Source organism: Odocoileus virginianus, chromosome 1, assembly GCF_023699985.2.
Source record: "Odocoileus virginianus isolate 20LAN1187 ecotype Illinois chromosome 1, Ovbor_1.2, whole genome shotgun sequence".
Classification (NCBI taxonomy): domain Eukaryota; kingdom Metazoa; phylum Chordata; class Mammalia; order Artiodactyla; family Cervidae; genus Odocoileus; species Odocoileus virginianus.
This window is the reverse complement of record NC_069674.1, coordinates 91,908,439-92,031,449: the sequence shown is the minus strand read 5'-3', so window position 1 is coordinate 92,031,449 and position 123,011 is coordinate 91,908,439. Positions and strand designations below refer to the sequence as shown.

General features: G+C 36.3%; 1 protein-coding gene and 1 pseudogene across 1 annotated transcript; both read right to left on the bottom strand.

The window, feature by feature from the left end:
* Nucleotides 1-14,000: 14,000 nt before the first annotated feature.
* LOC139037439 (GTP-binding nuclear protein Ran-like) lies at nucleotides 14,001-14,816 on the bottom strand (annotated as a pseudogene).
* Nucleotides 14,817-44,165: 29,349 nt separating this feature from the next.
* Nucleotides 44,166-116,656, bottom strand: VWDE (von Willebrand factor D and EGF domains). Its single transcript, XM_070477205.1, is given in 37 exon segments — nucleotides 44,166-44,966; nucleotides 47,982-47,995; nucleotides 47,997-48,075; nucleotides 48,952-48,988; nucleotides 48,990-49,048; nucleotides 49,153-49,221; nucleotides 49,224-49,258; nucleotides 54,290-54,363; nucleotides 54,365-54,375; nucleotides 55,608-55,703; nucleotides 56,505-56,534; nucleotides 56,537-56,599; nucleotides 57,615-57,724; nucleotides 57,787-57,886; nucleotides 63,417-63,551; nucleotides 68,315-68,368; nucleotides 69,598-69,739; nucleotides 69,742-69,777; nucleotides 70,954-71,204; nucleotides 76,064-76,178; nucleotides 77,831-77,935; nucleotides 78,060-78,149; nucleotides 78,152-78,229; nucleotides 83,274-83,410; nucleotides 85,943-86,104; nucleotides 86,107-86,183; nucleotides 86,185-86,515; nucleotides 89,005-89,089; nucleotides 89,091-89,148; nucleotides 90,532-90,605; nucleotides 90,852-91,069; nucleotides 93,785-93,932; nucleotides 94,461-94,552; nucleotides 95,379-95,621; nucleotides 106,964-107,012; nucleotides 107,802-107,986; nucleotides 116,399-116,656. Coding segments are annotated over 37 exon segments (3,816 nt in total). The 5' UTR covers nucleotides 116,430-116,656; the 3' UTR covers nucleotides 44,166-44,823.
* Nucleotides 116,657-123,011: the final 6,355 nt, after the last annotated feature.

Here is a 123,011-nt window from a genome sequence, read left to right as displayed (position 1 = left end):
AAATCCTGACAAAAGTTTTCATGGAACTTGACAAGCTAACACTTAAGACTCAGATGGAAGAATAAACAGTCAAGACTAGACAAGAAATGGAGAAGGAAATGGCAACCCACTCCAGTATTCTTGCCTGGAGAATCCCAGGGACGGGGGAGCCTGGTGGGCTGCCGTCTCTGGAGTCACACAGAATTGGACACGACTGAAGCGACTTAGCAGCAGCAGCAGGAGCCAAGAAATTTTTGAAAAATAAGCAAAAAGTGTGAGCTTGCTACACAAGCTTTCAGATTATACTTTAAAACTATAGAAATCAAAACAGCCTATTATTGACCCAGACTTGGAAAAATTGGTTTTAGGAAACCAATACAGGTTCATAAAAGTCCTTTAGCTCAAAGTCCCTTACCTACTGGTAGATAAAGACATATTATCTAATAAATAATGTCACAGTGGTTTAGTGTTCATTTGGGGGAAAGAAGTTAAAAGTCGTGCCTCACATTGTTCACCAAAATAAATCCAGAGAGATTAATGTTCTAGATCAGGGATCAGAAAAGTTAATCCATAGACCGGCTGCTAGTTGTTGTAAATAAAGTTTTATTAGAACAAACCCTTGCCCGTATCTTCATGAATTGTCTTTCACACACAGCATAGTTCATTGTGATGCAACAAGGACCATTTGAACTACAAATCCTAAAATATTTACTCTTTGGCCTTTTAAGACAAATTTGTCTGATCCCTGATTTAGACATTAAAGAATTACCATAAAGGTGATTTTTTTCCTTTTTTTTTTTTTTAGGGAATAGAAAAATAGGATTCTGGCTTTTGGGTTTATTACTAGTAGTCAAATTAGTTATGGTAAGCTAACTGCTATGTCAAATAATCCCAGTAAATCAGTAATTTTCAATAAAATGAAGGTTTACTTCTCACTTTATGTTCAAGTCCTAAACAGGTTGTTGTTCTGTTTCTAGCAGTCTCTTAGGAGTCTAGAATCCTAAGGCAGTGAAGACCTGCTCTAGATCCTGGAGTGTCAGGAAGCATGTAACAGGAGGCTTCCTGTGTGCTGTTTTGGATCTGTCTGGACACCTTTGGCCCTTATTAATTCCTGAATATTCAGAAATTAAGAGCAGAGGCAACCCTTTCCCAGGGCTGTGGAATCCAGGCATTTCCTTTGTTAGTTTCTCATGGTGATAAGTACCCTCTTCTCTCTTTAACAGGGATCACCTTGTGTTTTGTAAGTCTGGGATTTTAATCTTTATCTTTGCTGAGATAGCTACCTTGTAAAACAGTATATATGCCCACACCATGTTGATTAAAACACCTTTGCTCCATCAGAGCTTGGGTCCCCATGTCTGTCTGTCTTTCTCTCTCTCTCTCTTTCTCTCTCTCTCTCTCTTTCTGGCTGATTCCCTGGAGCACGAAAGCCGGCTGCGTAACCCAGGGAATATTAGCCTCTTTCCTTCTTTCATTTGGTTATCGTCGACTCCAGACCACCAGGTTCCAGTCCAATAAAGGACCAACACTGGAGCGGAGCAGAATTTTACCACCCTAAAATAGGTCTCTTTAGCATATTGTTTTAAACTAGTTATTTTCTGAGAAACAGCAGACATGAGAGGGGCTCTGAAAACTAAACATGAATTGCTCTTTTTAAAAAAACATTGATTTACATTTTTAAGAGAAATTTCCATTTTTAAGAGGGTCTCCCTCTGTGTGCCTGAAAGAAGATGATGAAACTTCTAGAAACTCTTGTCCCAGAAGAAGGCAATGACTTAAATCGGGAAAAAAAAAAAAAAAAAACTTAACCTGTTTACTATATTTTTCCTGGTAACCTTCCATTGGTGATTCTCTCTACACTCAACTTCATTTTTTGTCTTTCATTGAGGATGGCATTTAAGGTGAAGGCTGTGGCCATTTTGCAGAGTTACTCAGTTTTCTTCATCTCTCCTTTGTATACATGTTACTAAATTTTGTTTGATTTTCTCCTGTTAATCTGTCTCATGTCAGTTTAATTTCTTAGATCAGCCAGAAAAACTGTTAAGTATAAATTGGCACTTGCCGAGGGCACTTGCCTGGAGAAGGGAAATGGCAACCCATTCCAGTACTCTTGCCTAGAAAATTCCATGGGTGGAGGAGCCGCTCTGGTGGGCTACTGTCCATGGGGCCACAAAGAGTCCGACACGACTGAGCGACTTCACTCACTCACTCACTCACGGGCCCTTGCCATCTACCTCCACAATGATTAAATCATGTGCTGCTGCAGCTGCTGACTTTCCACAACCCCTGAAAGGAGTTCAGAGTGGAGAGCAGAAATGAGGCACTCTGCTTGGGAAAGGGGTGCGGTGGGGACTGACAACAGGTCTTTAGATAGTTAGATTTTTTTTTTTTTTCCAGGAGCTAATTTATGAGCCTAATTCTTATATTGCCCCAATATATAGAAAAGTACTAAACTCCTTTTCATGGTGAAAACTGTTTGTCATTACTTGTAAAGCTTCATGAGACTAGCAGAAATCTGGAAAAATACATGCTTGATTGCATGTATTCCCCCATCACCAGAATCTGATTCTATACTGACCTTCCCCCTTGCTTCTCTGGAGCAGCTTCTCAGAGCTATCCGAGGTGCTGTCTCCCAGGCTTTAGTCCTCGTTATGCACCCAGTAAAACTTAACTCACAACCTGCGCGTTACGTTTTATTGATTTGGGGGCTGGGTGGTTTGTTTTTGTTTTTTGGCTGTACTGATCTGTGTTTTGTGTGGGCTTTTCTCTAGTTACAGCAAGCGGGAGACACTCTGGAGTTGGGGTAAGCAGGCTTCTCATTGCAGTGGCTTCTCCTGCTGCAAAACACAGACTCCAAAGCTTGCAGGCTCAGTGGCTGCGCCACACGGGCTTAGCTGCTCCTTGGCATGTGGGATCTTCCCAGACCAGGGATCAAACTTGCATATCCTGCATTGGCAGGTGGATTCCCTGAACCACCAGGAAAGCCTACATTGTATACTTTTTAAGTCGAGAGAACCTAGATGGGTAGAGGAAAATTTCTTCCTCCTCAACTTTATTATGAAGTGAAGTGAAAGTCACTCAGTCACGTCCGATTCTTTGTGACCCCATGGACTGTACAGTCCATGAAATTCTCTAGGCCAGAATACTGGAGTGGGTAGCCTTTCCCTTCTCTAGAGGATATTCCCAACCCTTCAGATATCTTTCTCTGGTACAATTCTGAGTCCTACTGTGTGACTATCTTTCTTGTTTTAATTATACAATTGATGCTATTTAATTACAGGAAAAAGAAGAACTATATACACTTAATTTTATAATCACTAATGATTACTTTGAGAGCAAATTAAAAGGTACCATATAGACAATCTATATTATCTTTGCAATAGAGATATTTAATATGTCTCTTAAACTTAGGTTCTACATTTTCATTTTAATCAGTGCAATATAGAACATAAAGCATACCTGTTATAAAATCTATTTTCTAAATGAAGACAGTTTAATGTTTCATTTTCCATAGTAGTGAATTGCATGGAGCAAAAATATTTCTAGATAACTTAAGATTATGGAAATTAACTTGATACTGTTTAGCCAATCTTTATATGAAGTATGCTTGCTGAAACAAATATGTCATTTATGAATTATATACAAACAGCGTAATGTAGGTGAATCGTGCTGACACAGTAGAAGTGATTATAGTACTTGGATTTATGTATGCTCAAAGAACAGAGCAGCTAAAGTACTAATAAATTAGCTGCCCTTTGTGTCAATGGCTTCCTATGCATTAGTCATCTATCTACTGGGACTCATGATTCTAATGGCATATTTCCTAACAGAAATAATGTCACTCTCCTCTGTTGGAGATGTCTTGTTGCCTCAGAATATCCACTCTCCTCTTTTACAGAGCTCTGAGTTTTAGGTCGGTCCCTTGTTGACAAGTGAGGCTTCCCCAATGTCTCAGTCCATAAAGAATATGCCTGCAATACAAAAAACACAAGAGATGTGGATTCGATCCCTGGGTAGGGAAGATCCCCTGGAGGAGGAGATAACAACCCACTCCAGTAATCTTGACTGGAAAATCCCATGGACAGAGGAACCTGGCAGGTTACAGTCCATAAAGCTGCAAAGAGATGGACATGACTGAGCATACAAGCTTGCATTTGCCAACAAGTAGAAAGAATACTGCCTTTATCAGCCTGCCTTGTGGCTCGACGTGTCATATGACTAAATCTAGGTCAATAATATGTAAGTGGAAGCACTGTATATGAGAGATTCACGAGTAGTTTTTGAAGGAAAAGTTCCTCTTTTCTACTGCATGGAACCCAGACTAAATGACAGGAGCTCTTTCAGATTATGAAGTAACCGTGAATTAGAAATCAACACTGAAGGTGATGAACTAGAGATAAAGACTTGCTCGAACAAACACACACTGAGAGAATTTGTTGCCGATAGGAACTGCCTTGCAAGAAATGTTCAAATGATTTCTTCAAAGAGAAGGTACGGGCCAAAAACTTGGATCTACATAAAGAAAGGAAGAACTTTAGAAATGGATAGATCCTTCATTTGGGGCTTCCCTGGTAGCTCAGATGGTAAAGAATCTGTCTGCAATGCAGGAGACCTGGGTTCGATCCCTGGGTCAAGAAGATTCTCTGAAGAAGGACATGGCAACCCACTCCAGTATTCTTGCCTGCAGAATCCGATGGATTGATAAGCCTGATGGGTTACATTCCATGGGGTTGCAAAGAGTAGGACAAGACTGAGTGAGTAACACACACAAGAGAAGGAAAGGTCACTGAAGACCGTGCTGAGTTGGGAGTATCCCTTGGGAATTCACTTGTGAATCCCCACACCCAGGCCCATTATGTCACAGACCTTCTGTAAGGGTTTTGCAAGAAGTGAACACCAATACCTGGAATAAGAAATCTTAGGACTCACAGTTAAGGAACCTGCCAGAGGGAGATCATCTTCAAAGCAGTGCACTTTTTCATCATTTCCTACTCTACCTTTAGCATAACTTCATTGGAAAAGGAAAATGGTGAGTTATACAAGTGAATACTTTTAAATCAGGAAATACGCAAGTAAAAAAACCAAAAACTAAAGCTAGAGTTATCACTCCTTCTTCTCTTCATCCTTTTCCTCTAACTGTCCTTTACACCATAGCCCCCACTTTAAACAAAGCCTGTGAAAATGGTACACAGTAGGTCTCTTGAACTTTATGCAATTGTCATTGTTCCCTCTATGAAATAAAATTCATATTTTATGGCAAGACAAGAAAACTACACATAAAAAATTCTCTCTGCCCTTTGGCCTCTTCTCTCCTACTCTGCATCATGTGCATTATGCATCAACCAAACTTCCTCATCAGCAGAAATGTCTGCCCACCAAAAAGAGCAACATTCTCCTAACACCATCAAGACAATTCCTTAAAAGATAACATTTCTTCTTGATCTTATGAGGGGCCAAGATGATGCTTAGCTCAGATCAGGATTGTGTAAATTGTCAATACAACATTTAATGTAGGGCCCTCTGCCTCAAACGGAGAAGGCAATGGCAACCCACTCCAGTACTCTTGCCTGGAGAATCCCAGGGATGGCAGAGCCTGGTGGGCTGCCGTCTATGGGGTCACACAGAGTCAGACATGACTGAAGCGACTTAGCAGCAGCAGCCTCTGCCTCAAAAAGTTATTTAACTGTGCCTTAACTTCTAATGGGTATAAGCTTCTCAGAGCTTTCTGAGATGCTACCCGAGTTATAATCTTCAATTTGTCTCAAAGTTTTCTGTTTCTTTCTTCAATTGACTGATTAATTTGTTATTGACACTACTGACCCTCAGCCACAGATTCTATCTGTGCTAGCCTTCTCCTAACCAATAATTTCCACGATATCACAGTTTGGTGGAGAAATCGTATTGTTTAAAAATTATACAGTCATTAAATTTAAATCTACCAATGTATAGAGAAACACTGTCCTGTTCCACTGTTCACAAACATATCACACTTTGGGAAATTGGGTTAGGGTATCGGGCTGGTTGTTAGAAGCCCAGAGGTCTAGGACTTACTCTGCCCCCTCAAGGAGCTGTGCTTTTGGAAAGTATGTGTGCATGCGTGCTTCAGATGGGTCCAACTCTGTGACACTATGGACTAGCCTGCCAGTATCCCCTATCTATGGGGATTCTCAGTGGGTTCCCAAGATCAGGGGATCTTCCCAACCCAGGGATCGAACCTGCGTCTCTTACATCTCATGCATTTGCCTGTGGGTTCTTTACCACTAGCACTACCTGGGAAGCCCAAATAAGCTGGTAAACATAGGTAAATGTTTCCCTGAGCTCCGTGAGCCATTCTAGCAAATTACTAAATTCAGGGAAGCAGTCATGGGAACCAGTTTAAAGCCCATGAGTCAGAAGTACAGATCACGACCTGGATTTCAATTGGTGTCTAAAGTAGGGGTGGTCTTACAGGACTGAGCCCAAACCTGTGGGATCTGACCTATTGTTACCAAATTAGACAGCCCCTCTCTTAGAGTCCTAGCTGAACTGAAGCTCTCTGGCTTGGTCAGAGAGTTCTAATCTCCTCAGGTTCATATTGTCAATAATAAAACTGAGTTTGATGCAAGCAAGGCAGGCTTTTATTCAATGATCAGAGAATAGAGAAGAGGAGCTCATGCTCTTAAAAACACCTTCTCCTGAAGGGATGAAAGTGGGTGACTTTTAAGCAGTAAGTGGCAGACAGGTAATCAGGGCTCTAGGGAAAGTGTGGGGATTTCCAGGGGCAGCTGTAGGCAACCAGAGCTTTTGTAGTCTTCCAGGCTCCAGGCATTACTGTAGAGAAATCAGGGCTGGTTGAGGGTGGTTTACCATCGTATATCTCTGAAAGCACTCCTCTCTCAAAGACAAGTGCAAAGCATCTCTGCCAAACACCAGGGACATTTGAAATGAACACAGAGATGAATCAGAGCGTGTCGTTCAGCTCTTAGGGGTATGGAGACAGAAAGAAAATAAATCAAGGCAAGGGATGTGGTGACAAAAAACAAACAAAAAAAACAAAAAGCAACCCACAGATCTGTGGCCTGGGCTGCATAGAACAGGTGATACTATCTCCAGGTGCTACTAGCTCTATTTCTCTCTTCACGAGAAATGGTGTTGGGAAGCAAAGCATGCACTGCTTACTTTGCATCTCTCAACTACTTTGTCTCTACCCTGTATCTCTGGAAGGAAGCAAGATGGCCTTTCACCTAGAAGGCTTGCTAAAAGCTGGGTGAGCCCTATTTCTGCTATGCTACTTTCCACTATCCAAAGTGGATAATGGCCAGTAATTCACAAGAGACAATCCTAGGAAAAATGAGCTAATTTTACAAAGCTGAAATGTGAACTCTCAGATACTGAATATTAAAAAAGCCAACGCTTTCTGCAGGAGCTATTCAGCAGCACTCCAGGGGACACTTGATTTGTCTGAATAATAATAAACTATAGTGATAATAGCCAAGTGCACCTCACAGGAGTACTAAGCTTTAATGACTCAATATTTGTGGAACCCTTTGAGCACCTCCAAAGTTATGTAAGCACAAATGAATAGGTAGGGACACCATATACCACTGTTATTTCTACACTAAATCTCTCTTGGTAATTTCCTATCTTATAACGTCTTGTAAGGTAGGTACTGTATGAGACTAATACATGAACAAAATTATGGAAGAAATAAAGTATAAAATAATATATAGTAGTGATTTCCAACGAAATAATTATAATTTCATATTAGTGAAAGAGAATGGAGTCATTAATAGCATCTCTAAAAAGTTATTCCTAGGTTGTAAAATAGAAAAATGAAAATCTGGAATAGACCCTTAAGATTTAAATGTCTGAAAAGAGTCTGAAGAAACACTTGGCTATTTTTTTCTTAGGAAGGAGACACCTAAGATTTTAGTTGTTTTTTTTCCACACTGAAGAAATTATAATGATGTTCTCTCTGTTTATTTCCTAGTAGAAACTGTACACATTATTTTCATACATCTGTCTTTCCATCTTCTCCTCCATCACCAGCATAATTTATGCAACATGATAGTACTTTTAATATTCCTAGTTTAAAAAATATATCTTCACAGTCCTATTATCTTCATCATATTCTCCAAAATGCACCATTGTGATTTTGATATTGTCCCTAACTTGCACTGAGGTAGCTATGCACAAAATGCATTGACCCAAACAGTCTCTTCAATAAATTTTCCTCTAATACCAGATCTCCACCAACAAAAGACTCATTTCTTCCAGTGAGTATTGTCTATAAAAACTCCTCTGAGAGAACGCTGTGGAAGAGAGTACCTTGCCTTTTCCCTTTCACCTAGCTGACGTCACATTCTTTAAGACCCAGGGTGTTTCCAGGGGTGAGGAGGAAAGGAAAAAAGAGTAAGGTTACTTACTCTCCTCTTTGAGGAGAGTAATTCTGAGTAGGACAACACTGCACCAGGTTTTGAACATGTTCCTCATCCCGAGAGAGGGAAGAAGGGACGAAGAGAGGTAGGAGGACCTTAATACAAAACCCACATGCTTTGTGTTCTGTCCAGGACCAGACGTGATAGCCTGCAAGCATTGGTCATAGGATTATTTTCCATTCACTGAGTGTTCTTGTCAATGTTCTGCCTTTTCTTTACAACACTGATGTTTTGTATACAGTTAGTATTTCTACAACCTAATACCCTGTTGAACCTCCTAAATTTTGTCATTCCAGTAGTACTTTTTTAAGATAGCCACTCTCTTATTTATTTATGTATGCATTTATTTATTGGCCTGTGCCGGGTCTTAGTCACGGCACTCAGGATCTTCTATCTTTGCTGTGGCATGTGGAATCTTCTTAAATTACGTGTAGGATGGTATTAGATGCAGAATGTGGGAGTTTTAGTTGGAGCATGTGAACTTTTAGTTGCAGCCTGTGAATTCAGTGGCAGCATGTGGGATCTAGTTCCCTGACCAGGGACTGAATCTGGACTCCCTACATTGGGGGCACAGTCATAGCCCCTGGACCACCAGGGAAGTCCCAGTCCAGTAGTACTGGAATGAACACAACTCTTAGAGTTGGACAAGAGGGGTGTCTACTCCAGCAAATGCAGAAGCTGCTGTTTTCCATGTCACAGCCCATAGGACCAAGGGTATGTGACCACCCAGAGATAGTGTTCCACCTTCTAAACCACACCATGGTACCTGGGACTCTGGATTGTCTGTTCTACAATCCCTGAGCCCATTCTTCATCCCTATGGGAGCTCTTTCCTGAAGTCTCTCTTCCTGTTGACCTGCTTACAGTGGACGTCTTCCTCTCTAGACCCTAGGGGTAGAGAGACAGCTGTTAGCAGAGATGTCTATGGATCCTAGTTGTGAGGGTGCCTTGTGGGCATTGGAGACCCCTCAAGTGTGCAGTGATACTGGGGTGGGAAGAACCAAGGAGGAAAACTGGGTGGTGGAGTGGGGAGAACTGGAGGCAGGGGACGTGCCGTCATCACATCCAGTTGTAGAACACAGAAAGTTCTGAAAAGTCTCAATTAAAACCTTGCCTCAGACTCAGACTTCTTCCAAGAGTTTTTAAAAAGAGTCTTGGAGGTAGGATCTGAGCTCATCATGTGGGCAGAATATTCCAAGAATATATCTGATAGCATGGGCTTCTCAGGTGGCGCCAGTGGTAAAGAACCCACCTGACAATGCAGGAGATACAAGAGATGCGGTTTTGATCCCTGGGTCAGAAGGGTACAGCAATCCACTTCAGTTTAGAACTCCATGCACAGAGGAGCCTGGCAGGCTACAATCCATAGGGTAGCAAAGAGTCTGACACGACTGAAGTGACTTAGCATGCAAGCAGCAGCTGGCATAAGGAGAAAACATATTACTTTTTCTTTTCTTTTTTCTCCCTTCCTGCCTTCCTTCCTCTTTTTCTTTTCTTCCAGACAAAGGGAAGCTTCTCTTTTGAGAAGGGATGGAGACGCAAGCCCCTGCTTTACAATATGGGCTCTCCCTGACATGGTGCTGCAGGGATCCTTTACAGGGGTCTTGTCAGCAGGGTGATGCCATCCAACCATCTCATCCTCTCATCCCTTCTCCTCCTGCGCTCAATCTTTCCCAGCATCAGGGTCTTTTCTAATGGGTCGACACCTTGCATCAGGTGGCCAAAGTATTGGAGCTTCAGCTTCAGTCCTTCCAGAGAACACTCAGGGTTGATTTCCTTGAGGACTGACTGGTGTGATCGCCTTGTTAGCAGGGAGGGGCGGAGTTCCTGCAGATTGGCCCGGGCTGCTATTGGCTGCCGAGGCTCCCGGCAGCGCAGGCGCAGCACCTCTGAGCACCGCCCACCGTGGCCATCTTGAACTGAGGTGTCAGGGGTCGCCATTGCGCTCTGAGAACTCTGATGTGAAGTGCTGGGTGCGAGGCCTCTGCACACGGCTTCCTGTGAGCAAATGAAACCAGACTAAGCCAACAGGAAAAGAGAAAAAGGTTAGAGTTTATTTTCTCACTCACGTTCTATTTTTATTTTCTAGGTATTATTAATGGGCTTTCCTAGTGACAAATCCCCCTTCTGCCTTTTGCCCTGCTCCTCATTCTTGCGGGGCACTGAGGGGCACAGGTTGTTTTCTGTAAGTGCTTCCTGTTGAGTGTAGACGTTGTCATCACCCCAGTGGAGCGGCGCGACTTTCCCCCAGCTGCCTTTAGATATGTGTGATGGTCCCGAGGCCTCAGCCAGAGCTTTCTGTATCCCTGAGCGACCACTTTTTTGTCTTAACCTTTTGGAGACAAAGGACATCAGACAATTTAAGATACATGGCCCAAATAATAACAGAATAATGGTCATATGTCATATTTTCCTTAAAGTGAAGGTATCTAGGTCTTTTACCTGTAGGCAAGTGTCCCCTGACATTGAGACTCACTGCTGTGGCCTGAATATCCCTGGTCACACTTGGGTTTTGTTCTGGAAGAGAAGCTTCAGGTCGGAGAGAGGTTCACATGCATACTCAAGGGGAGCCTGTTGCCCCAGGTTGTTTTTCTGGAGGCTGGGGCTCAGGAGCCTCTTCCCTTGAGTGTGATGACCCCGCAGAGTGATCCCCTGCAACTTTAGGACAGAGTGGGTGCTTAGGATCTCCAAGTGGGGGCTTCCTGCCTGGTATCACTGTGCCAGTAGAAAAAGACTGAGTGATTCAAAAGCAAACGAAAGTTCTGTGCTTTGATTAGAGAATGGAGAGGTGCAAGCTTGAGCTCTGGAGGACAAGCTTTCCTGAGAGACCCGCAGTCCAGCTGCTTCATATTGTTCCCTTCAGCAGGGACAGGGCCGGTGTTCTGGGGGGCCTGTGGAGTTGTGCTGCTCACTTCCAGGCTGCCTGTCTTCATCATGCTGTTTGTCAAGCAATAAAACTAATTTTGAAATTGTGCTATTAATTTTCCTGTTCCTTTACCCCATGAAAAAAGTTTGTTGTAAAGCTATATCTGTTTTTTAACAAAAGTAGAAAATATTTTATTTAACAGTTTGTAATTTTGTTTTTTGTATCTTTAATGTTTGGACAAGCTGGATCTAATTATGTAACAGAGTCCTCACCACTTTCCAGGGTACAGTTTTTTGTATAGGATTGAGAGGAAATTAGGGGGCTTTGCCGGTGGAACTAATGGTAAAGAACCTACTTGTCAGTGCAGGAGACATAAGAGAGGCAGGTTCGATCCTTAGATTGGGAAGATCCCCTGGAGATGAGCATGGCAACCCACTCCAGTATTCTTGCTTGGAGAATCCAATGGACAGAGGAACCTGGGAGGCTACAGTCCATGAGCTTGCAGAGTCAGACACGACTGAAGCGACTTAGGAGCAGCAGCAGCAGAGAAGAAATTACTGGTTTAGATGAGTAGTTTTATAACCAGACACCAAGCAATGAGCATAATGTAGTCAGTCTCTATGCTAATCAAAATATAAAATATTTTCATGCTATATATGAAAAGGGGAGAGAGAATGGAGAAATCTAATGCATACCATGATGTATTCTTTTTCTTTCTTTTACTGGGAATGGGGGAACAGAAAACCACATTTTATTAAAGAGGTTTTCATTTGTTATGTAAATTACAACAGTGATCTATGACCACTATAAGGCTGGCTAGCTTGCTCCCTAGTATTTGGTGATTTAATACAAGTCTAGGCCTAGGGACATGAAAAAGAAGTAATGAGGATTCCAGAGCTGCACTAGTAGTTTGAAGAGAAGCCCCACCCAGCAGCTACGATGTTTTCTCAAAGTAGGGGGTGCGTGCATGCTCAGTCATGTCCAATTCTTTGTGACGCGATGGACTGTAGCTCACAAGTCTCCTCTGTCTATGGAATTTTCCATGCAAGAATACTGAAGTGGGTTGCCATTTTCTACTCTAGGGGATCTTCCCAACCCAAGGATCAAACCTGCACCTCTTGAATCTCCTGCATTGGCAGGCGAATTCTTTATCACTGCACCACTGCCACATATAGCCAAATGGCTCTCTTTTCCTTATAGTTAGCAAAGCACTCATCTATGCATAAAATGAAAAGCTGATTAAATTTCTAATAAGAGCACCTATATAAGTGACTACTATGGAGAAATCATTATATAGTACATTAAGAAGTTATTGTGGAACTTTCTCTAAGCAATAGAATGGAATAACTTTGGAAATAACACTTTACTTTGTATGTAGAAGGAAGTTAAAAGCTTCAGCCAGTGCTCTGTAATTAAATAGTGTTGGTGCCAGATTCCTAATAGAAGGAGCTTTCTGCTATAATCACTCCCAAATGGCTAATCCATCATTATTAATACAAATGCCAAAGATGAAAATTGATATTGTGTACAGATTGTATTTCTGTTAAACTAATGTAAACTTCCCTTTGTTCAATATCTCTAGATTCCTGGTTTGCTACATTATTGCTAAATTGTTTAGCTGGAATTCACTGACTAGTACTAAGCAAATATTCTGCAAACTTAAGGAAAACTATATACAAAGGGTTAACTGGTAGTTATGATCTTTTGTTCTTAATTAAAGGACTTGTCACTAGTCAATGAAGGGACCACCAAATTAGACATTTTAGTTGGAGAACAACATTGCAGCAGAAACTTCCATTCAACCTAAAAATGTGTTTGCTTTAGATCTTTGACTAGTGTCACACTGCCACTTCTCAATATTTGACGAAGCAAATAAATAAATGGAGTAGATGGTTCTGTATAACTTGGCAGGAGGTAGATTCAGTTTTTTACAACATGAACAATCAAAAGGAAGCTTAATGTTATTATTATGGAAAATAATATTAGCATTTAAACTTTAAATATTAACATTTAAACTTTAAAGAAAAATATGCTTTATATTTTGAAGGTAATATTTCTATTTGGTCTGTGCAGCAAGACAGAAAAATTGATTGTTCGAGGAGCAAAGATATCAACCCTATATTGATTTCAGTTGTTTGGAAGTGAGAATTTTTTTTTTTTTAATTGAGATGTAATTTACCCAAAATAAAGTGCTCATATTGTGAAGATACAGTTGATATAGTTTTATACATTGACTCACTCATGTAACCACTACCCTAATCAAGATACAAAACATTGTAGTCTTCCTTGAAGATTCCCTTCTGTCCCTAACCAGACAGAACTCTCCCCCCTACACACACCACCATCCTGATTTCACCACCATTTTAGTTTCTTTTTGAACTTCCTGTAAATAGGCTGATACATCACATACTCTTGTGTCTGGCTCAACATTAAGTTTGTTAGATTCATATAGGTTATTGGGTGTATCAGTAATAAGTTGTTTTTCATTGAACTCGGTAGGTCAAAGATTGGAAAAGGTATATATTTTCCCAAAGCTAATACCAGGAAAAGTTCTATTTGCTCTACACCTTCCCCTGTTGTCTTTTGATATTTTTTAATTTACCTATTTTGGTGGATATGGAGTGGTTTTAATTTGTAGTCCTCTGAAAACTAAATTTTTTTTTTTAGATATTTGAAATACAACTTTATTCTGATTCTAAATGAAAAGGAATGGGAATGACAGTAACAAGATTCCACCTCTCAATATTGTCATGTGACTATAGCAGTCTTATATTTGAAACTCAAGGAGGAAACAACTGTGTTCCAAAACACCTAAATATGCAGGTCCAAAAAATGAAGGTTTTTTTTTTTTTTTTTTTAAACTGCCACATTCACTCCAAAGCCCATCCATCTCCTTCCGCATCCAAAGATTAAGCACATGTTCTGCTTAGCTATATACTAAAGTGGCAAACACGCTGCACCACTGACATCACAGGACAGTTGCCTATAAAACTAGACTTCTGACGCTGGGCCCCAGCTTCACTTTCTCACAGGTCATCATCTTCATCCGGGAGAGCAGTTGTCTGAGCAACCTCTAAATCATGCTTGTACTGTGCTGCCAAGGCTGGGTCCATGACCACCTGTGGTGGAGCAAGAGCAGGCATGGCGACAAAACTCCAAGTTAGGGTCTCCAGTCAATTTTCTAGCAAGCCAGAGGAAGGGCTTTTCAAAGTTGTAGTTACTTTTGGCAGAAATGTCATAGTACTGAAGATTCTTCTTTCGGTGGAAGACAATTGACTTTGCCTTAACCTTTCTGTCCTTAATATCCACTTTGTTGCCACACAACACAGTTGGGATGTTCTCTCACACACGTACCAGATCTCTATGCCAGTTAGGCACATTCTTGTAAGTAACTCTTGATGTTACGTCAAACATTATAATGGCACACTGAGCTTGTATATAATAGCCATCTCTCAGTCCACCAAATTTCTCTTGACCAGCTGTATCCCATACATTGAACTTAATAGGTCCTCTGTTGGTATGGAACACAAGAGGATGGACCTCCACACCCAAGGTAGCTACATACATCTCAAATTCACCAGGCAGATGATGCTTCACAAATGTAGTTTTTCCAGTACCACCATCACCAACCAAAGCAAGTTTGAACTGAACTTGGGGTTCTCCTTGGGCAGCCGTCGTGATGTTATGCAGCTCGCATCCCGGCGCCCTCACGGCCTCTGCGGCAGGGGAGAGAGGAGAACTCTCCGCCCAGAGGACTCGGTAAACTGCCTGGACCCCCCACCGCTGCCTAGACTCCCCAACACCCACCCCAGCCCCACGGCCCCTGCCCTGGCCCCACTACCTTCTGAAAACTAATTTTTTGAGGATCTTTATATTTATTGGCCACTTTGATATTCTCTCTTTGATATTCTCTCTTTGATATGACCTCTTTCTCATTTAATAGGAATTCTTCATATGTTCTGGATATGAGCTTGTTGATACCTATATATTGAGGTTATTTTCTCTCAGTTTTGCCTTATTTTTCATTCTCTTAATAATTTGTTTTAGTGAACCGAAGTTCTTAATTTTAACAAATCTCGTTATTTTTATACTACAATGATATATTTTGCTTTGTTTTCACGTAGAGGCTTGTTTGTTTCAGCTTTCACATTTTAGTCTGAGATCAATATTGGCGTAATTTTGTATGTGATTTAAAATACAGCTCCAGGTTCTTTTAAATTTAAATATGCATTATTGAGAAGATTGTCATATGAAATTGTAGTAGAGACACATGAAAGAATCAGGTATAGACATAGTATTTCCTTTGGATGAGATTGAATCTCAAAAAACAACAACAAAAGAAAAAGGTAAAAGGGACATTCTGAGAAATGTCTCTCTATTTGATATTAGGGACATTTTAGGTTTGGATTAAGAGAGAAATTCTGTAAAAGAGATACTAATATTATAAAATAAAAATATTTATTTAAAGATGTATTCAGATTTCCAGTTTCAACTCTGACATGTAAGGAAATTAGAAGTTGTCATTCTTACCCTTATAAGAAAAATGATGGGGAAAAAACCTGAAAATCAATGACTTATCTTGGGCTTATCAAAGAATTGAGGTTACAGGGCAAAATGAAAATCGAAAGTGTTAGTTGCAGTCGTGTGTGGATCTGTGACCCCATGGACTATAGCCTGTCAGGCTCCTCTGTCCATGGAATTTCCCATGGGGTGAATTTCCTTCTTCAGGGGATTTTCCCAACACAGGGATGGAAACTGGCAAACCACTGACCAAAATCTGGAGAGACAGGCAAACATAAAACGTCATAGATAAGATAAAGTTTCATGGGACAGAAGCTGCTGTAGCTGCAAGCTGGTAGAAACACTTAAATGTCACTTTTGATGAATTGTGGGAGGCAGACCTAGTGTGAAAAGGAGAAACTTCTGAAGGCCACAGATTTAGAGAAGATCTCCCACACTTTTTTGGAGGGGTTAAAAGAGCTTCTTGATGAGGGTGCAAAATGAGAGTGAAAAAGTTGGCTTAAAACTCAATGTTTAAAAAACTAAGATCATGGCATCCAGTCCCATCACTTCATGGCAAATAAAAGGACAAAAAGTGGAAGCAGTAACAGATTTTATTTTCTAGGGCTCAAAAATCACTGCAGAAGGTAACTGCAGCCCTGAAATGCTCCTTGAAAGGAAAGCTACACCAAACCTAGACAGCACATCAAAAAACAGACATCACTTTGCTGACAAAGGTCCAGATAGTCAAGGGGAAAGTCACTCAGTCGTGTCTGATTCTTTGCAACCCCATGGACTATCCAGTTCATGGATTTCTCCAGGCCATAATATGGAGTGGGTAGCCGTTCCCTTATCCAGGGAATCTTCCTAACCCAGGGACTGAATCCAGTTCTCCTGCATTTTAGGTGGGTTCTTTACCACCCGAGCCACCAGGGAAGGCCGGATAATGAACGCTGTGGTTTTACCAGCAGTCATGTGCAGATGTGAGAGTCGGACCATAAGGAAGGCTGCGTGCTGAAGAACTGATGCTTTCATATTACAGTGCTGGAGAAGACTCTTGAGAGTCCCTTGAACTGCGAGGAGATCAAACCAATCAACCCTGAAGGAAATCAACCCTGAATACTCATTGGAAGGACTGATGCTGAAGGTCCAGTGCTTTAGCTTCTTGGTGCGAAGAGCCAACTCACTGGAAAAGACTGATGCTGGGAAAGATTGAAAGCCAAAAGAGAAGTGGTGGCAGAAGATGAGATGGCTAGATAGCATCACTGAATCTCGGTGTACATGCATCTGAGCAAATTCTGGGAGATAGTGAAGGACAGGGGAGCCTGGCATGCTGCAGTCCGCAGGGTCGCAAAGAGTTGGACACGACTTAGTGTGACAACAGTCTCTATACTCACTGATCTTGTCTTCTCCTCTGTTCGGTGTGCTGTTAAAATTATTCAATAAGTTGTTAGTCTCAGATACTATATTTTGCTGTTCTGTTGTCCTAAAATGTCCATTAAGATAATTTTATAGACTTTAAAGTTCTAAAAAAAAATCATTTTTCATTCATTTCCTCATTATTTTCTATTATCTTTACTATATTAATCATAGTAATTTTCAAGTCCTTCTCTGCAACTCCATTTCCTTTATCATTACTGGGTTTGAACCTACATCTTGAATATCAGCAACTACCTGTTGTTTTTTGCTTGTTTAGTAATTTATAATTGTATATTAAACATTTGAATTATTTTATGTGTGAGTTTATGATTGTATATATTCCTCTAGATTTTGTCATATTTTGCTCTGGCAAGGAGTAAATTACCAGCCCCTACTTTGAATGGCTTAATTTAAGAACTTATAGTCCTGGTCTATGCTAGTTATCCTTTTACTCCTAGCTTTTTGTCCTTAATTGCAAGGCTGACCTTTTGAGATGAAAAACCCTGTTTGGAAAAAATTTCTATTCTAATAGGCCCAAAATCCAGTTTGCGAAGCTTCTAAAATCTCTACTCAAACTTTTAGTATCCCAACCGCTATTCTCTGCTAGATCTCCCAGTGTTTCATAATAAACATGCAAACTTTATGAGTTGGCCAAAGACCAGAGGGAAAATTTTTTTTAAACTTTTTATTTTGTACTGGGGTATAGATGATTAATGAACAATGTTGTAATAGTTTCAGATGAACAGCGAAGGTACTTGGCCATACATATATATGTATCTGTTCTCCCCCAAACCCCCATCCCATCCAGGCTGCCACATAACGCTGAGCAGGGTTCCATGTGCTATATTGTAGGTCCTTGTTGCTATCCATTTTAAATGTAGCAGTGTGTACATGCCCATTTCAAGCTCTCTAACTATCCCTTGCCCCTACACTTCCCCCTAGCAACAATAGGCTCATTCTTGAAGTCTGTGAGTCTGTTTTTGTTTTTTAAGTTCATTTGCATCGTTTCTTTTTAGAGTCCACACATAAGGGATATCATATGATATTTCTCCTCCTGTCTGACTTACCTCACTCAACATGACACTCTCTAGGTCCATCCATGTTGTTGCAATAGCATTATTTCATTCTTTTCAATGACTCAGTAATGTTCCATTGTATATATGTACCACATTTTCTTTATCCATTCCTCTTTCAGTGAATATTTAGATTGCTTCCATGTCTTAGCTATTGTAGACAGTACTGCAGTGAACATTGGGGTGCATGTATCTTTTTGGATCATGTTTTTCTCCAGATATATACCCAGGAATGGGACTGCAGGGTCATATGGTAGGTCTGTTTTTATTTAAGGAACCTCTATACTGTTCTCAATAGTGTCTATACCAATTTACATTCCCACCAACACTGTAGGAGTGTTCCCTTCCCAGAGGGAAATTTTAATGCATATTTTTGGCCTCCTTGTGTTGGTCTTCTTCTCTTTAGTACTCTGATCCTCTAATCCCAACCGGTTATGTAACCCAGAACTCTCATCTTTGTTTTCTCCACCCAGTGAAACAGCACTCTTTGACTGTGTTCTACTTTCCTGGCTAACAGTTTGGAAAAAGCCAATGAGTGTAGGGCGCACCTCATCCTCCTCTTTTCTCTCAAGGATCATAAATAGCCCTGAGTGGTAGCTTTTCAATGCTTACAAATTTTTTTATATATATAAAAATTTCCAGTTTTATTGTATTCATGATAGGAGTTTAAATTTGTTCTTAGTTACTCCATAGTAGCCAGAACTAGTCATTAAAATTTGAAAATGAATCTCCTACAAGAAAAAGTTTATTTTAATATGTATTTTCAATCAGATAATGCATTTTAGGTATTTTTGAATTTTTTGTGTTTTAGTCTATGACCTTTATCCTCCTAAAAACTGTAAAATGAAATAGAGAACAGGAACTCAAATTTTCAATAACAATGCAGAGTGTTTGTTTCCTTTGAAATATAAAACAATTACAAAAAAATGTCATTTTAAAACTAAGTCTTCTTATGAAAGATTAATTTTATGTGCTGAATACTTGGCCCCAGACCACTGAAGTTCTTGAGAAGATAAATGGCTGTTTGAGCTAGTCAGCAGCCTAGGAGGAAAATAATAAAGTAATACATTCAAACTGGGTAATTTGAGGAGTGTTTAAAAAATGACTGTTTTTGAAAAGCATGTGGATAAAGTATAGGGAAACCACAAGAAGTTATACTGCACCTGAGACTAGTGAATCATGGAACTAACACCACCCTTAGGACAGAAGGAATAAAAAGACTAAAAGGGATATTTCGAGAGAAATTCCTCAATAGGAGCTGAGGTCTTTAGTCAAGGGGCTTGCCAACACATTTCGCTCCACAAGAACGAAGCCAGGAAGAAAACGTACATTCAGATCTCATTTTCCTCCCTTCCCCTAAACTTCTCCTGGGCTTACCCAACTGAATAGAATGTCAGAGGACAAGGGAGCTTGTTAATGTAATCCACACAAGTCCAATATTTCAGAATGTGGAGTAGGGCGGGGATAAGTAAGGAGTGTCTCTAGTTGAGCAAACAGACTGTCCAGCACAGCAATGACAGTGTTTTCCCCCTTAACAGTAATTCCAGCTTGGATTTATTTTTCTTCTCAAATGAGATAATAATTTACAGCACACATGTGTAATATTTGTTACATCTCAGTTAAGTAATTAAAATGGAGTTTAATTTGGGACTATAGTAGCTAATTATTTAAGAATTTATTAGTTACCAACTGAACTAAACTGTTTTATAAACTGAAATTGAGAATTGCTATTTATCCTATTTCAACTTTCTAGCTGATTTGAAGTTGTGAAAATAGTTAAATGTTCTTTCTCCTTACTTTTGCCTCTCTTTACTTTTCCCTTTTATTAAAATCTCAGAGATTTGAGGCCTGAGCCCAGTGGGTCTCTTCCGTTATAATCTACTCAGAGTCTTAATACCTCAGGAAAAGACTTCCTATCCTAGGAGGTCACTTAAGATAGAGAGTTACTTTCACAGTACAAGTAATCTGTATAGAATATTTTGTACCTAAGAAAAAGATTTCACAGGAGGACAAATCCTTATACCCAAGGAACCCATTTTAGTGGAGTTTAAATTGTTCTCCAAGGTGATCATAATTTGTATTGAGACATCATGTTACCAAACAAATCACTCTGTGGTTCTTTTGATTATATGGAAAGTTCCAGGTTTTTTTTTGTAGTCTTCAACACTTCTCAGTTTGTGATATCTGCCTTTAAATAAGGAAAGAGTATTCTATTCAACTTCAGAATCATCAAGGCCATAGCCATTATCAAATGGAATCTATTAATTAATACAGTTACTTTGTTTTCTTATATTAATTTCTTTAAAATTACAGTCTATTAAGAGTAAATGCCGCCTGTTTAATAGGCTCTGAACTGATTTCTTGTATAGATTTAAGTAAAATAAGTCACTTTAAAGAGAATTATTACGTTAATAATAGTATAGACAGCATGAACATATATGGCAAACCTTATTAAGGTGATAATGAATGACTAAGGTTTCAGGGAAATGAACAGGGTCTTTGTTCTTGTTCACTGTTGAATTCACAAGTCTTTGAACAATCAACATATATTTCTGTAACTGAATCATTTATTGGAATTTAAGACAGAGTAGCAAGTAGGAATATCCTTGGAGAAATACCCTCAAACTATATCATATAGACTAATCTATATTTTTTCTATCCAAGAGATTGATCCTACTGTTAAGAATGTATTGCTTATCTTCAAATTCTGTCTCACTATATAATTAAAAATATTTTTGAAATATAACAAATTTGAAATTTGAACTATTGCTAGGGGCTTTTTAATATCCATTAAAGTTTAATAAGTAATGTCTTACTTAACTGTTTATCAGAGTAACAAAATACGAATTACTTTATGTTAAGAATAATGACTTTATAGATTATTTTGATCATTTACAATGTAAATCATTACAGATTTCCATTACATCTAAGCTTTTATTACTAAACCACAAAAACTAGCAGGCTATTTGACTACAAAATTGAATTTTATTTCTTATAGTCATAAAAAGATATGAGAATTAACTGTGTGAGAGTGCCTTAATTAGGCATCAAAACATGTTTAAATTAGGAAGACAAAAGCCTTTATAGGTCATTAAAGAGCAACGAATTAAAAAAAAAAAGCAACGAATTTTCAGGGCTTTATACAAATTTATCTATTAGTTAAAGGATTTTTTTAAAAAGAAAAAAACAAATGGCCAAATGTAACCTATCCTGTAAATATGTATTTTACTGAGGATGCTGTCAATGGAAGGATGATTAAAACAAACCTGTCTTTCCTTTCATTCCCTGTTTGATACAGCTAACATTTCATCAGTGGTTTGATGAATTGAACTCTTTCTAGTAAAAGATACTAAATATGAGATATTTCTTGGAGCATTCATGAGAAATTAACTTTTGATTGTGTCAGACTATTTAGATTTTTACCATGGTTGATTCCGACAGCATTGCTAAGTCAGACTTTTGACTTATATAGTGTATGTAATATAATCTAATATATTTAATAGTTACAGTAAAAGACTTGACCCAAAAGAAACCTCATACACATTAGCATTCATTTCCCATTCTTCACTCCCCTTGACCCATGGCAACCACTAATCTACTTTCTGGTAATTTGGATTTTTTTCTATTCTGGACATTTCATGTAAACAGAATTATTCAGTATGTGTCTGTAAATGACTTATTTTACTGAGAATAGTATTTCAAGGTTCATTCATGTACTTTATTCCTCTTAGAGCTGAATAATATTCCATTTTATGCATATATTACATTTTGTTTATTCATTTATTTATACACAGTCAGATTGTTTCTATTGTATTTTTCAAGTTAATAATGCTGCTGTGAATATTTGAGTACAGTTTTTTATATGAACATATATTTTCAGTTCTTTTGAATCTACTGAAAATTGGAGTAGCTGGGTAATGTAACTCTAGGTTTACTTTTTTTGAAAACAATGAAGCCATTTCCAAAGCATCCACCATTTTACATCCCCTTCAGCAATTTATGAAGATTCCTGTATTTCCACATTATCACTGACACTTGTTACTGATCACCCTTTTGAATACATTATGGTAAGTGTAAAGTGGTATCTCCTTGTGGTTTTGACTTTGTATTTCCCTAGTAACTAGTGATATTGATTATCATTTCATGTCCTCCTTGGCTGTTGGTATATCATCTTTGGAAAGATATCTCTTTTGATCTTGTGTCTACATTTTAATTGGGTCATTTACCTTTTAATCGTTGTGTTGTAAGGTATTTTTAAGATGTATTTTGGATACTAGTCTCTTATCAGAGATGTTCAATACAAATATTCTCTCCCTGTAATTTGATTTTAACTATAGAAGAACTGTTAAAAAGTTAGCGTTGGGTGATGAGTTGGGAGAGATGAGGAAGGAAGAAGGAAAAGTAATTATGACCTTACTGGAGTAATTCAAGAGAGAGGTGATGAGGCAGTAGTGATAGAAATGGAGAGGAAACGGGAAATTTAAAGAGTTATTTTTCTATATGATTTGATAATAACATAAAATAGATTTAAAAAGCTGGCTTTGTTGTTTGCTTCCTAGCTGAATGATCATGGTGCTTATGGTGTTTGGAGAAAATAAGTTGTACTCACAATTATTATTTTAAAAATGGCTCATAGATATTACCTTTTGTTCAAATTTGCTCAAATACTGAAGTTTTTGGGACATTTTAGAAGAAAAAAGTTCTGAAGGACCTATGAGCAAATTTTAATGAAAACTATGCTTCTGGGAATTTTGAAAGAAAAGTATATGTAACACCTATGTTCACCTCTGACTAGCTGTGTGATCTTGGGCAATTAAATATCTTTGGAAATCAGTTCTCTCATCTGTGAAATTGGATATTTCTCCCATATGGCACTAGAAAAAGAAAATAACGTGGTAGTTAATAGCATGATTTTTGAACTCAAGCTTATGCCAGCTATGATCTGTTTTAACTTTGGGAAATTAATAACTTACTGTACTTCAGTATCACCTGGAAAAATGGAAATAGTGTTTAACATCAAAGTGATGTTATGAAGATTGAAATTACAAATTAAACTCAGTCTGGTATATGATAAATATAATTCCTGATGAATATTAGCTGTTATTGTAAATGTTATATAAAATAAGTAGAGTACTGATTTTATAGTAATAAATACATGCTTGGTGCTATCCTTAAATAACCATTATTACTAGATGTCAGAGAAAGAAAAATTGAGAGGTTAGGGATGAACATGGATTCTAGTTTGATAAAGATCATGCTGTCATTTGCTACTAAAGAAAAGTAGCATGCCAAAAGGAAAATAAAGACAATATTTGAGCATATTAATTCAAATAACTTGGTAAAATGTCCAGTGGACAACTGATCATATTCATTGAAGGTACAATTAAGAGTTGAACTTTATGACCACTTTAAATCTTTCCAAATTAGAAGATTTTGTCATTCTAGGCTTTAGTTGGAGAGAAGGCTAATGTAATGGGAAAATACAGTATGTATGATCCTTGGTTCACTTGGAAGCAGAGGATGAGAGGAGAGAAACACTAAAAAAGAAGGTCAAGGTAAACTGATCGTAAAAGTGTTACGAGGAAGTAGGGAAAAGGGTCTTTTGTTTGAACCTTTAGTCATCCATTCTGGATTTATAAGTGAAGGAGTGTGTGTCCAAGGAAGTTAACTGTAATAATTATGTTATGAATTCAAAGCAGTTATTTGCCTTTATAACTTTTCTAGTTTTGGGGGCTTCCCTGGTGGCTCCACAGTAAAGAATCCACCTGCCAAGGAGGAGACGTGGGTTTGATCCCTGGATCGGGAATATCCCCTGGAGAAGGAAATGGCAGCCCATTCCAATATTCTTGCCTGGGGAATCCCATGGACAGAAGAGCCTGGCAGGCTACAGTCCATGGGATTGCAGAGAGTTGGACCCAACTTAGCAACTAAACAACAACAAGATTTTTGTAATAGGGAAGAGAAATATACTTAAAGTAATTACATTAGTCAGGGTCCTGGTAGACACACATGTGGATTCAAGTTTGACAGTGAAGGAGAGTTTAGCAAAATATCTCTTTAGAATGGTGAGAGCATAGTTTAGAAAAATCAAGGTGGGGGTATGCTGTGCCTGTGCAACTGACAACCAGCGTGCCTTTACTAGCCATAGATTGAAAGAGGCAGGGGAGGTAGCAATGATCAGATCCTGGAGAAAGACGTTTGTAGAGAAGGTGATGTGTCAGCTGACCACAGACAACCAGAGGTGATGTCACATGGGGGAATATGGAAGAATGAATATTTTCACACTAACCCCCGCCCTGCCTCCAGCTCTCTCTCATCTGCTGGCTTTGTCTCACTGTCTGAGGCCAAAGCCTGTGGGCAAGGAAATTGATGCCTACTAGATTCAGCTCCCTGAGACACAGAGAAAGATTGAGAAGGTATCTAGAGTGCGAGCAAAACTTGAATAGCTAAAATAAATTCTTGCCTCACACAGGAGAAAATCAGTTCAATGTGTTCAAGTATAAAATAGTGGTTTAAATGAGGTTTCAAATTATGCTTAATTTACTTTACCATACAACTCTGATGTGTCCCACAACTGAAAAATAAATTCATGGGAAGATTTAATCAGAAATAAGAAAATTACTTTAGAAAAAAAATCAATCTTCCTAATGGCTACATAATAAGCCAACAGACTTTAAAGTGTGGCTGCATAATCAACTTGCTGTGATTGTCCAAGCCCTGCCGGACAGGGCAATATGAGTGCTGTGAAGTGGAATGAAAGGATATGGTGAAACAGAGTTTCTCAATTGATTTTAATAACCTTTGAAGTTAAAAATAGATGTTCTTTAACAAATAAACTTCTCAATGTTCAGTGAAAGACTTATTACACTGTAGCTTTTCAGACAAATTCTGGTATTAAAGAAAAGTGGATTTGTATACACAACTTATCTCATTTCTATTGTACAGTATCCATAACCCATTTTTTAATTTTAAAAATCATATTTCATAATGATAATGGATGATCATCATATAATCAGGTAAAGTAATAAGAATAACAATTAAATTTCTATAAATTTTGATTGAATTTAGAAATATTTTTTCCTTAGTATCTTAAAATCACTTTTACCAATCTAGCATCACACTTTTCAGTTTTTTCCTTAACAGTGTGATAACTGATTGTGCATGGTTTATTGCTGATTGACAGTTACCACTGGAGATGATGAAGCAGGAAGAGATACCCAACAGAACCATCTAAATTTCAGACATATTTTTCCCTGTGCCTATCACTAGCACCAACCTTATCACTTTATGATAATCATGTCCCATTACTCTTCCCAGGATGGTGACTTTCTCTTGCCTGCTTGTGATTTGGTACCAGGAATCCAGAACGTCCAGGTGGCAACCAAAGCTGTAGATTTAATAGCAAACCCTTGCTATGTCCCTTGATAGAAGCATTCCATCTCATACCCCTTCCCAAGCCAGTATCTGTAATCCAGTGGAGGCTAAAGTTGTGGGAGAGTCGAGCAAACATTCCCCAAGTGGGTTAGTAGGCGTGATGATGAGGGAGCCTATCCTTATGCCCATACCTTGGCCCCAACCCTGTGTATTAAGCTTTTGAGAAAATATCACCACACAGTGGCTTTTACCTTAAAGTATATACTGAATCTTGGGAATTCCCTGGTGGTCCAGTGAATCCATGCTTTCACTTAAGACTCCACTTAAGACTCCATGCTTTCACTTCTGAGGGACCCAGGTTTGATCCCTGGTTGGGGAACTAAGATCCCACAAGCCATGTAGCTTGAAATTAAATTAGTATATATTGAATCTTGAAGAACAGTATCCCAACTTCCAGCCACTCAGAGTGATTGGGCATCCAGGCTGAAGATTCAAGTTGTGCATTTAAGAGGCCATTAAAAATGTTCCTATCTTGGACGCTTTTATGTGATAAGGTATTTAGTAGGACCAGTGGGGTCCATGGTCTTATGCTGTCTACTGTACCTCCTATGTCACAAAAAGGATCCTAAGTATCAGTTACAGCTCAACCCTGTAACTATTACTAACAGTCTTTGAAGAATTGTCATTTTCCACTTCCTTCCATGTGCAGCTATATGGATACTTATCATGGATCCCTCTGGGCAGACTGGGGGAATATCTCCTGTACATGCTGTGGTGTTACAGAGTCCTACATTAATGTTACCCACTATCCCTTTCAATTGGGAATGATAAATGGCTTAGGTCTAGAAACTGAGTAATGGATCAACAAGTTTTCCATCGTTGCAGCTGACATCAGCCTTCTTGACACATGCTCTTGACATTTTTGGGTTATGTACCAATAAATCAAGAAGTGCTATTACTAGTTGCTCCTCAATCTTGCTCCTAGAACTACCATCATATATAAGCCCTACTTCTGATCATCAGCATGTACATTTATTTGCCAGAGGAATTTTTCTGGCTCCTTCACTTTGCCCATGCAGACTGGAATGCAAGTTATCTAATGCTTGTCTGTCAGTTCCCCATAACATTCTTCAAACAATGACTACAGTAGTGGGAATTTGTAGATAAATACCACTGCCCCTTGGGCTTCCCTGGTGGTATAATGGTAAAGAATCCATCTGAGGTGCAGGAGATGCAGAAGTTGTGGGATTGATCCCTGAGTCGGGAAGATCCCCTGGAGAAGGGCATGGCAACCCTCTCCAGTATTCTTGCCTAGAGAATCCCACTGCAGGTTACAGTCCATAGGGTCACAAAGAGGCAGACATGACTGAGTGCACACTCACCCACCACAGCCCTCTCAGATTCTCTTTTCCTTTTTTCTTCTCTTTCTCTCTTTTTTCTTGGTGGCAGCATGCAAGGTCTTAGCTCCCCAGCAAGGGATGGAACCCAAAATGCCTGCAGTGGAAACACAGAGTCTTAACCACTAGACTGCCAGGAAAATTTCTCATATTTTCAGAGTAAGTTTGAACTGTGAATCCACTCTGTTAGATCAGGCTCCAGGTGACTGCAGTAGTAAATTTCTTAGTTAACTTTTCTTCACTGTCTCATTTTTTCTCTAGCATAAAGGTGCTCCTTGGTTCACCTTCCAGTAGACTGCTTGCACTCAAATCCTTGTTTTAGAGTCTACTTGGGTTGAGGAGAAGTGAAATTAAATGCCAACAGGGTCCCATTGCTGGTGACAGATAGTGCCTGGGATTCTGTAGCGTCACCAAGACCTTTATTTGTGGTGAATTGGGATGACATTCAGGTGCAAAGTGATGCATGGGCTTATATAATATTACTAGCACTTGAGAGATATGAGATATGTTATTATAAAGATTGTGGGGTTTGTTGGTTGGTGTTAATTGCCATTAAGTTATGGAAGGAAGAAAATGACAGCCTTATATCATCCAATTCTTAAAGCAGTGCATAGTGGAGCAACTCGAAAGTGTTTAAAAGAACTTCACCTCCTGTAAATCTGTTGTGTGTCATTTCTTTCCATCTTGGTACTGAAAGAGCTCTAAAAAAATACCAGTGGACAACCACACTAAAACTTAACAGTTGTGATGATGATATGCACAAGCCAGAATAATGTGACAGAAAAGATTCCATGTCAGTCACTATGGCTAGGACAACACTCTTCACTACATCACCCGTTATGAAGATGTAAAACAATCGTTTCCTCTCCTGATGTAGTGTGAGCTGTGTACACAGAAAAACTTTTTGCTGCTTCTTTTTGCAATTGTCTACTCTAGGGTACTTTAGAACCTAGAAACAGCTTTTAGTTTTTCTCATTGATAAATAACACTTTGTATCTAAAAATGGTTGGTATTTGTATTTTGTCCCTCTAAGAAATATTTCCCAGTCCCAGGAAAAACAGAATTCTTATAAAGTGATTTGTAGTTTGACCTCAGAGTCTTTGTGACAAAAATCCTACATGCTTGTCAGATTTTAGTATGATGACAATAAGCCAACAATTTGCACTGGGTAACTAAGAATCCTGCCTCTTTTAAAAACCTATAACAGCATTTGAATGAGTAAAAGTTAATATGAGAATCACTTATATTTTTTCTTGTAAAGATTACAGCTATTTTCTAGAAGTTATATAATATGTTTTCTAAAAAAAAAAGAATGTGATACTCTTAAAGATTAGCATTGATTTATCATTATAACCAAGTGCTTATTAAAAAGTACTAATTTAAAAAATCTTGTGTCAGTTTTAGTTCAAGTATAGTTAAAATGCTCTGCTGATTCCTTCGTGAATCCACCTTACATTTTCTGATCATCTCCTGTATACTAGGCTAATGATTAAATAGAGTGTGACAACACAGACGTTGGAAATAATGCACAAGGCTCTAGAAATGCAGATACTCAAGCTATCTGGAGGAGTAGTAAATAACTATTAAGAAAATAAAACTTGAGCCCAAATTAAAAGGACCATAAAAGTTGGTCAGTGGTTTTTCAGTAGTTCAGCTGCAAGTATTAATAGTTCATCCTGAGAGGATGGAGGAAGAGATAAACCTTGAAAGAGGACACCCTGACTGTTTGGACAAGATCTGAAGGAGGGCATACTATGTCAGAGTGCCTGGGCTATTGGAGAGTCTTCATTATTCTCCTTTTCATACCTTGTACAGTTCTGCCTGCCATGTCAGGAGTCTGGGCATTAGCCTTCCACAAGTTTCTAGGGCTTACCTAAAGATGTTTCATTCCGCCTATGTATGGATATTGAAATGTGGGCAAACAGCTTCCGCAAATTCTTGACTTTGATCCCAATGATTTCCTTATGATAACTGGCCTGAGAAATTCTTTCCTACCACTCCATTTTTTGGGCTGTTTGCTAATAAAACCTAGCTTCTCTTCTACCCAAGACATAATTTTGCCAACAGTTTTTCCCCCTCAAATGAAAATGGGTGAGAAATATATCATGTATGATAGACACATTGTTCCTTTTGGTTTTATTCTCTTTTGAGTGGTTTAGTAAATATATACATTGACTCCATTGTTTTGATTTAACTTAAAGCTATTTTGTAATTAGCATTTTAGTTAATTGGTTTTAAAAATGATATTAAAAGATTAGGTTTTAGTTTTTTGTCTTCCCTTCCATGAATAATTATAAATGTTAAATAATTATAATGTTATAAATATTATATAGTTGATATTTACATATGGTATTCTACATTTATAATTAAATATAATTCAAGAGAAACTTATCCTTCTGCAGTAATATTCAATGGAAACAAAAATGTGAAAATAAAGCTATTCATATATTTCAAAACTAAATAGCAGTCACATTACAATTTTTAACATGAAGATGCTACTTTGAAATGTAAAACTTAGCTGATTAGCAAAACGCAAGAGAACTTTTAAAGCTTAATAAAAAAAGTCAACAAAAGCTCTTTTCAAATTAGAAAGCAAAGTGCAGATTAAAAGGAAAAAAATCAGAAGTTTCTGAAGAATTTTCTAGGACTTTGAAACTTAACTCATCAGATGGGACTTAAAAATACAGAACTTTGTATTAGAAGGAAATTTTTTTTCCCCCTGTAAATGGAAGGAACATCTGGGCAAACTCAGACAAAAACAGAATGCCACAATCAGCTTATAATACAAGCCAATTCAAATGGAAAGAGACGATTCTCAAAAAAGAAAAGCCATTTTGAGAATAAAGGAACATACTCAAAACCTACAATTTATTCTTAATGATGTTTCATTTTTCATTTGCTGTATAGCAGCCTTCTACCCAAGGGGCAAAGATTGACAGGCTATTCCTTAGTCCCTTAATTTTAGCTGTCCCCTAACTATGACTCTGGGGCTGGAACGCACAAACAGAACAATAAATCAAAGGAACAAAGAACCTTTAAAACTATAAGGCAGAGGGGAGAAGGAAAGTATGCTGAAAAATTCCCTTTACATGCACCCTTAATAATTGATAAAAAGTATCTAGTTTGCTGAGTCTAGTTATACATTTTTCAAGACAGATACATTTGTTCATTGTTTTCCCTGTCTAACATTCAGCAACACAGTGCTGTTTCACATTTCCTCTTTTGTATTTTACTCTTATCAAGTTATATAAAATTGGAATATGTTGGGTTTGGTTTTATAAGTATTCATATTTGCCAAGTCCTCAGCACTTCAAGACAAACAATGTACATCTTGTAGGTTTGAAGCAAACTTTCATTTAAATATCTTTTATAAAGAGATACACTGACACTTTCCTCTTGAATTTAGGATTTCTCTTCAGATAAATGTCACACTCTCTGAGACAAGCTTTGTTTGCCACTTCCAAAACATGAACACCAGTGCTTTCTAGACTCTTGAATTGTTATAGACCAGATCTCGTTAGACATTTTTCTGATTTAAATGTTTTCTAATTTAGTAGTTTAGCTGTGTTTTTATATGTGCTGATATAGGCAATTTCCTTTATACAGATAATAAAGTATTGTAGACCTAATAACTGCTGCTGCTACTGCTGCTCTGTTGCTTCAGTCATGTCCAACTCTGTGACCCCATACACGGCAGCCCACCAGGCTCCCCCACCCCTGGGATTCTTCAGGCAAGAACACTGGAGTGGGTTGCCATTTCCTTCTCCAATGCATGAAAGTGAAAAGTGAAAGGGAAATCGCTCAGTCATGTCTGACTCTTAGCGACCCCATGGACTGCAGCCCACCAGGCTCCTCTGTCCATGGGATTTTCCAGGCAAGAGGACTGGAGTGGGGTGCCATTGTCTTCTCTGACCTAATAACTAGGTGCACACGTATCAAGACAAGCTGTTGTCATCCTAGTGTTCATTATTATTTTATTTCTGTCATTGTAGGATGGTTAAAAAGCACAGTTAGGTCAGATGGAATGCTCAAGAATAAGCTGTGAATGGTTGTTGATCTTTGGAAGCTCAAAAATCATTAGAGGTGCTTTGTAATGACCAAATTGACCTAGTTATTCACTGTTTCAAAAACCTTTGTTCAAGACTTTGACAGATTAACATTAGTAAAATGATCATTGGATAGAACTGGGGAGTCTTGGTTAAAATTTCCTGCTACTAGCTCAAAGTAGGGGTGTTGAAAATGAGAAAAGATACTCTGGAAATTATATACACACGCTTCCACTGAACTTTGCAGTGTGGACTATGGCAGTACCCATTCTCAAGTTTATTATAAATTTAGCTGGTTAGGGAATAATTTTAAAATATAAATGGGGTGAAGTTTTGTGCCAATGCAGTGATTTTTGTGTACAGTATGTAAGTAGTTTCTTTAATTTTAAGAATTGTTATTTTTAAATTTATAAGTTAACTCACAATCTCTCTACCTTATGTATGTCATAATGTTGTAGTAGTTGCTTGTAAATAAGTAATAAAATATATGGAAAAGTAGCAAAGCATTTTTATGATTATCATCTGTCTTTTATTCAGATGGGAAAAAAAATCATGTTAGCTCATAAATTTACTTTTTGGCAGTTTTTAGTTTTTCCTTTTCTGAAAGCTTTACATCACATTATACTAAATCTCTAAACATTTTTTTTTTCTTTCTTGTAATCAGATTCTCCATCTTCATTCAGCAATTCCCATTCTGTTACCAGATGTGATATATCTAAAGAGAATTGCTCTGCTTCTCTTCTTTAGATTGGAAAAGGATTTGCTTATTTATCTTTAACATTCTTGAAGCAATTTCACATAAAATACTCAGTGATGATGGGCATGGTAATATTTAGATGATGCAAAATGATTTGTTTTTCTTGGTTATTTTGGAATGGTCATGATTCAGAAGAAAGCAGTTCAGTATTTGTTTAAGAAAAAATACCTTTTGTGCCTTTCATATACCAAGAATAAATCCCAGCTTCATAACAAAGTAAAATGTGAACTCTCTTAAAATGAAAGTGTTATGATAACACAGGGAGACAAGGGAGGACTAAGTACCTGACATCTCCTGAACTTAGGCTGCTACTGAAGGCTCCCCTGGTCCTGGCTCCACCAGAAACTACAGGGAAGAAACCTAGGTGGGACACTGTAAAGATCAGACGCCTGGCACAGAGTCAGGCACAGAAAGGCTAGCCACCAGCACTTACGGGTTAAACAGCAGATTAGACAAAACTTAAAAGATGACTAGTGATTCAGAGATAGATCTGCAAAATTACCCAGCAGCACAGAGAAGCAAGGATTTGGAAAATAGGAAAGATTAGTTAATTGACATTTAGACTGGAATGGACAAGTGCTTTATATTCCTAATGGGTATCCTACAGGAAGGAATACAAGTAATGGTGGTGGTGGCTGGCAGTATTAAGGAGAGGATAATAAAAGTGATCATTATTCAATAACAGTAAAACACATACATAGTATCAATTAATCAATTACGTGCAAAGTACTGTTCACAGCACTTGACTTTCATTAAGTTAATGCTTGTAACAACCTTATGAGTAGGTATTGGATGAATCCATAGGTACAATAAATATAATACTTATTGAGCAGTATAAATTAAAAATAAAATGACATTTAGACACCTTGTAGTCAAACTACAGAACAACTAAAAAAAGAATAGGATAAGAACCAGAATAAAACAGAGTAACAACAATTAGGTTGATAAGATAAATTTTAGAAACAGTAAAATAATAGTGTATAGAAAGAAAATAACCATAAAACTAGAATTAAGTATCCAGCACAACTATTTTCAAGTAAGAGGGAATCATAATAATACTTTAACATAAAAATAGAATATTTACCATCAATAGAAATTTACTAAAGGAACTTCAAAATGAATATACTTTGGGAGAAAAAAGTTGACTCCAAAATGAAGGTTAAGAGCCAAGAAAGAATGGAAAGCAAATTAGTAAACATTTAGCTAAATTTAACCAAATGTTGTCTTTATAAATAATAGTTACAATTTCTAAATTAGTGTATAAAGGAAGATAAAATTAAATAATAGCATGTAACTTGGAAAGAGACTGACAGGAATTAAACTGTTGAAAAAAAGTTATATTTTTTGAAATGAGAGTTAAGAATGACTTATATTTTGTTTTTCAACTGCAGATTTTAAAGGCAGTAATCATAAATATCAAAATATATATTATGCCCAAGCCAGTTAAAGGGAAAAGAGGAAGCAAAAACCGAACGAATATAGCATCTCAATCAATCCAAAAGAAAGTAGGAAGAGAGAAAAAATAGCAAAAGTGGAACACCTAGGTGAAACCAAAATGATAAGAAATAAGTCAAAATATTTGTAATTCATGATACACAATTTCTCCAATTAAAAGGCGAAATGACTAGTAGTTTCAAAAAAAGAAAAAAAATCAGCCTTGCATTGAATTCCAGAGGCACACATAAAACTTAGGGCTAGAGAAGCATTGAAAGTACAGTAGAACAAGATTAGCCAGGTAAATATATTTTTTTCAGGAAAATTTAAATAAAGATGAGTAGCTTTCAAAATAAATTTTAAGTAACCTTTAATAACCGTTAAGTAAAAAGCATAGGGATAAATAAGTCACAACATATAGTGATTTACCAAGAGTTCTGTGTCAACTATTGTTGTCTATGTAAAAGTATCAACTTGTTTAAGCTACATTTAAATCCAACAGGTAGGCGTTATTTATATTTCCATTTTTTTTTTAGAGAGGAAATGAAGGGATGGAAGTTAAATAATTTGCTTCAGATCACAGTTTATAAGGAATGAGATTAGGGTTCAAATGCAAAAGCCAGTTTGTCCCCAGAGTCCATCCACTTAACCACTATGTTATGCCACCTGAGAAAAGGCTTAGTATACTAGAAACTTATAGGCATCTAATTTAATGGCCTCAAGTATATAAAGGGAAATCTGATAAAATTACAAGGAGAACTAAGACAATACAAAAAAGGGAAAAAAGATTTCAATACCTTTCTAAATTATAGAAGATTAAGCAGATAATAAATTCACAAGATGAAGAATTGAAAAAGCTTAAAGTTTGAATTTAACAGAATTAATAAACTTTTTGCTCTATATCAAAACTTTATAAAGGTAAGGATAAACATTTGTTTTCTAACAAGTTATTCCAAAAAGTGGTGGCTCAGAAAAACATGATTTTCTTGTATCACATTACCTGTGGGTCAGGAATTCAGGTATGGTTTAAGTGCTTTGGCTCCTGGTGTCTTTTGAGGTTTCAGTCAGGATGATGGTGTCATCTCAAAGCTTGACCTGGGGATGATCTACTCAAAAATCACTCTTGTGGTTTTTATCAAGATTCAGTTCCTCCTGGGTTGCTGGACTGAGGCCTCAGCTCTTCCTGGGTTGGCTGGAGGCCTCCCTCAGTTCATTGCTATCTAGGTTTTCTTATGGGCAACCTGGTAGCATGGTAACTGGCTTTTCTTAGAGATGAAGAGAGGGAAAATGAGGAGAGTGGAAGGAGAGAGAGAGAAGGGGAAGAGGATATGGTAGGGAGAGAAGTTAGGTATCTTATAACCTAATTTTAGAAGTGACAGTCATTCCTTCTGTCATATTCTGTTGGTTAGAAATGAATCACTAAGCCCAGCATACCCTCAAAAGAAGGGGATTACATATAGGTATTAATATCAGGAAGTGGTGGTCATTGGGGATCATCTTGGAGGTTGCCTAATAGGGTGCTAGTGGTAAAGAACCCAGATGCCAGTGCAGGAGACATAAGAAATGCAAGTTCAGTCCCTGAGTTGGGAAGATCCCCTGCAGGAGGGCATGGCAGCCCACTCCAGAATTCTTGCCTGGAGAATCCTATGTATAGAGGAGCCTGACAGGCTATAGTCCATGGAGTCTCAAAGAGTTGGACATGACCGAAGCGACTTAGATGCATGTACAACACAGGTTATGAACACAAAATACAGGACAATAATTTGGAGGGGGGAGAAGCAAGAATATAAAAGGAGAACAGAAATAGGTCTGACTGTTTTGTCATTGGCATCTTTCTGAATTGAATGATTGAGTTGTAGGTGTCCATTTTGGTATTCTTTATAACTTCGGAGATACAGTGCCATTTTCTTTTGTATATATCAAATATCACGTTTTTTCAGAAAGATAGTGGTCATTTTCTGAAACAAACAAACAAAAGCTGTACCTAGTCAAGACTGACCCTTGATATGTTCAGATTCTACTAAAAATTAGCCATTGCTTTTTATCTGATTTATGTCTCAAAGAAAGTTTACTTCATTCTTCTGTATTTCAGGTTTTATATATGGTACATTTTAATTTGTCTTTTAAGTGTTCATTCATTCATTTTAAAGTATAGTTAATTCAGTCTTTTAAAGGCTCCAAAATTTTCACATGAAAGACACCGAAACAAACTTATAAGTAGAAAATATACTTTGTGGATATTTGGTCCCATGAATTTAAGCACATGTAAGCTTTTTACTTGAATTATTCAGGTAGTAAACTCAAGTCTTTGCTATAAATGTGATCTCTAAATGTTAGAACTATTACAAACAAAAGAACTTCATTCAATCATTTTTATATGGAGGTTTTTTTTTTTTTTTGCCCCCCCCCCCTTGCCTGGTATTATCAGTTTGATAACAAAAATCAAGCTAATAACATTAGCTTATGACTGATTAGCTGTCCAGTTTGGCCTCAGCTGAAAATTCTGAGCAATTAATTTTAATCTTATGATAATACTCATAGGACTGTAAGCCATTCTCTTTAATTCTAAATGCATATGCAACAATGAGTTAGGAAAATTTTTTACTCTGAAAAAAGTACCACAACTGAAATTTTCTGAAATAACATATTAAATTTTTAATTAATTTTAATTGCCCCTTTTCAGTTAAGATAAACTGTGCAGTAGTTCTTTAATTTTCAATTCATATTATTCTGAATGTTTCTTACTTGGTATTTCAAGAGAGCTGTATTGTTTGAAGCTAATTGAAGATTCTGCAAATGTATACATTACAAAATTAAGATTACTATAAAAATTCTAAGCAGATGGTACAAATATATATGAGAAGTAATAAGTAATATCTGTATAAGTCACTCCTCAGCTCCTAATCATACTTTCTTAAGGTAACCAATTAAAAAAAATTTATATGTCTTCATAGAAATTTTATTAAAAACATGTGCATGCAAACACACATTTTAAAATGAGTATAGTAGGATTGTCTAAAAGTTTGCCGTTTCATATTTTTCATTTAATATAACATAGCCGTCTTTCAAAGATGTAAGATTAAGCTCTGCATTACTTACTGTTTCATATGGTCTATAGAAATTTCATAGCTGAATATATAATAACTGTTTTTCTATTGATGGTCACTTGAAGTATTATTCTTAAGTAACCGTATATGCAAGACAGAGGTTATTATTTAAAAATTTTATGTACTCTCTTAATTGGCTGTAACTGTCAAGATTTCCACTGACAGGTCCCATATCATAGCACTGCTCTTAAAAGTGGATGTGATAATTCTTTAAATTTGGATCTCAATGAGATGTTACAAATCTTGATTTTAATTTTCATTTGTTAATTTATAATTACATGTTAGCTAAAGTATTCATAACAGTATGTCAATTTTAAGTCAAATGAACAGCTTAAAAATAGTTTGTCTTAAATATTTTCTCTTTTTAGCATTAAAAATTATAATATGGTAGTGTTAGAATGTATACTCTTCTTTTGACACTTTTGTGAATTATGATAAAGAATTTGCTTTTTGAAAAATAATGAGTAGCATCTTAATTAATTGCAATGTGGCTTTTACAAAGAGCTTGAGGCCTAATTAGTTAAAAATCTCACATACGTATTTTCAGCACGAGAGTTCTGTCAGAAGTTACAAACTGCTTATCCATCATGGTTTCAACCGTGGTTGTCAGTTTAGTTTTCTCTGAGGGATGGGGAATGAAACAGCTCTCTTTGTAGTCAGTTGTCTCACTAGGTTAGTTTAGTGCTTAGTAATATAGACTGGCAGAGCCTGTTATCAACCTGCCTGAATGGGTTAATGAAGGAATTTTCTGTTTCTGTGGAAACTCAATAGATACTGGTTTGGAAGACTATCATGATGTTCAAAACAATTAGAAACAGGACATTTCTCTTAATCATTTGGTTTAACAGTGACTGGAAGGTAAGGTCATCTCAGCAGAGCTGACAGGTAGTACAGTCTGGGATCCTTGTTTTCTCATTTCAGGAGAAAAACACCTCAGTGCATCTCTTGGCAGCCCCCTCCTTTTCAGTGTGAATCTAAGATTGGAAACATTCTAGAATATATTACGCTTTAGGACTTTGTCATTACCCGTAAACTGCCTTCTGTCAGCTTTAACCCATTGCCCTTCTTGATTCCAATCATATGGCTCTAGAAAAATCCCACTTTTGCTCTGCAGAGCCAAACCCACAGCCGTATGCCAACCCTCAAAATGAGCAATTCAAGTTTTATTTCTGGTAAGGTCAATTTCCATTTCCTACAGCTGTTTCTTCTTTTCTGGGGAGAAAAAGAAAACTAAAATATTTTTCAGAATATTTTTCTATCACTCATATGAAACATGATATGTATGCTATGAGAAGTTGCCCCAGTTTTTTTTCTTTCTTTTTTTTTTTTTTTACCAAGTTCTGCTACTGCTTTGTGGTTTTTTCTTGGTTTGAACCATTGTACCCTTCTTTGCAGGCCACTGTGTAAAAATGAAGGGGTCAGACTATCCATAGCATTTCTGATGCTTAATTTATTTCACTTGTAATGCTGCAGGCAGGGTGTATTGATGATGACATTACACTGAAAATGACTTGAATCTTTAATATGGGGAGATAGGTTTCAGGTCAGCTCCAAAGGAAGAATTGACTACTGTCACAAAAAAGAATTTGAAAAAAAGTCCTGTTTATTTCTGGAGTCCTCAGGAATTTCAAGTCATCAGTGAGAATGCATCAGCAGAAGACACTGTTACGGCAACAAAGGGGGTCAGAGTAGGGGGATGAAGCACCTTGCAGCTGCCATCTCCATAAACTAACATAGTGGGTATCACCAAGATCATCCTTAGAAAAGAATGGCAGGTCTTGATGGCTAAAAACATAACCTGGAGCCATGGAAACACAAACCCTAAGAATTTCTTTGATTCATAATCAGAGCCCTCAACCAAGAGAGAACATCTCAGCTCAGGCAGAATTGATCCAAAGCAGTAAAGAAAATACAGATAAAGATCCTGAGATCTTAGAATGAGAATCTAAACTAGATCCTAACAGTATCTCTTGGTCACATTAGCAAGGACCACAGTTATTTGGTGAGCCAGATTTACATTTGATATCAGAATCAGTGAGATATACATATATATACACACACACTATATGATCTACTTATCTTTCTATCTATCTGGGTGAATTGGGAAATAAAGCGGAATTATTTTCACTATACTGTTTGTGTCCAGTAAGTCTTAATACTTTTCTCAAGTTTCTAGTCTCTCAAGTCAAAGATTTTCCAGGTATTGTCATATGTAAGACATATAGCTGGGGGGAACCTACTTACTTCAGATAAAATTATAGTGCCAAGAAGGAGTATATTCAGGAAACCATCATCCTTTACAAAGCCTTTTTTTCTCTCAGGGTGTACCACGTATGGGACTTGTGATTATTTGTCAGTAATAGGAGAAAAAATTATAACTTTGAAATATCTGAAAGTACTGGCCATTTTCATTGCTAGACTTTTCCAAGTTCAGTGTACGTATGAAAAACAAAGGTTTTCTGCTTACCCTAATAAATTCTCACAGCAATTTAAATCTCATATAGATTGTCAGTAAATCTTCAAATGCAATTCATCCCTTGCTGGCACAATGGGAATTGTTAACTGCAGTCAGCCAAGTGGCTGAAATTATTGATTAATCACCAGGTGTAACAAATGTCTAGGTCACAAGAAAGACCAATGCTGTGTTAGCAAAGAAATTTATTTTTGAAAGATGTCATGTCTGCATTAAATGTTTAATATGCTGTCTTACCCAGTGGTCGTTTTGCATTGCGTGTTACCTAGGAACTGAGGATCTAGCACCATCTGCAGGTGAAACTGCTAATTCCCTCTGGCAGTTACAGCATTTTTAAAAGATTGACAGCTAAGGTTGTTTTCACATTGATGGACAAGACTGTCCTCAATTTTAAATAACTGTATGCCAGAGTTGATTGAAAATTTACATTCACTTATTTTATCTTGCTTTTGACTAACATATTGTTTAATCAGTGCTTTTTAAAAGTAAACTGTTTAGTCAGGAACAAGAAAAACCAATATACAATAATCATTGGAAAACCTAAAACGCAAATAGAGGAGTCTGTCATCTTTTCCTCAGCTTAGTGGTCCCACTAATTCATTTTTAGCAACAAAAAATATATAATAGCACTCATATATTGGGCATTTATTAGATGACATTGTGAAAAATTATTTATAATTATCTCATTTTAAATTAAAAATTATGCAGCTGATCTCTGAAATGAGAATTATTTGTCCCTATCTTACAGATGAAGGAATTAAATATAGAAGCTCTTTGTGCAAGTCCACATAACTGGGAAAAGGTGGCATGAAGATTTGGGGTTGAATTAAGAGCCAGGTCTCCCCAACTCTAGAGGGTCAAAGAAAGGTTAAGAATATTTGATAATTCAAATATTTCATTTAAATGTTAACATGAATAAACACAAAATAGCCAAGCATATTAAACAAGGTTTAAGATCAGAATTCTTTTTTGGAAGATGACATAAACACTGAAATTTACACATGCTGAAGTACTTTTGCTTAAATTTTCAAACACTCATTATCTTCAAAATATTTTCCAATGGATTTTGGATAAAAGATTTTTGAAGTTAATAGATGTGAAAATATAACCAAGAAATAAGAAAAACTTAAATTACTTCTGCATAAATTTATCAAATTACTTGCTTTTCAAAATTCACATTATATTTCTAAAACATTACTTCCATTTGCATGAGTCATTAGCTTTCATAAAGAGTGCTTTTATATAAAATCTGTAAGCCATAAACCATAGCATTTCTTCATTATTAGCCTATACGGGTCCATTAAATCTATTATAAATGCATAGTCTACTGATTAATATTTTAATTGCAGCTTGAGAGTCTTGGTGTGGATCTAGAGAATGTTTATGAAGATTTTAAAATCTTGGCTTAGATATTTCAGGATAAATCCTTGAGCTATTATAACTTTTTAACTATAAAAAATATACATTGAAGATCAGCTTAGTAACATTCCTGATAAAATTGCAATACTGTACACTGAGCAAAGGAGGCAGAAGCAGATGTAAAAATTACAGCTATTTCATATGACAGCTTCTATAAGAATTTTTATTCTAGTTATTAACTTTAAAAAATTATTCACTTTCATCTAAAGTACTTTTGTCTTTCTAGCACTTATTTTCACAACAGATTACAAAGTTTAACCACATACAAATTATTAAAGGTTTATTTTGCATTTGTACTTCTATACTTTTGGTAATAAAATAAGACATAGTAAAACACGTTATAGTCTCTTAAATGATTCTTTAAAACTACCTTTCAGCAAAGATGAAATGATAAAATCTCTTTAATTCTGACATTGAATGCTATTTACTTAAAAAGATTCTTATCAAAGTTAGGCAATAATTTTATTCTAACATTGTCTTACTTTGTCTTATAATTTTAGACATGGCCTAGGAATGCTTAGTCTTTACATTTAAAACCACAAAATGAGTTTGTAAACTTACATGATTTAAAATAGGCATGTTCAAATTAAAATGTTTTTTGAAAAAGATAATGAAAAGTTTTAGGTCAAATATAATAAAGAAAAAGAAGTGTTATAACTCTAGTTAATGTATAATTATTTGCATCTCTGAAATAGAGCTTTCAGTTGTTTGTATATTCCTTGTTGACATTCCCAGTTCTTTAACAGTCATGTCAATCTAATTTTCTTTTATGAAGTATTCAAATCTCTTTTGATATTTATAGGTGGATTTGATTTTGTGACAGTTTCTCTCGTTTCTGCATCAAAATAGGTCATGGTACTGAAAAGAATGGATGAATAGAAGACCTTTTCACAGAAACACAGTGACCAAGTCTTTTAAAACTCCAAATTGCATTATTTCTTCCCCTGCTCTCCAGAAATGGTACACATCAGAGCAGCAGAAAGAGTAGAGATGAAAAATACAGACCAAACTAAACATGATTTTTTATCACTGGAAAGTAATAGCTTTATCCCCAGAACTTTCAGTATGTCCCGTGTGAGCTCACTTTTGTCCCCTTGGCATCACTGTCACTTCCTCCTGAGGCTAGGAGCTACATTTTCCAGAACCCCTTCTCTGTGTGGTTCTGGGTCATAGTTCACCAAAGAAAAGAGCCTTCCAGAGAGCTAGAAGCTGGACATGAATAGAAAGCCATTATTTTTGTCAAAGGTGTTTGCTGCTAGATGGTTGGAATTAAAGTGACATCTTCGTTCTCAGTTTCTCTGACCTTCAGCAGCTGCTTTCCTGACCTCTTCCCTAGCCTCCCCCACGCCCACCAGGGCTCTTGCAACAGTCCTGAGAGTTCCTAATTTTGCATTAACACTTTATATCTGGATATGTCAGATGCCTTCTGTGAGCTGCCTGGTCCCAGATGATAAAGACACTATCACAGTAAAGACAGGGAAAATATTCAGTTTATTAAATATTGTGACTCAGAAACATCATTTCAATATGTTAATAACAAATCACATGTCAAAGTAAAATTTTGATTATCTGGATTTCTCCTTTCCTTTTCTCTAACAATGACAACTAAGACCAGTCTGTATTTATTAGTTTCTTCGGTCTTTAAAAGAGCTTTAAAAATGATGTTCAAATAAACTTCAAGTATTAATAGTTAACTTCAACTTCTTTTGATTAAAAATGTCTATTCTTGTACTTGATATTACTCAATGGTGTTTGACCTGCAGTAGAAAGGGGGAAATCAAGTTTCAAAGAATATTAGAAAACTAGGTAATTCTGACTCATTATTTGCTACCTTCTTCCTCCTGACATAAAGCACTAGAGACTAAGAACTGCTGTCACAAAATTGAGATCTAATCAAGATCATATTTAAATGTCAAAAACACTTGTGACTTAATGGAGCTTGCATATAATTGTATATGATTCCATCTTGGTAAAGGGTTATATTCAAGAAATACCCATGCTCAGTAAAACCAAATAAATATTTTTATATTCTCCAGGAAAAGACTTCTGACATTCAGGTATTGCAATATTTCCTCTCAAGTCTCTTTGTCCATCCTTTTCTTTCTCCACCTCTATTCAGTGTAACCACCAACAAACTTACATAGTGTTTTCTACATACCAGGCACTGTTCTAGGTACTTCACATATTTTAACATATTTAATCCTATGACAACCCCATATAAGCTCCATATTACAGATGAAAACAATTAAGGCTCAGGGTAGGGTTTAATACCTTGCCCAAGGTCACAGAGCAAACAAGTGGCAGGGATGTAGGAAGTACACTTGGCAGTTAGGCATCAGGTTATGAAATCTCTCAAAGCTGTTCATCAAACTACCCTCTTTAGCACCACCCTTCCCCTTTTCCTCTTTCTCCATGTCTTCTTTCTAGCCAGTAACTCTTTGTCTCTTTCACTGAAATTCTAGCAATCCATAAGAGCTTGGGAGAGCAGGTTACAGTAGAGCAGGACATGTGGTCCTTGAGCTAACTCTTCTTGTTTCATTTGCCCATGACCTCATGTTTTTTCTTTCCTTAATGTGGTTCCAGATGGATCTAAGAAATATAAATGGGGATGATGATCTGCTAGTTATCATATGAGGAAGGATTCTGATAGTAAAGAAATACATAAAAATAGAACAGAGAGAAGTAGTTTAGTATGTCAAAGTGGACTTGAAAGCTTTTGCGGTCATAGGATTTTCTGTGCCATACAAAAATCTCAAATAAAGTATATTCAGACTGCCTTCAAATCCAGGAAACTCAAACTTTTATATTAAAATATTTATTTTTTTCAATAATAGCTGATCAGATAGTTACTCAGTAACTTTTGTTTTCTGGTTTTCAAACCATAATACTATTATGATCTTGTTTTTCTCAAAACGGAGATCGTATCCTTCCATGAAGAACAGAAGTGCTAGAAGAAAGATATGTATACATATCCACTTTGCCACCAAGCCAGTCTGATTCAGTATCTTCAGGAATAAAATTCCTTATCATTTTTCAAAATATAATATACTCCAGAGTACTTGGATATTCAAGACCCTTGGGTTTTTTAAAGTCCTAAAAAGCATATAATTGCTTTTTAAAAGGAAATCTAATAGATCATAGCTCAGTTGATAGAGAATCTGCTTGTAGTGCAGGAGACCCGGGTTCGACCCCTGGGTCTGGAAGATACCCTGGGGAAGGAAATGGCAACCCACTCCAGTATTCTTGCTTGGAGAATCCCTTGGACAGAGGAGCCCGGCAGGCTATAGTCTATGGGGTCATAAGAGTCGGATACAACTTAGCGACTAAACCAATAGATTAAGAAATTTTTGGAGAGTTCTGCTGTAATTTTTCTTTTTTTTTTTTTTCGGTGATTGAGTAGGAATCAGGACTGAAAAAATATCTTGGCTGGTGATATTTAGAAATTTAAGATTGGAGGCCTAAAAAATTCAGTATCATTTTACAAGTGTTGATACAATCACAGAAACTTTCAAAATAGATGTTTACATAGCACTGGCTTATAATTTATGTAGGGGGGAGGCAACTTCAGAAACTGCAAGAAAGTCTTATTGCTTTCTTGATTTTCAAAATACAAAGAAATTAAAAAAAATACAAAGAAATCCTAATTCTAATGATATAAAGAGTTTTTAAAATTGTTTTCCCTGAAATGGCTTTTTGGCAACCTACTCCGGTTATTCTTGCCTGGAAAATCCCATGGACAGAGGAACCTGGCAGGCTACAGTCCACCGAGTCACAAAGAGTAGGACATAACTGAACATACATCAGCTAAATGAAGAGAGCTGCTTCCCAGGTGGTGCCAGTTACTAGTACAGAACCTGCCTACCAGTGCAGAGGACACAAGAGATGTGAGTTGCATCCCTGAGTAGATGTGAGTTGCATCCCTGAGTTGGGAAGATCTCCTGGAGGAGGGCATGGTGACCCACTCCAGTATTCTTGCCTCAGAAATCTCGTGGACAGAGGAGCCTGGCAGGCTACAGTCCAAATGTTTACAAAGATCAGGACAGGACTGAAGCGACTTAGCATGCATGTACGCAAATGAAGAGAGAGAACTATTATCAAGGAAAGGAGCAAGGATACTCAAGGCTTCAGTGGCATATGATCCACTGAACATGTTTAGAAACATGCCTTCCCCATCAGTGAAGTAGTGATTCACTGATGTCAAGGTGGTAAAATTTTTTTAAAGGGTGAAGGTGGTCTTTTTAGCTAGTATTTGACCAAATACAAATTATTGGTGTCTTAAATCTACATTGTGAGATATTTGCTCTCTTTCAGCTCTGGTGTCATGAAATATTATATAATGTTTGATGGTTGTTATCTACATGCTGAAATTCCATAAGCACACATGAAAATTCTAAGTAACAAGATAACCATATAATGACACAAGAATGATATGATTTCTAGTTTTAGAGGAAAATAATAAAATCTTGTATATTTTCTATTTTAGAAGTAAAAGAACAAAAAGCATTAACAAATATGTATAAATTACTGTTTCTATCAACTGAAAATCCCAGTTGATGGCAGGTGTCAATATTTAATAAATTCTTTGTTTAAAGTGTAAAATACCTTTATTTTCTTTTCACATTTGACCCCAGAATACTCAGTGCAGCAAGAACATATGTTGGGGAGTACACATCTGCCTCCATAAAGACACTTTTGATTGCAAATTGCTGTAATACACAAGTTTTTACAGTTACTGTCTTGACACAGATGCTTCAGACAGTTTCAAAGGCCTGAAGCCATTCAGCAACTTGGCTATAACACAGACATAAGAATCATTGAATGACCAATTGCACTACTATATTTCTGCACCCAGTGTGCAAACACCCACATATGCAGACATCAAAAGACCAAACACCCCCAAACTGAACACCACAGTTTCACTATTTCATAAAGATACCAATATTATTAAAGCAAACATTTTCATTGGCTATATTTTAAGGTATTTAAAACATATCTTTTTGTTTTCTTTAGAGAGGAGATTTAAATCAGTAACATAGCATTCATAATTTGCTTTTTATTTTTTTTTCCTTTTAAAAAAACCATTTCTTTTTTGGCTGATGCTATGCATGTGCTTTCTCTAGTTGCTGTGAATGAGGGCTACTCTTTTTTGAGGTGCATGGGCTTAGTTCCTCCGAGTATGTGGGATCTTCCCAGACCAGGGATTGAACCTGTGTCCACTACACTGGCAGGAAGATTCTTTTTTTTTTTTTTCTATGTACAATAGATAAAAGTTTTATTAGACTGCAGAGTGTTGTTTCATGGAAATTAAGATGAACATGTTTCACACAAGGTATTTTGCCATGAAGTGAAGTGAAGTCGCTCAGTCATGTCTGACTCTTTGCAACCCCATGGACTGTAGCCTACCAGGCTCCTCGGTCCATGGGATTTTCCAAGCAAGAGTACTGGAGTGGGTTGCCATTTCCTTCTCCATCATAATTTACTTTTTAATAAAACTTTTTTAGCAAAAATTTAAAAGGGGCAACTCAGTACTGACCAACATATGGAAAAACAGACAATTTTATTTACTACTAATGGAAGTTTAATGTGAAACAATTCTGTTGGAAGCTTCCTAAAGATACGCATATTATCTGTACTAGAAATTTCTTCTTTAAAATCTCTCCCTATGCAGTTTTAAAATACCTTATATCTATTTCAATATCTATTTATCTTTTGTCCTTTTTTTTCTTCCTCATTTACCTACCTAACCACCTATAGAGAAAAATTTTTATCGTAGTAACAGTTTGTAAATAAGAGAAATGTTCAACATGAGAGGAAAGGTCAAGTGAATTACAGTATTTATATTATGGAACTTGATATAGCATTTTAAAATTATGTTTCTAAGGATACCAAAACACTTTTGAGTAATACTGACTAAATATAGGCATAATGTAAAATTATATACAGTAGTTATTTTTCATGGGAGAAATATCTGTTTCAATAGCTCATATTTGAAGCTTGCATATGTAAGAATAATACTCCCTTTAGTATAAATGCAACATTGAAAGGTATGTTTTTATCTGAGCTGTTGTGTACAGCAGGACAAGGTTCCGCAGCTAACTAAACACGGTTCATATCACAGACATCATAGATTTGAATATTCATTACAACAATTTTTCCAGAAGATGGCAGTAAAACAACTTGTATAAATAACATCATCAATATTTAGACAAGTTTCCAGACAGAAAGAAGTAAAGCATTTTTGAGGAAGGGAACTTTTAAAATCTCACACAAAGTTGCTACAAGGTGCAATAACAGGGTGCACATCTTCAGACTGTGCTCAGAGTACCTGAGTTCACAATCACTGGAGCATATTTCCACATTAATGTGCTTTTAGCGTCTCATCATTCTCTCTCATAGTCCACACAACCCCTCTCCAGAATGAGTAGGCCAAATCGAAGTTGAGTGTTCCTTTTTATAGCATTTTATCACATCTAACTTTCAATGTGAATTACTGATTTTTGAGCACATATTTCTTACATAAGTATTAGCACTTAATGAATTCTTTGAAAATATTTTACTAGAATGAGAAGTGAGTAGTGATTAATAATAAAATAAACTCTAAGAGTCATAAAAATTATATGCAGAATCTCTGACAAATGGAAATGAGTTGGTTCAAGCATACTGAAAAGCAGAGCAGGTATTTCTAGTAAAAAAGTACAGTCATTTTACAATTGTATAATTTCAGTTTATAATACATTTGCATTACCAGTTTTGATATTATGTAGGTATTGAACATTTGAAAGTACTTTGAGGAGATTCTCTGTTTTTCCCATTAAGTCAATCTTTGTTAATATTTTAAGAGGTTAAGTTTACATAAATTTCAAAATTGCATAAAATTTGATTTTTGTCTATAGCATGAGATCCCATATATGTAAAACTTTATGACTAAAAGTGGAAATAGCTAACATGAGAAAATCAAGGCATAAACTAGTTCTGGGTGATGGAATTTGGAGAAATTTATTTTTAAAATTTTTTTTCACATTTTCTCTGATTTCCATGATAAATATATATCTACCCTGTAATACAGAAAAATGTTTAAACTATATATTAAAACCTTCTTTGTCTAATTCCCCCATGGAGGAAAGCAGTCAAAAGTTACAAACTTCTAGTTAAATAAGTACTGGGGATGAAATGTACAACACGATAAATATAATTAACACCACTGTACATTATATACAAAAGCTTATAAGACAGTAAAAGTTCTCATCACAAGGGAAGGATACTTTTTTAAAAAATTCTTTAATGTTAGACCTATATGAGATGAATATTCACTAAACATTGTGGTAATCATTTCATAATGTATGTAAGTAAAATCATTATGTTGTACACCTTATACAGTGCAGAATGTCAATTATATTGCAAGAAAACTGGAAGAAAAAGAAAAAAGATCTTTTAAAATGAAAAAAAAACGTCTTAAGTCCACCTAAGAGGAATTCACTGACACTCCACAGACTGTACTTTGGATCTTTCTAAGTTACACAAAGCATTAATATAATATACAGTACATTCTTTTAAAAATAGGTATAGAAATGGATAAGACATCCCTCCATTTCTAAAACTTTAATGGATCAGTATACTGGGATTTATTTTTCTGTATATATTTCTCTTAAAGCTATACTTTATTTAATAATTACAATAGATTCAAATTCAGAGCAGAGTAGAAAGTGAGTTCTGTGGCTTACGTATTTGACACTGCTCCTGCCCATGTGGTAGGACAATGGCATATGCTGGGAGCGATACATTCACCACCATTTTTACACTTCTGAAAGCAGACTGCTACAAATAGGAATATATATAAGTTTAAAACTTGATTTACTAGTCAAATCCTACCATAAGTGATAACAATTTTCATTAAAGAAAAAAGAGAAACAGTTAAAAAATCAATGATTAAAGAATTTTTCCCCTTAACTTTTTCCCATTGTTAGACTTTTATGGAAAAAATGAAACATTTGAACAAGAACTGCCATCATCTCAAAAGCTAGATTGAAAGCAATAAAACTACTCAGGAGGTTCTGAACTGGTCTGAAACAGGGCCAAGAAATCAGTAATTTTTTAAAACTTCCCTGACTCCTACTTATAACTGAGACCAGGACTTAAATACATGTCATTTATCCTGGCAGCTGTATTAGATAAACTGGAAAATACAGGATAACCTGTACCTCTGCTAAGTAGAAAGAAAGAGTTCAGAGGAATTGGCATTTTACTCTATTTTAAAAAGATATATTATTTTTTTTAATTAAAATTATGTGATCTATTTCGACATAAGGCAGAGGAGTTTGATGTTGACATTCTAAGAGACATTTATGGAAAACAGTTTTAAAGGTGAAACATTGATGCAACTGATGCTAATTGAGAATTTCCTAGGAAAGCTCATACATATTTTGTAAGGAAATTAGGACCTTTTTGATTTAGAAGTTTAGGCAAGTCCAGTAATAAACCAATGGAAGGAGGATTGCTTTCACAGGGAAATGGAAGAAGAGTGAAATAAAAAGATAAATTCTAAAAAAAAAATAAAGATAAATTCTAAAGTAGAACTAAATAAGAAAAAGTAAAAGCAAGGAAACAAAAAACAAGGAACACGCTGTTTGTCTGAAGTCCTGCTTTATGTTCCCATGTAGACTTTAGCATTTTAAGGGTATTTATTTCCCTTATGTGTGTTGCACTGTTTCCCTGTCCAGCCAGAAGGACAAAGAGCAAAGGTTTGGTCCCACACACTTTCCTCCATTAATGCACATGGGAACACAGATACCTGGAGATAAAGGGATGAAATTTTAGTCCTTAAATATTAATAGTTTTGCTGTTTAATATGTTTGCTTTACCTGTAGCTGGCAAGCATATTTAGTAGTGTCTTACTTTTTTGGCATCTCATACCAGTGTATCCTTCAGGACAGGCGCACACATTATTTCTCATGCAGTGACCACATTCTTACAGGGAGGCTGGCAGAGAGCTGAAAGAACACTAGGCAGCAATCTGTGACTATCATATATTCAATTATTATATATCATATGTTGCATTATGTATGTGTGATATATGGGGACATAAGGCAGAGAAATGAGCTAGTAAAATATAAGATCACAACTGCAAGTTGTTAAAACCATCATTTCTAAACCATAAAATACAATGCTTATAGCCATAAATTGCTAGTGGGTTAGCATATTTTGAAATATATTGGTGAAGTGTTTATAACCAATGGAGCCTTCAGTATGATAGTGCAAATATTATGAATCTAATCTTATGTTTCACCAAACTCTGAAGTAAAGAGTGAAATGACCTGGGAAAAAAACAAGAAAATAAGTCAAAACCAAGCTTAAAATAAGACCTGTTCCTGTGGAAGTTAGAAAAATCGGTCATGTTTAGAAAAAACTTTAAAGTTACTTTTGGGTACCTACTGAGGTCATAGAGACAGAGCTTTTTATATGTGACTTGTTCCTGTCAGGGCCTGGGAAAAAGTCTTTTTTAACAATAAATCTTTGGCTTTTTCAAGAATATTTATTAGATAATCCTGAATACAGTGTACTAGTAACTTCTGTGTATATGGTTCTGTTCCATGGAGTTCAGAAGTTGATGTTTGTATCTTTTATGACAGGAGTTTTCTTGCTTCATATTTCTTCTTGATGTGACAATTAAATGCAGTTATTTAAAAATAGTAATACAAAAGCAAACTTGCCTATAAATTTTTAAATTTAATTTTCCTTGAGTGATGATTAAGTGGAATTTAGTTTTTGTTGTAAAAGTGAATATCCAATTATTTTGTTTTGGCAATAAGGTATTTGTGGACAGATTCCCCTTTTGAAAATTTCCAAACACTAAGAAAAATTCCACTGATTTAAAATAGATTTATAGGTGAAAATAATGTAACACTTTTGGTATAAAAACAATATTAACTGAAAGATTTTAGCAAATGAATAATATCCATTATTTTAGACTGGGCCTTTTCTGGTTAATAATTGAGTTTCCTTCCTCTGGTATTTTTATTGGTAATTTTTATAATGGAGAAGTGATCTTAAGTTTTCTGCTTTCTAATTCTTACACTGGAGAAGGAAATGGCAACCCACTCCAATATTCTTGCCTGGAGAGTCCCATGGACAGAGGAGCCTGGTGGGCTACAGTCGGTGGGGTCACAAAGAGTCAGACACGACTGAGCGACTGAACAACAACAATCCTTATTCAATTTAAGATTATTTCTATTAACTAGGAGAAGATGTATTCTTTCATTACAAAAACATCACAAGAAATACCTGTGGTTAGGAATTTAACACTTGAAAAAAAGACCTTTTTATAATGGCTAGTTAGTCTTGTTACAATCAATACTCATATACTGTATAAAACTTGAGTGTAGAGATGAATACTACATCTATACAAAAAAAGTATATATAATTAAAGTAATACAGAGAAATGGCATAAAATGTGGACTTTGTTGTGCCACCCCTAATACCGTTTTAAGAAAAGGAAGTTTAGGAGAATACCCAGTCATGTATATATTTGTGAGATTCTCCAGGTCTCAGAGGGATCTTCCATCAGACTCCAAAATGAGCGAAGTAATCTGGCCTTACTTTGTATATGGAAAGAGCTCATGGCATTTAAGGGATGAAGGAAATTGGAAGATACATTTAACCATCTCTAGCCTCACATTTTAGGCTTCTCTTGTAACTCAGTCGGAAAAGAGTCTGCCTGCAGTGCAGGAGACCTGGGTTCAAGTCCTGGGTCAGGAAGATCCCCTGAAGAAGGAAATGGTAACCCACTCCAATATTCTTGCCTGGAGAATCCCATGGAGCCTGGCAAGCTACAATCTATGGGGTCGCAAGAGTTGGACACGACTGAGCGACTAAGCACACACACACAGCCTCACATTTTTTTTTTTTTCCATTTATTTTTATTAGTTGGAGGCTAATTACTTTACATCATTACAGTAGTTTTTGTCATACATTGAAATGAATTAGCCATGGATTTACATGTATTCCCCATCCCGGTCCCCTCTCCCACCTCCCTCTCCACCCGATCCCTCTGCGTCTTCCCAGTGCACCAGGCCCGAGCACTTGTCTCATGCACCCAACTTGGGCTGGTGATCTGTTTCACCCTAGATAATATACATGTTTTGGTGCTGTTCTCTTGAAACATCCCACCCTCGCCTTCTCACAGAGTCCACAAGTCTGTCCTATACATATGAGTCTCTTTTTCTGTTTTGCATATAGGGTTATCGTTACCATCTTTCTAAAGTCCATATATATGTGTTAGTATCCTGTAATGGTCTTTATCTTTCTGGCTTACTTCACTCTGTATAATGGGCTCCAGTTTCATCCATCTCATTAGAACTGATTCAAATGAATTCTTTTTAATGGCTGAGTAATATTCCATGGTGTATATGTACCACAGCTTCCTCATCCATTCGTCTGCTGATGGGCATCTGGGTTGCTTCCATGTCCTGGCAATTATAAACAGTGCTGCGATGAACATTGGGGTGCACATGTCTCTTTCAGATCTGGTTTCCTTGGTGTGTATGCCCAGAAGTGGGATTGCTGGGTCATATGGCAGTTCTATTTCCAGCTTTTTAAGAAATCTCCACACTGTTTTCCATAGTGGCTGTACTAATTTGCATTCCCACCAACAGTGTAAGAGGGTTCCCTTTTCTCCACACCCTCTCCAGCATTTATTGCTTGTAGACTTTTGGATAGCAGCCATCCTGACTGACGTATAATGGTACCTCATTGTGGTTTTGATTTGCATTTCTCTGATAATGAGTGATGTTGAGCATCTTTTCATGTGTTTTTTTGCCATCTGTATGTCTTCCTTGGAGAAATGTCTGTTGAGTTCTTTGGCCCATTTTTTGATTGGGTCATGTATTTTTCTGGAGTTGAGCTGGAGGAGTTGCTTGTATATTTTTGAGATTAATCCTTTGTCTGTTGCTTCGTTTGCTATTATTTTCTCCCAATCTGAGGGCTGTCTTTTCACCTTGCTTATAGTTTCCTTTGTTGTGCAAAAGCTTTTAAGTTTCATTAGGTCCCATTTGTTTATTTTGCTTTTATTTCTAAAATTCTGGGATGTGGGTCATAGAGGATCCTGGTGTGATTTATGTCGGAGAGTGTTTTGCCTATGTTCTCCTCTAGGAGTTTTATAGTTTCTGGTCTTACATTTAGATCTTTAATCCATTTTGAGTTTATTTTTGTGTATGGTGTTAGAAAGTGTTCTAGTTTCATTCTTTTACAGGTGGTTGACCAGTTTTCCCAGCACCACTTGTTAAAGAGGTTATCTTTTTTCCATTGTATATCCTTGCCTCCTTTGTCGAAGATAAGGTGACCATAGGTTCGTGGATTTATCTCTGGGCTTTCTATTCTGTTCCATTGATCTATATTTCTGTCTTTGTGCCAGTACCATACTGTCTTGATGACTGTGACAGCCTCACATTTTAAGTCTTGCTTATTAATAGTTAACCTTTCATGTTTTCAGCGCAGTGTCTCTCTCTCTCTTTTGAAATCTGTAGAATATGCAGTATATGCTCCTTATACTTAATTTTAACCATATTCTGCCTAATTTATTCAATGGCTTTCAATATGTATACCATCTTCCCTTCCCTCTATTTGGGCTTACAAGGGATGTGACCTAATAAAGATCATTTTTTTTCCTGCACTTTCTATAACATGTCTTATAACAATAATACCATTACTTAATGCCAAGTGCTGACTGTACTTGTAGGCGGTCTACTGTAGTCTGATTCACACTTGACAGCACCTGTCTAGCTCAAACTTGAAAGTAAAGAGGTCTGAGGCCTGAAGACTATAAATTTGTCATATCCATGCCACTAGGACATTGTAAAGAGTGATAACTCCAAAAATTTTAACATGACATGTATTCATTAGATAATTTTTAGTTCAATTTAGTAAGTTAGAGGGTCCCTGCTTTACCTAGTTATATAGTTGACATATACATTTTAGAGAAGAAATTTTCTTACTAAATCTTACACCTATTGCAAATAGCATTAGAAGCATAGCTTTTTATTTTCTTTCTCACATTCTCCTTCTACCTAAAACTCTTAAACATGCATTTAGTCTCCTAATTTTCAAGATCTGCCTTAATCTAGTTTTTGCATTCCGTGTTCATACCCTAGCTCCTTAACAGAAATCTGAATTAGAAAAACTCATTTTGTATGCTTAATGTATCTAGTATTAGAGTGGTTTCTTCTCCATCTCAATGTCAGTCTTAGAATCCTAACCTACCTCTAAGTAAAAACAAAACAAAACAAAAACAAAACAGGATTGTAGGTCAAACTGTAACATGACAAAGAAAGTATGTATTTTAGGAATTAAATTATCACATCTTATACTAAAAATCCACTCTATATTTGTATAAGCTCAAAAATACTAAGATGCAGAAAACAGATTTAAAATTTCATTTATTGACATTATTTCATGCCTATGTGCTCAACTTCAGGTCATGCCCATTATTCTGAAAAAAACAAAAACAGCTTATAGCATTAACTCTATGAGTGAAAGTGTTAAAGTCATAGGCCATAAATGGGGGAAATGGTGCATCTTTATGTCTCATATTACTGGGTACACTGCTGTGTGTAGCTGGCCCTTCATAAGCGTTTAATGAAACTAAAGTCAAGAGAGATCATGAGATAAAATTAGTGCTAGACATTAGATTGACTGTAAATAAAACATTTTTGCTGAGAAGGCAACAAAAATGACACCATTTCACACAAAAGACTGCAAGAGAGCTTTGCCTATTTGTTTCACACCTTGGTCCTACAAATGTGCCAAGGTTGTGAGCCTCACCTAAATTGAATAAGTACACATTTTACACAATAATTCATATATTTCTATGAACTGGTAATTTGGTGACCACAACTGCAATGTCACAAGAAATAGAGAAAATAAATAACATCTTCTCCTTTGAAAATTGTCTTATGTTTGTTTACTCAGAGCTCTGTTTGTGTCTGACTTTTCCTTTGCCTTTTTATTTATAAAGAAAGAATAATTGCCATTCTAACACTGTGTACCAAAGAATCCATTTGGACAGATGCAAGTGTTTGGCTTATTACAGGAACCACCATTGAGGCAGATGGGGGTCACATAAAGCTGGCAAACAGCAGGAGGGAGAACGACCATGAAAGTTTTATTATTTAAAAATGGAAGCTGCCCTGAAGTACAGAATGGTACATAATGAAATATTTTATTTTTACTGCCACTTAAACCCATAGCCTATAGTTAATTAGACTTTTCCAAACATAAGAGGAGAGGAATAACCAGATAATAGCTTTGAAAGTTTATTCATTAACAAATATTACCAAGCTATGAATGTGGAAGCTATTATTAGAATTCAGAATGACCTTGGTAAGCATTGTTGGTAGAACAATTGGAAGTTAGGAGAAAGCAATTCAACAGCACAAACAGGATAGTCTGTAATCTGCTCAAATACATTCAGTCGTGACTTTAAGTCATCTTCCCAATTTAAATAGGAACACTGCACTCAAGTCCTAGCACACTCGAGAACATGCTTTGTTTTTGCTTCTTCCCGTTGTTCCACGTTGAAAGTCACCCCAAATTCCATTTTTAACCCCGATTTTGCCAGTTCTACAAAGTTTACACAATTTTATTCTTAACTGCACCTGTCAGAATGAACTTCTCTTTCCTCTATTTCCAAAAAGCTAAACATTTATTATGTTACTTGTTACTCAACTTGTGTCACAGTACTTTTTATAATTATAACCTATATCTCCTTCACTAATGATAAGCTTCTTGTAACTGGGGAAAAAACAAATTGATCTTTATTTCCCTTTGCATGATGCTTCACACATAGTTGTCAAGCTATAAACACTGAATTAAATTTACATTGAGAAGAGTCATTCAATCACAATGTATTAAACATAGATAATGGCAAACATATTAAGCCTGATACTGTGATTAATAAATAGAATAACATTATGATGTCCAGTTAACTCAGAATTGCTTGAATATTTGATGAAACAGAATGTCTGCATTGTGATGAAAAATAAACTTCAAAGATACCTGAATATGCAACACAAATATGTTTCTCTCCACCATAAGGCAAGAGTATGAGGGAAAAATAAAAGCCAAAAAAGAAATTGGTTTGGGTTGGATAAGAGTAAAGCTGAAATACATTTTGTGGTTGAATACAAAGATAATGAATGAAGATGAGAGAGAGGGTTTTAAACATCTATCTGAAATAAAAACTCTACACCAGTCTCATCTGATTAGTTTTATGTTTTGCAAGTCCTTATCCTTAAACCACTGATGCACCTTAGATTTCTTTCAACTGACATATTTATTGAAAATATTTCTGATTGTACCTGTGCTACAGGTAGGTCCATACCAGCCAGGTTTATACTCACAGACGTCTGGTTTAAGACACTGGCCTCCATTTTCACAGTACTTATTACAGACAACTAAGATCATAGGATAAATTAAAAGAAAGGTGCATTAGACTCAGTACTGGTCATCTTATTGGCTATAACTTAGTTGCTCATAACTGCCAATCACATTGTCTAATAAGATTAAAGAGAAAGGTAAAAACCAACTTATTTTTTGGCTTTAAATAGTTTGCAGTTTTCATATTTAGTTATCTTTATTGTTTGCTGCTGTTAATAGAGATGGGGAAAGTAGAAAATCACTGGGGTGAATAGTAATCAAGAGTTGACTGTGAAAATTGTTACTAATGAAAGTAATCATAGACATAGATTAAATGAGATTTGTTTATAAGCTAACAAATTAGAGGGGCTTTCCAGGTGGCTCAAGTGGTAAAGAACCCAACCACCAATGCAGGGGATGCAAGAGACATGCATTCAGTCCCTGAGCTGGTAAGATCCCCTGGAGAAGGAAATGGAAACCTACTCCAATATTCTTGCCTGGAGAATCCCACAGACAGAGGAGCCTGGCGGGCTACAGATCATGGGGTTGCAAAGAGTCGGACGTGACTGAGTGACTGTGAACACACAAGTTAGAATTCTTGTTATCTCAAAGTAATGGTCATGGATAAAGTCCAGAAAAGAGTTGTTTCTAAGAACAAGCTTCTTTATCTTATTACTGGCACCCAGTGTTCCCAGTGGTATGCAGAATGGTAATCATCATAGCAAATCATGAAGGCATATATTTTGCTGAGGGTTTGGGTTTATCTCAGTTAGGATTAGAGCAATCAACTCTTCAAGGAGCAACTTCATTATAGTAGACTGCAAGAGAGCTTTGCTTACTTGTTTCACAGCTTATTCCTACAAAACCACAGGACACATGCAGAGGTTTCCAGCTAAGCAGGCTCCACCATGGTGACAACATGGTTTACAGTCTTCTGAAGACACAGATTGTGTTAAATCAGCTCCTAATTTGGAAAAAGCCAGTTTATGTTTACAAAGTACAAGCACAAGAAAACCTTCTGCTGTGAGCAGTTTACAGGAAACTTGGTTCTAGTTTAGCATGAAATCTAGTTCTGTGGGATTGAGTATGAGGTCACACTCTGTAGACACCTATAAATCATCAAATGTTTTGGTTTATAAAACTTCTGGTTAACTGGATGGAAATACACAATCTAAAGTTTCTTCTGAAAAATGAGACTTGGAGTTACACATTCTTTCCCTACAAAGAGAACACTTCTATATTTCTATAATTATTTTCATGTGCTATTCATAGTGTTTCTGTTAGTTCACTCTGTGTTTACTGTAATTTGTTAATTTGTGCCTTGCCTTGCCATGAAAACACTTAATATGGCTCTCAGTTTACTAATATTTATATATGTACAATCCACTAAGATGTATTCTTTAAAAAAATAGCAAATTAAAAAAAAATAAATTTTTTTCTTTAAAGTATTATCCATTTTAGGAATGCCATTTCCTAAACTCTCCATTTAAGATTTCAACCAAGCCAATGAAATTATATGGCTATAAACATGTTTTTCAAAATGATTTTTTAGGTTTTGTTTTACTACCTGATACCTTCTAATTATTTGGTAATAGCAGTTCCCTGGACCCATGTTTGAGAAATTATTCAATAGGCAGATATTCTTTGATTGAAGCTAAAATATTTATTGGGATATGGTTCCATATAACTAAATATCACAAAAAGTTTCTGCAGATACTTCTACCAAAGATGTATGAGCTATTGCTTTTTGGTGCTCTGATTTGGCAAATTTAAATTTTTTAATCTTCAATAAATTATTTTTAATAAACATTAACAAAACTTAGACTCCCTCACCAGCATTAAAACGTATATATTAATATGTACACAGTAAAACTGAATTACCTTTAAAACATTTTAAAAAGACTGCATTATTTTGGTTTTATTATTTGAGTTTTAATTTGAATTATCACCTTCATCATAGGTTGCTCCACCATGTCCTATGGGATATTCATAAATGTTAGGCTTAATACATTTCCCGTGGTTTTTGCAGTCAGGATGTCATATAGCTTAAAAAATAAAGCTTGTGGCTTAGAAATATTAATTATCAATTAAATTCATTATGCAAACTAATAAGAGCTATACTTAACAGTTTGGCAGTTAGAACCGGTGTAACTAGGTTTATATTTGCATATGTTTGGGGCAACACACTCTCTGTTTCTTCCACAAGGATTTTTACAAATCGCTGGAAAAATCAAGGCAAAAAGACTGATTTGTAGATACAGTGTATACCCATTATCTATAGATTTAATTATATAATAAAAGTAAAATTCTCAGAAATTGAAAAATTTGAAATTGCTGTTAAACGATAATGACTGCATACATTCACAGAATTATTTTTTCCCTTATATTTGTTTTTCTACCAGAATGACTGAGGCAAATGATTAATAGGGTAAGCAAAACATACCATATGAGGAAATTAGTCCCATAGAAAATCTGCTGTTGGACATGGCTGCAAACCATAAAAGGGATTACAGTCTTTCAGAGAGCAATTTAGTTACTAATTGGCTAAATGCTGGTGAATGGCAGGGAGAATCAGAATGTCAAAGAGCAAAATGCCAGGAACACATCATAAGCTTATTCTATGTTCTTATTTCTTAAGCTTCTCTAACAACCCATTTAACACTTTCTGAAGTAACTGAAATGATTGAGGTTGTTTTATTTGCTAATAATAATGAGTTTTATATCATAAACATGTAAGAATTGAAGGTTATTAACATTATTCCTACAGAAAAAAGAAGAAAATGAAGTTCCTCAAGGTAACTCAGAACAAAGGAACACTCTTAACAGCTCTGTTGCTTAAGTTGGTCTCAAACAAATCAAAAACAAACAAAACTAATATGAACACTAAAAAGTAGCTTCTAAGCCAGAAATTTGATTTGTATCAAACTATGCTGATGATTGAGAAAAGAAATAAACGATCCTTTGAAAATTAAAGTGATGCCTAACTTGTTTTATCCTTAAGAGTTGGAGGAATTACAGAGAAACTTAATTTATACAAATAAATATGCAGGATTAGTCATTTAAAGGCTAAATACCTTCTGTGAGCTGAACAGAACCCAGACCACATGTTATTCATACCATATCTTGCTGCTTACTGCCAGGAATGTCAGTTAGCCCTGTAAGGTTGTGCTTTCTTTTCTGTATAACGGGAAAAATAATACCTAGTACATGGAGTCCTTGTGGATTATATGACATAATTGAAATGAAATATTTCCAAAGGCCCTAGAACAAGTAGGTACTTAACACATATATTTGTAATTTATTATATAGTCATAATGTTTTTTAATATCAACATTATTAAAAAATTGAGAAACACTTGTGTTAATTTTTTTGAAATGTGAAGAGAATATACCCAAATAATAAATAAAATGAAGTTAGTGAACTAAATGGAGTAAACAAAATTTAATATATAGAAAGGTGTATCTTTTTAAGCACTTAAAAGTGAACTTGATACTTTTCTTTGTGACATTCGAAGAGTTATCACACTACCTCTGCAATTGGTAACATCTCCGTAATATCCAAAGGGGCAGCGTCCACACTGGAAGTGACCATCTGTGGTTGGCACACGGGAAACACCAAGAAGGCAAGGGGATTCAGCACAACGTGATCTTTTGTTCAATCCAGGCTTTTCTGGCAAAACAGTGATGGCTCTAGTAAGTGATGATGTAAACTCATCCTTATACTGTGTGTAACCTTGGGCAGACCTGTTAGTTTGAGTATACTCTTCTGTCTCTGTTTGGATGAGACTCTGGTAAGATCCTTTATTTCACCATGAGAACTGTTCAGGTTAATGCTTAAAGAACTATGGTTGTTTGTAGGAAATGCCAACTCCTCCAGACCGAGGTTTGTACTAGGAGTATGATCCCTATGTTCAAAATCTGATATCTGATGGGAAATAGCCTTATTTGAATGATCAATTGGGGTTGTAACTGGTTTTAATGAGAAGTGTGAGATGTGGTTGGTTGCAGCCAAGAACATTTTCGTAGTTGCAGGACTGTGGATTGAGCTCGCACCAAGTAGTGAATGTTCTGTTGACAGTTGCTGCAAATTTATGGCTAAACAACCAAAAAAGAAAAAGACATGTTAGTCACAGTCAGCAGAACATTAATTAATGTTCTGCTGCACCTACAGGGGGCTTCCCTGGTGGCTCAGACAGTAAAGACTCTGCCTGCAGTGCGGGGGACTTGGGTTCAACCCCTGGGTGGGGACGATCCCCTGGGGAACAGAATGGCTACCCACTCCAATATTTTTGCCTAGAGAGTTCCCAGGACAGAGGAGCCTGGCCTGCTATAGTCCATGGGGATGCAAAGGGTTGGACACGACTGAGTGACTAACACTTTCTGTGGTATTTAACATTAGGTAATTCATTCCTTCATTTGAAGTCTGTTACGTGTACATCAGTCATTATAAGAGAAATGTAAATCAGAACTACAGTGAGATAGCACCTGACGCCAGTCAGAATGGCCATCATCAAAAAGTCTACAAACAGTAAGTGCTGGAGAGGGTGTAGAGAAACGGGAACGCGCTTGCATTGCTGGTGGGAACGTAAACATGCAGCCACTATGGAAGACAGTATCAGGACTCCTTAAAAAGCTGGGAAATAAAACCAGTGACCCAGCAATCCCACTCCTAGGCATATGCCCTGAGGAAATCAAAACTGAAAAAGACATATGTACCCCCATGTTCACTATAGCACTGTTTACAATAGCTAGAACATGGAAGCAACCTAGATGCCCAACAACAGATGAATGGATAAAGAAGCTGTGTTACATATATACAATGGAATACTACTCAATGATGAAAAGGAATGCATTTGAATCTGTTCTAATGAGGGGGACGAAACTAGTGCCTATTATACAGAGTGAAGTAAGTCAAAAAAAGAAATATAAATATCATATACTGACACATATGTGTGGAATCTGAAGAGATGGCACTGATGAATTTATTTTCAGGGCAGCAATGGATAAGTAGACATAGAGAACAGACTTATGGACCTGGTGGGAGGAGAGGAGTGAGAAGAGGAGGTGTATGGAGAGTAACATAGAAATTTACTATACCATGTGTAAAACAGATAGCCAATGGGAGTTTGCTCTATGACTCAGGGAACCCAAACGGGGCTCTGCGACAGGCTGAAGGGTGGGGTGGGGAGGGAGATGGGAGGGAGGCCTTGGAGGGAGGGGACATGGGTGTAGCTGTGGCTGATTCTTGTTGAGGTAAGACAGAAAGCCACAAAATTCTGTAAAGCAATTATGCTTCAATTAAAAAAATATTTTTAAAGTCTATTACATGTATAAATGCTATTCTAGGAGTCTTGCAGCATTAAAAAGTCAACACATGATTACTGCCCTCTGAGAACTTGTAATATATTTAAATACACAAGATAACACAGAATATAAAGCAGTATAGAAATATTTGTATAAAATTTTATTTCTGCATTAAAAGACAATATAGATAAGGTAGGCCATAGAGATAGAAAAGATAATTTCAAGTACACATTATGTAAAGGATCAGTGGCCAGAATAAACCCTTACAAAACAACAAAAAGTCAAAGAAAAACTATAAAGAGATAAACAACAGAAAAGCAAATTTCAATGATGATTTGAAAAAAATAATTTGATAACTTTTGGCAAGCTTTATCCAGAAATAAACAATGGAAAGATAAAACTAGACAACTCTGTATATATGAAAATAATTTTAAATTATATAATAATACATATAATTTTAAACTAAGAATTTGAAATCTCAATGAGTTTTTACAAAATATAAATGATTAAATTAACTGAAGAAGAACTAGATGACAGAAAAATTACATTGAAAGAAGTAGAAAAACAATCTAAAACAACCTCCTAAAATGATGTCAGGACAGCTGATCTAATGGAAAAATACTTTTACCAAATTTCAAGGAAAGACTTTTTTGCAAAACTGTTGCAACATGCACAAAGAGATGAAACATCAACATTTTATCAGAGTGGCATAATCTTATAGCCAGCATTATTTTTGAAAATACACAAGTTTAAAATGAAATAGTATTTTTTTATTTAAGATAAATCAAGTGCAGCTGTGTAATATATTATCATATCAGGGTGAAATAGACTTGTATCTCAACTAACATAATTGTATTAAGTGAAAAAATTAATATGATGTTAAAAAGTAATTTGATACATCCATTTTTTGTTAAAAAAGCAGTCCAAAAGGGCTTCCCTGGTGGCTCAGTGATAATCAGCCTGCCAATGCAGGAAACATGGGTTCGATCCCTGTTCCGCGAAGATCCCACATGCCATGGAGCAACGAACCCCATACACCACAAATATTGACCCTGTGCTCTAAAGCCCACAAACCACAACTACTGAGTCCACATGCCACAACTACTGAAGCCTGCTTGCCCTAGAGACTGTGCTCCGCATCAAGAGAAGACACTGCAATGAGAAGCCTGGGCACTGTAACTAGAGAGTAGCCTCTGCTCTCTACAACTAGAGAAAAGCCCTCACAGCAACAAAGACCCAGCACAGCTAAAAATAAAGAAAAATTATTAAAACATTCTGAAAAAGTTAATCCAAGGAAACATTAACAGAAATTGTAGCACATAGTTAGTGATGATGAAAAAGCATTTGATAACATGTAAAACCCACTCCTGACTTAAAACCAAAGAGAATTCTGAGAGAGCAACCAGTAAAAGGAAAATTCTAGCAGAAACCTGTAGTGATATCATACTCAGTGGCAAAATATGAAATTCATACTAAAACCATTAAGAAGCAAAACCATTAAGAAACATTCCTGCACACTTTGCACTGGAAGTCCCAGTCACTACAATCAGAACATAAATTTGATAGCTGGAACAAGGCTGTTAGATCGCTCATTTCAAGTTTTGCCTCTCTAATTTAAGAACTGTGTAAACATATTGCTTAACCCATCAGTGCCTCTGTTTACTCATTTGTAAAATGGAAATGTGTTACTATATATAGCTGTTATGAGAATAGGAAGAAATAATGTATTAAAAATATTTGCTTAGTGTTGGTATATCATAAATATAGACTAAACCTTAGTTACTATAAAAAAGTAAATAGAGATAAACTCACCATTTGCAAAAATATGTTTTAACAACAAAATCAAGACAAGAATAAACCATAGAAGAGTGTAAATAGAGCATTAAATAAGGCAACTGGGTGCATGAATAACTTTAAAATTAGATTTCCTATATTGCAATAATCAACAATACCTTGCAAAATGAACAAATGCAGTGATATCTTGGAAGATAAACAGCTGACATCACAGTATGCAAAGGCATAAAAAAAGGTAATTAGAAACATGCAGGAATAATAGAGTGTTACTGAATAAAACGAGTTATAAAGAAAGCACTGTGAAGAAGAAAAGGTCTTACGAAACAGTTTAACATTTGAGTAGGGCTTGAGTAGATGATGAACAGGAATTTATAGAATATAAGTTTGGAATGATCCCTTCCAACCCTATGTTTCTCTGAAATCACCTTAAATAATTATATAATTTGTTTCTAATACAATATGATTCATTTATCTAGAATATTAACCACAGAATTCAAAAGATTAGCAAGAAAAAGGATAATCTGTAAAATGCATTATATAATCTTAGATGAACTTTTTGAAAATAAAAATTCCTGAGGGGTAAATAGGGGAATCTTCTGAAAACAAATGAGAGCTAATACTTGTCATTAGAGTTTAACTAAAATAATTTCTTAATAAAGGCATTCCCATTTGTTGGTTTCACATTCCTATCTCTGATTGGCATTTTTACCATCTTCTTCCTTACACTGTTGTCAGACCTTGTGAGAACAACAGTATGTGCAGTAAATTCATTTTAAATGCATTTTTCAACTATAAATGTATACATGAAAAACAGATCAGAGTTAAGCTTATAAAAACAAAGCACTGTGAATAAGAACATATAAAGATGTCATGTGCATTGAACTCCTTGCAAATTAGATCAGAGAACTAGCTTAAACATCACCTCTTCAGCAGATGCTTCTCTCAGGGACTGAATTGTGTTCCCCAAAATTCATTTGTGGAAGCCCTAATCCTGTGGCTGTATTTGGAGATACTTTTAAGGAGGTGAATAAAGTTAAATGAGGTCATAAGAGTAAGGCACTAATCCTATAGGACTGATGTCCTTAGAAGAGAAGGAGGCACACGAAGAGTGCACCTGTAAGGTTACAGTGAGAAGGCAGCCATCTGCAAACCAAGCAGAGAAGCCAGAAACCAACCCTGCTGGCAACTTCATCTCAAACTTCCAGTTACCAGGACTGTCAGAAAACAAATTTCTGCTGTTTAAGTCACCCCGTCTGTGGTATTCTGTTAATGACAGCGGAGCTAACAGATGTTCCTGTGGTTACACTCACCCACTCAATGTCAGCCGCCTGTATTCTTTCCTAGAACTTTGTTCTTCACACTTATGTGTCTCTTTCCCCCACTAGTTAGGAACTTCAAGAATAAGAGCTGCACTTTATTTGCTTTTATAGTTATTGATTTTTGTGCCTACCACAAACTAAGTAAACAGCAACCAACAATAAAAAATCAAGTTTGTGTTAACAAGCACCTTCCTAAAATACACAAATGCCTCTGATGGAAAACTTATCAGTCACTCATGTGTAATGGGGTTTGGTTCAATGTGCTTTCTTCTTAAATTCTGCTTAATAAAGGTCTTACTGAGAATGTGAGCCACTGTTTGGAAATGACAAATGTTATCACTTTAGTGCACAGAGTAGTAGGCTCAGAATTTGGGACCAGGTATTGACGTGAGTAGCTGAACTAGTAGGGACTTCCTCTCACCATCCAGTAATGTGTTCTTCAAATCTGAAGAGCTATTATCTTCAGTGCTAGACAGGCACGCCCCGGTTTGAAGTACAAGGTGACATCATGTCATTATGTTTTTAATCAAAAAACATCATTTGCTTAATACTACCAAGGACACTGACTTTTTATAATTTACTTTTATTGTTTTAATTTTTAAAGGTTGATATCCACCAATTTTTTGTCTTCTTTTCTCCAAATGTTATCCCTGAAAAAATTTCATCTGTGACTGGTGACACTAAGAGCTATATCTTTCACATTATCCTTCCTCCTGAGCTCCTCTTGGATATTCCAGTCACCTCAGCCTCTTATGTATCCAGACTGAAGTCATCATCTTTTCTCTTTGAAACTGTTTCTTCTTCCTTACATTTTATGTGTCTTAGTCAGCTCAAGCTCCCATAACGAAATATCATAGGGTGATTTAAACAACAGGAGTTTATCTTCTAACCATTTAGGAGCCTAGGAAGTCCAAGATCTAGGTACAGACCCATTTGTTTCCTGGTGAGAGAGCTTTCTTCCTGGGTCCCGAACAGCTGCATTTTCCTGGTGTCCTCATCCGGCAGAGAGAAGCAGAGCAAGACCTCTGGTGTCTCCTCTTAGGACACTGATCCTGTTGGATCAGGGCTTCTCCTTTATGACCTCACTTGCCCTAACTACTTCCTTACTCCAAATACACCCATACTGGGTGTCTGAGGTTCAGTGAATGCATTTTGGGAGGAAATAATTCAATCCAGAGCAATGTAAATGTCAATTCTGCTCACTCAATTTGCTTAAACCAAGCACTGTAACTCTCTCCATCACCATGTTAATCCCAATTACTGACCAAGTACTATCAACTTGCTTCTTTTTTACTGAAGTATAGCTAATTTTGATGAGACGGCTGGATGGCATCACCAATGCAATGGACATGAACTTGGGCAAACTTTGGGAGATGGTGAGGGGCAGGGAGGCCTGGCATGCTGCAGTCCATGGGGTCGCAAAGAGACGGACACACTGGGCAACTGAACAAAAACAACAATAGTTAATTTACAATATTGTGTTAGTTTCCAATATTGTGTTAGTTTCAGGTGTGCAGCATAGTGATTCAGTATTTTTGCAGATTATACTCCATTATAAGCTACTGTAAGACAATGGGTATGATTCCTTGGGCCATGCAGTATACTTTGTTGCTTGTCTATTTTACATATAGTAGTTTGTATCTGTTAATCCCACACTGCTAATTTGTCCCTCCTCACGTCCCTCTTCCCTTTGGTAACCACAAGCTTGTTTTCCGTGTCTGTGAGTCTGCAGAAATAGACTCAAATTTCTTCTATAGTGTCTCTTTCATCCTAGTCTTAGGTCAGAATTCTTCATGCCTTTCCTGTGTGCATGCTAAGTCGCTTCGGTCATGTCCGACTTTTTGTGACCCTGTGGACTGAAGCCTGCCATGCTCCTCTGTCCATGGGATTCTCCAAGCAAGAATACTGGAGTGGGTTGCCATTTCCTCCTCCAGGGGATCTTCCCGACCCAGGGATCAAACCTAGGTCTCCTACATCTCCTGCATTGGCAGGCGGGTTCTTTACCACTAGCGCCACCTGGGAAGCCCTATGTTTGTAATATTGTCTTAACTCTTCTACCCATCTTCACACTTGCAGTAACTGATCTGTAACTCCTTACCTGTAACTGATCTGTCCTCCATAGTGCTTTTAAGTAGAGTTTCTCCGATGTAAACCTTATCATACTTCTCATTGTCAGTGGTCTGTCGACCAGATACCCCTGCTTTTTGTAGCAGGCCCCTTTACCCTCTGTTCCAAGCACACTGAGTTATTCACAGTGCCCAAGGTGTGCTGTATTGTTACATGCCTCTGTACCTCTGCTCATGCTGTTCCCTCTGCCTAGAATGTCTCTCTCTTTCTTGATCAAAAACATCAGATTCAGCTGCAGTGATAATTTCCTTTAAAAACTTTTCATTATCCCTCAAGGTAGGCATGATTCCCTGTAGTGTTCCTACTATTCTCTCTAGACACTTTTATTGAAAGATAAAGATCATACTGAACTATGTAATTACATTTCCTACTACTACACTCAAACCTACTAGGTCAAATGCATCTAGCTTAGTGCATGATACTGAGTGAATGCGTGAGTACAAGAGAGAATGGAACTGAGTGATCTGAATTAATTAAATGCAGCCAAAAAAAAAAAAAAAAATCATGCTAGAAGATAGGGACTTTTACCATGACATGTTTTTCCATCACCATAAAATCCTTTTGGACATGAATGGCAATGATAGGAACCAAAGGTATTGAGGCACTCTGTTCCTGGAAAGCAAGGCCTTGATTCACATTCATCAACATCTTCCTCGCAATTTTTGCCTAAATAAAATATACATTGAGAATTCAAAGTGTTTACTTTGAAAAACATTATATGTCAAATCAAGGATTGATTTATTTTACTCTTTATGTCCTGGTAACTCCCACAAAGCTGTCATATACAAAAGGGAAGGAAGTGTACTGTTTTAAAAATTTACTGTGTACTTACATATAAGCTTATTAATTAGATTTTATTTAACATTAAGCAAGATCCTTCAAGTATATAAGCTTTACCCTGTAAATAAAACTTAAGGCCATTAATATTTCAAGGCAAAAAATTACCATATTATAGCAGTAATTTGTTCTTTGTTAAAAAATACTCAATGATCTTTTAAAGAAGTTATTAGGATAGCTGCTTGCTTAGCTTACAGGACAACTTATTCAGTCCAGTTATAGCATTGGCTATAAAAATCCATTGAAATTTTACAGTGTGCTAGTAAAGTCAGTCTTCAGTACAATTTTTGAGCGGAAGTGTTGCTCTTTGAAATGTTTAACAACTTATTTGAATGAATATGTTCATAATCATTAATGATGGTAACCCCTATTATAGTAAAATTCATGAAAAAATCAACATGTGAATTCTTTCAAAAGTAGTGTGTAGCATGGCAAAATAACCCCAATAATAAAACTGTTATTTTAGAATGCTGAAAAAAATTAGAAGACACCTAAATGTCCTGCTAAGTTCTAGTAAAATGTTAAAAACAGATGGCTTCAAGGAAAAATATCAGCTCAATAACTGTACCTTTACATATATATTTTTTAATATTTATATCCATTTTCATAAAAAATATTAGTATGATTTTTTTTTTAAGCCTTGGGAAATTAAAGTTGTTAGTCATATTTATCTGGAGTTTCTGGAATCAGACATTTTAGAATATTAATGAGTTAACAGATATTCTAACATTTCAATTTGATTTCAGCTCTTACATCATGATATTTTTCTTAAGTAAATGAATTATCAATAAAATTCTTAATCATAATTTTTATATTTTCATGGGAAATTTCTTTATTATTCTATTCTCTATTATTCTATTCTATATTCTATTTTTTATTATTCTATATTATTCTATTATATCTATTATTCGATATTTTAACAGTAATACATTTAAATATGTTTATACCTGCCAAATATAGATAGAAATGTTTAGAAACCTGCAAAATACAATATAGGTATAGAATATTGCCAAACTATGGAAGTGAACAAAAATTTAAGAGTATATGTAAGCAATGCACAGTTAAAAAGGATGACAGATAGCAAATGTGTTTGTGATGAATTCTACTAGAATTTTAAAGGGTGTATTAAAACCTTTTAAGACCGTACATTTGTTTGAGTAATGTGTAGATTACTAATGTGTAGTAATGTGTGGATCTATGGAAAGCCAAAGATCTTTAGTTTCTAATTTGTTCACATCTGAATTTCATTCATGAGGAAACAAAATTTACCTTTGAGCTCAGGTGGACAATCACAAGAATAACTGTAAACTGCCGGGGTCCAGCCTCGGCAGGATCCAGGGGTACCCTCAGGATGAACGGCGTCAGCGAGAGAAGACACGTGAGACCAGCCTTGATAGGGCCAAGTCTGTGTTTTACTTTTTGACAACAGTTCTTATACCCTCACTCAGAACGTTTCCAAGGTACAAGATGCTTACTCATGCTTACACAGGATTAGTATTACATCAGTTTGTTTTTTAGGAAGAGCAAGATGTTTTCTGCTTTCTAATTCTATAGTAAATCTTAGCACATTATCTTCTGGCCTTGGGGCCCATTAACATTTTATGCAGGTCAGGTGAATGTAAACTTATTTTCCGCTTCTGTGGTGACCTTAACTGAAAGGTGGCAGTCTCATAGGGCAACAGTACAGAGTAGAAGTATATCCTTGTTAACACAAAAATTAATCCTTCTGCAGAAGTTGTCAGTTGAGTTTATCTAAGAAGTTTACCCCACACTGACTCTGCGACTTCGGTGAGGCAGCCCCTCTCTAGCACTCCTGGCTAATAATTAACAACCGTTTCATTGTTACCACACTAGGGCTAAGCTCTTTATTTTTCTAGATCTGTAACTATATTAACAATGGTTTCCACAGCACAACCCTAGCACATTAAAAGCAAAAACACAGCAAGCAAATGTCAACCCAATAACCACCATTAGAGTAATTTTTTTAATGTTTTCTAATAGGACTCCTTCACCCCCCAAAAAGGCTCTATGTCTGTCAGGGCCTTTATATGATCAGGTTGTTTATGCTATTTTATGATTAGGGTACTATAAGCAATCATGCATATTAGTACCAAGGGCATAAATACATTTGCCAAACAAACTAAAATACCAGCAAAGGAGTTTAAATTAAAACACTCCTTTCACCCTGGATAATCTCATAAAATACCACCACCTGGGAAACTTATTGATTAAAGTTCTAAATTGATTCTTGTTTGGGAAGAGATCGGGGAAGGCCTTCTGCCTGTGTCACAGAAATTAGTAGTCTACTGAAGCAAGCATCAGAAAGACAGATAACATCTTTAAGGTGAGCGCCGGGGGCAGCTTTTCGGAATCCCTGAAAACTTGATCTGCCTTGCCTGTCAGGTTTTCTCCTCGTGACTTTGTCATGGGAGGGATCTCGTGAGCTGGCCTTTTCGAAATCCCCGAAAACCTGATCCGCCTTGCTTGTCAGGTTTTCTCCCTCATGACCTTGTCATGGGTAGGATCTCGTGTGTTGGCTCCCGGCAGTAAACCTCTAATGCATCTGCCAAGACCACAGGGGCTCACCTGGCCTTCAGTGATATTCTTTTCACAAAGATCTCCATGAAGACCAGGCAGGCAGACACATAGCTATGCTCCACTTCCTGGCGGAAATTTCCTATCAGACACACACATGGTCCCCCATTCAAGCAATCACAAGACGTCACAGTCACCTGCAAAATAAACAAAAAGTAAAGACTTTATTTTGCTGTAAAATAGCTTCAGTTTATGTTGCAGAAATCATGATAGGCATGTATCTGTATGTGCTAATAGGACCAGATCACACATTTAGCAAAATAATATGTATACATTTAATGTAAAATAGTATTTTAAAAGATAATTGAATAAGACAACTATGCCCAAACTCAAAAACATAGCCAAAATATAAATGCTAGGGATACATTTTTAAAATGTCACAAGATGATCAATTTCTATTATGTAAGCAGAACAACTGAAAAAAAAATCTTAAAGTGGAAAGCAGTTAGTCACCTGACTTATGCCAAGATCTAGAGAGGAAATAGTCACATGAATTATTTGGTTAACATGACATAGTACATAACTGTCCTCCATACCATTACTTCTGTGTGAGTGTATCCCAAGTTTCATGTGACTATAGGGCACAAAAATAAGTAAAAGAAAATACAATTTGCAGTTTTAACTAGCTACTTCAGATCTCATATTCATAACCTTTTTCATTGAAATATAGTTGATTTACAATATTATGTTAGTTTTGGGTATACAGCTGAGTGATTATAATCCTGATTTCTAATTCAGCATCTAATATTCCTTCACTTGAAAGAAAAGGACATAATTAGCAATCTTAGGTTTACCACAGATCTTTCGCAAAGGTGGACAAGAATGCATTTTTATTCTTACAGTTCAGTGCAGAAGAAAATGCTCTGCTGCTGCTAAGTCACTCCAGTTGTGTCCGACTCTGTGCGATCCCATAGACGGCAGCCCATGAGGCTCCCCCGTCCCTGGGATTCTCCAGGCAAGAACACTGGAGTGGGTTGCCATTTCGTCTCCAATGCATGAAAGTGAAAAGTGAAAATGAAGTCACTCAGTCGTGTCTGACTCTTAGCAACCCCATGGACTGCAGCCTACCAGGCTCCTCCGTCTACGGGATTTTCCAGGCAAGATTACTGGAGTGGGTCGCCAGTGCCTTCTCCGAAAATGCTCTAGGAATTTGTTTAGATCCATAAAATTGAGGCTTTCTCTAAGGTTTTAAATTTGCCAAAAAATATTTAACATTTTGGCAGTTAAATTTTCCATGAAATGTTGAACAATTTCTATTTTAAATTTAAAGTAGCTATTAAAACTTTATTAATTTATGCAATTATAAATACTACCTCAATCATGACTCTAGTTTCAGTACTGCAGTCATCATTAACATGCAGGGTAAATTGCTGGGGGATTTTTAAATTTGTTTTCCACATAAGAAGTCCTGCAGAGGAGATATTTGCTCCTCTGGGGCCAGAGTCCAAGAAAAAATGAATGTCAGAGCCTTTTGGATCAAAAGCTGTGAACTGGTACACAAAGTTCTCCCCATTAAACGTCTGTAATTTATCTTGCGGAATTTGAATCACTGGGGGTTGATTTTCTGTAATAGAGAAAACATTTAACTTTTGAACCTGAAAGAAAAGTGTGATGCAGAGTGCTCCCAGTGATCCATTTTGATGATATCTGAACTCTTAAAATTTCTATTACCTACTTTCACTAAATCTGTAAAGGATTTCAAATAAATTTGATTCCATTCTTAGAAAATGTAAAACTGACAGGTACAAGAATTCAAGCTTTTCTAGAAGAGTGTCTGTGATAGTGGTTTCAGTCTGTCTACCCTCTTATGCCCTCTATCAGCACCTACTGTCTTACTTGGGTTTCTCTTACCTTGGACATGCTGACAGACAGACAGAAACAACAATCACAGACAACTAGCCAATCTGATCACAGGACCACAGACTTATCTAATTCAGTGAAACTAAGCCATGCCGTGTGGGGCCGGCCACCCAAGACGGATGGGTCATGGCGGAGAGGTCTGACAGAATGTGGTCCACTGGAGAAGGAAATGGCAAACCACTTCAGTATTCTTGCCTTGAGAACCCCATGAACAGTATGAAAAGGCAAAAAGATAGGATACTGAAAGAGGAACGCCCCAGGTCAGTAGGTGCCCAATATGCTACTGGAGATCAGTGGAGAAATAACTCCAGAAAGAATGAAGGGACGGAGCCAAAGCAAAAATAACACCCAGCTGTGGATGTGACTGGTGACAGAGGCAAGGTGCAATGCTGTAAAGAGCAATATTGCATAGCAACCTGGAATGTTAGGTCCATGCATCCAGGCACATTGGAAGTAGTCAAACAGGAGATGGCAAGAGTGAATGTCGACTTTCTAGGAATCAGCGAACTAAGATGGACTGGAATGGCTGATGAGCATTATATCTACTACTGTGGGCAGGAATCCGTTAGAAGAAATGGAGTAGCCATCATAGTCAACAAAAAAGTCTGAAATGCAATATTTGGATGCAGTCTCAAAAACAACAGAATGATCTCTGTTTGTTTCCAAGACAACCCATTCAATATCACGGTAACCGAAGTCTATGCCCCAACCAGTAACGCCAAAAAAGCTGATGTTGAACGGTTCTATGAAGACCTATAAGAGATGTCCTTTTCATTATGGGGGCTGGAATGCAAAAGTAGGAAGTCAAATTTGGCCTTGGAGTACAGAATGAAGCAGGGCAAAGGCTAGTAGAGTTCTGCCAAGAGAATGCACTGGTCATAGCAAACACCCTCTTCCAACAACACAAGAGAAGACTCTACACATGGACATCACCAGATGGTCAAACTGAAATCAGATTGATTATATTCTGTGCAGCCAAAGATGGAGAAGCTCTATACAGTCTGCAAAAACAAGACCGGGAGCTGACTGTGACTCAGGTCATGAACTCCTTATTGCCAAATTCAGACTGAAATTGAAGAAAGTGGAGAAAACCACTACACCATTCAGGTATGACCTAAATCAAATCCCTTATGAGTATACAGTGGAGGTGAGAAATAGATTTAAGGGACTAGATCTGATAGAGTACCTGATGAACTATGGATGGAGGTTCGTGACATTGTACAGGAGACAGGGATCAAGACCATCCCCAAGAAAAGGAAGTGCAAAAAAGCAAAATGGCTGTCTGAGGAGGCCTTTACAAATAGCTGTGAAAAGAAGAGAAGTGAAAAGCAAAGGAGAAGAGGAAAGATATTCCCATTTGAATGCAGAGTTCCAAAGAATAGCAAGGAGAGATAAGAAAGCCTTCCTCAGTGATCAATGCAAAGAAATAGAGGAAGGCAACAGAATGGGAAAGTCTAGAGATCTCTTCAAGATAATTAGAGATAACAAGGGAACATTTCATGCAAGATGGGCTCAAAATAGGACAGAAACAGTAAGGACCTAATAGAAGCAGAAGATATTAAGAAGAGGTGGCAAGAATACACAGAACTGTACAAAAAAGATCTTCACAACCCAGATAATCACGATGGTGTGATCACTCACCTAGAGCCAGACATCCTGGAATGTGAAGTCAAGTGGGCCTTAGTAAGCATCACTATGACCAAAGCTAGTGGAAGTGATGGAATTCCAGTTGAGCTACTTCAAATCCTAAAAGATGATGATGTGAAAGCGCTGCACTCAATATGTCAGCAAATTTGGAAAACTCAGCAGTCGCCACAGGACTGGAAAAGGTCAGTTTTCATTCCAATCCCCAAAAAAGGCAATGCCAAAGAATAATCAAACTACCACACAATTACACTCATCTCACACACTAGTAAAGTAATGCTCAAAATTCTCCAAGCCAGGCTTCAGCAATACGTGAACCGTGAACTTCCAGATGTTCAAGCTGGTTTTAGAAAAGGCAGAGGAACCAGAAATCAAATTGCCAACATCTGCTGGATCATCAAAAAAGCAAGAGAGTTCCAGAAAAGCATCTATTTCTGCTTTATTGACTATGCCAAAGCCTTTGACTGTGTGGATCACAATAAACTGTAGAAAATTCTGAAAGAGATGGAAATACCAGACCACCTGACCTGCCTCTTGAGAAATCCGTATGCAGGTCAGGAAGCAACAGTTAGAAATGGACATGGAACAATAGACTGGTTCCAAATAGGAAAAGGAGTACGTCAAGGCTGTATATTATCACCCTGCTTATTTAACTTATATGCAGAGTACATCATGAGAAACGCTGGGCTGGAAGATGCACAAGATGGAGTCAAGATTGCTGGGAGAAAGATCAATAACCTCAAATATGCAGATGACACCACCCTTATGGCAGAAAGTGAAGAAGACCTAAAGAGCCTCTTGATGAAAGTGAAAGAGGAAGATGAAAAAGTTGGCTTAAAACTCAACATTCAGAAAACTAAGATCATGGCATCTGGTCCCATCGCTTCATGGCAAATGGATGGGGAACAGTGGAAACAGTGAGAGACTTTATTTTTTGGGGCTCCAAAATCACTGCAGATGGTGACTACAGCCATGAAATTAAGATGCTTGCTCCTTGGAAGTAAAGTTATGACCAACCTAGACAGCATATTAAAAAGCAGAGACATTATTTTACCAACAAAGGTCTATCTAGTCAAAGCTACGTTTTTTCCAGTAATCATGTATGGATGTGAGAGTTGGACTATAAAGAAAGCTGAGCACCGAAGAATTGATGCTTTTGAACCGTGGTTTTGGAAAAGACTCTTGAGAGTCCCTTGGACTGCAAGGAGATCCATCCAGTCCATCCTAAAGGAGATCAGTCCTGGGTGTTCATTGGAAGGACTGATGCTGAAGCTGAAACTCCAATACCAGTACTTTGGCCACATGATGTGAAGCGCTGACTCATTGGAAAAGACCCTGATGCTGAGAAAGATTGAGGGCAGGAGGAGAAGGGGACGACAGAGGATGAGATGGTTGGATGGCATCACTGGTTCAATGGACATGAGTTTGAGTGGACTCTGGGAGTTGGTGATGGACAGGGAGGCCTGGTGTGCTGTGGTTCATGGGGTCACAAAGATTTGGACACGACTGACTGACTGAACTGAACTGAACTGATGAGAGTGTAAAAGCACTTTGATTATAGCATAAATTACATAAATACATTTGCATTGCCCAGATAAGATGCTCTCCTCTTTGGCCTGAAATCTTCTCTGTGTTGACTGTCTCACTTCTTGCTCTTTCAGTACTTCTTCTTCTCTGTCTATTCTTTTCAGCTTTACTTTGTCCCTCACATCTCCTTTTCTTTTTCTCCCTCACCACCGGTAATGGACTGTTTGTTTGACTCCCCTGAGCTTTCCTCTCTCTACCTCCTCCCCAATTATAATAATTGGGAGGCATTTAGTCATACCAATTCTCAGCTCCTCAGAGGTCCTTCTAGTGTCCAGGCTCCCACACTGGAATGAAAACTACTAAGGGAACATGGCTATGTTGTGGACAGTGTTCCCTTTATGGTCATGAAGTGATTTAAAACATCTCTTTGTATTGTCAGAGTAAGAAAGCTTCCTTCCTTGCCAACTGACTTAACAGAACACTCCTTTTTATTTTACTGGACACACTATGCTTGCATTGAAAATGCACTGATGAAAGCAACTTTAGTTTTGACTGCCATTCTGCCCCTATATGTCCTTATAACATTCACTGATTTTAATTTCTCCACCTTTCAATATGGGGATCTTGGAACAGATAATTCAAGGCCCCTTAGATCTTTGAACATTGTGAGTTTATGATAAATCAGTCATACCAAAGCCATTATAAACACACCAATTCAGAAGTTACATTGTGTTTCTCTTGTTTCTTGCACTAAATTCTTCCCCACATTTCCATTGTCTTCCCATAATATCATGAGTCTTGCACCTGAGCAATGACTCATCTGACATATGGTCTAACACAGCAATGAAATTTGCACATTCAGTAACGTACATGGTGACATTACAAAGCACTATGTAAATATAAGGCTTTACGATTCCTTAGATAAAATTACATGGGACCAGGGAGTAATTATATCTTCTTGTATCTTGCGATGCCTGGCCTTATGAAAAAGGAGAATGTGAGGAACATTCTCTCTCACCTATGTGGAATCATACATGGCTATATTTAAAGAAGTAAAGAAATTATATGGTACATGACTATAATTTGGGTAGTTTTTTAGGTGGAACAAGCATCCAGAAATCATCCATACCCAATATAATGCTCAGAATGTCACAGAGTAATAGGGTGGGTTTGTGTTCTTTATCACATATTAAAATAAAAATCCCATATCTATTGTACTACAATCATAGAGATTATATATAATGAAAACATTTCATCTTATATTTTCTTAGAGCAAAATAAATTATGCAATTAAGTAAAAATCCTAAATTACACAGTGTTTATCTTAAAAAACATTTATGTAACACGATTTTAAATTGTTTTTAAATATTTGGATTAAAAAGAATAACTTACTTTCTAAAAATGACCATGTAAATTTTGAAATTTTCGGTCTACAAATTGAACAAGGGCTGGTAGGATTTTTATCCCCTTCAATGTAGCAGAGTCCATTGATAATGCAAACATTTTCCTAATGGAGGTTTTTTAAAAAGGAAAACACCAATCAAGATACAGCTAGTTAGTGTTTAGGAAAAAAAAATACACAATACATAAAAAGATAGCAGCATATATGTTGATGATTCCAACATGCATTTTTAAAGTTTGTGTTGATTAGCAGACATTTTTTTTTCACTTTAGAAAACATTTTTTTTTTGTATATTCTGATCAAAATACATGTTAGAAAACAATTTCCTCTTTGTGTTAATGGAACTGATCAATATGAAAGGAATAAGAAAATACATATAATTGTACCTCTGTGCACAATTATAATTTATAAATAACATGGAATCAAAAGCATGGCTTTTCTTTCTGTCTTTTTACAGCTAAACTCACGCAGGAGGTGTTTTATTTACAAAGAAATTAAAACAGACTCTTTCCCCCTGCATATCTAAGAATCAGATTGGTTTACAGCTATCCTCCCTTCCTCCAGGAGCCCACTAGTCCTTTGAACATGGCAAGACTAATCCAGATCCGTGGCATAGTCATCCATACTTAATAATGGATACTAGTACATAAAATAATGGAGAGATCTGCTGACATACAAAGAAATAATCGTAAATGTACAAATCATTTTTGACTTGGGAAGAAGATCAAATTTTGTCCACGATATATTATAAACTTTGCTCATTCTACCAAATCTCTTTGACATCATTTGGAACACTGCACAAAAATGAGGACAAAATAGCCACAAGAGGTTAAAACAATTGTGAATAACAACATTTGGAAAGTAATTATTTCAGGACATGTGGAAATGTAATATTTGGAGGGAAAGAAAATCAAACAGCTTCTCAAAAACAGAAATTTCTTATTGATGTGATCTGATTGTTAATCTCAAGGAAAAAAAATTAAAAATCTGAGGAAAGGGAGGCAGAGGATGAGATGGTTAGATAGCATCACCAACTCAATGGACATGAATTTGAGCAAACTCTGGGAGATAGTGAAGGACAGGGAAGCCTGGAGTGCTGCAGTCTATGGGGGCACAAAGAGTTGGACATGACTTAGTGACTGAACAACAGATACATAAAAACTATTTTATATGCTTCTTAGTTCTGAAGAGCCAAGTGATATTACACGCATGGTATCACTTAAATCAGCAACTTACATAGAAAAGAAACCTGTTGCTAAGCCTGGTGGACTGGATATAGGTTAAGAAGGATATGGGTGAGAAGATTCAGCCCAGGCGGTGCTGTTCTCTTATCCCTCAAGTGGTAGATATTTGCATGGTTCAATGAGCTTGGTGGCCACAAGAAACTCCCTTTGAAAGTGTTATCCTCACATTTTACAAATTCTTATCCAAATGCATGTCATTTGCCACAAAGAAGATTAAGTAACCATAAGGCAGTATTTTATTGGAAAATCACTATTACTACTTTAAAAATGTATGTAGGAAAGAAAATCCAACCTGAACCTCTTGTTTTGATGTTTCAGGAGTAAAACAACCTGTCACTTCAAATTTTTTGAGGCAGAAAGGAACAATTTTGATTTAATCTTGCACAAACTTGAAGAAGGCTTTTCTCTATTAGTATTTGTGATATGAAAGTGAAAACCTACATTAATATTCCAGCGGCACAGGAAATGAAAAACCTATGATGCAAATGTGAAAATAATGGAAAAGTTACATACCTTTATAGTACACAAGTCTTTTTCATAGAGACCAGAGACTTGACAAGCTCCATCATATATGATCATTATTTTGGGATTACTGAACCTATAACCATCATTAGATACCTGCAAGATATATGTAGTTCTAGAATCAAATAATTTGTTCTAAGTGTATTTTTATAAATTCATTATGAAATTTAAATATATACATATTTTATTTATAAATATGAGGATATCTTTTCTTTTTTACCTTTATTTGCCTCTTTATGATTGGTTTCTCACCCATCACATCTATGGTAATAGACTGCTGAACATCAGCAGGCAACTGCTGACAATCTGTTGACAATCAACAGTCCTGCTGTTTTGATAAACAATGTATGTGTAGAGGGCTTCTTCAAGGAACCATTTACCACTATTATACTGAAAGCATAATGAAAAATCAATTAACCTCTGTTAGATCATGGAAATGCTTTGCCACTGACTTACATATAACCAAAATATAAATTTTACAATACATGCCTTGTATAATGGAATACATAATGAAGAAATAAAAGTGACACTGACAGTTTTATTCAGAATATGTATGCATCCTAATTTGATATAAGTTGCTTTTAATGAGTCACACACTTCTTGTGGGTTCAAATCAAATAACTTACCAACATGAGCCATAAATAATGGATCCCAAGTAATGACTTTTGTAGCAAGAAGAAACATATTTGACTATGTAGTTCACACATAGCAGACTAGTTTTCTACTCAGAAAATCCTTCACTTCTCTTGATCCCACCTTCTACTTGAAACTGCCCTTTCTGCCTCTATATACATGGTTTTCAAAGGGCTTCTCATTTTCTTACATGACCCACCCCCCTTGACTACATCTAACTGGTCCATAGGTGGACCAAAGCTATGCCAATGCTTCAGTTATTTCAGATGTTTTAACTTCATACCGTAGAGGATGTTGAGCCAGCCTGAAGGCTTGAGTTACAAGATAAAAAGCTATGGAGCTGTTGATGGCCATGTTTATCACTACGTGGAGAAAAGTAATACCTAGCAAAAGGGAAAAATGAAGCTCATAAACAGAGAAAATAGCAGGATCATGACAGATACACACACACATACAAATGCAGACAAACTGAGTCTTCATGGTATTTAAGTCCCAAGTTAAAAAAAATTTTTTTTCTTGAGAATTTAGCATTCAGGTTCCTATTGTGATTTTGTGAAAAATGCATTTTCCTCATAATAAATATGATTTTTGCTCAAGCTAGTTCAATTGAATTTATGTAACTTAAAACTAAATAAATTCTACAAATCAGCAAACTAAGATGGATTGGAATGGGTGAATTTAACTCAGATGAGCATTATATCTACTGTGGGCAGGAATCCATCAGAAGAAATGGAGTAGCCATCATGGTCAACAAAAGAGTCCAAAATGCAGGACTTGGATGCAATCTCAAAAATGACAGAATGATCTCTGTTTCCGAGGCAAACCATTCAATATCACGGTAATCCCAAGTCTATGCCCCAACCAGTAACGCTGAAGAAGCTAAAGTTGAAGCTAAAGTAGGTTCTATGAAGACCTACAAGACCTTCTAGAACTAACACCCAAAAGAGATGTCCTTTTCATTATAGGGGACTGGAATGCAAAAGTAGGAAGTCAAGAAACACCTGGAGTAACAGGCAAATTTGGCCTTGGAGTACAGAATGAAGCAGGGCAAAGGCTAATAGAATTCTGCCAAGAGAATGCACTGGTCATAGCAAACACCCTCTTCCAACAATGCAAGAGAAGACTCTACACATGGACGTCACCAGATGGTCAACACCGAAATCAGATTGATTATATTCTTTGCAGCCAAAGATAGAGAAGTTCTATACAATCAGCAAAAACAAGACTGGGAGCTGCCTGTGGCTCAGATCATGAATTCCTTATTGCCAAATTCAGACTGAAATTGAAGAAAGTGGAGAAAACCACTACACCATTCAGGTATGACCTAAATCAAATCCCTTATGACTATACAGTAGAAGTGAGAAATAGATTTAAGGGACTAGATCTGATAGAGTGCCTGATGAACTATGGATGGAGGTTCGTGACATTGTACAGGAGACAGGAATCAAGACCATCCCCAAGAAAAAGAAATGCAAAAAAAGCAAAATGGCTGTCTGAGGAGGCCTTACAAATAGCTATGAGAAGAAGAGAAGATGGGCTCAATAAAGGACAGAAATGGTAGGGACCTAACAGAAGCAGAAGATATTGAGAAGAGGTGGCAAGAATACACAGAAGAACTGTACAAAAAAGATCTTCACGACCCAGATAATCATGATAGTGTGAATCACTCTAGACATCCTGAAATGTAAAGTCAAGTGGGCCTTAGAAAGCATAACTACGAATAAAGCTACTGGATGTGATGGAATTCCAGTTGAGCTACTTCAAATCCTGGAAGATGATGCTATGAAAGTGCTGCACTCAGTATGCCGGCAAATTTGGAAAACTCAGCAGTGGCCACAGGACTGGAAAAGGTCAGTTTTCATCCCAATCCCAAAGAAAGGCAATGCCAAAACTAAATAAATTCTAACAAATTCACCCCATTTAATAACTCAATGTCATATCATATTTAAACTTTAAATACTATTTTTCAGTATTTAAATGCATTGGTGTCTAAAGAAGTAAAGCAAGAATTATTATCTGGCTACATAATGACACAGAAAAAAGATATATTTTGTTACCAAAATTTAGGTTCAGATATTTTTAAAGTATATGCCTTGGAATGTTTTTAATGGCTCAGAAATAGGAGTTTACTGATGTTTCAGTATTACAGGTCAACAGGAAAAAGAAGGCAAGAACACACTAGTCTATGGCTCGCAGAAGCTGTGTTGCTGAAAGAGTGAGCCCCATAACACGTCTCCTTATTTAAGGGACTGTGTACAGTCTGGCCTAGCAGATAAATCAGTGGTTCCCTTCAGCAGAGGGGGATGACAACAGTCATCAGAGGGTAGTCGTGATACTGATGCTTAGATGGATGTATGGACTCTTGTTTTGGTTTTGGGTGTTGAAACAAGACTCCAGGCAATGACAGGGAATACAGGGGTTATTTCCACTCCTCTGTTTAGACAGCCTACTCCAAATGAAGAATAAACAGGGTTCTCTTTCTTTTCCATTCAACAGTATTTTGTGAGTATCTGCATGGAATCCCTAGTGGCCGAGACGGTAAAGAGTCTGCCTGCAATGCAGGAGACCTGGGTTTGATCCCTGGGGAAGGGAGTGGCAACCCACTCCAGTATTCTTGCCTGGAAAATCCCATGGACGGAGGAGCCTGGTGGGCTACAGTCCATAGAGTCACAAAAAGTCAGACACGACTAAGTGACTAACACTCACTTCCTTTCATGTGGAATGAGAATATTCTAATAAAAAGAGATCACGGAGGTGAGAAAAACAAAATATTTTCTTATTGCTATAACCAAGATTCAAATAAGGTGTAATGAGGGAAAGAAGCCGCTAAGTCTAACTAGCATGGTCAAGGAAGGCTTCAAAAAAGGAATAGCACTTCTCTTGAAAGTGAAAAAGGAGACTGCCCTTTGGATACTGGGAGCAATAAGAGTGCCATTTAGGAAGCCTGGAGGGGATACCATGTGAATAAAACAGTAATGCAGGAAAAAGCATGAGATTTTCCTAGAGTACAGGAAGTTCACACCTGGAAAAACAGACAATAGCTGGATCATGAAGGGTCATTTGTTTCTAGGATAGCAACTTAGGTTTAATCCTATCAGTAAGTGATTTAAAAATTGGATTCTGTAAAGTCTTAGATGTTTTTAGAGTGAGTGAAGAAAATGACTGGGTGGATGGAGCTCTAGATAAAAGCTTGTTTAAAATGACTACTGCAAAAGTAAAAAAGCACATCTGTATTATGCTACCATTCATAGGGGGGAAGAAAAGAAGAAATTTACATTCTCCTCTGTGCAAAAGAAATACAATAATAAACTAAAAAAAACAATGGATACTTTTGGAAAATGGGTGGGAACAGGATGGAAAGAAGGAGTAATGGGGAGAGGGACACAGGGATGAGAAGAAAGTGACACTTCTCTGCATTGTATATGTTTTGTATGGCATCAACTATTAGAACCACGATAATATATCACCTACCTTCCAAATAAGTATACAACTAAAATCAACCAGAGTGTGAAGGAAATTCAAAGTGGAATACAAATACTAAAAAAAGAAATCCAACAGTATTACAAATAGAATACATAAACACTATAAATAGGGTGGGAAAGAAAATAGTTAACTTAGATAATTTTGGTTCTTGTTAGTGAATATATATTTTTTCTATAGTTCTGTATAGAGTTAGAGAATTCCAGAGTGTACTCTTAATCAAATATTTGGAGGAGGGAAGTAGAATAAGAAATATAACAGTAAAAAGTATATCTGAAAGAACAAAATGTACTTTCCAAGAGAATATAAACCTATAAAATTCTCTTGTCAGATCACTTAATTGGAGTGTGATGATCCACATTTGATGTGATGTGATGTGATGTGACGATAACATGTGGTTTATTCTGCTAAGAACAATATAATGACAACTTTCTTGAGCGACACTAAAGTGAATGAAATAATATATATTACATTTTCTATTACATGTCTTATTATTTCACTGAGGTTAAAATATTTCATGGTTCATTTGGAAAGGCTCTACTCATAAGATCTTGAAATAAGCATAATTCTTGTGTATAACTATTTGACAAAGACACATACAAAAGTTATTTCCTTCTTAAATTCTCAGTCTCAGAATGAATTGAAAGAAAAGTAAAAAGAATGCTAAATTATGATCTACTATTGTAAGCTTCTAGCTTACCCAACGTAATAAGTACACTGTAAATTTAAAGTGCTTTCCTTAAAATAAAATTCCACAAATAAAGAAAAGGAAGATCGTATAAATATCATTAAAAATAAAGTATAATTTGATGCACTAATATTCAAACTGAGTGACCGTGTCTGTCTTATGTGGCCTCAAAAAAGAAAAACACCTTTTTTTTCTTTGCAATTTTCCCATATGAAATCCATAATTAGGGAAATATAAAGGATGAGCACAATTATTCCTAACTTTTTGGTTTGTAAAAGGGAACTGTTCATATCTCTAAATCCTATAATTTAAGTACAGTGTCTCTATTAAAATGACCTCCATTCTTTGTGTTTTTACATTTCAGAAAAGAAGCTGATATTGTTTGATTTTATTTTAATTTCTTATTGTGACTAAAATAGTGAGCTAATGCCTCAATAAAAATTATAAAAAACAGTTTAATAGAGTTAGGAAATGGAGAAGCTTTATGGTTAAGTAACTTAACAGTTTTCCTGCTCAGCTATCTGAGGATATGACATCCTTAGAGATTATGTTGCTAATTGATACCCCAAACTAAAGAAAATTAACCTGAATAACTCATGAACTTAATTATTTTTGACATTATAATTAACATACCTTCAGTTTAGTAACTTCACATTTAATTGAAGGTGATTCTTTGAAGCCTTGACCAAAAACTCTCACCATCACACAGTTGTATTTTCAAATATTACAGAATCCAGCATTCTCAAGTTCTATAATCTCAGGAAACTTGTCTACACACAAAAAAAGATTTAAAAAATAGAACATATTTTCTTTAATTCCAGAAAAAGCTAATTACTTTCCAGGCCAAAATTAAAAGCATATGTAAAATAATATTTTAAAGTCTATCCCCAATATTACTTAGTACATTAATTAAACTGTTTGTTACGTGTTAACAGTAATCTAGTATTAAAGGAAGTATTACCTACTATTCAAGCCAGTAGAAACAGCATTACAGGTATTATCAGTGCCCCAATATACAGGTTTAATTAATATTTTAATAATATTTGATACCAAATAATACAAGTATTAAAAAATTACTGCCACCTGGCATATGCTTTGCTTTTGCCATTTGGTTTATGTCATAGAGATACGTTACAGAGAAAATGCTCTTATAAAAATAGGTTATGAAAAAATGCCCTTGTAATAAGATAATGTATTTAGCAATGCAATGTATTAAACTAAAAAAACAATTCTTAACGTAAGTTTTAGAAAAGAACTATCAAATTTTGTGCATGCTGTTCTCCCTGTATTTGTTGATATTTTTATGTATTATTGCTATCCTACATGCTACCATAATCTTAGGTATACTTCTCAGTCGTAGGAGAAAATAATTTCCTTATCAGTCAGAGTCAAATGACCTTCTTATGGTATTTCTCTCCTTCCGGTCATGGTAAGATTATTCATTATCTCTATCAGCAAGATCTGGTGGTTAAAATAGATAAACTCAGTATAAAAAGTAATTGAATCCTTTGTTTAAGAACTGTCAAGATCTATGTGAATATAACTTTAAAAGCAATAGGATAAAAAATAAATAAATAAAAGCAATAGGATATAAAAATCCTGCTATTTGTATTGAGTTCTAAAATATTTATGAAAATTTAGAAAAATTATATTCTTTTATATATTCAGATGTTTACACAGCAACTTCTATTTTTCTGCTGTTATTCTAAATGTTGGAGATATAATCATGAACAAAATAGTCCCGGCCTTCCTGATACTTACATTCTATTATGGGAGGACAAAAAAGAAAAAATAAATATGAAGTGTATCACATAAGTGTTTTCAAGACAATGGAGAAAAAGTATATTAACTATTAATACATTAAGGGAGATAAAGGCTATGGGGTTGTGTGAGAAAAACTATTTTATTTAGAATGACCATAGAAGGATTCTATGATAATATGATATTTGAATAGAGGAGACAAGGAAGTCAGTCATGAAGATATATGGAAGAATGTGTCAGTGAGAGGGAGTGGTAAGTGCAAAGGTCCTGAGGTAGAAGCAGGCTTGGCCTTTATTAGGAACAGTAAAGCTTCCACTAGAGAACACTGGAAAGTAATGACCTGTGGAGGAATGGTGGATGGATTCAGTAAGAGAGGAGTCTGAGATTATACAGGGTCTTCTAAGCTATAGTAGGGCCTGCCAATCTTACTTTGAAGGTGATGAACAGCCAACAAAGGGATTTAAGCAGAGGAATAATACAGTCTGACTTACATTTCAAAGGAATCACTGCATGAAGAATAAACTTGGAGAGAATCTAAAATAAATATCTCTAAGATAACGGTGGCTTGGACTAAGTTGGTAGCAGGGAAAGAGATAAAATTCTTTGAAACTAGAGGGGAATTTGTTTCTGATGGATCAAACATGAGGCTTGATATGAAAAGAAAAGTCAAAGTGACTGAGTTTTTAACAGAACAACTGTGGAAAGAAGTTTGCATTTACTGAGATGGAAAAGAGCAGGTTTGGTGGTGGTAGGAGGAAAATCAAGAGTTATTGGTTTAATGATTATAAGAATCAAACTGACTTTCTGATGTCTTCCTCTAATTTACTGTGACCAAATAATGAGTACCATTTAGATAGATTAGGAAAAAAAAAAACCAAAAAACTAAGCATATTAGTAAAATGAGCAAAATATAGAAAGTGCTTAAAAACACTAAATTTGGGAGTTCCTGGCAGTCCAGTTGGTTTCAGACTTCACTTTCCAATGAAGGGAGTGTGGGTTCAATCCCTGGTCAGGAAACTATGATCCCACATGCCTTAGGGCCAAAAAAACACAAAGTGTAAAAACAAAAGGAATATTGTAACAAACTCAATAGACTTAAAAAAATGGTCTGCCATCAAAAAAATCTTGAAAAAAAAAAAAAACACCTAAATTTGAGTTCTAGAAAAACAATTATTCTCTACAAGTAGAGGACCAGCCATGTGCAAAGGCCCTGAAGTCGAGGACCTGACATTTTAAGGAGCAGCCACAGAAGCCAAAGTGAGTGGAGAGCAGTGAGTGGTAACAGCAGTAGAGGGTGACTATGGAGAGACGCTGTGTGCCTGATCACATCGTGTCTTACAGGCCATTATAAGTGCCCCAGCTTTTATTCTGAGTAAGATGAGACTGTTTTGGAAAAGTGCTAATGTATTGATTAATATAATTTGGGTTCTTTTCCATATATAAACTGAATAAAGTCTGGTAAGACACTGAAGTTAAAAAACAAACAAGTTTTCATAATCAGATAAGGTACACAAGATCAAAGCTGGACTGTATTGACTTACCTTGGGAATCATTGCAATCATAAGAACTAAAGCCTGGGGAGCATGCACACCCCCATTCCATACACTGCCCACGGCCACTGCATAAATTTGGGCATTTTAAAGACAAGAGAATGTCTTTAATTGACTTTCTGTATTCTTCTCTGTTATATTTCCCCTCTTCAAAATCCTCTTTTCACATTCATTTTCTAAGAGGGCTACAGCTGCTTCTGCCCAGCTTAGATCATCTTTTAGGAGATGATCTTAGACACATGTCTATCACACTGTGTAGTCTCTTGCCAAGAAAGCCAAGACAGTGCCTTCCTATGCTGGAGGTGGCCAGAGTGTGCTCACACGGTGCCAATGTGCTATATTCAGTGAGGCCAGATGGTGTGGGCCACGTGGGGGCAAACTCTTGGTTGACCTCCTCAGTGTGGTCCTCAGGGAAAAAGTAAGTGAACTCTTCTAGGTCACTTTGGCCAAGACTTTGGAAAGCAAACAAAGGAAGAAACTCACTAAAGTTGTGCCGTTTCCATCTGCTTTGTCGACTCCACCTTGTTTCTTGGCTGTGATTACCCTGTTCTGTGTATGTATCTCCTTGTCCAAAGTAATACATGTCAAAGTAATAGTATTTGCATTTTTCAGACTTGAAGTTTTATCTCCATATTGATCCTTTCACTGAGATATTTTGTTTATGCTCCTTTTCTTAAATAATTTACACTAAAGCAAATATTTTATACAATTAAAACAGCTAGAAATGTTGAGGATAATGTTTCTGAAAGAATATCCCTGATAATAATTATTTCATGTAAAGCTAGACTGCTGAGTAATTAATTTACACAGATAAATATAGTTCCAGAGGAGAACAGATTCCTGTGGGTAATCAGTATTCTCTTGCAGTCAGTAGGTAATAGAATCAGAAGCCAAATTTTACCAGAAAGTTGCTTGGGGAACTGGGAATGGGAGCAAGGGGGTTTCTTGAGTCATTTTAAGAGCCTATGTCATCCATGAGCCTCCTCACAGGAGGGTCACCCCCTCCTCACAGGAGGATCACCCCTCTCCCAGGTCAGGTGCTTTGATGACTGTGTTGAAGATCACTGAAAATACACCACCTGTGTTTTGTTCCTCTGACTCTCCTTCCCCTTTTAAAGTTTTAAATTTAAAAATAGCCCTTTTCTCCTTTGAAAACAGTTAAGTGAAAACAGCTAAGTGTTCACTGCAGAAAAATATTTTAAAAGCAACCAAATTTTACATTACTACTCAATCTGAGGTAGGTAGTATATCTTAATGCAAAAGGTTTGAAAAGCTCTCCTATATTTCATTAATATCTTCTTCACCTGTCAATAAATCCACATTTACTCCAAAATTTTCATGAGTACAAAACGTTCTAGTATGTGACAGGACTATATTTAGGGTTTTGGTTAAATGGTTTTATTCATCACTGATCAATTGTACTTTTTCCCTCTTGGAAAACTATAATGAGTTTCACTATGGTTCTGCACCTCCTTGATTATTTTGATAAATTTTCAGAACTAAAATTTCCTGAAAAAATGGCACACATAGTTTCAGGTTATTTTTTATGAATAATACATATGTTCTCTGGCAAGACTAACTACATTGTCTACACTTGGTCTTGCATGAGAGGTGTTTCATCTGCATTTCTTTGATAAACTGATGAGGTTGACATTTTCATATTTTTGTTGGTTATTTGTACTCTGGGGCATATTAGTCAGTTTTATTTCTTTGTGAATTGCCTATTTATATTATTTGCTCATTTTAATTGGAGTGCTGACTATATTAGTGATGTATGAGTGCTTTCTATATTAACTGTATGCTTTATATGTAGCAAATATTTTCCCTTTTTGATTTGCATTTTGGTTTTTAATGACAATTCAAGAATATAAAGCTACGTTAAAAATTCTTACTCATCTCAATGCTATAAAAACATTCACTTAAACTTTCTGTTGCAGCCTGGCAGAGCAGAGACCAGAACCTGCCCCATGACTCGAGGGTGCGGCAAACTGCGCCCTCGTGATTGTCCTGATTGTCCTGATTGTCCTAGTAAGCATGTCGACCTGACAATTCTTGGGGCAGGAAGTGCTCTCTGCTCCGCTTCACTGCCTACCCCTGCGTCCGTCTCCATGGAAACAAAACAAGTTATTCCTGGTCAACAGCACAGCCCGTGCTAATCAAACTCCCTAGTATGGCCACTCCCTAATGATCTCATGTGACTTCTGCCAATAAACGTGCGGGCTGAAAGGAGCCACGTTGTCTTCCTGCCATGGAGAGCAGGAGGGCCCCCTCACTCCCCGCTTGCCAAATTATATGGGTCTATCTTTTCATTCCGGCGCTCACCCTGTTTCAGGTCTTTCTCACCCGCTGTGCTGGACCTGGCAACATTTACTACTTTCATTTAAACTTAATATTTCATTCACCTGGAATTTACTTTTTTGGAAGATGAAGGGAAGATGACTTTAAAATACAAATAATCAGCTCACAGATATTAAGTATTATTTTAAAATACATAAACTTAGGTCTGTTTCTTGATTTTTCTAGTCTCTTTCATGTATCTACCAGTTTATTCCTGAAGCAGAATCATCTGTATTCATTTAAAAAAGTTACTCCTGAATATTTATTCTTATGTATTTCATCTCTGCCTAATATACTGTCTATTGCATGTTATCAAAAATATTTTTTATGAATAACCCATTATCATAATGAAATCTTAAAATAAGGCATTTTAAATTTGACAGTTTTAACTTTGTTGTGTCTGTTTGTGTGGTAAGTGAAAAAAAAATGTATTCTGAGATCTGTGTTAATTGGTAAGTTATTTTCTTAAAAAAACTAACATTGGAAAAATAATAGCACCTAATTTAATATAGATGAAATTCAGATTTGAATCCAAAATCAGTAGAAAAAAACAAAAAAATACTTTTAACAGTGAATAATCATACATTCTGTGACTTTTCTTCCTAAGTAAGATTCACTTATCTTGATATTCCTAGTTACATCTTGGCTGTTTACAAATAAATATGGCTGTGATTCATGTAGCTGACCACTGCACATATCAAAAATAACTACATCACCTTCTTCTTTGGCAACAAAGCCGCAGTTAGATGACACAGGATAGTGAAAGCTTCCACAGTCCCACTGATTTACATGGACTTCAAAAATCACGTGACATACTCTTATAAAGCACAAATGTTCCAGCCTTGAAGTTATCATACATCCTATCATTAAAAGAAGTCAATTGCATTAAGAATTGATTTAAAATATCACAATAGTATGTTATAAACTAAACATACATATTAAATGTATTTATATGCATTCAGTATATTTTGATGCAAGAATGGAAAATCTATATTCCAATAGCTTTATACATCACAACAATCATTTATAGATTACTAAATGAAACAAGGAGGTAATAAACACCCAAATCTCTCTCACTACATTTTTCTTGTGTTGCATCACTTCAGTCGGTCCCCACTTTGAGCCTTCTCTTTCTGACACTGCTTTCTGGCCCCTCAGATGCACTGCACACTTTGATGTGTCTGTCTCTCTCCACCGGTACAGACGTACGCCTCATGAGGTCAGGGGATGTTTGTCTGTTCTGCGCACTCTCATACTCCAGCCCTTAGACTGTGGTTTGCCACGTAGTTGTTACATGGTTAATACTGTTGAATTATAACAAATTAAATTAATCGCCACTATCCTTTCTTCAGATTTTTCCATATAAACTTCTAAGTTTAGTTATAATCATAAAGGATTTAATTATAATCATAAAGGATTTTTGTATGTGGGGTCACCTACAACCTTTCAATACCTTTTCAAACTTTTGGAGTTTCACTTGTTATTGGGGCAGGGGGCTCTACATCTTTTTGCTGATAATAAATAATTTTATTAACAATGATCACATTATAATTTTTTAAAGAAGAAATGACCTTGTATCACAAAGAAAATTATGACTCAACGAGGAGGTATTCTTATTATTTCTTTAGCAACATCTTAAAATCATGTATTTCCCAAAACAGTGTAACTGAGTTTAAATCCTTCTATGCAGATATTAACAGCAAGATAGTTTAGGTTAGTGTAGGGTCATTTTGCTCAGTTTACTTTAAGTTCCAAAGGCAGACATCCAGGTATTTGCGATGGATACAACAGTTTTTCCCCTGAGTATCCTTGCAATGAATTAAAAGTGGTTAATTTTTAAAATAATTATAATGTGTTAGCTTAATCATCTTACCTAAACCTTCAATATTATTTCAATATTATGTAGAAATACAATACAGTACATATCTCTAGAAGAGAGAATTTAATCATTATTATAAATAAATCATCAAGCTAAAATGACTATTTATTTATAAGAATCTTCATTTTTATAAACTCAGCTTCACAATTATTCTGTATATTTTATAAAAAGAACTAGATTTTAGGGCAAAAAACATTTCACACGAACAAATATTTTGAAACAAAATAGTGATGTCCATACATGCCTTCCTTTTTAATCTTTCAGTGAACAGGACTAAGAAAAGAAATAGTATAATGTTTAAAACAAAGCAACAAAATCCAAGAGAAACACAAACTACCAAAGGAGAAAGCTTTCAGGAACCTACCTGCCATCAAAGGTGATTATATGTGGATCAGTAAATGAATAGCAGTAAGCAGTTGGGACATCTTTCACTCTGATCTTAAGAGCAAAGAAATCCCTAAATATTACTATTAATTGTTATTTAGAGATATACAATAAATTTTCTAACAAGCTCAGTGAATTTTTAATTAGCTACTGTTTTATCATAGTTATTAAGATAGGAATCATTTAAAAACTGAAATAGCTCATTAAATAATTTTGAGATGAAAAGTTTATAAGGTATAGTAATAAAATACATTTATTTTTAAAGCTTAGTTTATAAAAAGATTTTTATAATTTGTTAACCTGGATGCTGTCTGGAATGTAGCTGTTCCACAGGAAATTCTCATGAACTATAGGTTCTACTACAATATTTGTGAGTCTATTCCCATCTTGTGAAAAATCTGTAACTGCAGTAAAGTAGACAAAAGCATGGCTGCAGGTTCCGTTAGCACAGGATGATGTCTGGTGAAGGTCCACGTGACAGGAAGACAGTGCCAAATTTAAGCCTAGCTGTTCTGTATCTATTTTAGTGAAAGAAATACACAGAAAATTTTCCTAAGAGAAACTACCAACCAAAACCCATAATAACATAGAACAGTGAATTCAGAATTTATTCTTAAATTATTTCCTCTTACTTAAAAATATACTGGTAATTTCTAAATAAACTAAAGCTATTGAACTCTACCTGATCTTTACAAATAGTTAATCAACATGTGTGTAAACATATATACATACATACTACTATTTTTCATAGGTTATAAATTCATGTGCTCTTGGAAATAATTTAGAAGCAATATAAAATTTATTTTTGTTTCTGTAAAGAAAGCAATGTAATCTAACACTATGAAACATAATTTTTTCTGTCTAATTCTTTTAAGGCTTGGGTACAGATAAATCTTAGGGCTTGAACTTATGTTCTATTCATTGTTGAGTGATAGCAATGATTACTGAAACAGAGTTCACCAAGCAGATTTAATAATTGATACAGAGTTCATCATTTTAAAAAACAGAAAAATCAAAACTAAGTAATTCCACACCAGAAATAAATCCGCAATCTCTTTTCACCTTCTGAATGTCCCAATATATTCAGAAACTTGAGATGCTTTTTGCCTTGGAACAAAAAATACACACAAAAATAACTTGGAAAGAAAAGAGAAGGAAGGAACTCTAGAAATTTGTGTAACTAAACAAAATGGATAGATTCCACCAAAAGCTGGCTCTAAAAGAAGTTTGCTCTCACATCCAATTGAATATAAAGTCCATCTGAGATAGGCTCACTGCATAGATTCTAAGTTCCTGAAAAAATTTTCTCTTCATGCATTTTTTTTTCCCTAAGAATATATACTTTTCCCATATACACAACAAACAGCAGAAACATCTAAACTCTTAGCCATCTCCCTAAGGGGAATATGAAATATATCTTGCTTAGAACCACAGACATAATTTCCCCTAGTCTATGATATGAGGGCCAAGTACTGTTCTTTTTAAGACTGGGAAAAAGCAGTGGGGTCTTTCTAGAATTGTAATGCATGTGTGTGCTCCGAGGCTCAACAATGTTTGACTCTTTGCGACACTATGGACTGTAGCCCACCAGGCTCCTCAGTCTGTGGAGTTTTCCAGACAGCAATGCTGGAGTGGGTTGCCACTTCCTCCTCCAGGGGATCTTCCTAACCCAGGGACCCAACCCAACTCTCTTAAGTCTCCTGCACTGGCAGGCCAGTTCATTACCACTAGCTCCACCTGCAAAGCCCAGAAATATGGTAGGAGACACCAACTTCTGCTCTATAGGAGTAGAGATATAATGAAAATATGCTTAAAGAAGATGAGATGAATATCAGAATGAAATAAAGAAATTTTATACAGAAAAAAAGGAAATTGTTTTTAATTGACAAATAACAGATAAACTTCAAGAATGTAGGAATATATTTAGGCTGTTTTTGTGTTATTTTAGCAGTGCTTATCGTGTTGATAGAATTTAGAGCAGGCAAATATACTTTAAAGTACACTTGGAAGGAAATCTTTGCCTAAAACAATTTTGGAAGATGTCAATAACATCACCCTCTTCCTATTATTCCCCCTAAACTTTAGTAAAATTTGCGTATTACAATGCAAATATACACAATAAGCAAATAGCTTGAAGCAGATGTGTCAAATAGCCTGAGAAGGACGGTTTAATTTCATATTCTGGATTATATTTAAAAATAAAGTGTTGCTTATGGTGCTCCTGAAATCCGAGTGAATAGCTGGGTGTTACCTAAGCCTGTTGAGTGTGAAGCAGTTGGGAGAGCCTCTTTTGATTCTTTTTTCTGTCTCTGTAGTCATCTCTTTCTGGGTGAGTACTTCCCATGAGGCAATCTCTCATAGCATTTTTATCCTTTTGTTTCTCTGATTTAATTCGGTATAATATAGATGTGAAGACCTAGATACATTGCACTTGGTGTATTTACTAAATAAAATTGTATGCCCTATGGTGAAAAAGGTATTAATATGTGAACAGAGTTATAATCTCTCTTAAAAATTATTTTAATTTATTTATATTTTACTTGCTTGGTCCCTATATCAGAGGCTTAGGGAAAAAAAAAGAACCCAATCAACCCAATCACTGCCATACATGGTTTGTCCTCTCATAGTCTATCTTTTTCTGAGGGAGAATTTCAGCTCTCTCTGTGGCTCTGACAGTGACATATATGTGACCATGTGTCATACAATCTATATAACTAGTCATTTAAATGGAAGAATTTGAAAGCAAAACATCTCAAACATGAGCTTACATTAGAGAGCAGAGTGGGAAGAATGCATTAGAGATTTGTGTTACATAAGCTTGAACTTTTAGCATAACTTATCACACCTTCCACAGGGATGACTTGGAAGATCTTAAAGACCAGTGTGTCCCTCAATCTCTGAAAACAAAACAAAGAGAAGAGTAAGTGGAAGGATGAGGAGAAGGAGAAAGAGAAAAAGAGGAGGAGGAGAAAGATAACAATGTGGAGATTATTTATTATTGTCTTTTTTTTCCTAACTTGTGCTTTGAGCCCTGGAGGGATAAATGTGGATTGCAATATAGATTGCTTTGGCAATCATAAATTTGGCCCAGTATTATTAACATGATTGAGTTGTAAAATGATGTAAACATGCAATATAATTAATTACATGAGTGCACTCCAGTGACTTCCTGAAGAAAAAAAAACATTGGTTATTATTTGAAATCTAATAATGAAGTGGATCTAGCATATTACCTTGATCAACAGTTGTCAGTTTTAATGAGATTTTGCACTCCTGATCAAGCTCACTGAATCCAATAGGACATACAAAATGAACTGTGCTCTTTATCCTCAACTGGTATCCATTCCCATCTTCAGATATAGTGCTCAATTCAGGTTGTAACTGGTGTAAGAAAACATGTGAAGCAGTCATGTTAAAATATGATTTATTTCTAAGATATAATAATTTTGAAAGGGCATTCCCCTCCATAGCACCTATGATGATAGTAATAAACACTAGAATTTTTGGACTAACCAAGATCAATTAAAATCAAACCCTTAAAAACATCAGCAATGCACAGAAGAGTACATTGAGTTGCTGTAATGTTTAGAGTTTAGGTACAGTTTGGTTCCACAACACATTTTAAGCAGTCTGGTTGAAGCCTGCCTTAATGATTCTGCTTCAAGGCAGACAGAATATTTTTCTGGAAAAAAAAAAAATAAGGCAAGTATATTCCAACTTTAGTTCAGTAACAGGCCCTCAAAGCTCATTGGCACTAGAATCATTTGAGCTATTTCTCAAAAAATACAAACTCTTGGGTCTCAACATGGAGTCTGTGATGTGGTCCTAGAACCAGCAGCCACAGATCACAATGTGGAAAACACAGTTCTAGAGGAATAATCTTTCCAATATACACCCACTGCTACATACCTTAATGCCGGCAAAAAATTCTTGGCTTTCAATGGCTAAACTTTGTACATGTGGGTTCTCCAAGAAAAAGACGGAAGCACTACAAAATATCCATGAATACAGTTAACAAATAGTCATTTAGCAACACAATTATGGAAGACATATGGATAAATTATTGAAGTACGTAAGTTTAACTTTTGGTAGATTGTGCATAAGATATAATAGAAAAAAGTAATTTAAAAGCTTGCTTGAAAATTGAGAAAAAGTCCATTGTAAAATATTATTTAAACCTCAACATAAATCAGTGTTTTGTAGACTTTGTACTTAAGATGTTTTTAAAGGTGAATAATAAATGATATTATCATTGGAAAAATAGAAACTTTTGTCCCCAGAATAAAATTATATTTTAAAACAAGAAAGGGACATAAATTCATAAGGGTTCATTGATAATAATCAGTGAATTACTAAAGCAGATTCTCATAGGAAGTCACTAAGATTACTGATTAATCCAGTTATCACTGGAGTTGGCACAACTCCCAAGAAAAAAAATTAAAATTAAAACATTGTGCTTTATATCCTGAGGATAAAGCTTGTATTAGAATATATATTTTTTAAACATTTTTGTTTTTCATTTTTATTGGCGTATAATTGCTTTACCATGCTGTGTTAGTTTCTGTTGCACAATGAAGTGAGTCAGCTGTGAGTATACATCTATCCCCTCCCTCTCGGACCTCCCAGCCCCTCCCTACCCATCTAGGTCATTCAGACACTGAGCTGAGCGCCCTGTGCTTTATAGCAGGTTCCCACTAGCTATCTATTTTACATGACTATATATGTGTCAATGCTAATCTCCCAATTCGTCTCCACTTCCACGTTTAAAATCCATTTTTGAAAATTAACACATTTATGAAAATAAAATCCAACTTTTTGAACATACCTTGTCTCCAAGTCTGAGATTTATACCATCCAGTTCTGAAAGAGAGAATGCCTGAACTGTGGTCTCTTATTTCAGCTCTTCTTTGATTTCTTGAGAAGAAAGCCTCGACCAAGCTATGTGAAATCCCACCGAGTTGTTTGTAGGGAAAACATCGAAAGCACACGGAAAGAAAAGCCTGGACTCAAGCTCCACCACAGCCTCTGGCCTTCCTAGAGGTGGTGGTGGTAATGAGGCAGACAGCTGACCTGATAAGAGAAAATTTGTAGTTGGTCATCTTACAGAGTTGTTATGGGAAAGCTCATGAAAACTGTAACTCAGGGATTTATATTAAGGAAATGTAAAATACATTTAGAAAAATAATTATTCTCTGCTAAGTCGCTTCAGTTGTGTCCGACTCTGTGCGACCCCAGAGACAGCAACTCACCAGGCTCCCCTGTCCCTGGGATCCTCCAGGCGAGAACACTGGAGTGGGTTGCCATTTCCTTCTCCATAATTATTCTCTAAAAATCAGCAAAGTACCATATTCTTACTTCGACTCATAATCTTATAGATGTTGATAGCAAAGAAATATGTTAGCTTATCAAGCTTATATTAATGCATGTTGTATATGACTACTCTTGAAAAGTCTAGTTCTTGAAAAGGAATTTACTTTCTGTTAAACAATTACCTTTTCTAAAAAAAAAGGAACAAATAAAATAAGATTTCTACTTTATAATTTCCTGTTATAAAAATAGTCATGATAATGCAAAATCAAATGCTTTACCCTTTTACTCTTGTAAGTTACTCTCTTAACCCAATCCATCATCATTCTGGGTTGAAAGAGATGTTCATTATAGAAGTGATTATACTATGTTAGTGGAAAATATTCAGAGAAGGAAATGGCAACCCACTCCAGTGTTCTTGCCTGGAGAATCCCAGGGACAGGGGAGCCTGGTGGGCTGCCGTCTATGGGGTCGCACAGAGTCAGACACGACTGAAGCGACTTAGCAGCAGCAGGAGCAGCAGTGAAAAATATTAAGTGTTAAACAATAGTCTTATTCTTTTCATTTTTCTGAGGTTAAAAAAGTTTAAAGTTTCTCTAGGAACTCAGGAAGATTTTACAATTTTTAGCCCTGGGCAGTTTCAAGATTAAATCGGGGGAATCTAAGTGTTTCAAAATAGCTTTTGATTTTTTTGTTGTTGTTCTATTTTAGAAAAGAGAAAAATATCTGATAAATATTAAAAGTAAGATTTTTTAAATGTCCTAAAATATACAAATATTTTCTATGATATGATAATTTTATGATAATCACAAAATTTTATGATAATCACAAAATAATTTTCTCAATTCTGTAATGTAGATTTTGGAAAATTCTGAGACCTTAGTCTAAATGTGAGGGGAACAAACTTATGTAATTTCAGATATTTTAAAGAATTATTTGTTAGATATCTAGTTACAAAATCCCAATAACAAATGAACTGTCTTCAAATTAATCTAAGTAATAAATATTCTGCCAAACATTTTAAACATTAGGCCAAATCATTATCTAGATTTGAAGGAAATAATAGCTTACTTTGGAGTATATATGATTTTTGAAAAATTACATATTTGAATGAAAATTTTCTATTAAACTAAAAAAAATGTTGAATTTATTTCCAAATAGGGAAGAACTATCTATGGAAATGATTACTAGGAAGAGATAACAAATGACTGAAAAGAAAATAAATCATGAAATTAATTTTTGAATCAATTGGCATCTTCTGTTTGGGTAAGCTAACCACTGCTTGCAACAATGCAGATCAAAAAACATTTGCTAAAATATAAAGAAAAAGACTTCAAAACAACAACAGATACATTATTTCTGCTTGAAAGGCACAATTATCACTTTGTCAATTCTAACAAAGCACCTGCTGTATTCTCTATTTTATCCTGAAGGTGTATCTGTTGACTTTTGACTCAATATTTTCACTCAAGTGTTGCTTTCTCAAATTGTGTGTGACTTTATACTGCAATTTTTCCAATTAATTACACAAATATTCTGAGTAGCATAACAGGTGGCTTAAATTTATTGTTTATTCAAGAGGGAGAAGTGATTTTACTTTACTATAAGTGTATGATAAAGAAAATCCAAATCTATAATGCAGAAAAAAATTATACTTTATGGTTAATGTTACTATTATTAAGGATACTATTTTATTCTCTTATAACAGGGTATAATCAAACTGAGACTTTGAGATATAACAATTGCTTATTTAGACAGTGCTAGGAAAATGGGCTGGAAGATCCATTTGGAAATGAAATAGGGCATAGAAAAACAACACAGTGATTTGAGGATTATTCTAGTACCACTTTTTAAAGACAAAGAGCTGGTATCTAAATTTTATATTATTTATCCTGATTCATTTTATGTCAATATGGTTTATTTCACCATTAAAGATACTTTTTTCAGTTATATTAATTATATGTCAACAATTCCTCTTTCATTCAGTATATCACCATATAATTATCAATATATTTTATCAACAAACCCCACAAAAAGGCTAATGTTTCAATAAATAATTTTAATTTTTGCCCCCTATTTAGCTAGACATTATAAATTTTATTAGACAACTATTTAGAGTTTTTGTTACAGGAAGAGGGCCTTAACATTTGAAATAACTTTTAAAAATTTAAATTGGAAAATGAAAAATATAGATTGGGAAGGGACCACCATGAACATTTTTGGGTTTATCTTTCAAGCTTATTTGGTACAAAGTATGGACATGAGTTTGAGTAAACTCTGGGAGTTGGTGATGGACAGAGAGGCCTGGCGTGCTGCGATTCATGGGGTCGCAAAGTGTCGGACATGACTGAGTGACTGAACTGAACTGACCAAGACTACTACTAAGGTCAAAGTATGTATTCTTGCATCTTAATATTGTTTACAGATTATTTTATCACGATGCATGCATCAAAAATATTGAATCAACCAGCAGTTACTGGATATGTGCAATTTTTTCATATTTTTTGAAAAATGCTCTTATAATTAAATATTTCTTTAGGTAGGTTTTGAAAGTGGAATTCCTAGAAATAAATACATGTGAATTTTTAAGGCTGTTGAGATGAATTGCCAGATTTTCTCATGAAAAGATTCTACCAATATACACATATATCTTTAGGATACAAATATACCCAACTCCCTATACCTCTGCCAGTTTCAAGACTATTTCTTAAAGGCATAATAAAGTGATTTTTATTTTTCATATCCACTAGACTATTGTCAAATCTTACTGTAATTCAACACATAAAGTAATTTACAGAAAATAAAAACCTTTGGAAATTATTGGTTTATAAATACATTGTTAAAAACAAACTATTTTAGTGAAAAAAATGCACAGAAAATTTTCCTAAGAGAAACTACCAGCCCAAATCCATAATAACATAGAACAGTGAATTCAGAATTTGTTCTTAATTTCCTCTTATTTAAAAATATACTGGTAATTTCTGTCTAAATAAACCAAAGCTATTGCACTCTAGCTGATCTTTACAAAGAGTTAATCAACATGTGTGTAAACATATATACATACATACTACTATTTTTCATAGGTTATAAATTCATATGCTCTTGGAAATAATTTAGAAGAAATTTCAGTTTCATCAGGGCCACATGGGTATAAATTTGCATCAGAAACAGCTGCAAAAGTTTGAGGTTTATAGATTTATCCAACTGATAAGATAAATAGTTAGGTGACAAATATCTAAGAGGACAATTTTTTGGAGAAGTATGTTTTAATATAGGTTAAGATTTACTAGTTCTGATTTTTCTAATACTTTTTTTTCCCTTTTCAGGATGAGATCAAATGAAGATAATTTGGAAACATATTTTGAAACAATTTTAGCTTTCATATCTTGGATTCTAAATTTTAGTCTGCATTGTTAAGTAATGAAACAATACAATCTCCAGAAATTTATAGCAGTCACTTGGACATCCCTTCCTTAGGAATTGCCTCCACCATAATCACACACAGGATTACAAAACTGAGTCTACCGCTGTCATGGTAGTACTTATACCCCAATGTCAAGTTCAGCACATTCTGAACAAAGATAGGCTCATCAGATTGCTTCTCAGAAGCATTTAGAACCAAGCAGAGATGAGGAGTTGAAAACTGAGACAGGTAAATAATGGAGCACTATAGGAATGTCTTGTGTGCTGAGCTATCAGTCGTGCTGGACTCTCTGTGACCCTCCCCAGCCCCCATGCCCCTTCCACCCAATGGACCATAGCCCGTCAGGCTCCTCTGTTCATGGGGATTCTCCAGAGAAGAATACTTGAATGGGTTGCCATGCCCTCCCTGAGGGGATCTTCCCAACCCAGGGATTGAACCCAGGTCTCCCACATCACAGGCGTATTCTTTACCGTCTGAGTCACTAGGCAAATTCCTATGGCTAAGATTATGGAGTTGTTCCCTTGCCCACACTCTCTGAGGTGTTCCATTTAACTCTTCCTCAGATTCAATGACATATCCTAAAACCTTAGTGCTGATTTTCTTTTTACATTATTTCTACTTGTTTTCTGTTATTTGCAACCCAAACTGATGTTCCATTGTGTGATTTTTTTCATGTGCATTTTTTTTTTGGTCATATGTATTTATATTCATGAGGGATGTTGCTCCATAGTTTTCTTGTAATGCCTGTATCTGGTTTTACTTTTGGAATAATGCTGACCTCACAGAAGTTTAGCTGTCCCTTTTCTATATTTTTTGGAAGAGTTGTGTGAAATTGGTAGTATTTCCTCCCTACATGTTGGGAAGAATTCCTAAGTCATCTGGGCATGCGTTTTTGTTTGCTTGTTTTGTGTGATAGATTTTAACTAGAAATACAATTTATTGAATAGACATAGGGTCGTTGAAGTTATTTATTTTGAATGAGCTTTCATTTTGTATTTCAAGAAATTTATCTACTTCATTTATGTTGAGTTCATTGGCAGAGTTATTCATAATAATCCTTTCTTGTAATATATGTAGAATCTGTAGTTCTGTTACGTCTGTTATTCCTGATACTGGTAGTTTCTATCTTCTCTTTTTTATTGATTGAATTGGCTATGGACTTATTAATTTTCTTGAATTTCTCAAAGAACTACCTTTTGATTTTCTTGAGTTTTCTGTTTTGTGTATTGTTTCAGTGATTTTCACTCTGATCGTTACTTCCGTTTCCTGCTTACTCTAGGTCTCATCTGTACTTCTAGGCTCAGTATATAAGCTGAGGTCTTTAGTTTGTGACTGTTCTTTTCCAATATAGATGTTTAGTAGGTTTTTCTTTTAATTAACTTCAAACTTTTTCCAATATTCTAATTTCCTTAATTTAGGGCCCAGTATGTATTATATCTCACTAAATGCTTCATGTACAATCTGTAAATAATACTGATTGCCTAGCCTCCTCCAATTTTGCAATTTGTGGATAATATGGATTTTCCTCCACTTTGCTATTATTTCTGCATGCTCAATTACTGACAGATGGGTATTAATCTCCAACATAGACAATAGATTTGTCTATTTCTTCTTGAAGATGGGTAAGTTTGCTTCATATATTTTGAATCTCTGTTGTTAGGTACATTAAGGATTTAGATTTTTATGTTCTGTTGTTCAATTGACTCTTATCATTAGGAAATGAATGTTGCCTTTCCATGTAATATTCTCTGCTCTATAATCTTTGTCTATTAATTTAGCCACTCAAGATTCCTTTGATTTGTGTTACCTAAGTATATCTTTTTCTATTCTTACACTTTCAACCTTACTTTTAAAAATCTTTAAAGTTCGTTTTTCTAGGCAGCCCATAGTTGTGTCTTACTTTTCTATCCAATTTGACAATTTCTGACTGTCAGTTGAGATTTTAGACCATTTTTGTTTAATTGATTATTGATATTGTAGGGTTTAAATTTACCATGCTGTTGTTTTCCATTTGTCTTATTGGCACTTTTCACATTTTTCTGCCTCAAGCAAACAGTATATTTTATTATTCCATTTTATCTCTTTGTTGGTTGATTAAGCTATGCTATTTTTTTCATGGGTGCTGTAGGCTTTCTAGAATACAATCTTAATTTCTCATAGCCTACTTTCAATTGATATGTTGCCTCTTCATGTATAGTTCAAGGACTATTTTGCTAACTAAATATGTAAAATGTGAAAAATATTTTTCCATGCATTATTCTAATAAAAGCATTCAATTTTTTGTTTGAATGACATTCTTTACAATTATAATCTTAAATCAATGTTTCTTTTCTTATTTGGCTTCTAACAATCACTAAGGGTAGATAAATTGTGTGAAAATGACATATGAATTATAAAAAACAAAACCTAGTCATGAGAATATTAAAGTGAGATTTTTTTCTTAATTTTTGCTTTTTTGATGGTTTTTAAGGTAAATATGACTGACTGTTGCCTACCCAATCACCATAGGTTTGGGGTAGAAATACATCCAAGTGAAAAAATATTTCATGGTCTCATTGAAGATAAAACCGAGAAGAGCCAGGGAAATCTGAAGTAGTTGTGATGTTTTTCCCAAATAAGCTCCTTAAAAGGTGACAAGTTTCAGTTACCACCAGCCCTCTTTCAGCCTTTGGGTTTTTCATTTTATTCTGTCTAAAAGCAGATAAAAAAGATAAACCTGGACCTTCATCCCTTCACCGTGCAGGAAGAGCCTAGAGACTCACAGACACCTCAACCTGGCATTGTAAAGTGGCCAAATCACCATCGTTTTCGAACATTTGTCCCAGATTCTTGCTAAGCAAGAAAAAGAAATTCTTAAGAGGATTAAGTGACATTTTTGTTTGCCATCTATGAAGCTTAACTGAAGTCTAAATGGTACTTCAGGGTAAGCTTTTACTGGCATATCAGAGAGGATAATTATGTATATGTTTGACTAACTTGTATATTAAAAGTAAAAAATAGCAATCATCTTCCTTTCCCTAAAATCAGTAAGAGGACTCGAATATGGAGAATGAGAGAAATAATTCTGACTATTCAGGTTTCAGAAACTGAGTGAGTAGTAATGATATCAATAAAACAGGAAATATTTCTTAAGTTTTAAGGGCATGTTGTGAAATGCAAATTTTAAATACTGAGTTTCTAAATTCAATGCAAACAATAACAAAATAAAGTTTCTGTTGAAGTAATTATTTGTATGTTATGCTATTCTCTAGAGTAAAAGTTTTTTTCTTTTTTTTTCAAACAGCTGCCACTATTTCTTAAACTAATGGGGCTTCTCTCATAGCTCAGTCAGTAAAGAATCTGCCTGCAACGCAGGAGACCCAGGTTCAACTCCTGGATTGGGAAGATCCCCTGGAGAAGCAAATGGCAAGCTACCCTAGTATTCTTGTCTGGATAATCCCATAGACAGAGGAGCCTGGCAGTTGGGGTCGCAAGAGTCAGACACAACTTAGCGACTAAACCACCACCACCACCACCACCAATGTTGGTAAATTGTTGGTTTTTTCCATTGAAACATCTGCAGAATTTTACATAAATATTTGATAACATTATTTGAAATTTTATAAAAAGTATGTCAGTCACTCAGTCGTGTCCGATTCTTTGCAACCCCATCGACTGTAGCCTGCCAGGTTCCTCTGTCCATGGGATTCTCCAAGCAAGAATACTGAAGTGGGTAGCTATTCCCTTCTCCACGGGATCTTCCCGACTCAAGGATCAAACCCGGGTCTCTGGCATTGCAGGCAGATTCTTTACAGTCTGAGGTACCATGATGTGTAAAAAGTGTTGAAAAATATGGTGTAAAGAATACTGAAAAATACTTTAAAAAGAAAACCCACAATATTTTTCAAAATATTTGAAAATATTCACTCAGCTTGGCACTGAGTGAAGCTAATGTGTCTCTCTGGATTTTTTCCTTTCCAGTGAAAGACACGAGCTTTACTAACTGAGCAGATGCTATCCTTCCCTACTGAACATACTGCCTGCAGCCAGGTTTAGTTGGCCAGCAGCTGTGTAAGGAATGCGAACATTTACTAACTAACTCTCTCAGGCTAATTCTCCAAAGACTTTTCAATGCACAGAGAATGAAATGCAGAGCTCCTTAAATATTAGGCCCACTGCCCTTCCAACGTGTTTTATTATGCTCTCACATGCTCACTGAGATCCAACATCTTTGTCCTGCCCTTGCTCTTGTGAGTATACCCTATGCTAATCACATTAAGGCCATCCATTATTACTGTTGCTATCTGGGAAGTTCCTTCCCTCACTCTTTATTTGACCAAGGGCTGTTCACATTCAAACTCTCAGCATCAGTGCCCTGTGCTCAGAAAAGGCTTTCTTTGATGACACCACATTATAAATTTCATCCTCTCCTTACCTCCAATATTCTTTACAACTTTTAATCTTTTTGATTGTAACTTACTGAAATTAATTGTAATTTATAATGTATATTCTTTGCATTGTTTTGCTGTATTTGTGTCATTTGGGGTTTTCTAATTTGGTGAGTCTAGTAATCTCAGGATGAAAATGTTCGTAGATGTAACCCATGCATGTGTGTGTGTGTGTGTGTGTGTGTGCGTGCGCGCGCGCGCATACTGTCACTTCAGTTGTGTCTGACTCTTTGTGACCCTATGGACTGTAGCCCATCAAGCTCCTCTTTCCACGGGATTCTCCAGGCAAGAATACTGGAGTGGGTTGCTGTGCCCACCTCCAGGAGATCTTTCCAACCCAGGGATCAAACCCTTGTCTCTTAAGTTTCCTGCATTGGCAGGTGGGTACTTTACTACTAGTGCCAACCTGGGAAGCCCAGATGTTACCCATACAATTATTTGCTGAAGCAATGTTTGCCTACTGATCCATAGCAGTATTTCCCAGCATTTTCAGTCTCCTACATATGGATGAGATCAGATAATAAATCAGAAGGGGACTGGTTTTCCCCCATAACCTGGTTACCTATCAGCACACTAACCCCCATCTTCAACCAGGAATAAATCCCTCCTCTATCAGCTTCATACTTATCTAAGCCTCCAAAGTAAAAAAAAAAAAAAAAATCGCCATTATGTAGTTTCTATTTTGAGTTCCTTGCAGCTGAGTTAGGCCACTAGTTCTAGTAAATACGCTATTGATGTAAAGAGTACATTGTCTATTTTCAAAGAATTCAGAGTCATAATTAAGCTATAAATGAAAAGGAATGGATTCATTAGTTGTCAATTCTGAGCTCCATGACAGTATATTTTGAGGCTCCCAGTAAGGGTCCTTATTCTCCAACATCCTTAGTCAGTACCATGATCAGTGTCAAGGTCACACATCTGATGTGTGTTTTATGTCTGTATATCTCAGGCCACCTCTTAGATAACAGGCCAAAACATAATTCTTGATTCCTCTCTCCTCAGCCAGTGTGATTGTACTCAGTCTGTCCCATCCCAGTTACTCAAGGAAAAAACCGAGAAGCTGTTCTTGGTTTCTCTCTTGCCATCTTCTCCCACATCTAATACATGAGCTTCCTTCTCTGAAAGACATCTCAACTCAATACCCTCTTTCCTTTGCCACTAGTCTAAGCCATTTCCACCTCCCACAACCCCTAAACCACTGCCATCTTTCTACTGAATAATGCAATAGCCTCCTAGATAGAGTCTTCTACAGGAATGGTAGCCTTTTGAGTACAATCCTCAGATTCTGTTTATTTACCTATTTAAAATCCCATTAGACTGTATGGCAGTTAGGACTAAATTTAAGTTCTTACCATGGTCTACAGGCCCTATAGATCCTCCCTTCCACATTCATCTCATCTGATCTCACCTCCTAGGGATCATCCACTCAGTGTTTCTGCCATGTGGTTTCTCCTGCAGTTCCTCGAGTGTCCATCTTTACAGCTATCTAAGGACATTCTCATTGGCTGTTCTTTTTAACCTGGAATGCTTTTTCCCACCTTTCTCTTCATTCAGAGTTCAGCTCAAGTTCATCACCTATTCAGAGCCATTTCTCAGGTGCCTTGTAAGACGCATCCCTGTACAGTCAATCCCTATTGCGTTCAGTTTTCTTTGCTTTCCAAAATAATTTTGGCTTGTTTTGTGATGAGCATTTTATTTTAAAATGATTTATATTCACACAAAGTTTTCAAAATAATACACAGCTATCCCTTATCATATTTATCCATGTTCCACTAACGTTCACTTACTAAAAACCGTGATACATTTGTCAAAACTAAAAAACTGCCTTTAGGACTCTACTCGTAAATAAACTGAAGTCTCTGTTTAGATTTTTACCAGTTCTTCATGAGTGTTCTTTTCTAAAAAGTTCTAGTTACTCAGTCCAGTATATCTTCATGATGCATTGCTCATGCTTGCGTAGTCCTCTCCAATCATTGACAATTTGTTACTCTTTCATGGTTTTCTTGGATTTTGACACTTCTAAACAGTACTATTTACATGTTTTGTAGAATGTTTCTCAATTTGGGTTTATGTGAACTTGCTGATGATTAGACTGGGGTTATGACTTTGAGTAAGCTGAGCACTGAAGAATTGGTGCTTTTGAACTGTGGTGTAGAAGACTCTTAGGAGTCTCTTGGACTGCAAGGAGATCCAACCAGCCCATCCTAAAGGAAATCAGTCCTGAATATTCATTGGAAGGACTGATGCTGAAGCTGAAACTCCAGTACTTTTGCCACCTGATGTGAAGAACTGACTCATTGGAAAAGACCCTGATGATGGGAAAGATTGAGGTGGTAGGGGAACAGGACAACAGAGGATGAGATGGTTGGCTGGCATCACCGACTTGATGGACATGAGTTTGAGTAAGCTCCAGGAGTTGGTTATGGACAGGGAAGCCTGGTGTGCTGCAGCCTATGGGGTCACAAAGTCGGACACGACTGAGCGATTGAACTGAACTGAAGATTACCATAAAGGAGAAAGGTACTTCCTACTGAATGTTATTAGTAGATAAATGGTATCAATATACATTACCAGTGCTGATATTAATTGTTTGCACTTCCACATTAACAAATAGTTTTGACGATTTTAATATCTTGGCAAAGAACCCTTACCCTAAAAGAAAAGATAAAGTCATAAATAGTAAATTTAAGGGTACGTGTTTGTGTGCTCAGTCATTTCTGATTCTTTGTGACCCCATGGACTGTAGCCTACCAGACTCCTCTGTCCATGTAATTTTCCAGGCAAGAATACTGAAGTGGGTTACCATTTCCTCCTCCAGGGGATCTTCCTGACCCAGAGACTGACTGCATCTCCTGCACTGGCATATGGATTCTTCACCACCTGAGCCACCTGGAAAGCCATAAATTTAAGGGCAACTTTCTCGTAATCAATACAATATTTTTCAATTAAAATACTTTTATTACATTTATTATTATTCATTTATATTGTGAACTAGAGAAATTCAGTATCAGTGAATTTACTGAATAGCTGAAACATCCTAAGACAAGTCAATCTGAAGTCATCTTAATATATAGCACAAAGATAAAGTGATCTTGGAGATTTCTTGAAAATTTTCTGAAAATAATATTTGTAAGATGTTAGTGCAGAGTGGAGGAGGCATCAAAAAATCAGGGGAGAAAGAAAGGATTGCTCAAAATCTGGTGATGGACAAACTGTTTAGCAATTTGGGGGGGAAAATGAAGTTAAAGCCTCACTTGAAGCCAAATTTGGATATCTTTCCCAAGTTCTTTCTACGTTACATACCTAAAAAAGGAAAATAATTCCCATTTTTTGAAATTTTTAAAATGTGGGTATAATAATTTAAAATGTGGGTAACAATAAAGGAAGGATTTCCCAGTGGCTCAGTGGTAAAGAATCCACCTGCCAATGCAGGAAATGCAAGAGATGTGGGTTCGATCCTTGGGTTAGAAAGATCCCCTGGAGAAGGGCATGGCAACCAACTGCAGTATTCTTGTCTGGAGAATCCCATGGACGGAAGAGCCTGGCAGGTTACAGTCCATAGGGTCCCAAAGAGTCGGACACGACTGAAGCAAGTTGGCATGCACACATGCAATGATAAAGAAAATGAGGCTTCTATTAAGACATAATCCTTCTGTTAAGCAGGCAAGAACTGATGGACGTAAAATAGGCAGTATTTTACTATTTGCAAGTTACTGAGGTTAAGTACACGAACCCTGCAGACTGACTGCCTGTGATCAAAACTTGGCTATCTGACCTGCTATCTAGGTGACTCTAGAAGTGTTAATCCCTAAAAATATATTTCCTGAATTATATGGTGAGAATAATGCTAGACTATCTTCTATAAACATTGTAAATAAAAACACTTGGTGGACTGTTGAGCACTACATTAACTACTACTACTATTATTGTCAGAATAGAGAAGTATGGGAAAACTCCCTCAGATTAACTTAATCTTGATGAAAAATTAAAATATTGCAGTGTGAGTTATAAATTGGTTGTAACAAGATTCAATCCTTATAGCAAAAAATACTTAAGAAAAAGCACATGGAGCTAACGTTAATGAGTTGATACCTCAACACATTTGGTCGGCATCTCAGCAGGTCTGTCAAAGAGCAGAAATCGATACCATCCAGGGGAAAGGGAGTGGTCACATATCAGGTCTTGAATGGCTGACTGCTGGAGGTGCAAGGAGTCAAAATGGACATTTCTATAAGGGCTCTGAAGAAACTGGTGTCCCCCAGGAAAGCACTCCGGAGCTACATTGGAAAGATAGATGTCTTTTTAAATTTCTTCATTGACATAGTTCAGTCCTCAATTAAAATTGACTCCCAAAACAAAAACAGAGCGAAAAAAAAAAAAAAAACACCCCAAGTGTACATAAAGACCATCTGAAATATCATGATCGCTTGCTAAAACAAAAATGACTTAATATGCACTTTCCATAAATACAATCAGCTAATCAACAAATTCTTTAGAATGTGTTTTTGAGATATTTGAGCTTCAAGGACTTTATTTTCATTGGGGGGGTTTTTTTGGCCATGCAGCATGTGGGATTTTAGTTCGCTGAACACGGATCAAACTGGTGTCCCCTGCATTGGAAGCATGGGGTCTTAACCCCTGGACCTCCAAGGGAGTCCCTATTTTCATTTAATTTGGTCAAGGGCTTCCCTAGTGGCTCAGTGATAGATAATCTGCCTGCAATGCAGGAGACACGGTTTCAAACCCTGGATCAGGAAAATCCCCTGGAGGAGGAAATGGCAACTCACTCCAGTATTCTTGCCAGAGGAGCCTCTCAGGCCACGGTCCCTGAGGGCGCAGAGTCGGGCACAACTTAGTGACTAAACAACAAAATTGCTGATTGCTTTGGGTCAAGATTTCTTTATTCCTACAACTGGGTCCTCCAGGTTTGAATGCCATAACTGACATTCCATGACCTGCTTTCTGCTATAGTAGCCACATGCACCCCCAAATCCCATCTCTGCCAGGTCCTGAAATGCAACAAACTAAACTAATCTTTTAACACTAGTATGATTTTTATAAAATGCCCTCATACAAAAGTTTCTTGCATTTTTTTCTAGTGCAGGAAAAAAATATGAAGTTTAAAATTTTTATTCTTTTTTAAATATAAAAGTATTGAAGTTGATTTTCATTTCTAAGCACAGGACAGTGAATGAGGTGGAGGGGAGCAGTTTTGAAGGAAATACAGGAGAAGAAAATGGAGGAAAAGCTAGTTCTGTAGCTTTTTAGGAAAGCCATTTTCTGAGCAGGGGTTGGCTTGGAAGATTCTTTTTCTGTCAAATTCACAGAAAGAACATAAAGTGCCTCTTCCCAGCAAGAAGAGAGAAGAGAAAGCAATGAAAACAGTTATCCTGGAAATACAGCTCTTGTTTGAGGCTCTTGTCTCTTATATAATGAGAAACACATAAAACTGCCTTTGTTTGGAGTATCTTGTTTACACAGTAGGCAGAAAATCTCCCAACATTAGGTATTCTGTTTGTCCAAGGGAAACACTACAGTAAGGATAGTATCTTTGAAATAGAAAAGGGAAAGAAAAATTTAATTATTACTAAAGTATCTAACTATGGAAAAAGTCTATCTAACTGAATAAAACTCTCAAATAGTTATTATATAATCTAAGGTTAGAGCGTTGATAAACAAATATCAGTTTCCAGACGAAACAAGGAGCACAGTAGAGATATTAATTTGCATGTCAGTCTCACAAGTATAGCTTATAAAATGTTTTGCTTTTATTTTGTTTATAGTTATAGCAATTAAACTGGGAAAAAAAGGTATTGTTTTGCAAGATAAAAGATCTCCCTAAAGAATCTTTTTCAGTAAAAGATTTTAGGAATGACCACAAAACATTCTTTTTCCTTTTGTCTCTAGTTTCACCAGTTATAAATGTCCCCAAAGGCTCTAGTGACTTCGACAATCTCAATTTGTCAACACTAGATACATATTTTATAAAATGCATGAGAGTAGAAGTCAGAGGATGTGCTATCATTTGATTTAATTTTGAAATGATTCTAATTCCCTGTCAGTATCAGAAGATTGCACATGGTTAGAAATCAAGGAAAATATTTAAAACGAGATCACTAGTGAGGTTTATATAATTATTGAAATGTTTTCTCTGAGCTTATCCTGCAATAGAATTTTATCTTGGGGAAAAAGTCAATAACTCCATGTTTATTCTGTGCAGTATTTCTTCTTGCTAAGCGCTTCTGAAGTTCTCACATTTCCTTTGATTTTGCTGCTTTGAGTAACTGTTTCCTAATCCAAAATTAATGATGTCATAAATGTAGAAGCAATCACATTATGACAATGACAGTACTAAAGAACCATATAATACTTGAACAGAAATTTTTAAATTTTTATTTGATATTTATTTTAGAGGAAAATTCTTAATAGCTCATATTTTGTATTATTTATTTCACAATTTTCCCCTCTAAACTGACTAGTCACACTTTAAATGTTCAAGGTCTCTGCAGAAAAAAATTAAATTTTATTAGCAACGAACGAGTGACACTCTTAAAAACCTCATTACAACCTTAACTCTAGAAGGGGGCATAGTTAACTGTGGCTGGTTTGGGCTGCCATTCAGGAATCAGAAAGCCTAGCTCCTCAAAGTACCAAAAGAGTAACTCTACAAGCATATCTCACTCATAAGACAATTTCATGACATGAATGATGTGTGAAGCTTTCCAGCAAATGTACAATATAACATTTTTTCCCTTAAAACAAAAGTACATATAAATATACATTAAAACTTACATTTCTACTTATTTTGTCTTCTCAAAGGGATTTAAAGAAGCTAGGTAGTATATAATAGAATCTGCAATATTTGGGTTTAAAATACGTTGGTAAAACATGCGAAGTTATAAATAATAGATATATAATGATACAATATGCAAATAGTTTTCCAGTTTTATTTGTAGATATAAATAACCTGTATTATGTTAATATATTGGTTAATACAATGGCTAAGACTAGCTTACTTCCTAATTCATAACTGGGTGACAGACAAATAATGATAAACTAAATTATTTTATTTTTAATAGATAAATATATTTATATGCCTAAAGACAGGCATTTCATAATATCTGAGTTTATAATTAGAAAAACTTTGGTATACTGAAGAAGAAAATGGCAACCCACTCTAGTATTCTTTGGAAATTCCATGGACAGAGGACCCTGGTGGGTTACATAGTCCATGGGGTTGCAAAGAGTAGGACATGACTTAGTGACTGAGCATATTGCTCAACAGAGAAGGCAATGGCACCCCACTCCAGTGCTCTTGCCTGGAAAATCCCATAGACGGAGGAGCCTGGTAGGCTGCAGTCCATGGGGTCGCTAAGAGTCAGACATGACTGAGAGACTTCACTTTCACTTTTCACTTTCATGCATTGGAGAAGGAAATGGCAACCCACTCCAGTGTTCTTGCCTGGAGAATCCCAGGGACGGGGGAGCCTGGTGGGCTGCCATCTATGGGGTCGCACAGAGTCAGACTCGACTGAAGCAACTTAGCAGCAGCAGCATATTGCTCAATAGGAATTTCAAATATTTGTGCATTAGAAAAAAAAATTATATAGCTTTCCCAAGGATGTGGGAAAGAAAAAAACCACTGTTTAGCTTCAAATTCAATGATAAATAAAAAGTTAATATTAAGCTTTTAATATTCAAAATTGTATTATGGATTCTACAATGACACAAAAGCATGAAAAGCAAGGTCAAATAGAGACGTGATGAATCTGCTAAATCTCTTTACTTTGTCCTCCTTTATATATTAAAAGATGAATGCCTCTTGATGATAATACAAATAGATTGAAAGTAAAAGAATGAAAAATAACATCAGGCAAACAGGAGCCACAATAAAACTGGACTGGCATACTAATATAAGACAAAAATATTTTAAAATAAAAAAAGTTACTAGAGATACAGAGGGACATTTTATAACTATAAAAGTTTCAATCCATGAGAAAGATATTATAAATATCAGTTCAGTTCAGTTCAGTCACTCAGTGTCCAACTCTTTGCGACCCCATGAATCGCAGCACGCCAGGCCTCCCTGTCCATCACCAACTCCCAGACTTTACTCAAACTCATGCGCATCGAGTTGGTGATGCCATCCAGCCACCTCATCCTCTGTCGTCCCCTTCTTCTCCCGCCTTCAATCTTTCCCAGAATCAGGGTCTTTTCCAATGAGTCAACTCTTCGCATGAGGTGGCCAAAGTAATGGAGTTTCAGCTTCAGCATCAGTCCTTTCAATGAACACCCAGGACTGATTTCCTTTAGGATGGACTGGTTGGATCTCCTTGCAGTCCAAGGGACTCTCAAGAGTCTTCTCCAACACCACAGTTCAAAAGCATCAATTCTTCGGCACTCAGCTTTCTTCACAGTCCAACTCTCACATCCATACATGACCACTGGAAAAACCATAGCCTTGACCAGACGGACCTTTGTTGGCAAAGTAATGTCTCTGCTTTTTAATATGCTATCTAGGTTGGTCATAACTTTCCTTCCAAGGAGTAAGCGTCTTTTAATTTCATGGCTGCAGTCACCATCTGCAGTGATTCTGGAGCCCAAAAAAATAAAGTCTGACACTGTTTCCACTGTCTCCCCATCTATTTCCCATGAGGTGATGGGACCAGATGCCATGATCTTAGTTTTCTGAATGTTAAGCTTTAAAGCCAACTTTTTCACTCTCCTCTTTCACTCTCATCAAGAGGCTTTTCAGTTTATAGACATCTAATAACAGAGCAGAAAAATACATGAAGCAAAATCTGACAAAAACGAAGAAAAACAAATACTTCAAAGACAATAGTTGGGACTTTAATATCCCACTTTCAACATGAATAGAAAAATAGGCAGAAGATCATAAAGGAGAAAAAGCTGGAACAACACACTTTAAACCAATGTGACCTAATAGACATCTACAGAACACTATCCCCAACAACAGAAGAATATAAATTTTTCTGAAAAGCACATGGAACATTTTCCAGGATGGACAATACATTTGACCCTAAGACAAACCTCAATAAATTTGAAAAGACAAAATCATACAAAATATGTTGTTTAACTATAATAGAATGAATATATGTCAACAGCTGAAAGAAATTTAAGAAACTTACAAATATGTGGAAATTAAACAACTAGCAAACCAAGAGATAAAAGAAATGAAAATGGAAATAAGAAAATGTATTGAAAAGGATGAAAATAAAGATACAACACACCAAAATTTGTGAGATGCTGCTGAAGTAGTGCGTAGAGGAAAATTATACTAAAAAAGAAAAGATCCCAATATAATCAACTAACCTTTTACCTGAAGATTTAAAAAAAAGAGCATACTAAATCTAATGGAGAAAGGAAAGAAATCTGAAAGACTAAAGAAGAAATTAATGAAACTGAGAATAGAAAAACAATGGAGCAAATCAGTGAAACCAAAAGATGTTTAAAAAAAATAATCAACAAAGTTGATATAGTTCTAGAGTTGCCAAGGAAAAAGGAGAGAAAGCTTACTTGCTAGAATTAGAAATGAAACAGGGCACACAACTACATAGCTTATTAAGCAATACTATTACAGTTGCATGCTAATGCATTATAGAACCTTTATAAAATTGACAAATTCCTGAAAAGATACAAAGTACAAAACTGACTCAAGAAAAAGTAAGCAGTCCAGATAGATTTATATGATGTGAAAAGATTGAATCAGTAAAAAGACAAGACTCAAATATCGAGGTAGATGGCATTAATGCTCAATTCTACCAAACATTCAAAAAATAATATCAATTCTTCATAAACATTTCCAAAAACTAGAAAAAGATGGAATACTTCCAGACTCATTCTATGAGCCCAGTATTACCCTGGTATCAAAGCCAAAAAAAGATCTCACAAGAAAAAAGGAAGAACAAAATATGAAGACTCACATTTTCTCATTTCAAAATTTACTGCAAAGCTACAGTAAACACCACAGTGTAGTGGTGGCATAAGGAGAGACAGAGACTGGTAAAGAAAACTAACAGACCAGAAATAAACCCATGTACCTAAGGGAGGGATGACAGTTTTTTCAACAAAACTGGAAAGCCACATGCAAAAATATGAAATTGGACCCTTTGGTTATACCATATACAAAAATTAATTCCAAATTAATCAAAGACCAAAATATAAGAACTAAATGTTAAGACTTAGGACAAAAACATTAGGGTAACTCTTCATGACTTTAGATTTGTCAGTGGATTTCAAGATATGATAATAAAGTACAAGAAACAAAGGACAGGCAAGCAAGGACTTGCATGCTTCCAAGGACATGATCAAGAAAGTGAAAAGACAACCCATAGGGTGGGAGAAAACAACTGCAAATCCACATACCTACTAAGAAAACTGCACCTAGACTATACAAAAACTCACACAGCTCAATAACAAAAAGGCCAACAACCCAATAAAAAAATTGGTAGAGGATTTGAGTAGATATTTCTCCAAAAAAGATATGCAGATGTTCAAGCACATGAAATAAGATGCTTGGACATCATTAGCCACCAGAGAAATGCAAATCAAAGCACAATAAGATATCATTTCACATCCACTGGAATTGTCAGAATCAAAATATCAGATAATAACCAGTGCTGATGAGACTGTGTATACATTAAAAACTTCACATACTGCTGCAGTGATGAAAAACAGTGCAGTCACTTTGGAAAATAATTTGGCTTATTCTTGATACGGTTAAGCACAGAATTACCCTATGATCCAGTAAGTCCACTCCTAGGTATATTTCTAAAATAAATGAAAATATGTCCATACAAAAACCTATACCCAGATATTTATAGCAGCACTATTTATATTAGCCACAAGGTGGAAACAACCCAAATGTTCATCAACTGATTAATTTATATCTAAAACATGGTATACCTTTACAGTGGAATATTATTCCATCACAAAAAGAAAGTACTGATACATGTTAGAACATGATGAACCTTGAAAACATAATGCTAAATGAAAGAAGTCGATCTATTATATGATCCCATTTAGATAAAATATCCAGAATAGGCATATCTACAGAGCAGAAACTCTATAGATTAGTGATTGGTTATGATTGGGAAGGTGGAGAGTTTGGAGGAGGGTATAAGGGGAGTATAGCTAGAGAAAAGTATTTCTTTTCAAGGTGATAAACATGTTCTAAAATTCACTATAGTAATGGTTGCACATAATTGTGAATATAAATAAACCCAGAAATCATTTTATACCATAATAAACCACTGTACACTGTAAATGATTTGCATGGTATATGAACTATATCTTGGTAAAGCTATTTGGGAAAAAAGTATGTTCCATTTGTCTCCCCTTTTATCTCTACTATAAGGACATAAATAAGTTTATTATAAACTTTATTTTCAACTTTACCATGAAAGGAGCTTAGAACATGGTAACGGTTAATATTCACCTTTAGTAGAGAGGTTGTGCATGCTAAATCGCTTCAGTTGTGTCCAATTCTTTGCCGACCCCATGGACTGTAGCCCACCAGGCTCCTCTGTCCATGGGATTCTCCATGCAAGAATACTGGAGTGGGTTATTATAAAGGACAAGAAGGGGTAATGTGAGCTATAGTAAACACTGAAGCAAATTCCTTTGTAAATATTGGTCATTTTTCTGGAAACATATTATCTAAATGTAAGAAGCACATATTAATATTACATATTATTACATGTATTTTGAACAGTTCTTAATGAAGATCTAGTTGATGTGTAAGCAGCCAAAGAAAGCATGGATCAATGATAGACTGCTTGTTGAGGCCTCTCATTTTCGGAAATACCTTAATTGGGTTCTAATATTCTTTTTACAATTTTTCATGGGAGAGTGCTTGCTCTCCCTGTTTTACAGAGCAAACTCACCTTAGTCAACTTGATGAAGAGCAACAAGCTGATAAAGTAAAATTATGCACTTATCTTTTATAAATGTTGAGCCAATCTTTGTTTTAAAAGCTGCAGATAGTTTTACACAGATTGATTTCTGAAAAACATACGGAAACTTACAAGTAAGTTTTATTTAATGCTCCTATCTGTGCAAACAGAAAACAATCAGGAAGGACTAACGAATGTTGTCTTAACTTACTGTATTTTAAACCAAGTGTTCTTTGTCCTGGATTGAAGTGATTTCTTCTCAGAGATCTATTTTACAGTAGCAAAACTGATTCTAACCGATATACAAAAGATATCTTACACAAAACTTATTGAATTATTGTAGGGGTAAAATGTTATTATTTCCAGGGGTAGAGAAGAAGTGGTGTAGTTTGGAGTTGAACTCCTTTCGGATTATTTCAAATCCAGTTGTCGCCCAGGGACACCTGGAAGATTCAGCAAAAGTTTCTTACAGGAAATTAAGGGGACATTAAGAAGCGGATATCAGCGGGAAACAAAAGGACAAAAAAGGAACGGAGGGTCTTAACAGCAGGAGAGAAGGCAACAGTCGCTTGTGCGCAAAGGAAAACTGAACAGCACCAAGGCTGTAAAGGGACCGTTTCAAAGAGGCGGAAGGCTAGCGCGGAGGTCCGTGTGGAACTGATGCTGGATGCGGCCGTACAGATGCGCCGGCACGCCCCACGGGTCATCCGGAAAGTGAGCCCCTCCTCCAAAGGCCCAGGTGGCGCCCCGAGCTCCCATCCGCCCGCGCCCTACCTGGCCAACCTTTCCCGGGGACCAAGAGCATCCACGCCAGCGTCAGCACCAAACTCCGCCAAGCGTCGCTGCGGCCACAGGTGGGCCAGAGACGTCGCTAAGCCCTGGCCGTGGGTGCCGGCGAGAAGGTGCCACCGCAGCGCCTCCGTCCTTCCTGTCACGAGACTCAGTCCGTCCCTGCTAGCCATTCGGGGCCGTCTGCGCGTCCTCGCTGTGGGACCCGGGGGTCCGTTCCAGTTACAGCACCGAGAGCCTGGTGGCGCCTCCTCCCCAGACCCCGCCTGCCCGCCGGAGAGCCACGCCCAACGGGTCCCCGGGCACTGCCGCGCCCCGCGGGACCTGGTGAGGCTCCGCCAGCCGGGTTGCCAGCTGCAGTCGTACTTTCAGGGGAAAGACTCCCAGGTTGTAACTTGGGATCTCGCATCTCGCTGTTCTAACAAATGCTTTAGGAGAACTTGGTCCCAGAAACTCTTCAGATGGACCTCCAATTTAAAAAAAAAAAAAGCCTTGTAGGATTTGTTGGAAGGGGCAGTGCCCCTAATTATACCGACAGATGGACTGTTTACCTGATAATGAGGTGTGCTGGTTTGTCCTAAAAGGTGCTTCTCAGAAGTTGCTCTTGCCACTTCAGGCCTCAGCGATGAATGATGGGAGGAGGAAGAAGAGATTAATGTTTCACCATTAGTAGCTCTCTTGCTGTGTTTATATGGCAGGTTTTTCAGAAGCAAAGAGGAGAGCATTTAGATATTTAAATGAAACATTACTCTCAAGGTTTTTCTCTGGTATTCTCACTTCTTGAGTCCTTTGATTAATCAGCTGGGGCTTCACCCTCAGAACCGGTACCTAAGGGGAAATAAGACACTGGTCCACAGATGGTGATCCAGGAGTTCTGGTGGGCATCAGGGTTCATGCCATAGTTCCATCTATAGTTTCGGAGGATTGAAATGTGGACTATGCACAGTGATAGAGGCAGTAGGTGCCCAAATGAATAAAATTCTTTTAAAAATTGATTATAATTTGTTTGAAAGAAATTTCCATTTAAAAGTTTGAAACCAGTTTCAAACTTCAAGATGAGTATTCATCTTGGGAAAAAAAAATTCTTAATGCTGCACAAAGCTTGTGTTTAGCCCTCTTTTACATGCAGAAGAGGCACCCAACCTTATAGAAAAAAATGAAACATATGTTTCTGGTAGAGATGGACAGATGAGTTTCATCTTGAAGTCTAATCGCAAAAGAACTATTTGATGTGAGCAGGTTTAAAACCCAGAGATTTTTTAGTCTGCATCTTTTGTTTCAGCTTATCAAAGCCCTAATAACACTGGGACAGAAAAGTAAACATTAAGTTTTCTCAGTTTATTTGTGAAATTACCAGAAATAAAGTAATGGTTATAGTCAGGATTAAATCATATCAGACATTTTTTTGTAAATTTATTGTCCAACAATATCTATAGAGGGGCTTCCCTGGGAGCTCAGCAGTAAAGAATCTGCCTGCAATGCAAAAGATTTGAGTTTGATCCCTAGGTCAGGAAGATCTCCAGGAGAAGCAAATGGCAACCCACTCCAGTATTCTTGCCTGGGAAATCCCATGGACAGATGAGCCTGGCAGGCTACAATCCATGGAGTCTCAGAAGAGTTGGACATGACACGGTGAACAACACAACAATATCTATAAAAATGCAATCAACTTTTATACTTTACTGGAAGACAACATCACTTACATAACTTTTCAGCAAACCCTGAGCATAAAAAATTAAAGTAAAATGGATCTCATTTTTCCTTTCACTTTTGATTGATGAATACCAGTGTATGAGTTTACAATAGACCTGTAACAGAGAACAAAATTTCTTCCACACTAGTGAGTTAAGTGGAAAAAGCTGAAAATAACTTAGTTGTTTTCAGTGGAAAATTCATCTATGCTGACTTGAGTCTGCAAGAATAGGCTGAATAAAAACTAGTTACAGTACTGTGGGGAAAAACAAAAGTTAATAAAAAGCATATTTTAACATACAATATTTAGTGAGATTCATAAAAAGTTTGGTTAATATTCATATTAAATTTTTTATTTTTGAAAAAGAATAACCAATGGAGGCATGGTACTCTAAATACCAATGGTATATGTAAAATGCACTGTGTAAAATGTGTAAAATATCACTGAGAGAGAAATAATACAGAATGCCTGTATGGAAGATAAAGTGAAGCCAAGAACTAATAAGTACAATATAACTTGAATGAAAAGAAACACCTATCAAAAAAAAAATTTCAGACAGTAATGTCCTTGAAAAAGGAAATAACTTAGTTCTTTTCAGGTTCATTTGCAAAATTATGCTGAACTTATATGGGCAAAACCTCCAAATTCAGGGGACAAAAAGACAGTGATAAGTGCACAAATCCTGAAGTCAGGACGCCTAGATTCTAAGCCTAGATCTGCTCTTGTTGACTACCTGTTACCTTGGATGGCACACTTAACCCCTCTGAACCTCATTTATTTTGTGCAGTGAGATTGGCGGTAATAATACCCGCGCCACAGAGTTTAAGAAACAGTAGTTTATATATGTGGCGGTGGGAGTGGAGGAAGGGAGGTCTGGAGAGAGAGCACTTAGGTAGTGTGTGGCACAAGGTAGCTGACATGAAATATATATAATAGTTTGCAGGTAATAACACCAAGATGCAGCATCACATAATTGTACTTTTCCTTTTATCTTTTTATTATAGCATTATTTCTCAGTGTTTTCCTCTTATAGTGCTGAGTATAATTTGGAGGAACCTTATTGAAAAATGCACACTTACATAATACATGAATTCCTTGGCCCATGTAAGTTTTACTGAATGAGAAAACCTGGCTCTCAACGTGGACACATCTGTTTTTGTTTTTGTTTTTCTTTGCGTGGGGAGGGAAAATTTGATAGAAATGGCCTTGGAGAAGAGAATAGCATCATCAGATCAACTTTTGAGCTCCGCAAATTAATCTTGAGGCTCTGGCACTGAGTTTATATTTAGGAGGCATTGCTTCCAGACACAGAAACTAAATAGGAGAGACATTTCATTCCCAACAACACTAAATACCTTTTTCTTAATGAGGAATCAGCTGGAAACTTGACATATTAAAAACAATTCATTGAGAGCAACCATTAACTGTGAATTTTGTAATGTTTATTGTAGCACGTCTCTAGGAAGCAATGTAAATAAGCAAAGAGCAGGGAGCTGCATGCCTGGCATGAGAGCTTGTTTTAGAATGAATCTACATCCATAGTCATAGCAACATTACTCACAGTAGCTAAAGCATGGATTAAATACAAGTGTCCATTGATGTATGAATGGTAAGCAAAATGTAGTATATATTAATACAATACAGTATTATTCAGCTTTATAAAGGACTTTCTGACAATGAAGTTTGCTAAGTGAAAGATGCCAGACACAAAAGGACAAATACTACATGTTTCCACTTATATGAGATAACTACAGTAGGCAAGGTCACAGAGACAGAAAGTAGAATGGAGGTTGCCATAAGCTGGGGGAGAAGGAGAGGGTGATGGGGAGTTATCGTTTAATGAGAACAAAGTCTGAATTTGGGAAGATGAAAACATTTTGGAGATGGATGATGGTGATGGTTGCAGAATAATGTGAATATACTTATTGCTACTGAGTTATACATTTAAAATGGTTAAAATGGTAAATTTATGTTATTTATATTTTGTCACAATAGAAAAAAGTAAAAGAATAAGCTAAAGAAATCGAGAAAAAAGCACAAAGCAGGAGGTCCTATGTGCCTTGACTTCAGACTATACTACAAAGCTACAGTAAACAAAAGAGCATGGTACAGGCACAAAAACAGACCAAAAAAATCAATGAAACAGGATAGAGGGCCCAGAGATAAACTCATGCACTTATGGTCAGTGAATCTACAACAAAGTGGGTAAGAAAATACGATGGAAAAAGACAGTCTCTTCAAATAAGTGCTGCCAGGAAAATTGGATAGCTACACATAAAAGAATGAATTTAGAACATTTTCTCACACCATATACAAAAATAAATTAAAAATGTATTAAAGACCTAAATGTAAGATCTGGAACCATAAAACTCCTAGAAGAGAATGTAGGCAGAACCTCCTTTAACATAAATCATAGTAATATTTTTTAGGGGCCTGTCTGCATGCTTAGTTGCTTTAGTCATGTGTGATTCTGTGTGACTCTATGGACTGTAGCCTGCCAGGTTCCTCTGTCTACTAAGGGAAAATAAACAAGTGAACCTAATTAAATGTAAAAGCTTTTCACAACAAAGAAACCATCAAAAAAAACCAAAAAGACAATCTACTTGGAAGAAAATATTTGCAAATGAAATGATAGATAAGAATAAATATCCAAAATATATAAATAGCTCATACAACTCAATATCAAAAAACCAAATAATCTGATTTTTAAAATGGGCAGATAAACTGAACAGTGGAAACAGTAACAGATTTTATTTTCTTGGGCTCCAAAATCACTGTGGACAGTGACTGCAGCCATGAAATTAAAAGATACTTACTCCTTGGAAGGAAAGCTATAACAAATTTAGACAACATATTAAAAAGCAGAAACATCACTTTGCCAACAATGGTCCATCTATACAGTTAAAGCTCTGGTTTTTCCAGTAGTCATGTACAATATGAGAGTTGGACAATAAAGAAGGCTGAGCACTGAAGAATTAATGCTTTCAAATTGTGATGCTAGAAAAGACTCCTGAGAGTCCCTTGGACAGCACGGAAATCAAACTAGTCATTCTTTTTTTTTTCTTTATTAATATATTGATCTTATTAATTATGAGTGGAGTTCACTAACAGCTTTCAGATGTCCTTCTACAATTCCATTTTTTACAGTAGCAGTGCAAACTAGTCATTCTTAAAGGAAATCAATCCTGAATATTCATTGGAAGGACTGATGCTGAAGCTGAAGCTCTAATACTTTGGCCACATGATGTGAAGAGCTGACTCTGAAAAAGACCCTAATGCTGGGAAAGAAAGAAGGCAAAATGAGAAGAGGGCAGCAAAGGATGTACTGGTTAGAGAGCAGCACTGACTCAGTGGACATGGATCTGAGCAAACTCCAGGGCATGGTGACGGACTGCGAAGCCTGGCGTGCTATAGTCCATAAGGTTGCACAGTCAGACATGACTTAGTGAGTAAACAACAACAACCTGAACAGACAGTTTTCCAAAGACTATATACAGATGGACAAAAGGCGCATGAAAAGATGCTCAGCACCATCACTAATCATCAGAGAAATGGAAATCAAAATCATACGATGTCACATCACACCCATCAGAATGCCTACCATCAAAAGTCTCAAGTAACAAATTCACTAAGGATGTGAAGAAAAGGGAACCTTAGTACACTGTTGATGGAAATGTAAATTGGTGTGGTCACTATGCAAAACACTATGAGGGTTCCTCAAAAAAATAAAAATAGAACAATCGTATGACCTAGCACTTCCACTCCTGGGCATATATCTGAAGAAAACAAAGACACTAATTTGAAAAATACATGCAGCTCAATGTTTATAGCAGCATTATTCACAATTGGAAAGACATAGTATCTACCTAAGTGTCCATCAATAGAGAAATGTAAAAAGAAGATATATATCTATATTCATGTAGATATAGATATATATAATGGAATATTACTCTGCCATTAAAAAGAATTAAATTCTGTCATTTGCAATAACATGGATGACCTAGAGGGTAATATGCTTAATGAAATATGTCATTCAGAGAAAGACAAATACTGTATGATATCACTTATATGTGGAATTTTAAAAATTAAACAAATGATTATAGCAAAACAGAAATATACTCACAGATAAAGAAAAAAAAATAGTGGTTATCAGTGGGGAGGAGAACAGGGAGAGGGACAAGATAGAAACAGGAGTTTAAGAGGTACAAACTACTATGTATAAGCTAAACCAGCAACAAGGATATATTGAACAGTATTGCAGGCAGATTCTTTACTGTTGAGCCACCAAGGAAGCCCTTATTGTACAGCATAGGGAAATATAGCCATTATTTTGCTTCTCAGTATTTTGGCTAAGATTAAGTATAGTATTTGTTCTTATCAGTTTAATATACTAACTTTAAATCTATAAAAATACTGAATCACTGGTGCAGACCTAAAACTAATGTTGTACAACAACTATACTTCAATAAAAGGTAAATTAAAGTAAGATAAAATAAAAAGAATGAATGTTTAACCCATCAGCCAGAAAGAAAGCCCTTCCTTTAAACATAACTCGATGTTACTGGTTTCATGGAGGTTTCCTGAAGATGGTCAGTAGAGGTAGATATGGTTCAACCCCTTACTAATGGGCTGCCCTGATAACTCAGTTGGTAAAGAATCTTCCTGCAATGCAGGAGACCGGTTCAATTCCTAAGTCGGGAAGATCCCTTGGAGAAGCTATAGGTTAATCACTCCAGTATTCTTAGGCTTCCCCTGTGGCTCAGCTGGTAAAGAATCCACCTGCAATGCAGCTGGTAAAGAATCTACCTGCAATGCAGGAGACCTGGATTCGATCCCTGGGTTGGGAAGATCCCCTGGAGAAGGGAAAGGCTACCCACTCCAGTATTCTGGCCTGGAGAATTCCAA